The 111,373-nt window shown below is 33.3% G+C and overlaps 15 protein-coding genes, 1 non-coding gene and 1 pseudogene across 25 annotated transcripts; 9 read left to right on the top strand and 8 right to left on the bottom strand.

Annotated features, from left to right (window-relative positions):
- The first annotated feature begins 13,936 nt into the window (after nt 1–13,936).
- LOC109596696 (protein rhomboid) lies at nt 13,937–72,326 on the top strand. Of its 3 annotated transcripts, none has more exons than XM_020012263.2 (9): nt 13,937–14,083; nt 14,693–14,990; nt 16,594–16,617; nt 16,672–16,836; nt 66,346–66,458; nt 67,774–67,891; nt 69,652–69,794; nt 70,901–71,169; nt 71,232–72,326. In XM_020012263.2, the coding sequence occupies exons 2-9, from the start codon at nt 14,754–14,756 to the stop codon at nt 71,531–71,533; spliced, it is 1,371 nt and encodes a 456-aa protein (XP_019867822.2). In that variant the 5' UTR covers nt 13,937–14,083; nt 14,693–14,753; the 3' UTR covers nt 71,534–72,326. The 3 variants fall into 3 exon arrangements, with proteins under 3 accessions (XP_019867822.2, XP_049817186.1, XP_049817187.1); XM_049961229.1 differs by lacking the exon at nt 13,937–14,083 and adding an exon at nt 14,342–14,420; XM_049961230.1 differs by lacking the exons at nt 13,937–14,083; nt 14,693–14,990; nt 16,594–16,617; nt 16,672–16,836 and adding an exon at nt 56,490–56,726.
- Nucleotides 72,327–73,576: 1,250 nt separating this feature from the next.
- On the bottom strand, nt 73,577–76,670 carry LOC109596703 (CDP-diacylglycerol--glycerol-3-phosphate 3-phosphatidyltransferase, mitochondrial). 2 transcript variants are annotated; one of them, XM_020012271.2, is made up of 5 exons: nt 76,440–76,650; nt 75,531–76,360; nt 75,207–75,409; nt 73,921–74,087; nt 73,577–73,868 (listed from the first exon to the last, which is right to left on the bottom strand). In XM_020012271.2, the coding sequence occupies exons 2-5, from the start codon at nt 76,351–76,353 to the stop codon at nt 73,625–73,627; spliced, it is 1,437 nt and encodes a 478-aa protein (XP_019867830.2). In that variant the 5' UTR covers nt 76,354–76,360; nt 76,440–76,650; the 3' UTR covers nt 73,577–73,624. The 2 variants fall into 2 exon arrangements, with proteins under 2 accessions (XP_019867830.2, XP_049820633.1); XM_049964676.1 differs by having other exon boundaries at nt 73,730–73,868; nt 75,202–75,409; nt 76,440–76,670.
- Nucleotides 76,671–77,595: 925 nt separating this feature from the next.
- On the top strand, nt 77,596–79,065 carry LOC109596724 (histone H3.3A). Its single transcript, XM_020012300.2, has 3 exons — nt 77,596–77,720; nt 78,085–78,377; nt 78,436–79,065. The coding sequence occupies exons 2-3, from the start codon at nt 78,096–78,098 to the stop codon at nt 78,562–78,564; spliced, it is 411 nt and encodes a 136-aa protein (XP_019867859.1). The 5' UTR covers nt 77,596–77,720; nt 78,085–78,095; the 3' UTR covers nt 78,565–79,065.
- A 1,180-nt stretch (nt 79,066–80,245) lies between these two features.
- LOC109596719 (uncharacterized) lies at nt 80,246–80,923 on the top strand. The gene is made up of 2 exons (XM_020012289.2): nt 80,246–80,374; nt 80,425–80,923. The coding sequence occupies exons 1-2, from the start codon at nt 80,333–80,335 to the stop codon at nt 80,821–80,823; spliced, it is 441 nt and encodes a 146-aa protein (XP_019867848.1). The 5' UTR covers nt 80,246–80,332; the 3' UTR covers nt 80,824–80,923.
- A 39-nt stretch (nt 80,924–80,962) lies between these two features.
- LOC109596717 (uncharacterized) lies at nt 80,963–81,678 on the bottom strand. The gene is made up of 2 exons (XM_020012288.2): nt 81,449–81,678; nt 80,963–81,397 (listed from the first exon to the last, which is right to left on the bottom strand). The coding sequence occupies exons 1-2, from the start codon at nt 81,511–81,513 to the stop codon at nt 81,013–81,015; spliced, it is 450 nt and encodes a 149-aa protein (XP_019867847.1). The 5' UTR covers nt 81,514–81,678; the 3' UTR covers nt 80,963–81,012.
- Nucleotides 81,679–81,913: 235 nt separating this feature from the next.
- Nucleotides 81,914–84,766, top strand: LOC109596715 (60S ribosomal protein L3). Its single transcript, XM_020012286.2, has 7 exons — nt 81,914–81,984; nt 82,288–82,480; nt 82,555–82,723; nt 83,028–83,163; nt 83,601–83,787; nt 83,974–84,176; nt 84,355–84,766. The coding sequence occupies exons 1-7, from the start codon at nt 81,982–81,984 to the stop codon at nt 84,694–84,696; spliced, it is 1,233 nt and encodes a 410-aa protein (XP_019867845.2). The 5' UTR covers nt 81,914–81,981; the 3' UTR covers nt 84,697–84,766.
- LOC126264425 (small nucleolar RNA U43) lies at nt 82,143–82,222 on the top strand. Its single transcript, XR_007547144.1, has one exon. It is a non-coding gene; the product is annotated as a small nucleolar RNA U43 (small nucleolar RNA).
- Nucleotides 84,767–85,211: 445 nt separating the features above from the next.
- LOC109596714 (dynein axonemal assembly factor 5) lies at nt 85,212–88,044 on the bottom strand. Of its 2 annotated transcripts, XM_020012285.2 has the most exons (5): nt 86,621–88,044; nt 86,065–86,566; nt 85,716–86,009; nt 85,463–85,654; nt 85,212–85,411 (listed from the first exon to the last, which is right to left on the bottom strand). In XM_020012285.2, exons 1-5 carry the CDS (start codon nt 88,028–88,030, stop codon nt 85,284–85,286), a joined length of 2,526 nt encoding a protein of 841 aa, XP_019867844.2. In that variant the 5' UTR covers nt 88,031–88,044; the 3' UTR covers nt 85,212–85,283. The 2 variants fall into 2 exon arrangements, with proteins under 2 accessions (XP_019867844.2, XP_049817366.1); XM_049961409.1 differs by having other exon boundaries at nt 86,065–88,044.
- A 221-nt stretch (nt 88,045–88,265) lies between these two features.
- Nucleotides 88,266–89,471, top strand: LOC109596716 (diphthine methyltransferase). The gene is made up of 3 exons (XM_020012287.2): nt 88,266–88,438; nt 88,488–88,931; nt 88,983–89,471. The coding sequence occupies exons 1-3, from the start codon at nt 88,285–88,287 to the stop codon at nt 89,465–89,467; spliced, it is 1,083 nt and encodes a 360-aa protein (XP_019867846.2). The 5' UTR covers nt 88,266–88,284; the 3' UTR covers nt 89,468–89,471.
- Nucleotides 89,472–89,604: 133 nt separating this feature from the next.
- LOC109596693 (protein C10) lies at nt 89,605–90,211 on the top strand. The gene has a single exon (XM_020012260.2). It carries the CDS (start codon nt 89,815–89,817, stop codon nt 90,175–90,177), a length of 363 nt encoding a protein of 120 aa, XP_019867819.2. The 5' UTR covers nt 89,605–89,814; the 3' UTR covers nt 90,178–90,211.
- On the bottom strand, nt 90,179–91,026 carry LOC109596713 (cyclin-dependent kinase 2-associated protein 1-like). Its single transcript, XM_020012284.2, has one exon. The coding sequence runs from the start codon at nt 90,942–90,944 to the stop codon at nt 90,648–90,650; it is 297 nt and encodes a 98-aa protein (XP_019867843.1). The 5' UTR covers nt 90,945–91,026; the 3' UTR covers nt 90,179–90,647.
- Nucleotides 91,027–91,950: 924 nt separating this feature from the next.
- LOC109596730 (epsin-2) lies at nt 91,951–97,742 on the bottom strand. Of its 5 annotated transcripts, none has more exons than XM_049962084.1 (9): nt 97,368–97,742; nt 96,840–96,884; nt 95,069–95,657; nt 94,832–95,006; nt 94,546–94,666; nt 94,445–94,480; nt 93,616–94,084; nt 93,228–93,561; nt 91,951–93,170 (listed from the first exon to the last, which is right to left on the bottom strand). In XM_049962084.1, the coding sequence occupies exons 3-8, from the start codon at nt 95,655–95,657 to the stop codon at nt 93,242–93,244; spliced, it is 1,710 nt and encodes a 569-aa protein (XP_049818041.1). In that variant the 5' UTR covers nt 96,840–96,884; nt 97,368–97,742; the 3' UTR covers nt 91,951–93,170; nt 93,228–93,241. The 5 variants fall into 5 exon arrangements, with proteins under 5 accessions (XP_049818041.1, XP_049818043.1, XP_049818042.1 ...); XM_049962086.1 differs by having other exon boundaries at nt 94,546–94,645; nt 97,368–97,740; XM_049962085.1 differs by lacking the exon at nt 96,840–96,884.
- Nucleotides 97,743–98,239: 497 nt separating this feature from the next.
- Nucleotides 98,240–99,028, top strand: LOC109596692 (oxidized purine nucleoside triphosphate hydrolase-like). The gene has a single exon (XM_020012259.2). It carries the CDS (start codon nt 98,240–98,242, stop codon nt 98,888–98,890), a length of 651 nt encoding a protein of 216 aa, XP_019867818.1. The 3' UTR covers nt 98,891–99,028.
- A 212-nt stretch (nt 99,029–99,240) lies between these two features.
- LOC109596691 (oxidized purine nucleoside triphosphate hydrolase-like) lies at nt 99,241–99,873 on the top strand (annotated as a pseudogene).
- A 36-nt stretch (nt 99,874–99,909) lies between these two features.
- Nucleotides 99,910–103,893, bottom strand: LOC109596702 (nuclear pore complex protein Nup85). Its single transcript, XM_020012268.2, has 9 exons — nt 103,757–103,893; nt 102,970–103,677; nt 102,786–102,908; nt 102,513–102,731; nt 101,156–101,268; nt 100,877–101,094; nt 100,605–100,823; nt 100,211–100,310; nt 99,910–100,156 (listed from the first exon to the last, which is right to left on the bottom strand). The coding sequence occupies exons 1-9, from the start codon at nt 103,778–103,780 to the stop codon at nt 99,952–99,954; spliced, it is 1,929 nt and encodes a 642-aa protein (XP_019867827.2). The 5' UTR covers nt 103,781–103,893; the 3' UTR covers nt 99,910–99,951.
- Nucleotides 103,894–108,659: 4,766 nt separating this feature from the next.
- LOC109596712 (uncharacterized) lies at nt 108,660–109,938 on the bottom strand. Of its 2 annotated transcripts, XM_049962092.1 has the most exons (5): nt 109,815–109,865; nt 109,514–109,751; nt 109,423–109,455; nt 108,965–109,380; nt 108,660–108,864 (listed from the first exon to the last, which is right to left on the bottom strand). In XM_049962092.1, the coding sequence occupies exons 2-5, from the start codon at nt 109,705–109,707 to the stop codon at nt 108,665–108,667; spliced, it is 843 nt and encodes a 280-aa protein (XP_049818049.1). In that variant the 5' UTR covers nt 109,708–109,751; nt 109,815–109,865; the 3' UTR covers nt 108,660–108,664. The 2 variants fall into 2 exon arrangements, with proteins under 2 accessions (XP_049818049.1, XP_049818048.1); XM_049962091.1 differs by having other exon boundaries at nt 109,514–109,938.
- Nucleotides 109,939–110,034: 96 nt separating this feature from the next.
- Nucleotides 110,035–110,804, bottom strand: LOC109596711 (28S ribosomal protein S23, mitochondrial). Its single transcript, XM_020012283.2, has 3 exons — nt 110,654–110,804; nt 110,431–110,592; nt 110,035–110,379 (listed from the first exon to the last, which is right to left on the bottom strand). The coding sequence occupies exons 1-3, from the start codon at nt 110,695–110,697 to the stop codon at nt 110,076–110,078; spliced, it is 510 nt and encodes a 169-aa protein (XP_019867842.1). The 5' UTR covers nt 110,698–110,804; the 3' UTR covers nt 110,035–110,075.
- Between the last annotated feature and the right edge of the window lie 569 nt (nt 110,805–111,373).

Raw genomic sequence — 111,373 nt, 5'->3', positions numbered from 1 at the left:
AATTGAGTAATTTCATAAATTTTATTTTTTGACTGATATTTTAAAACTCGTTAGTTAAAGTAAGTTTAACATTTAAATTAAGTATTTGTGATTATATTTTAATTATATTTTAATTAATAAAAATATAATAGCTATAAAAAACTGTACATATGCCATGTTTTCTATACAATGCTTTTCAAAAATGAAACAAAAAAAAAATATGGTATATTGTACTAATGCGTTGACATTTTTGTTTTTATTGTTATTTATTTTGTTTAAAATTTTCTTGATGTGCTAATCTAGAGGTTCATTTTATTATTTGGTCTATCTCGGGCAATATCCTGAAAAGTATGAGGCGAGAACAGAAAACATTGCTACATTCATCGTTGTTTATAGTAGCTGTAACTGGATGAGGGAAGGTTACTTTTATGATAATTTGTTTACGCCATTTTTGGGACACCCTATACTAGAGGTCTGTTGTAATCTTTTCAAAACAAAACTTCATTTCAAATGGATGTTTACCAAATGTCATAAAGAATATTTTATGTTATTAAGGTTACAGCAAAATTAAACATCGCAGTTTGGTATTCTCAGTTACTTTTCTCATTTTATCCCTTGATTTAGTTAATTTAGTTGATCAGAAGACATAATTTTGTTCAAATAAATGAATCTTGAAATATTTTAAGTAATTTTTTAACCTTAAAAACAGAAAATTTTATTTTCGATTGATATTTTAAAATTTACTGTACTATAATGTTTTCCAAAGATTAACGAAGAAATTATACATGGTGTTTCACAAATTTTCCGAAAAATTTTAACCACATACTGACTGTTACATAAGAAGTCCATTTAAAAAATATGATAAACCGGCTAATTTGTTGAATAAGTTGCGAAACACCCTGTATAGAAGGTTAAAAAGAAGGGTGTGCTAAGATTGGATTCGGCGGGCTTTGGTCCGGCTTGCATTCAAATCAATGGGAACAATTTCGGACAGCTTTTATAGATGGATTGAATTATTTTTTATCTCGTTTTCTGTTGCATTATTACATTTTTTTTTAAATAAACTTCTGATGTAACAGTGAGTATACTGTGTATTCATTATTTGCGAATATATTTTAATGAATAATACTTCAAAAGATTGACTATAAACAATTACCATACAAATTGTTTTCTATACAAAAATGGAGCAAACAAAATATGGTACATTATTTTCTTGATTTGCTACATTTATCATTTTTTAAACTTGAAGGAAAGTTACTTTTATGATCGTTTGTTTACGCCACTTTTGGGACACCCTATACATACAGCAGAAGTCTGTAACAATTGTTCATGTTAACTCTATAGCGAAAATAATATTCGCAGTTTGATGTTCTCGAATATTTTTCACATTTTATCCTTTGATTTAGTGATGATATTTTAAAATTTACTGGAATATTTTCAAAAGATTAACAGTGAAATTATATACTGAGTAGCATATTTTTGTTACAATTTATTCTATTTTATTGAATAGTATTTTAAAAAAATAACTATATACTAGATATACTCTACTTTTCTATATAGAATAATTCAAAAATGAAACAAATGAACGTACTCAAATGTACCTTAGAAACGAACACTTTGTGAATTTTAGAAAATTATTAAAAGTAAAATTAATTTAACAGTTTAAAGTTTTGTTATGTTAATATTATTATTATTATTTCTTTGGCAATAGATATGATTGTGTTAGAATTATAGTATTTTCTTATCATACTACTTTACAAACAAAAAAAGAAGTATTCTTTCTCTAGGTTCCATGTTATCACAATTTGTCGGAATTCCAAGAAGAAATATTTAAGCAATCTATTCGGAAACTAAATCTAAATTTCTTATGGGTAGAAAATAAGAACAACACATGAATCATATATTTAAGATTATCTTAATTACGAGTAATTAATCTATTCAAAATACCTGTCAATGTTATAATTATAATACGAATAAATATGAGGCAACAACAGAAAAGGTTACTACATGCATAGTTTTTTAAAGTAGCTATAACTGGATGACGAAAGGTTCCTTTTATGACGTACCCTCATTTGTTTACACAATTTTGGATGTTCAACTAATTTCACACAAAATGATTAATATTAATAAGCCCAAGTAAAAATTAAGTTAAGATTTGATACAATCTAATATTTTTCACATTTTATTTCGTGAATTAATTTCGTTCATTAGAAGACGGAATTTCATTAAAAATGTTAATTTTAATACTGACAAAGACTTATTAAAATACAATATTTTTTAGGAAATTTGGTATTTAGTAATTCAGACATTTTTAACAAAAATGTCCTAATCAATTTTCCTCAGTCAGTATGGAGTGTTTGTTGTCTCTATTTTGATCTATAATTCGTTGAATTCGAATTGTGAATAAAATATTACGGAGGCGTTTCCATCTTAAATGAACCGCACCTCAAAATAAACGTATTAAGTTTAAATTAATTGACTTTCTACAATTTATATATGAGCCCTGTCTCAGTGAAGTTAGCCCAACTAACAAAAAATATTTTTTTGTATCAGTACAGTTTTCGATTACATTAAAAACGTTTAATTGCTTTTGACCTATTAAATTATATTATCATCCGGAGTAAAATTGTTCCAAAGCTCTTGGAGACGAACACGCAACTCTTTGATAGTTCTTGCGGTATATGATCGGAACTTGCTCTTCATATTATTCATGAAAATGTTTAAAAAATACATATTTAAAAAAATGTTTGGCTATGACATAAATTCATAAATTTCATGTTTTGAATGGTTGGGCCAACTTCACTGAGACAGGGCTTGAATAAATGCAGTATATTTAATTTATTTTTTATTTTATAATTTAAATTATTTTATAGAATTTTAGATGTTCAATTCTACAACAATGAAATGATGAAACATGTTTCATTTTGAACCTTTTAATAACTTTAATACTTTTAGATTTACATTAGTGTCAATTAGCATAGGTTTGAAAAAATCTAGGTACAGTTAAATAATTTTTTAATTATAACTATGAAACCTTGAAACAATAAACAACGTGTCATTGCACAATTACTCAATTTGTATTTCTAGAAAATCCTTAATATTATAATGTAAAGATACCTATAATTGTAATACTGATAAAACCTGATGATAAACACGCCACCATATCACGCGTTATTTTATCTACAGACCCTGCGAAATAAATTAAACAAGCACATTTATAGACGCAATAAAAACATATAAACCAAATCTAAATTGTTCCAGGATTTCTGTGTACAAAGTAACCGGAATGGCTTTACTGCAATCGTTCGAAATACATAAAATCCGTAATTAATATATACGTAATATCTGAGTAATTTATCTAACAATAAAACGCACACGACATGAGGAAGAATAACGTGACGGTTTGTGTAACAATTAGTGAAACGAACCCGGTTTTTGTTTACGTTTGTTGGTGGGAGAAAATTGTTTATATAAAAAAAAACAGACGTTGTCAATTAGCAAAGACGCACGCACCACTTAATTAATAATTAAGTAGTTAATTGTGTGATACGACTCTAAAAATAATAGTGTATCCGTAATTAAATTTCGTGAAATGTCTGAAACGAAATTTCTAATTAAACGGACTTTTAAAAATTACTAAAACGAATTTAATTGAAAAACATATATATTATAGTAATAATAAATTACCGTAATTTTATTGCAAACCCATTTCTAGTATTCAAGTGACTTTTAAACTCTGTTTAATTGAAAATTCTCTGCGTTTATTATTAATTTTTCAGCATTTAAAATCATAGTTTAATTAAAATTGTTCGTTTTAGCGAATTTTTTACTTTAGTACTTTCCATGACTATTTTCATTAATTATGTACAACACAAAAAATATTTGTTTAAATTTTGTTTTATTATTTATAAAATTTTCTTTTAGTAATTTATGTTTTCTTTTCAGATAAAAGTTATAATTTTTTCTGTTTATTGTTAATATTTTGTTAATGTATTTATTTTCAATTTTGGATCAATTAAAGTAATTTTGGAAAATATGATATAAAAAAAGATTTTATTGTAAAACTTTTGACAATGGACAGAAAAAAATGTTTTAATGTCAAAAATATGCTTAATATTAATAACTATAAATTTATTCAATTAGTTTTGGATATTTCTAATCAGATACTTATTTTAAAATTTAATTTACTTATTTAAAATATATTTTGTATATTTCTTATAATTTTTAAGGTCTATTCAGAATCATAAATAAAACAAAAATTTGTTTGTATTTTAGGAAATGATTTGTTAAAAACTGTTAACAATGAACAGAAAAAATGTTTTAATCTCAAATATTTTGTGGGTCTCTTAAAGTGGATAATTTGAATTATTTCAAAAATTACATACCACTGTTATTATAATGAAGCAAATATGTTATAAAAATTAGTTTTGATAAGCAGTATCTCCTGCATAAATTATATAAAATTGCATCAACCACAATACAGCAAAATTTATTAAAATTAAAAAATACGTATATTTTAGCCGTTACTTTTTCCAATCAGTACTCTAATCATCTCTAAGAGGATTAGCAACTTCCTCCAAATTTTAAAGCTGGTGGTTTCAAGTGTAAATTTGTCTTTGAAGACGGTTCAATTGAATTGTAATTTGGTCAACGCGCGAACCACTGCATCATGATTTTGTAACGCACGGTGAAGTCATGCATTGTCGTCTACAAAAACGAAATCTGGTCTAAATATTGGGTTGGCAAGTAAGTCATTGCGGATTTCACTCATTGATGGCTTCAGTTGAATTTTTAGGTTTGCTGGCGTAGTCCAAATATAAAACACATTTTGTTATTTAATAGTTGGAAATTCAGCTATCAATCAGTAAAAAGTTTTTTGATCGGTTGCGTAGTTTTCGTTTGGCGTTCGTTGAAAGATGGAAGATCAAAAGGAACATTTTCGTCATATTTTGCTTTTTTATTTCCGTAAAGGGAAAAACGTATCGCAAGCTCACAAAAAGTTATGTGCTGTTTATGGCGACGAAGCCTTATAAGAACGGCAGTTTCAAAATTGGTTTGCCAAATTTCGTTCCGGTGATTTTTCACTCAAAGATGATAAACGCTCTGGTCGTCCAGTTGAAGTTGATGACGACCTAATCAAAGCAATAATCAATTCGGATCGTCACAGTACAACACGTGAGATTGCAGAGAAGCTTCAGGTATCACATAAATGCATTGAAAATCACTTGAAACCACTTGGCTATGTTCAAAACCACGATACATGGGTTTCTCACGAACTGAAAGAAACGCATTTAACGCAACGCATTAACCGCTGCGATTTGCTAAAGAAACGTAATGAAAATGATCCATTTTTAAAACGATTGATAACTAGCAATGAAAAATGGGTTGTTTACAACAATATCAAGCGGAAAAGATCGTGGAGCAGGCCAGGTGAACCAGCTCAAACAACATCAAAAGCTGGTATTCATCAAAAGAAGATTTTGTTATCAGTTTGGTGGGATTATAAAGGAATTGTCTACTTTGAACTCTTACCACCCAACCGAACTATCAATTCTGTTGTCTACATCGAACAACTAATGAAATTAAACAATACAGTTGAAGAAAAGCGGCCCGAATTGACAAATTGAAAAGGTGTCGTATTCCATCACGACAATGCAAGGCCACACACATCTTTGGTCACTCGGCAAAAATTATTGGAGCTTGGTTGGGATGTTTTGCCACATCCACTATATAGTCCTGACCTTGCACCATCTGATTACTTTTTGTTTCGATCTTTACAAAACTCCTTGAATGGTAAAAATTTCAATAATGATGATGATGTCAAATCGTACCTGATTCAGTTTTTTGCTAATAAAAACCAGAAGTTTTATGAACTTGGGATTATGATGCTGCCTGAAAGAGGGCAAAAGGTCATTGATCAAAATGGGCAATTCATTACAGAGTAAAGATATTTAGTTCTTTGAAAAAATTGTCCTTGATTTTCTAAAAAAAATCCGCAATTACTTAGTTGCCAACCCAATACTTGAACAAATGAAATAATAACTGGTAAAATAACCATGTTGTGATATCGTCGAGCATTCATAATTTCTCGGTTTAATATGATTCTCGCCTCCAAAAGTTGAAGCTATGTTTTGGTCTTGACTTAGTCTAAAATATCCCCTTGCTCAGCTTCATGTAACCTTCTTCTGGTGATAGACTTACAGTGACTTCGACGTTTGAACGATGCCTAGAGATATAAAATCCTGCAGTTGCAGTTCATTGTCGTGGGGGTCGACAACGTCGCATATTGGCATTGTCATGTGCCTTTGTGAAACATTACACGTTTGTACTTCTTGTTGAAGATCAGAGTGCCGTGTTTAAAGATCTTCAAAAGAAAGTATTTTACGGTGTTAAACAACAGGTAAATTAAGTATAAGCCCAATAAAATACACAAATTGTGTTTTTTGGAAATAAATATTTTGCAAAAAATGAAATGTTGTTTATTTGTATGCCTGTTAAATATCAAATTAAAATATTGAGAGTCTAGAGCTCAAATAATCAAAATCAAAACATATTGGAAATATTTTTTAATCTAATAAAATTTATATTTTTCACTCCAAAAGACGTGCAGCCACGACGTGCTGCGACTTTTTAACCTTTACCTTTTTTGCATACCTTTTAAATACTTTAATTGCAGCTCGCGCAACATTTCAAATTTTGAAAAATGTCTCGACTATCAAGGAACTTGGCCACCCCTGCTATATATTATCATTTGATAATTTCTAAGTAGATATTTATTATCTGTATTTAAATTACAGATTAAAAAAAATTGATTCAAACTCGCAAAGAAAACAATATTTAAATGTAATTTTATTATTATTCTATTATAATCGTCAATTTAACGAATTTTTCAGTTCATTAATTTCTATTTATATTGAATACAAACAATATTTTAAAAGTTAATTTTTATAAATTATGAAAAATTGTTGAATATAAAAAATATTTGTTTAAATTTTAAATAATTTTCTTTGTACTTTTTTATTTAAAAAAATACTGCTTTAGTAATTTTTAACATAAAAATTGATTTTTATAAAAATATAAAATATATTTTGTTTTTATTGGAAACAATTTAAATCATTTATAAATTTTATAATTTAAAATAATAATTTAGAAATTTATTAAGAACTATTGGTAAGTTGGTAAAAAAATTGGTTTTTATTTTATCATTTATGCAATTTTTCAATTAATTTTGGTAATTTTAAAATACGTTCCCATATTCTTTTTTATAGCGTGTATTTACATTTTAATCATTCATATTTACATATTCAAAAAGATGTAAAAAAAATATTTATTTAAAATAAATAAAATTTTTAGAGAGATTCTTTATTAAAAACAGCACAAATACATTTATTTAATTGTTTAATTGAATTTAGTTTTGCCAATATTTTATTAGTCCAGTCGTGTTTGGAATATATTTTGTAAAATGCCGCCGACGAATTATTATGTGCAAACATTTATACCGTATTAAATAACAAATACAGGAAAACGATTAAATATTGAACCAAAATTTGCAATTACAGCTCTTTTAATAAACTCGGACTTGTATCCGATTTGTTTATTGCACCTAATTAAAACCCATGAACCATCGGCTCCCCCGAGACTTTGGATGTGCACGTTTATTTTGTTGCCGTGTACGGTTTTTAGTAAACACACGTACAGATATTTCGAATTCGAAATCGAGTTTGTTGACGGGCATTAGCATTTTTTTCTTGCGCTCGTTAGGACCGGTCGGGAATCGATATGTCGGCAAAGGCGCACAAATCAAAATATATATTTTAAATTCAAACTTTCGCATGAACGGGCAAATATGCCGATGAGACGGTTTCAGAAATCACGCCGAAAAATTTTCCGGACATGGAAATTCGTGAGCGCATGCACCGACGACAACGTTCTTATTTACTTGCCAGGCAATAAAAGTTTGCCTAGGATACATCAAACAACTTCCGAATAAAAATTGTTTCCCGTCTTAGTAGCTTCCTTATATACAAATAACTCGCCTCGAATATATACTCGAGATGATTTGCTTTTCCTCCGTTGTGTTCTTTTGGTTCTGTAATAATGTGACTACGGATGTTTCAATATAACTGATATTTTGCGGGACGAAATAAAAATCCGAGACGGATTTATTGACTTCCAGGTTGACTTAAACATTTACTCGTACTGTTTTATTTGATGAAATCAACAGTGTGCGTCATTTTGAAAGTACTGAATTTCATTAAACAACGTAATCAGTTAATTTATCAATATGACGTGACACCAGTGCATTCGCCATATTTTAAAAAATGTGAACATTTCTCTTAATATTGTGTACAACATTTATAAGCTACAAATTACCAATAAAATAAATTAAATTATTAATTATTTACATTTTAAATTCATGCAAGTCACGATTTTATTTAGTATAATCCAATTACACAATAAAATCAATACCAAATCACAAGAGTTATATTTATTTTTGTAAAATATAAATAATATTAATCAGTATTTAATTTACACTTCACACTAAATTTTTTCTATTACATTACAGAATATAGAGTTTAAGTAATTACTACTTCAAAAATATTATGTTATTTACTATTTAAAATGATCAATTTATAAAATTTTAAAATACTTTTTAATAATAATAAGTGAAGAATTAATAAATTGAAAATCCAAATTTTTTCATATTAATTTTTTGTTAGAATTATAGGTAATTTCTACATACATTGAAAATCTTTATTAATAAAACAAATAAAATTATTTTCTATTTAAAAATATATTTTTATATTAAATAATAAAATTACAAGTGTTTAATTTTTTTAATAACAATAATATTGACAAATATTAGACATATGGTATAAATTCAAATTCTTTATTACTTATATATTTTTATTGTAACTTGTATGTATGTTAGGAACATTTTTCAATAGAACAAATTTATATAAATAGACAATAAACTATAAAATAAAATCAAAAACGCTGTATTATTTTAAAAAGTATTATTTTTAAAAGTATAAATTGTTAATTTATTAGTAACAAAAATGAATAAAATTTTAATTAATAAATCAATATTTATAATACAGTAAATACTTTTTTTAATATCAAAATTTTTTATTACAATTACCTTGAACAATGTTAATAAAACATAAAGTTTAGTTATCAAATAGAAGAAGTTGTGACATGTATTATTAAAAATTATAGATTATCAAAATAAAAAATTAGTATGCAATCATACAATTTTTAAATAGACCATATAAATTTAATCTTTTTTATACTAATAATTTTTTTACTATAATTATAATTTAGTTATTAGTTCATAGTTTTCAATATAAAATGCAATCGGTTTGTCAAAATAAGAATAAACACAATAAAAAAACACAGGAATCATAAATGAAAAAAGTTTTATTAATCATTATTAAAAAATGAAGATGAAAATGATCTATAAATTGTAATAATAATTTAAAGTTTAATTAAATATGTATATATGTATATAAGCAATTATAAAATATTATAACAATGCAAGCTTTGGATTTTATTATAAATTTACAGATATTGTCAGTTGATATCAAATAACCATGTAACCTATAGTATTTTATGTGGTTGACAATTTAAAACAATTTGGGTAATAATTAAGAAAACTTTATAAAAATGTAAACAGTTTGTTTACGTCCAGGTTAACGATTACACCAATCAATTAACTAGATAATTATCCGACGTAATGATAGAGTAGTTTTACAACGCGTTTATTACAACACCAATTTAAAATATTTACCTTCTATGTTGTAAAAAAGTATTTTTCCACAACCGATGGAATATTTTAAAAGTGTGAGTTAAGTAGTAAACAATTTTTTTTTCTTCAAATAATGAACAATCTATTAATTAATTAATTTTCATCAATAAAAACATGAAAAAAATTAACAAATCATAAACCTAATATGTCACAAATAAGAAATATTTGAGTCTAGAATTTCCAATTAGAACGTAGAATCAACAATTTTCGCGCAAGAGAATTAATCCGCCATAACTATTTTAATTGCAATTAACCCCGACGAATAATTGTTGCACGGACCAATATTCTTGGCAGCAATGTGCACTACGACGACTAAATTCCATTTTCGCGGTTAATCCGACAATGCTGCGTGGTCTACATAAAGTCACAATTGAAACCGATGCGGTTCTATTCGATGCATCACGTTTTGATGATAGTTTGACTGGAAAGATTAACCTAATTGATTACTCACTAGTTGAGATAAACTGGTTACGGTTTGCTTAGTGTTTGCCACTGGATTTCGCATGTGTCGCGTTTTATACACTTGACATGATTTGGCTAACTATGTTATGGCTTGTCTAGTAATCATTTCTTGGAACTCAATCGCCCCAATGTAATCAATTCTTTGTCGTCTCGATACGGTTTTCATTATAAAAACCCTTTTTACGTTCGATGTATATAAATTTAAATCCGTTTCGGTTATCCATGGAAAAAACAAATGAAGACAAATTAGAAGGAAAAAAAATACATTCAAAAGAAAACAAACATGGATTTGCTTTAATGGTAATATGAGAAAATTGTTAATTTGCGTGTTGTCCGTCTTTATAATGTTGGGTCCACCTTGAACTAGACAAATAGGTCAAATATGTCGTAATTGCATTCTAATATTTGCTAATTTATTGAATAAATATAAACTTCCTGGTCCTTTTGTAAAATGTCATCTTTTAGATTTTTCAAATGCAATTTCACAATGTCACACTGTAAGACCTTGTAGTTATGGAAATTTGTTTTAGTTCCTTATGTTTGTGGAAGAGGTGTATTGTTTAATACTATTTCTTGACATTGATCTAAAATAGACATTCGGTCAAGGTTAATTACGTGGTATATACAATTATATTTGAAGACAAGTATAAATAATATTTGGTTTATAAAATACATTGTTTTTTAACAATAAGGAATTTAAATATATATTCAATATTAATTTTATAATAAAAATTGATAACTAAAACTACATTATAAAACTCACATCACTGGTTCGCATAATTTGATTAACGAACATGTTTAGTAAATAATAAAATTTCATTTAATTTTATTTGCCCAAATTGATTTATTGAAATTTGTCATGGACAAATAAATAAAACAGTAAACTAGATAAATATTAACTAAAATGTTTGTAAAAAGTAACATTTATGACAATATTGTTTCCAATTTGCTCGTTTGCTTAGCCCAGTTTTTCAAATTCCAACAATTACCTTTCCGTTCATATTTATTAAAACTAGGAAAAAATAATTTGCCTCAGTTTATTACCGACCAATTATCCCATGAATTATGTAGCTTATAAACAAAACTAAATAATATTTTATGTGCAATTACAGCATCGAATGGAAAAATAAAATCCAATTTATTTGCTCCCTTCGGTGATGTAAATTGAAATAAAATAAAAACTTCAGGTTCATTAAATAGCTTTTACCAGCTTTCAGTATTCCTGTTAATATTCGATGCTATTTGAGATTCGCCAGTAAAGTATTATTACATATTCAAATTTAAATAAAATAAACAGACCAACCTATTTCATAATAATTTTTGCGCGGCCAATCCAACCCACATACTGATGTAAAATGACGATGATAAAACGGCTTTACAAGGTTTTTTAGTGCAAAACAGTGGACGTTAATAGTCAGTCGCATTTTATATAATAATTACAGAACGCATAATTTTTCATTCCGAAATATGACCGGAACACACATTAACTTTGTAATAAATTCTAATTATCGAAGGCCAGTTTCCTGTCTACAAATTAATATGCTGCATAAATTTCGCCGTTGCACTATAATTAGTCAAATTTTAACATTGTTGCTCACAAAATTTTCCACAAAATTTGGGTGTTTTAGGCTTTGTTCAGACGAAACATCCAACTCCGGGCTGTTTTTAAAAAGATGTCGCACATAACACCATTAAAAGTGCCATCTATTATCCGCATTAGATTGTATCAGTTTCCTACTTTTCGACAGATGTCACCCTCTTTCCAAAAAAAAATTTACAAAAAGCAATAAATCCTCGATAAGTTGGACAGACAGAGTTTATTCGGGTGTCGGGTAGTTGTGTAAAAGAAAATAAGCGAGTTGACAAAACTAATCCGGTCGTAAGTGGAGGCATCAGACATTGGAGCCGGGACGGCTTGCCGGGTCATCTGAGATTTCAAACCAATCTAGATCATGAAGCATCGACAGTTCGACGTCGAACTGGCGTTCCACACGAGCAGTTTGATAGATTCGCAAGGAAATCGGGAAGGACCTTAAAAAGTTTACGGGGGTAGACTGGATTAAGTTGTCGCTGGCCGGTGAAAAACGTTCGCTAATTTTATTGCTCGGAATTCATAAAATATATTTATGATTTCGGTTTATGATGCATGAATAATAGACTCCGCTTTTTATTGGGGATGGAAATTGAGTTTATTCAAAATCGCATAATAAGTCAGTCGAATATGTATACACTCGCATGTTTCATTCAAATTTTTGATTAAATATTTATGAATAAAGATATTTTATCTTTCAGACTGACACAACGTGTCTGATTAAACTACAGATGTTCATACATCATTGAATTACCCAGATTTTCACACAAGAATAAATTATTTATTTTTTAGTACATTTTAGTCGTTTTTGATATTATTCTGTTACTGTTAAAAAAATTTAAAAGGGTATTTGTTAAGAAATCTTTGTGTGTAATAGTCGCAATTTTCACTCGCTTCAAAATTTTAAAAGCGCAGAACTTTTCCAAGCCAGTAATTAAAACTAACAAATTTGTCGGTCTACGAAAAAAACCATTTTAGTTTTTTATGACTTTAAAAAGTTCTCGCTTGAATTAATTACGAGGCTATTTCCTGCTAGCCCATTTGAATTTATCATAAATAAATGATCAAACCCGAAAGTAAGAACTAGTCATTAAGCCGGATACATAATGTAATTGTAAATACGACATCCAAGGCACGCAAAAGTTTAATCGAAAATAAAGTTATGAGTGTATTTCCGATCTGGAATTATACCTTGGAATAGTTCTGAAAGTTTTATTAGACGTGAAAATTAGATAGAAAGATTCCACTTTTTATTATAATTAACAGTTTTTTATTCATAATCCTGAATTCAAGTTTGTGGTAAACGTATAATTTGTAGACGACCAATTTATTTAACAGATAATTCATTATCTATAACATTACGTAACAATGAACGATTAATATGTTCGAATAAACTAGAACAATGTAAAAATTAATAACAAATTATAATGATAATGGTGGTAATTATGTACCTTTTATCAACTGCACTTCGTATAAGGTCATATAATTTTATTGCAATATTTTATGACCTGATATAAGAGTACTACTTTACTTTTTTAGAGGTTGTTTGGACGAATTTACGAGAAAATGTTGTCAACTACCAGTAATATATACCACGCTACCACTACGGGTCCCACAAATGGAAGAATGTGCTATAAAATATATGTAACGCCATCTGTCCGGTAGTGGATAGACTAAACATTACAAGTGCATAGTTAACTGTTATTTTCTAACTTTTTTGACGATATTTTGCAAATACAATCACAGATGACCGATAAATTGTTTAACAATAAATACAAAATAATAATTAATAAATTAAATTAAACATTTGTTTTAAAAACACTAAATTCTAAATTTTGTAAATACCAATTCTCCCCATATCTTTTTCAGCTACCCAAAGAGAATGTTAAATTCGAACCCCTGCGTGCAGGAATCGATCGTCCGATAAGCGAAAATATCCCCCCGGAGTGACGTAATGCAGAACACCCCCGTGGTTCGATCAGCTGTGCGAATGCGTGCGACCCGCATTTTGGGGGAAATTCGCGTGGCGCTAGGGGAAAATGGAAATGCAGGAATGCCGACACAGTGCCAGGCGCAGGGTGACGGGCTGAGACGGTGTGTTTTTGTTGTTGTTTTACGTTAGTTTTTCCTTGTTTTTTATATTTTTGTGGCAAATTTTCGGTGCGTTTTTTTCTGTGTTGTGCGATGCGGTATGTATGGTGCAAAGGGATGAAAAGTTGCAGGAGAAAGGGATAAGATTGCAGGTAAATTAAAAGTAAATATCGTGGTATAAATTATATTTATTAGTGATCGCTCTAAATCTAACATTTACAATTTTTCATAAGTACCCAAAAATATAATATTATTCTGTCTCAATAAATTAATTAATAATACATTAATTGATAATATCATTCACTTCAGTTGAACCTGAAAAATTTTACGTTTGTCTGAATTGAATCTATTTAGTTGTTTTGTTGATGGTGACGGTTGTCTTGGAAACAACGCCGGTCTGACAGTGATATAAATTTTTAATATTATATGTCTGTGTTGTGTTTACCTGTATTGTAACAAATTTTGGTGTAATTGTTGCGAAAAATATTGGTAAGTTTGCTTATAATGTTTATTAAATTTATTAAAAATAATACTTCGTATTTAACATCAAAACAAAAAGCTCGTAGAATTTACAATTTTAAATATACATCTATAATCAATATAATTAATTTGCTGAAATTTTCTAATTTTTTTAAATAATATAAATTTGTTTAATTTATTGTATACACGTACTCTTTCTTCATAAATTTGTTTAAATTTTGTGAATTGTATTATATATCACAATTTTTTTGATCTTCAATATTTCAAATATTTTTTACTAGAAGCCACCTATGAGAGAATAGCAGAACGATTACCTGAACGAAACTGCAACCCCAATCGAAGATGCTGCACCATTCAGCATGGCCTCACCGGCTGTCGCCTTCGGTCACCCAAATCCTGACCAGCACGATGACGCACGCCCAGAGCGAAGAGTCCGGAATTGAACCTGGACATATAGCGACCATAACCGGATCTTTCGTGTCGTTTCCGGGCACTCATCAGGAGCATTATGACACCGATCATACGGATCTTGCCAGCGAGCCGGACGAGACAGAGATTCGGAGGGAACTATTAAGAGATGTACGATTATACTAGAATATGATAATATTATATATATATTATATATATATATATATATATATATATATATATATATATATATATATATGTAATATATATAAAAATAAATCATTTATATAAAAATCGAATTTTATATAAATGATTTATATAAATCTTTAAATATTTCTAAATATTAAAATTCAAGCGCAGTTCGAAAAGTGGTCCTGACTACATTAAGTTTCTAAGATTGCCGCTAGGGGTCCTAACACCAAAAATCAATTTTTCTTTCTTATTCAACAATTTATTATAATACTTTAAATAAATTAAACATTAAACTCTAAACAGTAACAAATGTCTTTATACCTTCTTTATATCAGACATTAAAGAGACTAATGTGACTATTATAGAAAAAATTGGCTAATTAATGTTATTTTTATGGTTTTGATTTTTCAATTTTTCAAAAAACTATAAACTATTCCAGCATTACTTTATTGCAGTGCTTGTACATAAAAGAGTTGAGCAATTAGGAATGCTTTCCAAAAATTCGATATTCAAATATTCAGTTCGAATTATCAAGAAATTCGAGTTATTAAGTAAAAACAACATGTAATTATCACAATTAATGCTGATTATTCAATTATCTAAGTTCTACTTTGGTTTCTCAATTGATACTATATATTTCCACTATTAATTCAGTTACAATTAAAAAAATACATTGTGACATAATATTAAAAATAAAATGTATATAAACAAATATGAATATTCAAATATTCAATTAAATGAACGGATGAACATGATTGCAATTCAAATTACAAATTTCTAATCATATTAATAATTAACATAGTTAAATACAAACTTATTTTTTTGTGTTAAATTAGTTGTGTATGGGCCCTAAAGAATCTATAAAATAATAATTTTTAATGTTTTTCTATATATTCTTTTTTTAACAATTGAAGTTAACTGACTAATTTTTTAGTATTGTTTTTGTTTTGCAGTGTATGTACACAAAATTCATCAAAGGATTGTTAATAAAGAATATAGCAGGAAATTTTTCCAAAAATTCGATATATCGCTAAATATTTTATTCGAATTATCAAGAAATTGGAATTATTAAATAAAAATTGCTCGTGATTCTCATTTGAGTTATTAACACTTCAAGTTATCTAAGTTTGACTATTCATTTTTCAATTCAATTCAAAATACTGGACACTTCCAATATTTCCTAAAATTATATTCGAATTTCAATTAAATAAACTGATGAATATTTAATTTCAAAATTTTAATCAATAACATAATCATATTAGTAATATAGACAATTAAATACACTTGTTTTTGTAAAATCAGTTGTGAATGGGCCCTAAATAATCCATAGAACGTTAAAACTTTAAAACTTATTGTAATTCCGTTTGAAGCATAATATCTCTCTCTTGTTTTACTTTTTGTCATTTCATAATTGTCCTTGAATTTTTGTAATAACAACTAAAATGATTATTGAGATAATTTTTATATTTCTTCTGTGGTTGAAAAGATTTTCCGTATTGCTTATTCGGTCTGTTTCTCTTTATAATATCCTTTAATTGTTCTCTTGTAATAATATTCTATTTTTATATATTCTTTGTTTTAGCAATGGAGACAATTTTTCGACAAGGTAATGCAGTTAACATTGAAATAGGTTCAGTTCTAACATAATTTGATTGGACAGTTTGATCCAGAGGGATTTGGTGAGATACCATGGCCGGATTTCGTGAAGGCAATGGACCAATCGGATTTTCGGGAGCGAGTGAACACGGGAAAACGGGAAATCCTTATGGAGAAGGCGAGGAACGCGAAAACACCAGCAATAACCTTTCAGGACTTCGTTAATGTGGTAAGATGAAATTCTAAAGATTTCTCATGTCATCGGATACTTTCTATGTTCTTCTAATTAAATAATAAACTACGATGAAGTGTCATTAGTGTTATTAAAACCGTCGAAGCCGCAAAATATAAATAATTCTCGCACACACAGGCGACAAAATAAACGAAAAGGCAAAAGGTGGCCTTAGTTTAAGAGCCAATTAGTGTCTCGATTTACGGCCATCCCGGTAGGTAATAAATGTCGTTCGGATTTCGGAAAATACCGCAGGTCCATCCTAATGACTTTTTCAACGTTTTTACTTTTGTTTTCGACTGATTTTTTATTTTATTTTATTTCGTTTTTTTTTTTTTAAATTGTAGTTTGTGGATCTCGATGACAACGATGTCGACGAATTCCGCAGATTTCAGCGCCGGACGATCACAAGGTCGTTCGCGGGTGGCATCGAGATAAAATTCGCCAATTCAGTGGCGTATCTTACAAAAAATTCTGTTTTAATAAAAATAACTTACTAACATGTTATAAAATGGTCAATCTATAGTGTCACTTAAACTAGTGGTGATATTAGTGAACTGACAAATAATTTATTAGTGGTCTTTAAAAATAACTAAATAATTAAATGATGTGATAAGACTACGACTAACCATATAATTAATAGAAATCACTCGTATGAAAGCCTATTAGTCGGTGTTTTAAAATAACTTGACTTGCGACTTATAACCTACTGATGACGATGTAACTGACGTAGAAAACCGACCATTCGGATAACAACTGAGTCGTAACAAAAGTACCTTAAATAAACATTGGTCATATTGACCAATATCGAGTATCCAATTGATTTTGGTGGACTAATCACTGAGTTATTTAAATAAGTCGTTAGTTGAGTAGTCGGTTGCTGAAATAACTCAATTATTCCCAGCTCTAATATAATATTCAAAGAGGAATTTTTCTTTATGATATTCTAAAATTCTTAAATTTCTTTCATTAATTTTATAGTTTGCATTGTATATTATAATAATATAAGGGCACATGAATGATTACAACGTGTTCTTAAAACTTTAGAAAATTATTCAATACAGAACATTTGTATAATTGAAGTCCGATAAAAGAACGTGAGAATTCCGTGCCCATAAATTTCTTCATTACGAAAAGTGGCCGTGCGAGTCGGGGCGGCAATTATAACCCGATGGCTTTTGGTGGCGTTAAGTAGAAGAAAGCCGAAAATAACTGACATTTTCGGCACTAAGTGTCCCCGGGGCCCTTTCATTATCCCCCACGTTTCGACCGATCGTCAGTGCGCTTTAGGTGGTCGACGGTACCTTCGGCCTCCACCGATCGCGACACCTCAAACGGCCGAGCGAGTGTCGCATTCCGCGGATATCTGGTTTAATTAAACGAATTAATCAGCACGGTTTGTCCCCCCGAGAGAACTGGTCGTATCGAATGCTCGCATGTCGGCATGTGTAATATTTTTCGCGGGGCCATGGCTACCTGAACCGCACTCAAACATCAGTGGTGTCGATGTTTTTTATCATTTGTATAAGTTTCAGGGGGTGAATCACTAAATAAATAAATAGAATAGATCAATTATCTTATTAGTATTCGTGTTTTGTCCAAACATGGATATAAAACAACTTAACACTTCGCACCATGAGGTTTTTGATACGGACTTAAAATTCAATTTATTATTTAGCACCAAGGGATTAGACAGTCATGCACCAAAGCGGTCCATTTGATAAATCTCTAAATAAATTAGAATAGATCAATTATCTGATTAGTTTTGATGTTTTGTGTCCAAAACAGAGATCTAAAACAACTTAGCACTTAGCACCATGGAGTTAGTCAATTATTTTTCAGAATTTTTAAGTTTTTAATACAATATTAAAAATCAATGTATTTTTTGGAAGCAAGGAGTTAGAGAGTCATCCATTTGATGGTGAAATTAACGTAACAAACCGCTTGAATGTTTGTTTCCAATTCAAATACATGTATGTGGGCCAGTAGTCAACGGTAATTCGGTCGGCGACAACGCTAATTCGTGAGACTTCCTGTTTGGTAGTACCCCTTTTCAAATCCAAATAAAATCTATTGTTCCCCATTTGTTTTTTCTTTCATCGAAAACAAAACCTGATTGTTTTACAATTGGGGTTTGAAGTCAGTTAGTACGACAATTGACAATGGGTTTTTTTTTATCTGAATTAGACGTGAAATTTGTTTGGTAACCTGGGTGGCACTACTGGTAGTAACAAGTCTTTGATTTGGGTAATGCACGTGAAGAATTTTTTTCCTTTACGATAAATACACACGGAGTCTTTCACACTGATTGTTGTGACTTTTTGTGTCGGTCTCTCAGTGAAATTCTGAAAGGACTGCCCCCATTGACCAGTTTATTTATTGCTTGTCACCGTCTGGGGTTTTGGAAATGTCCTTTACGAAACGTCCACGTAGGCGTTTTGTATTCAGTTTCTGGTCGGAATGTTTGTGTCTGGGTAGCCCGTGGAAAATAAGGGAAATGTGTCACTAACGATTATGGCTTATTTATGTGATTTGGGCATTAGTGGTCGGACGGTTGATTTCTTGATTACGGACGTTTTTCGAGTCAGTTTGCACAATGCACAATAAAATGTTTCTAATACATAACACCGTGGGGTCAATCGGTTTAGAAGAATTTACAATAATTCTTTTGTTGTTAGATTAAAACCCGACCAAATTGAATTTACATTAATGTTGATGAATGCGTGTGAGAACATTTTCGCGGCAGGTCTTTAGTGGTGACTTAATGATGGCGTTTCCACGTAATTCTTGTTACCATATCGGACAGATACAAATGTGCCGCATGCTGCTTAATTTCTTCATCATCAAGGCCGTCGCTATGGTCACATCGAACCCAAAAATAACAGAAAAAAAGACACACACACTAACAAAAATTGACCGCGTTTTTGTTCCATTGGTATTTCCTTCTGTGCCGGCGTTAGAACTATTTGTAGGTAGACGGTGGTAAATTGGAATTATTCCGATTCATCATACTTTTCAAAGGAATTAAGATTAAATTTTGAGAACCAATTAGGACCATTAGTTGTCCACAATAGCCAAAATTACTTTTAAATTTTCATCAGGAATTAGCACCATTACAATCATTTCGGATCCTTGACTATCTATCAATAAGCAGTGGCACAATTAATTAAAATTTTCGGGGTGCGAGATGGTGTTTGTTCTGGTCCTCGATCACCTGGACCAAAAACGGTATTGGAGAGTGAATTGTGTTTGTGGATAACAATGGTGGGCCCCCCTCTCGCACTGCAACAGGGTGGACTCCGGGCCCCGTTGTGATCGTCACTTTGTCGGCGAATCGGCCGTGGCACCATGTAATTTATAACTTGTCACCGGGGTGGAATTTGAAAAATGTACACACACACACACACACAGAGTGTGCGTGGGTGGTGGTCCTTTACGGAAAATCACTGGAAAATGACTTATTTAGTCGCCGATGATGGCCGTTCGTAATGCGATAACGATGTCACAATGAGGTAATTTGTTGGAAATTTATTGACTGGTCGGCTTGTCAAAACGTTGCCGTTGGAAAATTTACAAGCTTGAGGACCCGAATCTGCCAATATGCCAGATCTTAATCGGTGTTTGTTTTAAAATTTTTCAAATAGTTATCACAGCAACATTTAACAGAAATTTATCTCCACATTTCATAAGAAAATAAACGTGAATTAGTTATGATCTGCTATTTATAAACGGTCCAATGTCCAAATGGAAAATCGAAAACCAAAATCCGAATTAGCAAACAGTGACTTCCTAAAATCCCAATAAACGAAGCAAACGAAAATCGGATAACGTAAAGTAATACAATTACCCTCCGCATAAGAATGGCCAGTGCAAACATCTGTTCGAGCTCATTGATGGCGATTTAAATATTTATAGACCGACATATTATCGGGCCTAATCTCCCGTACTAAACTACCAAAAATTATTGTTGCGGGTCCTTTCCTCTCCGCAAACACAAAGACATTTAATGCCATTAAAATTTCACATGCCGCTTGAGATGCGAGAAAAAAAAGGGGACCCCCAGAAACGGATCCGATGCGGTTTCCTAAACAGCCAAAACAGTATTTGCAAATCTTCGGCATTGATGTCTTCTCGGCCGTGACAATTGGCCAGAGACGTTTTGACATCTCACTGGCAAATGAGCCTGTGTCATTATACCCGGCGGGGCAGATTTGTTTGCTACACCGGACAAGTGTATCGATAAGGGACTTACTAGTTGTCCGATTGTGTTGTTCACGTTTCGAGACATTTTTTCCGGGGGTTAGGACGCCTCTTTGTTCCCATAACGGCCATTGCCAATCCATTATTATTGTCAGGAATTTAACAGTAATTTTAATTTTAAGTAAATTAACCACATCATAGTAATGCAATTTTAATTAGTCCCATTTTGGATTACACTAAAATCTCATTCAATTGTCAACAATCTAAACAAATTATAATGCATTAATTAAACGGTGTGAATATTTTTCATCAAGTCTCTGAAGTGTCTATTGTAATGTACCAAAATATATTTACTTTAGTTCCATGTAGACAGAATAGTTTATTGAAATTGTGTATGCGGATAGACACAATTATTTTCACACAGAATAAATTTGTATAAATCAAATCATTACATCTGGAGTAGAGATACAATCGCAGATTTCGATATCAGTGAGAAGTTGTTTTAAATTTTCCCTTAAATGCGCCAGGACAATGTTAATCCTCGAAGTATTTCTCAAACAAGTGTTTAGATAAGGGTTTTTGTAGTGTACAATTGTGTTGTTCCCCGCATTAAGACGATTTTTCGGGGCGGTTGAGTCTTTTTAGAATGTTAAGATGCTTTTGAGGATTAACAAATATGTGAACCCATTGTTGAAAGGAATCCGTACCGGTAATTGTGTCCGCATACATTTACTGGACGTATACTCGACGAAAAATATTTTCAACACGTCTCCAAATAAACACAAAAATCAACGTCCACATTCGCATTCGTGATATCAACGATTAAACATAATTTCATATGTGACTGGCATAATTTAAATTCGCACCAACAAAAATAACCATTACAATTCATTACATTAAGTGTTTAGAATTAGAATTTCCGTGTGAGTCATTGTGGATCTTGGCGCCTATCATTTCAACAATCTTTCCCTGAAGCGATTTTTGTGCATTCCTTTATGCTGATTAGTCAAGTTTAGGTAATTGGAAAATCGGTTTTGAACAGTGATTAACTGTTTACCATTGTGACTCACTTCCATCACATCGAGATAGTTATGTGTCACAGGATAAAAACCGTAAAAAATAAAAAATCCAGCAACCCTAACGGTGGTTTAGATTGCGTTGGCATTGTGATGGTCGCAAAAAGTGATTGACAAACGTGGAGACCTTCAAAAGTAACGCTCCACAACCGATTGATCGACAATATCAAAAAACGCGACAGTCGGATTATTAACCCCGGGCATTCCACGAAGCGGACGTTGTGTGTGTCTGTGGGTTTTTTTTTTTGGGTGTTCGGTGCCTCATTTACCTTTCACCTAGACCGCTTCATTTGGCCGGGCCGCGGCGATTTTCGGGGATTATCTGGGCGTGTTGGCCGCCGCCCCATCCGATTACAAATCGAATCTAGTTAGCGTCCCTCGTTCACGAAAAGCAAACACCAAACAAACAAACGACGAAACGCGGCCAAAAAGGCGATTAGAAATCGGCGTTGCTGATTACAGGAGCGAGGTGGACGGGATCGGCGTGCTATGCCCTGTCATTACGCCCTCGATTTGGGCGGAGGGGGTGGTGGCGATTGGCTGGGTGGTCGACGGTCTGTTGGTTTTTTGCCGGGTGCTTTATCGGCCCGCTTAGGGACAAATTGGCGACGACAAAGGCACCAAATTAGTTGGCAGAGATGCGCCCGTTAACAGTTTTTTCGCTAGGTAGTTAGCAACCGACGGCAATTAGCACAGATGGGTGGTGTCAAACTGTTTTTGCACATTCTAAAAACATTAGTGTTCCGAAATGTATCTCTTTAATTTTCTACTTCGGGCGCTTAACTTTATAATGAGTTGCATAATCATGAAGGGTAACAATTCGTATATATTTGCAGTCATTTATATCCTTCTTTTAAAATCTTTTAAAATTTTAAAAGAGTAAAGAGAATAACAGTCTCATTTATGATTCTTTTTTTTTTTTAATTTGTACCTTATAATTTTAGTGGCAACTCTTAACACCCTTTCAATAATTCATTCCATTCATGAGTGTGAACAAATTTAATTACCATTACATTCTAAAAACATTAGTATTTTGAATTGCATCTCTTTAATTTTATACCTCCAACAGTAAACAGTTTAAATAGTTTCATAATAATTTAGTTCAAGGTTGCCAATAGATAAAATCGCATATGTTTATAATTCTAATAATTGTAACTCACATTTAAAATATTAAAACAGAATTAATGAAAAATTTAACCCCTAATAGTTCTTAAATTTAGTTTGCACCTTGTCGTTTTGTTACCACTCTTTAGTACTATTGTGGTAATTAATTCCATGAATTTGAACAAATTTATTTTTAAATTATTGTTACATCCTAAATGCGTTTCAAAATGAGTTAAATTTTTTCATCATTTACTATTTCAAGAAGTTATGTAATAGTGAAGTTAGAGTGTAACAATATATTTGCAGCCATTATTATATTCTTCTTTTAAAATATTAAAACAGAAGTAAAGACTAGTAGTCTCCTTTATGTTTTTTTTTATTTGTACCTTACATCCTTGCAATATTTTATTCCATGAGTGTGAACAAGTTTAGTTAATGTCACATTATAAAAATATTAGTGTTCCGAATTGCATCTCTTTAATTTTCTACCCCCAACAGTAAACAGTTTAAGTAGTTTCATAATAATTTCAAGATTGCCAATTGATTGATTGAATTGTATGTTTATAATTCTAATAATTATAATTCCCTTTTAAAATATTCAACAAAATTAATGGAAAATGTAACTCTCTTAGTACCATCTCTTAGTTCTGTCGCATTCCATGAGTTTGTACAAATTTAGTTTTAAATTATTATTACACATTAAAAGTATTCCAAAATGTAGCTAATGACATTTATAAACATTTAGTATTACAAGGAGTTGCATAATAGTGCTAAAGTTATAGTTAACGGGCAACAATTGTTAAATTTACATAAATTTCTAATTATTAAATATTTTCTTATAATATTAAAAGATACACAACTTTAGCTTAATTTTAATTTGTCACTAAATATTTTGTTAAAAACTCCTAGCACCCTTTCAGTAATTCATTTCATGTACAAAGTTAGTTATTAGTTTATTGTCACATTCTAAAAATATTAATGTTTTAAATTGCAACCTCTAGTTATTTATCTCCAATAGAAAATAGTTTAAAGAGTTACATAATAATGAAATATAATAATTGTTAAATTCGTGTATATTTAAAATTTTTATAAATAAATCTTTACTTAAAATATACAAACAGTGTTATGCAGTATATGCAATTTAATCCTTAATAGTCTAATTAGTTTTATTTCTTGACCAAAATTAATAATTAAATTATCTCATTTTAAAAATATTTAAAATATTCAGTGTTATAGAGAATTTAGCCCTTAATAATCTGATTAATTTTAGTTTGTACCTAAGCACTATTTCAATAATTAATTCCATAAATGCCAACGACTTCCGTGATTGTTACATTCTAAAAGCATTAATGTACCGAAATGCATCTGTTTAAAATTTTTTTCTTCGTCATTAAGAAGTTGCATAATAGTGAAATTAAAAGCAACCATTGTTAAATTCGCATAAATTTGCAATTCTAATGACTAGAGCCGTCTTTTAAAATATTAAACCAGAAGCAATAGACAATTTAGCGCCTGCCAGTTAGCTTAATTTTAGTTTTCACCTTAACACATCGGTGCCAACTATTAGCACCCTTACAATAATTCATTCTATAAGTGTGAACAAATTTAGTTATTAAATGATTGTCACAAAAACAAACATAATTTACGGTTCTCACGTTAATTTAAAGCCACGGACCTGAACGTTGACCAATTAATATTATCTCCGACACGAATCTTGTCGCGGTGATATTCCGACATGAAGAATCGAAAATGCATGGGGATTTTTATGGACGGTGGCGGCTACTTAATAAAGTGCCTTTGGACGGAATGAGTAATTGGGGCCGGTCGTAGGACACCCGTGACGCTACCGCCGCACGAACGGGGGCGTCTTTACCGGCCATTCCTGAACTAAAACGATCTTTGTTTTACGTCGTGTGATTTGCGGGCAATTTGAAGCTTTTATCTTTGTTGATCTGTGGAAACGGGAGCATCGTTTCCTTAATTGCCGTCGTGAAGTGGAACAATGGTACGCAGTGGGTTCCTGGTGAAACAAAGAGCGTTAAATAATAAAAATCCATTTAAAATCGTGAGACTTGGCCCAAAAGCGTTCCCAGCGACACAAAATAACTTCTTTTTCCCACACCACATCGATACGATTATGATGTTATAATAAAATAATTTAACGAGTGAAAGAAACACTCGGCTAAGGAAGAGAGAGGATAATCGAAGAAAGCATAGACACAAATTCGAAAATGATAGTCTGGCCTTTATCGTTGGACAATCTAGTTAGGTAAAATTACTTTATTGTCGGTTCCTTATGGGAACAATCATTCCACCACCGTCCAACCCAATTAATCTTTTTGTTCCCGACTTTCCCGGTTTTAAACTTTTCAGAAAGTTCTGCTTTGCGACAATTTCTAAATTTGTTAATAAATACTTCCCTAAAGCTTTTAAAACTTTTTAAATAGTTTGTCCTATTTGTTAAAAAAAAAGTTCAGTATCCAATTTTGCTAAAAACAAGGAATAGTTGAAAGAATTGATCGTGGATGAAACTGAAATAAAAATGTGTATATTTTTCTTGGATGGAATTACCTGGCTGTCTCGTCCCATTACGGACCAGTACAAACATATTACGCCTCTAAATGTAAAAATCATCAAACAACATCTGTTACGTTCGGCCCCTGCATCCGTCTTTGTCCCTCTCGCGTTGGTCGGCGGGCCCAAAACCGATTTCGTATATGGTATAAAAAAGCCAAAATCACATAATTAATCTCTAATTTCACGCGGCTTCTTAAGAAGACACACACACAGAGGGACGGAGAGAAAGACCTACACGTATCGGGGCGACGTGGAAGAGGACGGAGAATCCGGACCGTTCTCGCAATTGACCACCCAGAGTCCCTCCTCTCGCTCTACCTAATTATTCATTTAATGTCTTTTGTGCAAACAGTCTGTGTTCACACGTTATTTCGGACTCGTTATCACTCGGCGCACAATGAGATTTAATCCTTTCGAATTGATGGAATTCCGTCCGAAATGGCCTTTCGCTTTGTTCACCGCCATCACCGATTCGGTTGTCTTGTTAGACACGACAATGAGTGCACATGTCTCTATTTTTTCCAGGTTTAATTTAATTCCGATGGGTAATTACGTGCCACACACATACACACATCGCTGATGGACCACCAAATCGAATTCGAATTTTTTCTAGTTTTGTAGTCATTTTCTCACACTCAAGCCAAGACAACTCTTCGGCTTTACCCCGTTTTCATCTTATGGAAAGTATATATTTTTTCATTCAAAGTGGACACTGACGTGGATAGATTATGCAAAGGTATTCTTGGTCAGTTCATTCTGAAAGCTAACAGTAAAATTGGACCAAAAAAGTGTGACGTTTCTGAGAAGGCATCGCCGAAGAATCCCCGACGTTGCATTTTTTCGTTAACCCCGTCGGAATGGCCGCGGCCCAATATGACTTATTCATAAACTTATGAAAAATAGAATCGAAAAGTCGACCGCCACGCTCGCCGAATACCAAATCAGCTCCATAACGGACCGAGAAGAATTTTTCAATTGGCACTACATCATCCACCTGTTTCGTCGGTCGTCGAAGTGTGTGTGCGTTGGTTTTTTAATTTTTCTTCGGTTTTTTTTCGGATACCACTGTTTTTTACTATCGGGCGCCGCGTCGGGGACGTCAAAGGAGCGCGGCGAGTGAAATTTTAATTTTTTCCGTGGATATTTCGGAATGGTAATTTCGGTTCGTCGCATTCCGATTCCGGATGCGTTTTGGACCGGGCACGACGTTAGGATTATTAATAATGTTGGTTATCAAACAAAAGCGACTAAAAAAAATACTGTCAACTCTGGTTTGCTGTGGCAAAAGAAAACAAGGAAGAAATTCCGAATATTAATATTTATGTCATGTTTCGGGGCACCAAAAAATTTAAAATTGCCACACCGAAAAACATTGATCGATGCGCACACGATGACCGATTTTTTTTTCGGGTCGTTTCAGCGAAAATTTCGGTCCATAAGTGTCGAAATAAATCATATCGGGAATGCGGAGCAGCGTCGATTATCGAGGAATTTCATTCGGCATACGTGGATTGTCAAAAAATGTTGAAAGCCGCCGAGTTTCATGCGAATGATTGGTCCAATTACCGATGAATAACAGTGGACGGACGACCGACGACCATAAACAAAACAGTGACGTGGAGTCGAGGCCCCCCCGGGGGCTACCTGACTTGAACCCCCGGTTCTTCCACTACCGACGATAAGATTGCTGTTTATGTCGTCGTTACCGTTGCACCACCTGAAATATCAAGTCCATGACATTATCCAGTTGCTCTTGGTCGTTAATCATGAATACGCTCCTGGATAAAGCCCCAGCAAATTCCTAAAAATTAACAACCCTTAATACGATGCTCACGAACAATTTTAAGGACGTCAAGACACACTAATCGAACAACAGATAAATTAATTAAAATAGATTGTGGCCGAAGGCGAAATGAAGAACTGGGTACGCCCCTGGCGGAGGCGATCGCATGCACCCATGTATATGAGCAGGGGCACATAATAGTACGTTACGTGGAGGCATTTAATTTGTCTCACAAACCGTTTATAATTAGTGGAGCTGCGGAGAGCCGATGCCGGAAAAAAAGACGACGAAAAACGGATCATAATTAAAGGAAAAATGTTTGGAATACGCGCGGAGGGCGCGTTACATATACACACACACTGGCTCGCTCGTTCGGGTTATCTGGCACTGGCGAAGGGGCCACTTAATTTTGACTCGACGCACTATAACCCTACGATTTTTTTTAATGCACCAATTCTTTTTCGTCAGCCAAATATTTTCTTCCCTTTGGAAAAAGGAGAATAGCATTAGTTGCCCAACTGTAATGATGTCAATTTGTGTCTATACGATTTGGAAATATGTTTGTACTGCACCAAATGCCCAATAAGAAGAAGAAGGTGAACAAGTTGATTTTTCCTGCAATTCATTCCAGGTCCACTCCAATGTTCCTTCTCAATCGTTTGTACCAATTAAATGTTTCCCTATACAACTTCTTTAAATAATCATTGTCATTTTTCTGCTTATTTGGTTCCAATCAACACAGTTGTTTGGGTCATGGTGCGTCTGTTTGAAGTCGGTTCTCTCATTATACCGCGAGTAATTATAGAGTGCATTTTGAGTTTACGACGATTACTCCGTTCGCCAAACGAAAACAATTTCGTTGTCGGCTTATTACCTGCAGCACGCGCATGGCCTTAGGCCATACGTCCGGGCAACGCACAAAAAAACCGAGACGACAATAGAAAACCGACTCCTCAATTTACATACGTAGTTCGAGGAAACTTATAACTCCTTTACACCCTTGTTCTCATCACAAAATATCATTATCGGTTTGCCGATGATGGTTTGAAGTGCTGGTAGCATCCAAACGTGACTACACCAAGAGCAGTTGCACCTGTCGCCATTGTCTTCACAGCTAATTAACCGACTTAAGAGTCGGTTGCGGGGCGGTTCATTGTCTCGGCTCGCGACCACACCGTGAAAAAAAAATGCGGCGTCGGACACGAGCCGCCGCCACCTCGATCGTCCTCCGGATCTCGCGTCCACGCTTTCTAAACGTTAATGACGGCAATTAAACGCGCGTCGATTGACTCTCGTTAATTAACTGCCCCCTTGCTTTTGTTGATGGTGATGACCTTTTTATGTTATGTTATTTTGTGATTTGGAAGAAAGTTTTCAATGGAGATCTTCTGTTGATAAAAACAATTGCTTTTCAAGATGATTCATGATTCAGAGTTAAATTGTTTTCAGCAAAAGGAACCATAAAAGGCTGGCTCAAATTTAAGGTCATAAATTTTATATCATTATTTATAAATCATGACACATATAAACCTAATCACACAATTTATAAGCATGTTTTTATGCGAGAAGTTAACGTTGTGTTTGAAGCGTTTAGAAGCAAAATGAACCAATAAATTTAAAATCTTTTACTGGATCTAGAATCGATTCCCTCTTTGTTACGTATTCCGCTCGTACAACTTCCACATGATTCGAATTCCTCTCGTATACTTTTACTTCCTACCGCTTCGTTAATTGTAGCGCTTAATTCCATCCATCGCGCTCGTTTCGCGTTATTAATTTTCATTTCGATGGCAGGTGCGCATTGTTTCTTCAAAAAGTCGAAATGAATTAAAACGTTTTTTGTACCAGGTGTACCACGAAATTAAGATAATGAAGGACTCTATCGAACACATGCCCCATCGATAATTGGAATCGATTTCGGATCCACCATCTTGGAATTAATATTCAAATGCATAGATCTCTTCCCGCATATTTTTCTGTGAGATCAACCCCCGCGATATCTTCACATGAAAACCCTACACATAAATAAGGGTTCCATGGGCAATTTGTTAGACGCAATCGTCGTCCGCAGCTGACAAGTTTGATTGCAAATGGATACGAACGTTCGTCAACCGTCCCTCTATCGGCTAACGATCTGGCCGTTTTGTGTCGGGATTATGCACAAAAGTAGTCCTGTCGTCGCTGCAACTCATTTCCACCATCCAACATTTTTTTATCTTTGATAAGTGCTTAGATAATTAAAAACCGTATATTTAAATTGTCACTGGGAACTAAAGGTGGGTGATTTATGTTGTCTGCAACTTATTTCACACAGATTCTAGTTGTGAATTATAACAATTGATCAATATTACGCTACCTACCGTTCCCGTCCTAAACATCTTGATAACATTGATCGTAACGTGACCAAGCAACATTTTTAAAAAGGAAGACTCCGAAGAGAGAAAAAAAATTGATTTTTTGGCTGCATGTTGGAATAGCGGTTTGGACAACAGCTAGTCCAAAGGGCGCGATAATGTAGGTTAGGTGGACGGATGAAGCGCATTGCGAACGGCGACGGAATGAGAATGGCCGGTTTTCGAGTCCCCGGGACCCGTCTAGTGGTCTAGTGAGCCGGGCGCCGATCTGACGATAACAAGTGACAAATGTGCTGCACCCATCGCTCCCATGTTATGAATACAAATATGTGTTTCTCATAACGCGCCTTCCTTCAGCCTCCTTCTCCGTCTTCCCACAACCGTGCTGTTCTTGCCGACGTTGTTGTTTCCATGCGAGAACGCTGAATTTCATTTTTAACTCTTCGATAACGCCAATCGCTTCTTGCACGTCAGTTAATGCCGCATTATTCTAAACGGACAACCAGATTCGTAGAGGTTGAGGGAACGTTTTCTAGTAGCAACCGGTAGCGTTGATGAAAGGTTGACGTCCAAAATCGGTACCAACTGTTACTAATGACTAAACTGCTGTCTAATGGAAAAAGTATTTTCGTACCATCTCTCGCAAGCGCAGATCGATGGTTGTGTATTGGAAAGGTGGCTGTGGGCATTGTTCTTTGTTACGGTAGACTTGCGGAGCGAACGAGAGCGCCGTCACGGGTTGGTGGAGGTTTCTGCCGGGGGCCACCTGTCTTCCAGCACGCGTCGGCACCTGGCGCTCACCGTCAACGGGGGCCCCTCTTCAAAGGGTCCGTGCTTCTGTTGCGACGTAGAAAAAAAACCCGCGCCATCATCCCCCCGAATTATAAAGCGATTAGCGAAACGAAGGGAAGCCGGCGAAACAGAACAGGTTCGGAAATTCGTAATTTCAACTCGGCTACTTGCACGCCGGACAAGCCCGACATAATTGATTAGGCCGCATTTTTTCATCGGAACGATCGGGAACACCTGCCGTCGCGGAATCGTCCCGATCGCCATTCGATTCCCGTCACGATCCTGATTAGCATTCGTCTTGGACGGCGGGGTTATTACCGGACCGTGTTTTTTTTTTCTTTCGTTTCGTCCGCGTTTCCGAGAAATTATGGAGCGGATTGAATGCAGCCGCCCCTCGACGGTTATTTAGAACGTGCATCGGTTTCACTCCGTTCATTCATTTACTTTGAATGTTTTTGTGGGTGTACGGCTCGTTGTCGATTGTTTATGAATCTTGAATGGGAGTGAAAGCTGTTTTGCACTCTGCGACGTCCGTAAAAGGCGACGTGTTTTTTTGCGACGGATTTATTAATGAAAAACACTGTATAGTATGTACCTACATTATCTTGGTGCAGGAAATACACTATCAGACGTTTATCCCACGCAAATCCAAGTCTTTTCCTTCACATAGAAGTATTTTGCCTCTTTCCGTTTCGTGTTGCTGCTAACATATTATACAAACAGTAGCAGACTTTTCCTTTCATTATATTATATAACTTCTCATTCATTGATTATTTATGCAAAATTACACTACGTTCATACAATTGACCATCCAGGGCACGTCAGCAAATTAAACAACGCGTAATATTCGTCCAATTAAAATGTTATTCACACCGTCGATGGTCCGGTGCATCGACACGGCACCGCGTTTTCATAACCCGGCAATTAGAATGCAAATGGCCAACGTTTTCCCCGTACCATATCAATATTCAGACGCGGTGGAGATTCCTCAAATGCCTTTTAGAAAGCGTGCCTGGATGCGGCACGAAATTGATGGATTTTTATTAAAGTTTAGGTATCGCCACATGGCGTACACGTTTTCTTTGTGCTGCGATCACGGAAAATGCACAAAAGCTGTCAATAGTATCGAATCAACCCCACGACATGTGTTGAGCGTACGGTTTCCCTAAAATCCACCCCGTGTCGTCGTCCCTCTCGCTTTCGTGCCGCATCCGTATCGAGACGAACAAGGACGGATGGGACGGTGAAGGTGCAGATCTAGTTCCAGGTGTCCGTGGTGGATATTTGATCTGCCCGGTGCAAGAGGCGAAAGGGCACTACACATCTGTCGGGACGCGTGCTGCTCCAATTTACACCACCCCGAACGGCGTCTGTGATGGCGATAGCACGCACCCCGCAAAGATAAACTTGGTCCTATTTACTTCCTTTAATTAACAATGGGGGCTTGTTTTATCAACTTCAAAAAGCGTGCGCTGCAAGATAAGCGGCCTCCAAGTTTCGTGTTCTTGGCGGTAGAATGTACAGCTTTGTTGCTTTTAATTAAATTTACTTTTTTTAATGCAGTTTCTTTCTAACATCAACAACCGGCTGCTGATCCAATACCCGTAATATAAAAAAGTCACTCAAAATTTATCCCACCAGCTTTCAAATTTCTGTTGAATCGGAATATGAAACTAGTTTCAAACCGAGTTAATATTAATGGTTTGTTAATCATTTGAAATGTAATGGATATATTTAGAGTATTAATATTAATGTTACATGAAAAAAACGTTGTCTTAAAAGAATAATATTTAATATTATAAATTGTTGAAAGAAAATAATGAGATTCCATGTTACTAGTTAAATTATGATAACAAAAACAGTTTTTTTGAAGAAATTTAATATGTTATTACATTGGTAACGTTTATTTGCTTTTGTTTGTTAAGATATCCCTAATATTGTTTATAAACAGAAAATTAATAAAAATGAAATTAAGAATTATCACTGCGTTATATCGTCTTTTCGGCTTATTACCGCCTGGATACATAGTGTCAACTAATGTTTGGCAATCATTCGGAGTAAAATTGTTCCAAATTTCTTGGAGACGTGCACGCAACTCTCGTATAGTTCTTGCGAAGCTTTCTCGCCATGATATTCATAAAAATGTTTAGAAAATATTTTAATAACATGTAGATAGAAGAACAATCGCATATTTTAAAAAAATGTTTGCTTATCATGAAATAAATTCAAAAATTTGATGTTTTGTATGGTTGTGTCAACGTATGAGAACATATTTGAAGATTATTAAGACGTAAATATAATTTTTGTTTTGCACTAAAGATGTTGCTACTCTCAACTTTTTTCAACAAAACTACAATACTATCATAATGAACATTAATTTTAAATATTATAAATAATATAGACACAATTAAATATAAATAAATAATATCAATACAACTTTCTTACCTAAAATCTAAGAAAATATGTAAGTAAGGTACTATAATAAACCTAGTAAAATAAAAACTTAAACTCATAGTAAGTCGATTTATTAATAATCTATGTTTGCGTTGACTCAAGTTTAGAACATTCAGTTAACCCATCTTTAAGGTAAATGTTAGTTGGCAAAACCATTAATGGTTTTAATGTGCATATCAAACAGATAAAATGATTCAGATGACAATGATTTGCAAATCAAGTAGAGACGAGAAGTAACAGTCAGTCGGGCAGTTATATTATGTAAACCGACAGTTGCCGCCAAGCAAAACCGCTTTAGGAAGTGAGAATCTCTGAAACCGTCCAATTACCAATATTAGCATGACATGCCCGTCGCCAGGACCCAATCATTTCAATTACCGGTCGGACATGAAATATTTATAATTAGTACAGTTTCCTCTGGCTAATTGTGATTATTACTATTAGCACTGATTAAGGTTAATTAAGGAACAGTACTAGCCGGACGATTTGATAAACCATGCATATTCATCAAGATTAGCTTGTATATTGTTTGTTTATTAATTTATCCGTTTGTTTTTAGGTAAGTGACCGACGGTGAACTCACGTGGGTATGTTACCTTTTGTTGAATTATGTTAGAAATTCTATTTACTCATTCCAAGGTCAAGAATCACGCACAAAAAAAAACAAATTTGCATGGTTATTAAACTCAATAAACTCTTTCGCTAAGTTACCAAACATTATTGAATTTTTGGCACCATCATTTAATATTCCGTCGGTGCCGTTGTATATTTTTAAATCAGCCAAGGCTATTCGTCTGCATTTTCGACCATGTAATCACCATGGAATAACCATTGTCTCGTCCAGCGAGAGTGTGAATTACTTTGAAGGCGAGTTAAAGAATGAATCGGCGTCTTAACATTCTGGACGTGTGTGCGGCGCGCGTATCTCGCATCACAATTGTACTTCCGACGGAAGTCCAGGTGATTCTCAGTCCATTCACTACCGTCAAGTGTAAACGGGAGAAAAGAAAAAAAACAACGCCGCTATTCTTCTTCAACCTCTTCACTTTAACGGGGGCTGCTTAATAATCTATCGCCATGTATTTCATCCGTATACGTGAGAACACTTGTTCTCGTTCAACTGGCCAATAAAACTTGACCACCCGGATGTGGAATCAGCTCTTGATCGGAACGAATTGGTGGGCGCGCGCGACAATGACGCCGTACACAAAGACAAAAGCACGGACAGGATATTTTCAATGGACAGCTTCCGTTTCGTGGCCAGTCAATGCATTACGTGCGTGTGTGTGTTGTGTGTGTGTGTGTGTGTGTGTGTGTGCGAGAGTTTCATTCATCGGCGAGAGAAACCGGCGCCGCGCACAGACACCGCACGGATGCGGCAATAGACGAATGACTCACTGGCCGAGCGATTATTTGCCCACGCACTCGCACGACTCGGATGCTGGAAATGGGTCAGAACGACGGCGACGACCAAAAGCCGTGGGTTACAGCACGTGGGTACCCGTCGAAGGGTTGAAGACTGCTTCCATTGTCTTCGACAACGTGTGCAAGTTGTGTTATCTCAGAGCAGACGAAAAAGTCGACAACTGGCAAAACTATCCTGTTGCCACGTGCCAGATATCACGAGCAGCCTCCATCTATCCGTTTGCGTGGCAGGTGTCGGAAGACAAACAAGCAGTCGATTTGCATGCCAGACGCAGAAACGCGGGGTTGGACCGCGGGCTTCGAAGGGCCGGAAGCGGGTTCTCTCGGGCCACAGGAAGAGGCTTATTGAGTTTCAGCACACGCCACACAACGGTGTCGACGTTATCGAGAACTGCCCTTACAATATGCCTTTGTCTGTCTCTATCCTAGTTCTTCTACGTGAAAATATGGCAGAAGTACTGAAACAGTCTTGCGCTTGCACAGCTAAAAACTGGGCGATTAGAAATAATTTTTAAATGATCAAAGATTAAGAAACAATTACTTCCCAGATTATTATTACATTTGTTACAACAACATTATCAATCTTATCTCGTGTTAATTGTTCGGCATTTTGTTCATTGTATGTTTTAAAACAATGGAAAAAAGTATTATCTTCCAATTCTTGGTAGTACCATTGTTGATTGATCCTTGATTTCGTTTTAGTTGGGCAACTATCGGGGCAAATTTCGCCCGCCCGTAATATTAGTGAATGTGTTGATAGGGGGAAGGTGGGTTGAATTATAAAAGTGCGGAAATTTATTGTCTTTTGTTGTATTCTCTCAGCGACAAAAGCGACAGGAAACGAACCGGCAGCAGATTTTTATGCGCCTCGCCCATAAAAAAAACTGTGTATAAAAATTCATGGGGACGCTCTTCCTAGTAACAGAAACTCGACATTCGAACGAACGGTTTACCATGAACGAACGAAAGACAAACACCCGAAAACAATTAACCGATCAAACATAACATGGCGCTTGAATCCATCCGATTTTGCAACGCTCTCTTTTCATTACTATGCGAGTGGGACACGTAAATCCGTGGCCAAATATTTAAACGAACAGGTGGACAAATCGATAAGCCAATATTGACACTGGCCGTGCCGTACCCATTGTTTTCGTATTAATTCAGGAACATGGAGAAACTGGCGCCTTATCAGTCAGTCACTGTGTTATCGGGCTGTTGGTACCCGCTCGAAAGTCGACGGCGAACCCAAAGAATGCGGGGAAAACGGAACCTTGAAAACTGTGTTTGCAATGATTTGTACATTTTATGTTTGACTTCAAACATTCTAGTTATGTTATCGGCCGACATTCACAGGAATCGGCTTTAACGAAGAAAAAAAAAAACACTTACACAATTCCTTAGTACCGTGGACCGGTAGATTTATTACTGGGGGTGAAAGTTAATGACGATAATAAACCAAATGCGCTTTCATCAGCCGGTCTAATCGCTCAGCTTCGACTTTTGACACACTTCGTCCATTGTCGCGCTGGAAATTCCAACCTACCTAACCGAAAATATTTATTATACGAAACAAAATTTACAAACGACACAAATATTATCCTTTTACCGTGTCATTATTGTTAACTAATTGGGAATTTCCAAGTTTACATCTGTTGAGGTGGCTTATCTGGCCAAGGGTCGTAGGTAAGCCGTTTAAATTTTATTGAAAACCACTTTTAAGTCGATAATCGTTTGTCCGGGAAATGCTTTCGAATAGGATAAATAAATTTTAAAGAGGGTCCGGCGGTAATCCACTAGTACATCGGTTCACGTCTCGATTAAAGCGAATATCGAACGATTTTATAAAACGACGATACGTATAAATGAAACATGATTAAGCAGTCGGCCGTTTTTCGTGGTCGGTAATCGAAAAGCGGTGAAATTGTTAGTAATTTTCTGGCCCATATGCCAAACAGTTTTGAAGAGTTATTATCCCTTGCCCCCGTTTAAAATTCCTTTAGGTAGATAACGATCGGTATTTTAGATAAAATTATCTAACAATTTAGGAGCTATACCAAATGGCTATCAAGAGTTTCCACCTCTAAACTCTACAGATGTAGTACAACGAAGTACCGTACAAACTTGTCATTACCTGTATATTTTTGCACTTTTATATGTAACACTATTAAGTGCAATTGGTTTTGCTTTTGAATTATAAATCACAATTTTTACAAATTTTAAAAATTTAATCCACATTAATTGATACTAGATTATCTGGACAATTATTCATATTATTCATTTTGTTAAATAGTTTATTTGCTTAACAGTTAAATAATGTGGTTAACCTAGTTTTAAGTTTTAACAATACCATTGTTTAAACTAACGTTTTGAATTAAACTTATTTGCATTAAACAAAATAAATTGTCTACATTCTTAAAAACATTTTGAAATATTTAAATTAAGAATTCATTGTTTGCAATATTTTCTCTAAATAAAATTACTGTTTCAAAAATTCAACTTAAATTACTGTATTCAAGTTTCTATATTTATTTACATCCTTAAAATGAAGTTGAACATAAATTAATACTTTAATATTTAAAATATAATATGTTTTCTTTATATAAATATTAATATAACCAGTCAATTAAAGTTTCTGTATTTATTTAAAAATAATGTAATACATTATATATAATAAATTAAAATTTAGTAATTTATTGATTCAAATTATTATATATTTTACATTAAGTTTCTTTTATATTAAATCAAATAAATTGCCTTTATTTCAACAAATACTTAAACTAGGATTATTTAATGTTTTGAAACATTTCCTCTAAATAAGATAACAAGTATAATTTTAAAACATTTAACTAAAGTTAGTTCAAATCCAAAATATTCTTAAAATATAGACAAATAGTTATTTATATTTAATATTTAAAAAAAAAAAATTATTATAATTTATTATAATCATATAATAATAATTAATCTACATATACAGGTTTTTTCTCGATCTATCCAAAAATCGTCCTGTATACAAATGGAAGATACGCATAAAGAAGTTATTCTATAAACAACAATTTTGTAGTAGTACATTTTTAAGTAATTTAAATTAAAACTCTGACTGAAATAAATGTAACACAATTAGTAATAATACTAATAATACTAATATTGTCTTAATATTTTGAAAATAGTTCTGATTGTCTAGACGTGGAATAGACAGAAACTCGGGATCGTTGCAGCATTCCAAAATCGACAGATTCATTATAAGGCAGCGGTCCGGTACCCGGGGTTGACGGGGTTAAGAGGTGTTAATAAATATAAATGCATGCGTTGTTTCGGCCCGACACGGCCACGGGGCGGTCCAGGAATCAAATCGTAATTAGTTATTTAAATATTAATTGGGATTTGTAATATATAGGCCGCCGCGCGTTCCGTTTCCTTCTACATTATAATGTGCACCGTTCGTTTCGTCTCACTTCTTTTTTTCCACCGTTTCTCTTGAGGATTTTTGGTTGTTTCTTTGTTGTTGTTGTTGTTATTTATGATTGTTGTTTTGGGACGCTTAATCGGATTTTGACGGCCTGGGAGTGACCTAAGGGCGATACGAGCAGTTTGATATATTGGGGCGCTGGAATTTTTAATTTTCACCCATTAATGAAAAATACAGTCGACTTCGATAACTCGAGGTTTGGATGAATCGCACAGCAATATTGTCAAGAGTAAGAATTATGTGAACTATTTATTTGGTGACTGAAACTTCTTTAACTCGAATTTGTTGATGATTGGAACAAAATATTTAGCACTAAATTCGACATTGCAATTGTTAGGTCAACCTGGTGGAGTATCAAATCAAATAAAAAAGTCTTTACCCAAGAAAAATGCCCATGATATTTTACATATTAAGAGACTAAACGATCAATGCGACTCTCTACTACTCACAAATTTATCTAGTTCATAAAAAACTTACTTGAAGGCAAACTTCTTTAATCAATAGGAAAGGTGTCCTGCTTCTTCATGTTCACGCAGGATCAGAAACTGCATTAGAGACTCAAAGTAAGCTTTAAAATGTTAAATTGGTTAAAAGTTATATCACTTCCATCACATAATCCGCATATTTCTCCATTTGTCCATGTGTCTATTATTTATTTTTGTCATTGCTTATTTTTTACGTAATAAACGGTTTAATTCTGAAGAGCAGGTCAAATCTGTGGGTGATTTCTTCAGTTCTAAGAACCCAGAATTTAACATGGCAGAAATTTGCTTCTAGAACTTGCAAACAATTGTTAATTTATTAATTATTTTGTTGAATAAAAGTTATTTTAAAGAAAATTATATATACATATATATAATATTTTAAAGAATTACTTAAATTACCTAATATTAGTCTCTCAAACGACTGATGTAAAATAGGAATATGCATTAAAGAAAATTCTTTATTTTTACTATAAGTTTTAACTATATTTAAGATTTTGTCAATGCTTAAAGTGTTACCACTATTTTAATTTAAAAGGTATGACGTAAAAAATATGGCAAATGTTTTTAAGGTAAATAATCAAATGAAAAAAATACACCTTTAATTAGTAAATTAGTAAAAAAAGCTAATTTTCCCTATAAGTCATTTTTTCACGTTTATTTCACTATCGCGTTTATTAATATGTTTTTCTACACTTTTATTGAATAAATAATTTCTGAAATATGACCGATGACATTGCCGGACGAAATTTACGGTTGCAGTTATGATTGTCGGTCGGCGATCGTTATTAAAACTCGAAACGGTCGTGGCGTATTTTCGTTTACTACACACGTTTTACTACAGACTTACTACGGTTTCTTTGAAGGGCCCTCGCCTCCAGACAGATTTAGCGAGCTGCTCAAACAATTGCGAGAGGATAAAGCGGCTCGAGTGAGTAATTTCGTGATGAGTGCCGCTAATGAGGGTGTTTTTCGAGTTGATGAGACACGTTGCCGAATCCCAAAGTCAATGGAGACCGGAGGAAAACCGTCGAAAACATCCCAGGCATTCGGTGTGACCTCTGCACGTCACAGACCGATTTATTGTGCCGTTCGTCCGATAAAAAAAACCAATTACGGTCGCCTTATTCAAATTAATCGTGTTAATTTTGACAAACAGAGCGACACAAAGGAGGTTTCGTGTGGGTCCGAGATTTCTCACACCGCGGCCGATCGCCGGGTGGTAGAAATCCGTCGTTCTTAAATGTGTGTGATACGACACAAAAATCTTGTTAAAAAATAAATAAAATCGTTACCCGCGGTGGAATCTTTGAATTACGTTTCGGCATACGGATCGATTCATTACGGAGGCTTGATTAAATAATTTATTATTTGTGGCGCTGCTCCGCCACCTACCTTGGAATAATTACAACGGTTTTTGTCACGGACAAAATAATATTACGATTCCGGCGAAATGAATAAAATGAGATCTGTTATAATTAGAATGTTACGGTTTGATCGGGCTGAAAGTACGGTGATTTTCACCGATAGAAATGACATTTCTACGCCACTGCGTCACCTCATCTTTTCCAATATTAATACCGAGACAATTAACGTTAAAAAGCGTAAACTTCTCTGTTTGATCGTATAGAAAGCGTGTAAAATCGTCATCTATCAATATGAAAATAAAAATATCAAAAGTGACAGCATTCCGTAATTATTATCATACATTTTTCTTACGGAATGGACAACAGCCAATCGATTTGATCCACTCGGATGTGAAAAAACCCATGAACAAATCCCAGGAGATTAAAACGATCTGGTTATGTTTTCGTAAGACACAAACAATGATCGCTAATCGCGTTTGGTTTAAATTAAATATGGCTATTTTAAATTATTTGTGTTTAAATTTTAAAACGCAAGGATTTGTAAAAATAAAATGAAATCAATTAATAAATTAATTAAAAATTTGTTATCAAATCAATCAATTTTATTTTTGGAAATTCATTTTTCTTTTCTAGTATTGTTTTAAAAAGTTTTTTTACAAATTCATCTATATTTGTTCTTTTTCTCGTTTTGAATTAAATATAAAAATATTAATTTATGAAACTTTCTTGTAAGATGTAATATAATGTTATTAAATTAGAAAAATTAAAAGTAATCTTTAAAAAGTCAATATGAAATGTAAATTAAAATTAAAATTTAAAAAAAAAAATATTTTGAAAAATTTAAAAATAATAAATATAAAACTACGAATTCCTTTTATTTAAAAAATATCTTTTTTTTAAATAAATAAGTTTGTATATTTTTTCAATCTGAATTTTAAATATTTAAATAAATTTTAAATATTTAATAAATTTACTAGTAGTATATTTTTTTATAAAAGTAAATTTTCGAGATTTCTAAACTAACCTAACATGACAGGATTTTTGAACCACAAAATATGAAATATGTTTTTATTATTTCTTTTTTGTTGTTTAAAGAAAATCGTATATCTGATAAAAATTGTCATTTTATTAAAAAAGTAAAATTTCTGACTACAAGATAAAAAGATAAAATCGTTAAATATCTTTTTTTTGATTTTTATTGATCAATAAAATCAATTATTTTCTTTATTAAAATAAGTATTTTAATATAGAAAATTACATTTTTTTTCAGACGTTTTTTGAACTCATTTTTCGTCTAATTTATTTATGTTATTATTAATTTTTTAGTTTTGTTTTAAATATATAAGTACAATATTTGAAATTTTTTGCTGTATAATTAATTTACAAAAATATATTAATAAAATAAATTGATAATAATTTTTAAAAAACAAATAAATATAAATTAAAATTTCAAATTAAAACACTAAAAGTTAAATTTAAAATTTTTATAATAAATTTAAAACATTATACATTTAATAAAAAAGGCTGAAATATAGTTAAAATTGTATTTTTTATCATTAAAGTACCACTACGATTTTATTTGATTTTTATTATATTATTTCAATCAGGATTTATGTATATATGGTTTATATTACATAAACTATTTTTACAATACGAGATTTTAAATTTTATTAACCAATGTGATTGAAAAGTGGTAAGTGAATTGTTACGAATCTACTTAATGAAGTTTTAAGCTACAAAATACCAAAATTAAATAAATAGATACGTTGTTTTTTTGAGATTTTTATAATTCATCTATATTCTTCCTTTTCTCTTTTCCTGTAAGAGAATTAATGTAATTAAATTATACGAAAATAAAATAGGTAAATATTTTGGAAAAATCTTTAAAATTCAATATGAAATAAACTGTAAATTAAAATTTCAATTCAGAAAACTTAATAATTTTTCAACATTAACCTTTTTTAAATAAATAATGAAAATTATATAATATAATAAAATTATAATTTTAATTTTAAAGTACTTATTTGAATAAAGAAAATCAAATTTCAGAAGTATTTTAGAGTTAGAAGAAATTATGTATTCTGATTAGATTTGTTACAATTTTAAAATCAAAGTACAATTTTGTGAAATTTGTTATTTAATTATCCAAAAAGTTTTAAAAGTAAATTTTTACGTGATTTATAATTTATTTAGAAACGATAAAAATTTTAAATTAAATAAATTTATACAAAATAATCATTTATTAGTAAAATCGTAAGATAATTTTTGTCAATTATTTTAATAAAGAATAACACAGATTGATAACTGAAAACATCTTATTAATTTATATGAAAATTTTAAATGGACTATAATAGGCAACAGGTGAAAAAAGGAGATTTTAAGAATTGCAAAAAAAGAACTAAATTTAGATAAAGTTGATGTTTTGTTAACAAAAATAGTTAATGACTCCAAAATTCCGAAGAAAATACCATTCTTACAAGAACGTGCTTTATAAAATTTGGGAAAAAGCACGATCTACCCATCACAAGGACCAGTTACGTGGATCGAAGAATACAAATTCGAGCTTATGGCTAGACGTTTTCACCAAAAAAAAGCTGGTGCCATTATTTGTCCAAAAATCTTGGTGAGATTAAGGTGTCCGTTTGACGGTGCCGGTTTTCGTAAACGTCACGTTCGTTTTCCCACGGTTTTCACGGCAGCTCGTGCTTCCCAGTCATCTTGGGGGATTAATCCACCACTACCTGACAAGGGAACGGTGACAAAAAGCCCGTCCGATACACTTCACACGCCTAATCGATTACATAATTGGTCCGTTTCTGTTTTGGTCAAATATTTACCCAATCATTCCCTCTGATTGCTTTCGGAATTTTCATAATCGGCGGTCGACGTCATTAATTAATATCCCAACGGAGATTCATCACGTACGACAACCTTTAGCGCTATTTTGTGCGCGGTGGTAATCTGACCGTGTGGTCCAGATTAGGGTGGGTTTTCTGGTATTTGAAGGTGACAATGAGTAATGCAGTCCCGGATTAATTTGGAGATACCGAAAATGCGCCGTTGCCACTTCCCTCCAATCGTACCCAAACGCTAAACATAAAAATCCACTGTCACCCGATTTTATTTATTTATCTGGTATATTATTTAAAAAAATATTCATTAATTTTATGGTTGAATTGTTAAGAAAAATACAGTTAAACATCCAAAACTCTTAGTTTTGATTACCCGAATCAAATAAATTAGTTGTGAATCAAGTCAAGAGTGAGAATTACGAGTAATTTTTACTTAATAACATAAAGTTAAATAACTCAATTGTCTTGACAATACAATAAAAATTTTTGGTAGACAGTAGGATAAATCGAATTTTTGGAGAAAATCTATTATTCGCTCTTTTCAGATACTGAATTTAAGAGATTATTTAGAATAGCTAATATTCTTTTGAAAAAATCTTTGAAAGGACTTTGAAAGAAGAAAAAAATTAAATTTAATTTGTAAATTTTATAGAATGGTCTTGTTAGTCTCCCTATCAGCTGATGTAAAAATGATATGAAATACAGAAGATATATTACCACCACTATATTTTAAGCTACACGACAAGAAGAATAAAAAATATTTCTTAAAATAAGTAACAAAATATCTTAAGGGCACCTTTAATAGGAATATTTATTAATAATATTTTTCCTACACCTATTGGATTAATATTTTCTGAGATATGGCTGACAACTTCCACTATTTTGCCACTACATTCATACTCATTTTGTAGTTTATTCAGTATCTCAAAGTCTTGATAACCCGATTTTTTTCTGTTAACGAAATAGGACACTAATTGAGGAGGTGCTGTAATGGTATGTGGCAACACGGTTGGGTTGGATTTATGTTTTTCTGGCTCCTTATAAATGGTTTATTTGTTTGGAACTGGAATATATTAATTATGCGATCCGAGCTCCCTGCGTTGTCTCGGGTCTTTTGTCCGCTGCGCCGCGGGGTTCTAATCTCGGGCCACGGGGGCGAAAAACGATTTATTAGATTATTTACAAAAAAATCGATCTAATCCGCGAGAAAAAACGCATATCTTTGCTGAAGCATCGACGTTTCGTTCACTGTGGTCGTGAAGGGGGGGCTGGGGCGTCTACTCCTTTCTCGGGTAGACGGATTTGTTTTGAATACATTAAGACTGATGTAGCCCATTGAAATAGATAATGTGGTAGTATAAACACACCGGAGTTGTCAATAAACAGATCAGTTCGATTTTGAACGTATAATTGTTCGAGATAGCTCAGCAATGGGCAGTGGCGTAGTTTTATTAAATTTTCATTTTCGAGTTCATAAATATTTAAGTTTGATATCTCTCAGGAACTTCTAAAGAACCATAACAATGTGCGTCTGAAGAATATTTCGAATGCACTTTATTTAATGCAGTATTCTATAGAATATGCAGTAATTTTATGAGAATCCGTGGAAAATTCTTTAGTTTTTAACGTGCGTTTAAAAGAAAATTATGCTCTAAAAACTAAAAAAGTCGCCAGAAAAAAAATTCAATTGACAAAAAGCATGTGTCTCATGGAAAAACAGAATTGAGTTTCATCTAAATATATGTTATTATCATGACCAGAATCAATGGGTCACCTTCAACAGGAATAGACTAGTTATTTTCATGACGACAGGTTAAAGTTACTGGGAAACAAAATACATGAAAATGTAACCTTGTTGTGATATTTGTAATATTTTAATGAGATATTTCTAACCTTGCTAAAAAAATGTTATGGAAAAACTATTCTAAACATGGTTGGCTGATAATTATTGTGATAACTGTGGTTATTTTTATATCAAGAACGGTCAAGAAGTATTTCCTCAAAACACATATAAGACTAATATCTTTTGTAAAACATTCATAAATTGCACATATAAATAAAAAAGATAATAGCTCAATTTATTCGGTAAAAAAATTATTGAATTATATGCAAATAAATATTTGAAGAATGTCCTTATATCTTAATGCAGTCGAACCACACTCCAGTGTTAAAATTATGTGTAACTCGAAGTCTTTAGATTTCTTTTCTGGCAAATCATGGTTCGAGTTACCGAAGTTCATTCATTCATTCGACATGTTTGAACTGTTTTCAAAGTTTATATACACAGTGTTTCAAATTCTTTATCTTTCACTCCTGCAATAGGAAAAAGTGATATTTCTAATCATTTCTAAATTATTTACGAAAACTGACTCTTGGCAGAAAAAGACAAAAATTTTAATTATCTTGGAATATAACAAAATTATCATTATATGTTATCTTAGTTTGTTAACTAAACTTAACAAATTTTTAAAAATTACACATTTTTGAAAGTCTCTCGAAATTTTTTACCGTTACAATTTAAAAAAATTATTACACTTTTTCAAAATCTGTCATATCTATCTGGTCTAGAAATACTCGTAACAGCCAATGACCACAAATTTAAGACGCAGTGTATATCTTTGACGTTTCTTATTAGTAATATCCTAGGTTTCTTTCGTCAGTGTATTGTTGTTGACTAAAATCATTTAGTTTAAAAAATATAAACCTATGGTCCAAAAAAACATAAATTTAATAAAAACACATTTGTTATTAAATTAATACATATTAAATGTTATATACAAAATGCAACAAAAATTTAGTAGAGTAACATGTGTGTGAGGAAGAACATCCTTAAATCTGAACCAAAATTGTAGTTGTTAATTTTTGATAATTATTCAGTATTTGATTTTTTAAGAAAAAAAAAATCAAAAAAATAATGATATTTATTAAATATTTTGTAAGCACATATTGTTAAAAAAATAAATTAATTGTGTATTCAGTTTGGGGGCGCCCCTGCCGAAACTCGCACACAGACACACAATGCGATCGAGTGAAGTTGTTATGGTTTTTTGCTTGGGCTTGGCCGGGTCCAGAGAGCGGAGATGCTGTGCCGCGTGTGTGTGTGTGTTTGTGCCGCAGCATAGTTAGAACACACACACGCTCGTCGCCCACAACCCACAACAACGAAAACGAATGATGATTATTTTATATATGCATTGTCTGAGTCACGGGGAGCCCGGGCCCGTGAGAACATACGCACACAAGAGAAAGACAGTGCCAGCCCCCACTTGTACGTTCCACTTGGTCCTGCGCTTATTACTCACCCGGTGCCGCTCCCAATTCGGGTTTGTTTATGTTTCGGGCATTGGTGCGAGATAAATCTCTCGGAACCGTTCGACAGGAGTCTTTATTACTGGGTTTGTCGGATGGAAATTGATCTGTTTTGATAAGGGAACTTATCCACACGTTGTTACATCTTCGAAGGCTCGCTTCACTTGTGGATTTTTCTGGTTATAATTGAAGGTGACTTCAAACATTTCTGACAATTATTGATGTTCCGATGGGAATGTCGGAAACATGTTTTAAACCACCGTTCGGTTATTTATTTAGAATGGATTTCTCATCATCCCGAAAGTCTGAATTGAATGGGCCTTGTTGGGTTTTTATTGTGTTGTGTAATTTAAAAATAACACTTCGTGCTTTATTCCGAATTCCTCAACATCACGTACCAAAGTCCTTTTGACTTTCCTACCAAGAAGTTAGAATAATAGGCGGTCTATTATCGTTTAAATTTTTGCATATTTACCATATTATCGGTAACAGTGGGTCTTATTTACCGTGCATATAAAATCGTCGGTGTGCGTCATATTGTGACATTATTTCTGAACGCCCGCCGTGTGATTGGAATACGTTATTCAGGTTTTCCGCGAAAATTCCATTCGGATGATATCAAACCTCCGACGACATTGTTACAAATTCTTATGATGGCACAGAATCTTAATCCTGTCTGGCGGACATTTATCTGCAATTAGGAATGTTCCGTCGTGGCATTAAGTATGTAAGAGCACTTTATCCGGACATTTGCAAGGAATGTCGTTTAGGACAAACATCGGATCCCTCAACCACGGAGGGCCATTATCTCGGTATTAAGCGGGGGACACGTCTCCCCGTCTTATCTTCGGTAATTAAAATTAAACGATTTTATCTATATGAAATTAACGATAAGTTAATTGGAATGGTTAATGTCCACGGCATTTTCGTACGGTGGACCTCAGGTAGACAAAGAAAACGAGACGACCGATCCTCTGGACCGAACGGAGTGAACACGTCTCACGGGCGCTCGGGCATTTATCGATGCCAACTAGTCTTGTCACATCGAACATAAACGTCTTAATTCTCGGCCACTTTGCTCAATATCGGCCGGCTTATCGGGGAAACAAACCCAGAGGTGTATCGCATTTTTTTCCCCTTTCACCAACCCAGTCCAAAATTTCGAAGCTTAACGTCAAATTGTGGAAGGCCGAAAAGGTTTTCGGTACGTGATTTTAAGGAATTTTCCAAAAGTCACGGAATACTGTTTCAGACACGATGGACCATAAAAATTCCTACCGATATTCACACATTTAACGTGTTTGTACAAACTCTTCCATTGAAATCAATTATGACACAGAACCTTAGATGTGTTAAATTGTTTATTTTCAATGTCAGGAATTCCGAACTCCATTAACAAGAGTGACACTATGTCCTGCATCATCAGTTAAAATTGAAGCCCAATTTACCAAAAACTGAAATGAGTTCCCACGTTCTTGTGTTTGTGGTCATTGTTTCGGGGACGCCCCTGTCCGTGGACCGGTCAATTATTTCTTAAACTGTGACAACTCTAATCTAATTAGGCCGCGTTTAGGCCACCAACCGTAACCGATAGAATTGGTGAGATAGCGTTGGAATTCTTTCGCACCTCACCCTTCCCCAAAAAAAAACCCTTCGTTCTTTCTCTCGTGACACTTTTTCACGCCGTTTTTTTACCGTGTTACAAGCTTCGCGCACCGTGTTTTTGTACTGTGGGAATTGGGTTGTTTTGCAACTGAAAAACTCTTCCAATGAGTAGACGTTATTTTGGTTTGGTTTAGTTTTATTGATTATTCATGGCCAAACGATATTTGCCGTGTTTTTCCTTATTAGATGCCATTATCATTTTGTTGCAATGCACCGGTCTCATTAAAACAAATTGATCAAGCTTAACAAGCTTCCAATTTTTTTTTCTTTCATCTGCAAGTACACAGATTAACTACATCGTAAATCTAATGTAGGTTCAAACGATAATCCTCGACATAATTTCACATATTGAAGAAAAATGAGAAGAACCATCAGCAGCAGCAGCAGCAGCAGCAGTTCTGTGTGGTTCTGTGTGTGTTACGATGTGTGACGGTATTGTGGGCCACCTGCCGTTTTGTGAATTCGATTGTTCGTGCCTTGCTTGACCTACCGCGCGTTCAACACTCGTTGAATATCGCCCATAACCGAAAATCCCCATCAGGAGGATGAAATGAGGAAGTATGTTAGATGATGAAGTTGATCATGACCCTGGTTCATATGTATATTTGTGCTTATTTATATTGATTCGCCGGTCAACGTGTTTCAAGAAGAGTTTTCAATTCGAAGAAAATCCAAAAAATTATGCAAATCCTCCGGTTTATTATTGGTGGTCATTAAAAGGTAGATAAGACGCGCCATAAAAGTGTGAACCGATCGGTTTTTTAACAAGGCGGCCGACTACGAATCCCGCCAGCCAATTATTGAAATGTTAATTGAGGCCGGGCGAAACGCGGTGACCGCAAAGGGAAAAATCTAATTCTATTAGCGGCCGGCTCCGAGACAAAAAACAACTCGTACACACACACACACACATCAATTCTGAATTTGGGGCGCCTCGTCGCGTCCCAAGCGCCTTTGGGTGTGATCAATCCTTCATCGGGTTAATGGTTGAAGCTTCCATTGTCTATGAGAAGGTGCAGACGGTAAAATAGTTGGGGAAGCGGAATGATGCGTTGGAAATGGAGTGGATCCGCGTTTCCTTTTGATTGGTAATGCGAATTTAGTCCTGACAAAGAGGACACTTGATTGCACGGCACAGCCTAGTTAAATCGGATCCGTTCGGCGTAGATGCGAGGAAAGAAGACAATCGCCGGCGTGGATGAATGGCGGATTGAAGGATTGGTGGAGAAATGCGAGAATAGCCATCGTACAATGACACAGTGGCCGCTGGCGTTGGATGAATGTAAATAAATTATCCACAGACATTGTGCGCCAGATTGTTGGATGAATTCGATACAAATATACCGAGTGACTGCTACCAGAACAAATTCACAACATTTAATACGATCGGAGACCACCTACGCGACCGAAAATCTAAATCTAAGGTGCATTATGAAAATAATCAAGTTCCGATTGCATGCATGTCGCGAAAAGATTGAATGCAGCGTTCCGAGAAACGGCGAGTTACGGTGAATTCAGCAAATATGCGTGATCCGTTGATTTTTTTTTATACTCGTTTCAAGACTTTTATGTCAACGCATCGCTTCTCAGTTGATGTAACATCATTGCGATCATCACATATTTATGTAAACAAATTGACAATTTTTCTTGTTGTAAACGAGTTGTATTCAATTCAGTTGAAAGATTAAAACAACTTCGATGATGAAACCACACACACGCATGAACAAAATGATTTTAAGGATACAATCATTACAATTTTGAACAATAATTTTATTTAAATTGTGTAAATGTTATATATTTGTATTGTAAATCAATTAATTTAGGATTAGTCAAAGTTTAAAGTTGCACATGACGTAAAAAATGAGTCAACTTAAATCATTTTTATTATGTTTTTTAACTTAATTAATTGTTCTCAAAGCTGAATTTTGTCTATATTTTTCTAGAAATTAGAAAGTTGTATTTTCTATTTTAACATTACGAAATCAAACAGTAAATATAAGTTAACTGATGACTATTTATATTACTTTATATTCAAAATAAAAAAAACAATTACTGATTGGACAAAACTTAAATCTCAACATTTCAAAAAATAATATAATTTTATTAAAAAACTTTTTTAAAAATTTGAAAATTAATTAATTTTGTTTTTGTTTTTATTTAGGTTTAAGAATGTGACATTATTTTTCAACAATAATAATTTTTACTGCTTAAATGTTTAATATTTCTCTAGAATTTTCTACAAATTTTTAGAAATCGAATAAATTTTATTTTATGCTACAAAATGAGCAATTCAAGTAATTAGGGCTTATTCAAAAATTTAGCTTTTACTCATTTTTTAACATTTAACAAAGTTAAGTAACCTCTTTTAAAGTATAAACTGATTTACATTGTTACAATTTTTATTTTAATTATTTAAAAAATCAAATCTCGTTTTAAAATTATTAGAAATTTTACATATAATAGATTTATTTTATACTTTAAAATGAAATAACCCTAATAATTAGGGGTACTCTTATAATAATTAGGGGAATCTTATTTCTTATTCAGTTTTTAACATGTAATAAATCTGATGAATTTTATAAAAAGATATATTAGTTGAGTTTTATATTGATAGAAAAATGTGTTCGTTCTAATTCATTAAGAAGTACCCTTTCAATCTAATTTTATTTGAATTTGTTAATATGGAATGTTTTATTTTAAATTTTAAGATAATAAAATAAAACCATAAGTTTAATGTTTTCAATTTCATTCAAGTTTAAAAATTTAAAAAAACTCTTTAGTGTGCTTTCATAACATGTTTTAATTATGTTTCATTAAAAAATATTTTGTTTTGTAATATTTGTATTACTATTCAGAACATGTGATAGAACTAATTAGTTTTCATTATTGAATTCTTATTGCATTTTTAAAAAAATTTAAAACTAAATAATTAGGCATATTTCTTTGAATTTTGAGTAAATAATATTTTGCTAATTTTTTAACTGTTAACAAAATTGTATAATTTTAATTAAAAATAACTTTTTTAATAAGTTATTATATATTTAATTACATAATATGTAATTTAGTATAATTTTAATTTTTTATAATGCTTTAACAATTTTTCTTATTATACTAAAATTGTTATAAATTCAAAGTTTTATTTTACTTTTAAAAATTATAAAATCAGATGAAATCAAATATATAATTTAGTGATAAAATCAATTAATTTTTTAAATATTAAAAATTTTTATTGCATTTTTAAACATGTTTAAAACTTTTATTCGCATCTTTTGATATGTAATGTTCTAATTTATTTTTTAAAATTAAAAAATAGAGGGATGAAAAGAAGTTAATTTTCGTATAAAATTTAAATATTTGAAGTAATTAGTATATAACATTAATATCATGATTTTAATTCATTTTCTTACTTCTTCAAAAATGTTTAAAACTTTGTTACAAATAATATTTAAAAATTATTGTACTTTAATTTTTATAAATATAAAATTTTATTTTATAGTTCAAAATTATAAAATAAAATAATAAAAATAAAAACAAATTAATACTTTTTTATAAATCAGGTTTAAAAATGTAATGAAACCAATTAACTTTTTAATATTTATAATTTTTATTGTATTTTAAACAGTTTAAAACTTAAATTGTGGGATCTTTTCTTTACGTCTTTAGAAATGTAAAGTTTCAATTTATTATTTTTAAATCAGAAAATGGAGCGATGAAAACAAGTTATTGTTTGTATTAAGTTCAATCATATTATAAAACTAATTAGTATATAATGTTAATATCATAATATTAATAAATTTATTATATTTTCAAGTCTTTCTTTAAACTGACAAAAATTATTCAAATTTTACTTCATTCCTTAAAATAAAGATTTCAAACAATTAGTTTAGTTTTATTCAGCTTTTAAAATTTAACAAAATTGAATCATTTTTGTTTATTAAAAAGAAACTAGTCGTAGTAAGTTTATAATGATTTTCCTTATATTATTTGAAAAAATTATTATTTTTGGATTTTATATCAATCATTCTTATTTCCTATGTTTTAAAATTAGAAAATCAAAAAATAGAAACAAGTTTTTATTTTAATTTAATTAATTTCTAAAAAAAAAAAATTAAATATTACTTTCTAAATAATTTTGTTAAAAAAGATTTATGATTAGTTAAATTAATTAAGTCACATACATTTATAAAAAAAATTGCAAATAATGGTTGTTTAAATGATATATTTAAACCATTTGTTAAATTTTTGTATCTCATAAGTAATTATGCAACTTTCAATATTGAATATATCTGATAAAAAAAGTGAACTAGTCAAGTATGTTTGTGGTGTTTATAGAAAAGATCATTTCTGAAGTTAAACCATTTTCGGATAATGCGAAAGACTTTATCTTTAAAATCGAAAAAGTCGTCGATCATTACACGGGTCCAATTACCGTAGGGACCGTAGAGGAATTTGTGGTTGGTTGACCGTAATCGCCAATAAATAATAATCGAACGTAGCCCGGGATCAATTTGATCGAAAACTCGTACCTTGTTTATTTTCAGTTGTGGCGATCCGTTGCCGGGAGCGCACCAGCAAACGTTTATTGCGCCACATTTCCAATTTAAGCGCGCAAACATAAAGAAAATCGTAACGCCGGAGCGATTAAAACGTGCGCACGGCAATTTGTGATATTTAACCGTGTGTAATTACTGATCGCCACCGCCAGATACACAGCGTTTATTATTATTATTGCCGCCGCTCATTTTATTATTTACTTATTAGAGTGAGAGCCGTTACCGTTTCGGTGCGACTCGATGGGCAATTAAAAGCCGCCACAACAGGAACTGGCGCATATAAAAAAATATATTAATATGTTCATAACCGTTAAGTGAACTCGAGTAACACCACTTGTTTCGCCTCGATTCCACACACAAACGAATCTAGGGTGGGCAACAACCGTGACTCTGTGCCCCCCCGGATTTCGCCGTTGATGAGACAGGTGCACTGCTTTTTTTTTTCTTCAAGTTAATTCCATCTCTGGAATTCCTTCGAAAATGTTAGAAATCAGTTCACTCTTCTTTGGATGAAGTAGGGAAATTTTTCAATCAGAATTCGATTATATTTAACATCTTTTTTTTTAATTTAATATATTAAGTTATTTAACTTTTATTACTTAAATAATACTCACGTTTATAAGTGCAACAAAACCAATAATTTTCTTTATTCTAATAATTATTATATCGTATAAATTCTATTTAACTGACAAATTTTATTTACATTCAGTTAAACAACAGGTCAATATTATTATAAAACATTTTTAGAGTAGTTTAAAACAGTATTTATTTACTTTTAAATTAAAAAAAAAGATTGAATATTTATCTCAGTTATATTACTTGTAATTTTAGAAGTAAATTATATATATAAATATTAAACAAGAAGTACTTAGTCAAACAGATTAAAAATGAACTGAATTTAAGTTATATTTACTTTTGATATTCTTTGAATATTTTGTTTATTTTTAATTTAATGAATTGTTTTTAAAACTGAATTTTATCTATATTTTCAGAAATTATAAAATTATATTTTCTATTATAAAATTGCTTCTAGGAGTCTTTTATTTACATTTTTAGAAATTGTATAAATCCTACTTTAGGCTCTAAAACAATTAAGGGTTCGTCTAAAACTTTAACATTACTCGTGTCTTAAATTTAAAAAAAAAATAATAATTTCATTTAAAAACCTGTTTAAAAATTTTGAATATCAAATAATTAATTCAGATTTATTTTATTATAAATTATATATAAGTCTTTATAATAATTATAACTGAATTTTTTGTGATTTGTAAAATTTTATTTTATATTTTAAGACGTAAAAATAATACGACATATCGCAGTTTACTCTTTATTCAGATTTAATTAGTCATGACAAAACTGTCTCTATTACATTACTACTAATTTTTACTACATTTTTAGAAAAGATAAAATTTCAATTTTAGCAGACTCAAGATCTGGAAATTTTGTTTATTCTATAAATTCCATTACTTAAAAAATGATGGTTGGTAAATGGTTAATTTAAATTTTTTCACTTATTGAAAAATTATTATAAAAAACAGATTTTTAAGAAATTTAAAATGATTTTAATTTAAATTTTAAAGAGCATAATTTTCTATATTTTTTTAAGTAAACTTTTACATATAATAATAACAAATTTTATTACAAGTGTAAAAATTTTAATTAAATAGTTTAAAAGTACAAAAATTTTAGAAAATATTTTTAAAAAAATGCAAAATGATTTATATTACTTTAAATTTTTTGGTGACCTTTATAATTTATTTTGTTTATTTTTTGTTCATATAAAATATAATTTTATATTTAAAGACTACAAAATTAAATAATAAAATACAAATAAATATTTTTATTCAGATTTTAAACGTAAAAACAACATAATAATAATAAATTTTATTACTAATTTAAAATATCTTATAATTTATAATATCATATAATTTTTAATATTAATTTTTCGAAATTATTAAGTTTTAGTACTGTACGACTACTTAGTGACTTAAAGTTTAATCCAAGAATAAAAATTGTAGGGAATGAATAGTTTTTAATTATTTTTAAAAAATGTAAAATAAATTATATTTTGTTTATTTTTTTATTATTATTTTTGAAAATATCTGATGTAACTTAAATTATAATTTTATTTTTACTCCGGATTAAAAACGTGACCACACTCTAATAATAATTTTAGGTTTAAAATATCTTAATTTTAACGATTTTTTTATTTCTTAGTTAAAAAATTATCAATGTCGTAAGTTTAACTCAAGTATAAGATTTTAAGAGAATATAATAGTTTTTTAAAACTTTTTTAAAATTTGTAAAATTATTAATGTAATCTTTAAAATTAGTTTTGTATATTTTTAGTTCATAAAAACTACACATTTAATTCTAACGTGTACAAAATTAAACAATAAAGTACAAATAAATATAGTTTGAAATATCTTATATATGAATAATTATTTTTTTTTAATTTTTATAAATTATTTTACCTCTTTATCTAAAAATTGTTCAATTCAATATAATTCAGGAATTAAAAGTGCAAAGAATAGAATAGTTGTAAGTTGTGTAAAATAATTTATATTGCTTTTCATTTTTTGTGATTTTTAGTATATGTAAAATACAATTTTATTTTTTATGACTATAAAATTAAAAAATAGGATACAAATGAATATATTAATTTTTGTTCAGGTTAAAAACGTGACAACAATACTCTAATAACAATAATATGTAATAATAATGAAAGTTTATTAGGCTTTAAGATTTCTATTAATTTTTTTATTTTAATTTTCAAAACTGCTTTTGAGTTAAAAAATTACCAACGTCTATTAATGTCTTAAGTTTAAAGTATATAAATGTTTAAATAACATTTTAAATTAAAATAATTTATATTACTTTATTTTTTTATTTTTTTTTTTTTTTTTTGTTTATTTATTGTTCATTTAAAATACAATTTTCACTTTTATTCAGGTTATAAAACAACAATATAATAATATTATTAAATTTTATTGTAAGTTTAAAATATCTCAATTGATATATATTTCTTGTTTTAATTTTTAGAAATTCCTTTGAGTGTTTAGTTAATAATAGAATAAACGACTAATTAATATCTTAGAGTACAATTTAGCCATTATAATTTCAGAGAATAGAAATAATAATAACAATAATTTTCATTGCAAATTTAAAATATTTTAATTTCTATAATTTTTTATTTTAATTTTCAACTGCTTTTAAGTATTCAGTTTAAAAAAGTATAAAAATTTAAGTGTTAAACTGTGCAATAAACTTCAATATCTTCAGTATAATTCGGGAATAAAATTTTCATAAAATAGAATAGTTTTTTAGTAATATTTTTAAAAAGGTGTAAAAGTTTATTTAAATTTATCAATAAAAAACAATGAATATTTTCATTTTTATTCATGTTTAAAAGTTGACAACAATATTATAATAATAATAATAATTTTTATTATAAATTTAAAATATCTTAATTTTATTATGGTCTTTATAATTATATTTGATAATTTTTAGTGTATGTGAAATACTATTCTGTTTTGAAAGACTAAAAAATTCATCAATAAAATACAAATGAATGTTTTCATTTTTATTCTGCTTTAAAAATATGTTAAATATTCCGTAATTTCTATTTTGTGTTTTATAAAGGGAGAGTAGTTTAGTTAATTAAAGAACAGTGTAATAAAATCCATAAACACTTTGTATGTATATTGAAAGAATAAAAATTCATCTTTTCCCTCATTTCACATTTACAACCCGTTCAACACAACAAATGCGCCAACAATCGATCGCAAAAATCTTAATTCCCCGCGATCAATTTCACGTAAGAATAACATCGCAAAGCGAATCGCGGCATTTTTATCGAACGCGACACCCCGCCACGTCGCGTACAAAACAACCACCGTCGATCGATTCGAATCGCACCCCCGCACCATGAAACGCACGGCGGCGGGCGACACGATTTCGACACGAACAAATCAAATCGGCAGCCACGCCCACGACGTCTCCCACCCGCCGTCACGGCGCAGCCGATTGGTCGCGTTACGGTACATTATTGCACCGTTGCGGCACATCGCACGTCGACGCTCGAACGTTTCGCAGGAGCAGTTTGCCGCTTCGTCCTCGCGACCGTCTCACTATTAGGGGTGGGGAGGTGATATAAGCGATCGGCGTGCCGGTTCCTGCTTCAGTTCGCCGAACGCACGCACGGCAGATTGCATCGTAGTTGTGTGCCGTACGACACGCCGTACAGGACTACAAGCATCGGATCTTACAAATGTTTTTGTATTGAGGTGTTCCGTGTGTGTGCATGTGTGGTTTTCATCGTACCCCCGCCGTCTCCGTTATTATTTTCTCGTAGAACCGTCGGGTGTGCCGTTTTCCTTCTGTGGGATTTGAACGGGGCTACACGGACGCATCTGAAAGCGATGGGTAGGTTTGACTTTCTTTTTCCTTTCGCGATTCCCGAGGGGTTAGGAAAATCGATGTGGTGGTGACGGATTGACGCTTGTAAATGTAGGAAAAAAAACCGGGCCATTATACTCTGCCTACTACTTACATTAACAAAGTTGTTTTATACTTTTTCGCCAAGGTTAATAGTACTGTCTTCTAGCTTATTAATTTAATTTAAGTGGACGATTTGCCCACCGTGTTTCCTAAAATATCTGACACTTGAATTTTTGTGTCCATTAGTTTTGAAGTACGGCAAATATAAATTACTTATGTTGTATATTTGTCTACAGTAATATATTATACTGTTGTAAATACATAAAAAAACACTGTACAAACATCTAAAATTATTTATTTTCCGGTTGTCTTAAACGAACAGTTATTAATAAAGAACGGTGCAACGGCACAAATTTTTAATTAAATCTAATTCACCGACCGGTAGGTATTAAAATTAATAAAACCATAGTAAGATCGGGATTCCACGTCTGCGTTCAGTTCCAGGAATACGTCGACGACTTGTGAGAACCTGTCTCGCGGTCCCATTCCGGGTGACATCACTGTCCGAAATCGTACGCTTTGCATAATCCCATAAAGTCGCGATCCTGCCGGTGTCGTTCGACTTTTCGAATTTCCGTACCTGTCCGATGAATCACTCCTCCTCCTCCTCGAAAAAATATTCGATCGACGACAATTCGCTGCGGCCGACATAAATTATTCATTAAAAAAAATCGTCGATTGAAGGATTGGAAAGCGAAAGTGGGCATACGCCGAACGTGCCGGTACCTGTCCGAAAAAAAATATCCGGTTTAGGTAGTGAGTAATAACAGGATTAAAACGTAGATCCGCATTACATAAAGTGCCGGTTATATGAATCACGTGGTTTCCCCGATCGATAAACCATATACCTAGGCTACGTGTGCGGCGAAAATCGGACTAGACATGTTACGACGCGTTGCGTCATTTCCATCCGAGAGGAAATTCGGATGGGACTCCGTGGCCTCGGACGACACGTTGCGGGTTGTGCAATTTTAAGAAAGACCGCGACACGCTGATTTATGACTAATTGTCCGGTCGATCCGCACTTTCTAACGTTAGGTAATGTTCGGTGGTAACGTGTTAATAATCCCGGTAATAAATGATGACGGCTGAATAACGTTAGCCGGTTCATTTTTCATCGACGATTATAATTATTGATCGATGGCACGGATCGAACTGACTCCTGACATATCAATTAATAAGACGCTCGTTGACAAACCCATAAAGTCCGGTAATAAATTGATTTTTCCATTATTACCGATTTGGACACCTTACAAATCATTGGTGATCAATGCGTATTGTTGCGTCCGAAACTGTCCACCGTCATTAGGTGTTAGAGATGGCTTAACTCGACCACAACTCAACTCGTAGTTACTTTTAGTTTTGATTTTAGAAGTTCTACCAGTTTTGCTACATCTTTTAAAGTCATATTTTGCATCTTAGTAATCTTAATAATCTAGTTTCAAATATCTTCTATTTTTTTATCATATAAATGAACTCAATTACTAAAACTTTTAACAATTAAAATTGTATTACTAACGTAGGTTGTGTTCATTATTTTGTGTAATATATAGTATCTTACCTAATCATTTTGTTACTCCTTTTAGCTTAGTAATTAGTTCCTACTTGGGTAAGAAAATTCTGTTGCAATAAATAAATATTATTTAATTAATGATTTTAATAACAATATTTTTGTATTGTAACCTTTCTTATGTTAGTGTTTTTATTTTGTAAAAATAATGAAATTGGCTACTTCTATTAATATAATGTGAAAATCATATTTGTGTAATCGTTATTAACTGCCTTTTAATGGTTTTCATAAGAATCATATGAAAGAGTTTAACTGCAAAAAAAAACATTAAAGAATTAATATTGTGCCAGTAACGGACGTTGAATCTCATTAATTTCTTGTAACATTTAAAATATTAAGTGTCTAATATGTGATACTACCTTCTTAATAATTTTGTTACCCATTTTAAATAGGCACTTAGTTCCTACTAAGTAATCTTTATTATCTTCCTTCAAATTTGTTTTATTTTTTTGCCATATAAAGGACCTCAATTGATAAAACTTTTAAAAATTAAAATTGTATTACTAACGTAGGTTGTATTCATTATTTTGTTACTCTTTTTAATTTAGTAATTAGTTCCTACTTAAGTAAGAAAATCTTGTTGCAATAAATAAGTATTATTCAATTAATGATTATAATAATATTATATTAACGTTTTTATATTAGTATTACTTTTATTTTGTGAAAATAATTAAATTTGCTACTTTTATTAATATAATGTAAAAATCATATTTGTGTAGTCGTTATTAACTACTTTTTAATGGTTTTCATAAGAATCATATAGGAGTTTAACTGCAAAAAAACATTAAAGAATTAATATTGTACTAGTAATGGACCCAGAATCTCATTATTTTCTTGTAACATTTAAAATATTAAGTGTCAATCCATATCTAATATATGATCCTACCTTACCTAATCATTTTGTTACCCATTTTAGATAGGTAATTAGTTCCTACTTGGGTAAAAAGTTACTGTTACGATAAATGAATTTTAATGTTTATTTATAATTATAATAATTTTTTGTATTAATATTTCTTAGACTGACATTTTTTTATAAAAATACTGCATTAACTACTTCTTTTAGTATAATATAGAAATCATACTTGCTTCTTAGTAATCTTTATTATCTACCTTCAAATATGTTTTCGAAGGCATCACATAAAAAAGCTTGACTGGTAAAACATTTAAGAATTAATATTATACTAGTAATGGACATTGAATCTCATTATCTTCTTGTAACATTTAACATAATAAATGTTAATCCGTCTCTAGTGCATTATAGTAGCTTACCTACTTATTTTGTTATATCTTTTAGCTGTGTAATTAGTTTTTACTTGGATAAAAAGTTCTTGTTGCAATAAATATTAGAATATTAATTACAATAGTTAATATTTAGTTCTGATATTAATAATAATGTTATTCTTCCAGCAGGATTATTTCTTATTTGACACTTAATGCCAACCCAAATATTCATTTGATTCGAAATTTTAACAAAATGACTAACAAAGCTTAATCAGACTGAGTTCTAGCAATTCGACTACGTAAATTTTCAACCCCAATTGAAACGATTTAACAAAAATCTGACTTAGCCCACCTCTAACTATACATCTATTGAACCCGAAACGTAACGTGGCGCTACATCCACCGTGCCAAAAGGAAAAATGTCATCGGCTCCATCGATTTCGGTAAAAATAGAACCCGTTTTATTTTTGAAACAGCGTCAAACAACTCCACAACGTTCTGTTCATTAAAAAAAAATCGGATCTATTGCAAAATCCGCGAACAATCCGACGATAAATCACGACCGTAAATCACAATTAACGAGTGTGCATATACACACACACACACACACACACACACACGTAACCCTGTGCCATTTTTTCGCCGGGTGCAACGCGCCTCCGGACAATGGGTGAGAATTGTCTGTCTCCGTGTCGGGTTGCATAACGTGGCGAGTGCGCAACCGGGCCGGCGTTAATGGCCAGAAGGTCGCCGCAGTTCCGTTTCGTCCGGACAATATCGATTTGTTGCTTTTTTTTTTGTTCCTTCGTTCCTTTCAATCGATTCGATCGGGGGTCGATCGATGGACTGAATGCTGGAGGTGGACAAACCACCGGATTCTGTGGTGGCGAACGGCGCGTGTGACGAAAGCGAAATCGGACTTTCGATTATCGTTTGGCCGTTCCCCATAAAATATATATCGCGTCGTCGAGCGCAAGTCGCTCTCCGGACAGGTTTTCTAATGCGGCAGCAGCCTTGGCGCAGTTATACACTTTATTATTTTATAAGACCCCATTTTACGAGCGGTAATTCACGAACTGTTGTATTGTGTTTGAAACGCATTAATTAAGCGTGCAACATTCCCGACATACCGACATACCACCGACATTCGTTCGGGCGGCCGTTGCAAAACGTGGATTTTCGGTTGCCGTCACCGAGGACGATTGCGTCGGTGGTTCTCTATCGATTACGATAAGCACCACGACGGTGTTTATTTCGGGCGAACCCATCCTGCCGGGAGTGTTTCAATAGATGGTCAGCTTCTGTATTGTGCCGCCGGGGGACCCGTGTGAAAAAACACGAAAATATCAGCTGATACGGGACCGAATTCTAAAAATGCATGGGTGTCAGTGCACCGTCCGCGTTCCGTTGGGGGTCTGCCAGGAATAATGTGGACACGCGCAGCCCGAGTCCGACAGTGAGTCACGCGGCCGCTCTATTTCTATTCGGACGCCGCGGCGATTTTGACACACGTTAAGTTCATTGTTGAAGGCGCTGAAATAGACAAGGCGACACACTTTGGCCAATTAGACTGGAGGCGCTTAACGATTAAGGTCGTTAATTCGGTGCGAAAATAAACGCGGGACCGTCTGATGGACACTAATCACCGTCATTGTCTACTCACACACTTTTAATTAACTACTACGGATTAGTTGTCGAACGCAATCTCTACGATTACTATTATCTTCATCTTCCCTTCTAATTGTAGCCATTATAATCTCACACCTTACTGGAAAATATGGCAACCACTCAATTTTCACGCCTTACAAGAAAAAATAATAAATACTACGATAATTTTAACTTTAACTCCTCTTCTAATTACAATAACTAAAACTCAAAATTTTATTAGAAAAATGACTTATGAAAATATTTTACTTCAAAGACTGTGAAAATTATGTGTTGTTTTAATTTGATAACTCGAATTAAATATTTGGCAAAACCTTCTATAATTCGAGTTTTTCCTGCCTCAGATAAACTCCTCGAAGGTTTTTCCTTTCCAATCCTGCCCTAACGACATATGTATGTATTTTATTTAATAACTTGAAGTTTTGTTAACTTGAATTTGTTTTGAGGCAAATTGTGGTTCGAGTTATCAAACAATTCGACTGTATTTTATTCCATCTTCTATTCCAGCGATATTTACTGAAAAATTATTAGAAAAACTTGTAACTACTAAATTCTCAAATTTCACAAGAAAAAATTACATAAAAAAGGACAAAAACTATGAATAATATATCTTCATCTCCTCTTTCAACTATAACTACTTATACTATAACATCTTATAAAGAAAAATGGCAAAATTCCAGGACTAGTCTACCTCAGTCAACTTTTTCAACTTCTAAAATCTCTACCATCATAACAATTCCAACTATTGAAACGTTCGCACGGCTTAAAAAATTAAAAATAAATAAATAATTAAAATAAATCGAATCGGAACAACAGAAAACTACGTTCTCCTTCATCTAAATCGACAAATGTAACAATCGGTTTGTTTGGGTGGTTGCGGGCAATTAACCCGTAAAAGCCAAGTGACAAAACGTCTCCCGTAGAAAACGGTCCGGCCGCTCACGCACATCCATATATGTAATGTTGGCCGAGCTATGCCAGGCATCCGTCTGTTTATTTTTTCGTGGTTCATAGGTGTTCGCTCCTCTATCCGCCGCCGGAGTGGAATATTTAAGTTTGCGGGGGCCCCCGCGTAGTCGCAATATTCCATTGACCCCACGAACGACGGTGGTGCCGAACCTTCTGGCCAAATCGCCCGTACCCAGATCGTGGGTGATAAACGTTTTCGGGGGCTCGGGCGCCACTTCGACTAATTAAAGAACCGCGTTTTATTTTTTTGTGTTATTATTATTATTATTATTATTATTATTTTGTACTGTTAATCGCACAATTCGACCGTATTGCGAGGCTCGTTATTTGCATAACTTTCTTATTTAGTTCCGCCACCGTGCGCTCGCAACAAATCATCTTAAATAATTTATGAAGACGTTCTGCTTGTAAAAAAAACTCCCCGTTCTGGAACGTTGGCTCGAAATAATGAAACTTTCGTGTGTAACCGTTTGCTTGTGTAGAGAGAGAAAAAAAAAATATGTGCTCGCGATCGCCGGGGCACCGTTGGGTTTATCGGCGTGCAAAATTATTCAAAATATTCCATTTCTAAACCCCAAACGACGAGATCGTATCGCCGTGCGACCCGGCCGAAGAAAACAATTACTAAGCGGTCTCACAGTGAGAGATACGTCCTTTAGCCACTGTGAGAACGTTACATGGATTTTTTCCTTAATTAACACCGCGGTTATTTATGCGGATTGCATATTTAACAGTAAAAGCCGAACGCATTGTTCCCGTGCACCGTGCCGCTGCTGCTCTGCTCCTCGCTGAAACACGCCGAGTGTTAAGAACCGATTTCGGGTAGATGCGCGTTCGCGTGTTACCGTCCATAAAGTCGTACCCACTGATTTATGGTCGGGCTTATTGTTATTAAATCATCGCAACTAGCATCAATATTATCATTAAGCCGAGGCATAAACATTGTAATTGAGGCGGGCGAGAGTATGCAGCTTCTAAAAATAGCCAGACCACGTCTGATTACAGCCCTGCGTACGCGGAATGAGGGCCTCAATTAATAGCACGCGTGTGGAGAGAGGAACCCGGGCCGCACGATCATCTCATCCTTCCACTTCCATGGAACGCTCGCACTCGATTTGTTTTCGATTAGTGGAAACGTTTTCTCTCCTTCGGCTTCTCTTCACCAATTACGCCGAGGTAAACGACGGCTTCGAAAAAAAAAAAAATGTGTTGGTGCCAAGTATTTGGATTGTCTGAATTGGAGTGGCGTGCGGGAGAGCCATCTTCGGATAATAATCTGGCGGTCGGCAGGTGCTCCCGGTACCGACTCTCGTTGCGCCGTACCGAAGAAGAAAGGGAACCATCGACTGATCGACGAGCGGTTCAATTGTTCACTATTACGAACTGATCTAGAATGACGTGTAATGATGAAGACCCATATTCCGTATTATCCTAGTCGATTCCATTTTTAGAAGAATCAAACAAATTATTTCCTTCTTCTTTTCCAGTTGAGCTTTTTCTTGAAAGTTCTGAATATAGTAGAAAAAGTTAGTAACTTCTTCAAATATACTAAACTTATAACTTTCTTCTTATCAAATTTTCCTTGAAACTTCTTAACATATTGGTAGAAGTTAGTACCTCTCCAATTGCCCAAGTCTGGAACGACATTCGATTCATTCCGTGTCCATTTTAAGAAGAATTTTCAGAATTGGTAGCAAGCATTTAGAGCGTCTGCATTGGAGTAGCGTGCGGGAGAGCGATCTTTGGGTAATAATCTGGCGGCCGGCAGGTGCTCCCGATTCTCCGGCTCTCGTTGCGCCGCACCGAAGAAAAAGAACGATCGCCGATCGATGCACGAGCAGAGGGGCCCCCTTTTCAATTATTCGCAATTATTGGTAACGTGTTCCAGCGCCGCGCCATTAGCATAACTCGCTCGTTTCGGGCGGCGACGGTCGAGAGAGGAAAAAAAAAATCGGTTTTGGTGGCGGCGAGGATGGCCGGTTTTCTGGGTGCGCGCGTGTGTGGCACTTCTGTGTTTTGTGTTCGGTGTGCGTTAGTTACGGGCCGAGAGCGGGTCTTGTGGGCGCGCGTGGGCCACAGTCCGAGGCCCACGCCTAGCCGCCTTTTCCCACGGCTCATGCGGCCTTTTATTTGCACCGAACCCGACATACACACACACACATACGAGGCTGAGGTTAATGTCATTCTCTCGGCTCTTCGGCGACGATACACATACCTATATGTGTGTGTACACACGCGTGTGTACGTGGTCACCGATCACTTTCGTCCGCCATCTAATCGGGGTCTTTATTGTCTTGTTAGACGCCACTTGATGGCATTTCATCTGGTTAACGTTCATGGGAATTGGCCATTTTGTGGGGCGAGCGGTGGATGTTTGTTTTAGGCTGGGCAATGGAATGTGAATCGTTCACAATGCTCGCTTCCCGTCCATTATCACGTCACCAGAACACCTAAGAAATACCAACCACATGTTATGGAAAAGAAATCTTACTGGACCCAAGTGAGGATGGCTGCCAAGAGTTGCCAACGTGCAGATTTCGAATTTTCTTTTTTTCCTTCGGCCACTTTATAAAGGTCAAGTCAAATTGACATTGATTCCATACAGTGTCTGATTGCCCAGTACCGTATGGACACTATCAACTATTTTTTTTAGTCGAATGGGGGATGATTGCGATATTCATTTGAAAGGTTAAACACATAATTCAATACATATTCAAAAATTGGTAAATATTCTAGATTGTTTTTTTTTTCGCCAGCTATAAACAAAAATCGTAAAATTACAAGCGACATCTATAGTCTCGGGGAATCCCCAATGTACCATTTGCACTCGTGCATTTTCAGCAGTCCCATGGAAGCGTTTAATCTAATTCACACCCCCTAAACGTAAATGATGGGGTGGTGGGAGCGTGAAATTCGGATTACGGCCCTGCGGGGCACGGACTTATAATTGATCTAGTTAGCCGCGAGATGGGGAGGTATGTGGCCGTTCTTGGTCGATATTTAATTAATCCCGACTTCGCTCATTTACATTGAGTTAATTTAGTTGCTTCGAAGGGCGTGCTACCCGAGTGTGCTCGCTCGGCTCTTAAGTTGCTCCTTGTTTTTTTTTTTCTTTTTTCATTTTGTTTCGTCTTCTCTCTGCGGAGTCGCATTCCGATCTAATCCACACACTCACATACGAGTTATTAGATTAAAACGATCGAGAAAACGTGGAATTAATTGAAAATGGTCGGCAGATTGCCGAGACCTGCTAGTCCGAGATCTTAGATAACGGATAAAACAATATTGGTATGAATTTTAGATTTGAAGAATTTATGGCGTTTGTTCTCGGAACTGTCGGCGCGTTTCAGACATATCAATTCCCATAGATTTTCACCGAGTTCGCGTTTTGGCTTCCATTTAGATATCTTTTGTTTATATCGTTTGTCTGAAACCATCGGCGTAGCCTTGTAACAATACGGTTTTTAAGTGTGCCACCTGGCAACCCAGATTTGACACCTTTTATTATTCCGCACAACAAAAAAATATCGTCGATTCCCACGATCTAATTGTGGATAAACGTCGAAGATGAATAATAGCATTAAACAACGGTTAGCGATGGAATCATTATTTCTTATAATTAATATGTAAATGGTTGTGCTTCTTGTGAGATACGTCTTACAGCCATTATTGGGCATTATAAATGTATTAAGTTATAATTGATAGGCACATGGAACTTACATATCATTAATTTTAGTTGGTACACATCTGTAGTTCCGTTGCGCTCATTCGGACCACCTCTATCGCACATTCCGACAATTTGTCCAGTTTTTTAGACGCGGCAAACACCATCATTTACATTTTCATGGGAAAATCGGGGGGGCCCTAAAATTTCAGCGACAATGAGTAGTTCAAATATGCCCATTACGGATTTACGGCGGTGATAATTGACCGTTGTGAATGGGAAATTGAGTCGCGCTGTTCCCATAGACAGATGCCCAATGCAAACAACGTCATGGGAACAAAACCGAACCGGCGACGTTTCGCTTTAACCCATTCGTTTTCCACACATAAACTTGAATTATTGCCGCAACGAAACCGCGAACCTCGATTTTCATTCCCGTTCTTCTTCTGTTGCAGATGACTGGAAAACGATCAAGAAGCTTTAAATGCGCGGTGCACCACAGAGATAGAGAGGTCTCGTCTGAAAACGATTTTCACTTGTTGCTAGTCGAACCACCATTATTTCGCAGGTAAGATCATTCACTTTGCGACATTTATATTATTCTATTTTTAAGTATTTATCCACTTTTAGAAGTATTACATTTTTCCTTAGGACTTCTAAAAGCCCAGATACTTCTGGGGTAACATTTTATATGTCTTCTTCTTTTCTTTTATACTTTTAGAAGACCTTAATTGTTAATAATATATTACCCAATTAAATTTGAGACACTTACTTGTTTAATTATATGTTATAAGACTGATCTATAATAATACTTCATAAGGATTAAGGATCAACACGTTTCCTGTACGCCCCATTTCCACTCCACTTTTAGAAGATTTAAATTATTATGATCCATTCGTATTTTAAAGTCTACATTTCCACTTCAAAGTTAGTTACTTATATATAGAAGGCATCCAACTGATCTAGAGTAATAGTTTATAAGAGTTGTTATTTGCTCTTATGTATTCTTTAAGATGGTGGTGGAATGTTGCACACAGTTCCTGCTGTTTCCACTTTTAGAAAAACGAAATTGTTATGGTCTGTTATTGCTTCAAAGAAAACGTTCCCCCATTTCCAATTAAACTTTTCGTTGGGAGCCCATGCGAATATTCGATACGTGACTTCTGAAGACAGTGGAAATGGATGATTAGCAGTGTACGTCAGTCGTCACAAAGAGGCCGAAACGGTCCGTGGCGTTTACAAAGGGCGGTCAAAGCCTCAGAAAATCCGATCTCGCCGCCTCGCCTCTCGGCCTTCCTCTCCCGATCTGATTTTAGCACCAGACCGGGATAATGTGTGTAAAGTCGGAGGGGGCTATTTCGAGCCGTGGCCGACTGTCAAGTGCGTCTGTGAGTGTGTTTTTGTTGTTGTCGTTTTTCGATTGTTTCCCGTCGAATTTCCCGTCGTAAAAATAACGCGCGTTCCGTGGAACGGGATTGATGGCGGACGATTAGTAAACCGGAAACTTGCCAGCCTTTGATTTCGTCCAACCTGGATGTAAAAATACATTGGGGTTTTTAATCGCACCGTGTCGAGTGATTTACGGTTTTATCGAACTGAAATTTTCTCCAGCCCATCGCAAGAAACGTAACGACCCCCCCGACAAAAACGCCGCGGCGTCTTGAACGGCTGTAAATCAATTACGTACAAATTGAATTCATTCCGCGCCCTTCCCTCTGCCACTGTCAACCGGCTAAAAGAAAAAGATACGACAGAAACAATTACGGGTAGTCGGATGGCGTCCGTGGGAATCGTACATGCGAACCCTTCGTTGCGTATGTTAATACGGCTTGTTTTTTCATCCGTCCGTTTAAATGCCTAATTTTTTTTTTCTTACGTTACAGGATGGTTACAATAGTCGCCGATGAGTTTTTAACCGATGCCAGGGACAGAAAGTATTATGCAGACCACTACACGTGTTGTCCGCCGCCTCTGTTCATCATCATCATCACTTTGGTTGAGGTGAGTTGTCCTGAATCGATGAAGAATCTGTGTGTGTGTGCGTCTGCGTGTGTGTGCGTATTTGGTGCGGACGAAACGGTCATTAGTCGTCTGTCATGAAACAATAAAGTGAATTTTACAAGGATTCCATATAATGGGCAATTAAAATTACCACATAAACGGTAAATCCAGACCGTTTATAGCAAATATTGCCCAAGAACGGACACGTAAAAAAAAACCTGTCAGAGCACAATGTCCATTATCATTCGCTATTATTATGTGAGAAAATAATGAATTAACCGGCATAAAAACAACAATTAACGGACCGTGTAAGAAAAAAAAAACGCTTTATCTGTCGCATATTTGGAATGCTGACGCGTTTTCCCATATCCCACAATTGGGATTGGTTTTTCGATGCGTCTCGTTCAAACCAGCTACCTGTCACCGAATCAATGGAGAAAAAATGCAATCGAATGAATGCGGAGGTGTGGACGAGACCGCGTTTGATTGAGACGTGAATGAACGTGGCAGAAAATAAGAGAAAATGTCCGATGGGAAAAGGAATGCCATGGCCAAGCGCCTCTCGATCGAACATTCCCCAAAAAAAGGTTTTTGAATCTCTGTTTATGCTCCTCTTTGTTGTCGAGAATCAAGTAAAAAATTATGTATGTTTATAAAAAAACTGTTAACGAAGTGGAAGGACGGATTGAATGACGAACAATTAGTTTCTAAGTGGTGACATAGTTTGAGGTTGAAGTGTTGTTCAAGTTTTGTGACTTGGTTAGAAAGCTTGCTTAACTGTTTTCTTTAAAAACGTTCTTACCCTTAACTTTTCACCTTTTTCTTTAAAATTTCATGCCGGCCAGCGTTTCAAAAATGATTTTTTTCTGCTTGGTAAATCATGCAACTTCGTTTTCAATAAGTCGACTTCCTCAAGGTGCAATTGACGTTTTTGAGAAACGACCGGCGCGGATGAGCGATGGTGCAGGAAATTCGAGATCGCGGCTTCCCTCGATCTGGGGCGAAAATAATCGCCGGCCTCGCACGGCTAACAACTTAATTAATATTTAAGCTGTTCATTACACCGCGGAACGTACTAATGGCCGATTGGCCGAGGCGCACCGACGTTATTTATTGCCCATATGCATATGCAATTAACGGTCGAAAATTTTTCGTCCCGCCGCTCCTCCATGCCGGCCGTTGTTTTCGTGAAAAATCGCGAAAATGTACCACATACTGTTAACTCCATTAACTCGCGTTCACCTGCGATAAATTGCCTCGCATCTGTTGCCGCGGCGGTTAATACTAATACCAATAAACCGTTTTTAACGAAAATAATTCGAAAACACGAAATTCCCCGTGTGTGCCTTTGTCTAAACAGCTTTCGGTGCCGGTGCCGGTGCCGGTGCCGATGCCGATGTCTATATTTAAACGTATCATTCGACGGGTGCTCACCCAAAAAGGCAATTAAAGTGTTTTGACTGTTTCCCGAAATTAGAAATTGGGGTGATCCCGCATCCCCGTGCGTGCTCTCTTAATTTCACGTGGCACGTGCTCGTCAGCCCCGCCGACATGTGTTTCCTAAAATTGGAAAACTGTACAGCCGGCCCTCAAAATTGATAACTTCCTATACACGGTTCGCAGATGCTTGGCATTTCTCCTGCTCTCGTTTTTTGTTTGTTTTAACGTAAAACCACCATCGACACATTTACGGATGTTGCTCGCCGTTTGTTGTTTTACTCAGGATTTGCTGATTGATTTTTTTCTTGTTTCTGTTACAGCTGGGCTTCTTCGCTTATTATTCGGTGAGCACCGGCGAACTGAATCCCGCTGGACCAGTGCCGATCGATTCGATCTTCATCTACAGGCCGGACAAACGGACAGAGATATGGCGATTCCTGCTTTACATGATGCTGCACGCGGGGTAAGTACTCGCATTTTCCGACCCACGTACGAAACGGGAAGAGGTTCATTAAAGACGGCAATAACGAAGTGGCAGGATGGCGTTCATTACGTCTTCAATTTAAATTCGGTTTGATTAAGTAAACCGCGCTTGATTGTTTTTCCTGTCGTCGTTTCTTTTTATTATTTTTTTATTTTGTTGCCGGCGGATCGTACCGTGACGTGTTGCGGCGCATTTAGCGGGGAAGGACAGAGGCGATGACATAATTGTTAATTTAATTAAAAGATAATGAGACGATTTTATTGAAGTTGAGACGCCACGGAATAATTTCATGCAATTATCCAGTTTGATCGGCGTTCGTTCTTAATGAAGTCTAATTTTCTAGGAACGCCGGAATTGCTGTTTTAACACAACAATTTAGTTTTAAAATAACTGTCCTCAATCTTAATAGTCTCATCCTTGTTAGTGTTTGCAAACCTTTCTATCTTACACTTGATGATTTTGTATCCGCTGTAACTTGTACGTTTACGAAATCATCGATGACTGTAATTGTGATCAATTAACTTTTAATTAAGCCATAAGAAAGTGTCAAATTAAAAAGACATGTGAAATCGCCGCGTCAGCCAGAAAAAACCAGTAACTCGTTGTAGGTAATGTTTTACCGTCTTGTTGGTCGGCTTAACTACAATATAATTTCATATTTAACGTTTCTTTTCGGTGTCGTCGCGGCAATTTTCACGGGCGGTCTCCGGCAGCCGACTTTAGATCTCGTTGTTTGTGAACGGTACACCTTTTACCGCAACAAAAGGAAAGTCGACCGAGCGTTGTTATTGTTTTATTTTAAGCGCCATAAAACAACAGACACATTCCGATTAATTAGACGTGCTCGCACAAACACCGAAAAAATGTACAACTACCATGAGAAATTATCAGCGGCAAACAAAAGGCTCATGTCTTGTTTCATGTCACCGATGTTGTCGTTACAACACACGGCAAGTATAAAAATTACGTAAAATCGGATTTACGAACGACCTATCGCGTGAGAAAAAACAAATATGATTGTCTGAACTTCGTTTCTTTTGCCACACACACATTTCCCATTGCTAATTTCATCTATTAATTTGCAGTTGGCTGCATCTGGGCTTCAACCTGGTGGTACAGTTATTGGTCGGTCTGCCCCTGGAGATGGTGCACGGATCCGGACGCGTGGCCCTCATCTACATGGCTGGCGTGGTGGCCGGATCGCTGGGCACGTCCGTATTCGATACGGATGTTTATCTTGTCGGTGCGTCAGGGGGTGTTTACGCCCTCCTCGCGGCGCATCTTGCCAACGTCCTGCTTAATTACAACAACATGCAGTGCGGAATACTCCGATTGTTTGGTATCTTTGCCATTGGTAAGTTACATATTACTTTTTCACCCATTTTATTGTTTACTAATTGCAATTTTTATTTGCAGCATCTTGCGATGTGGGGTACGCCATATACTCCAGGTACGCGGCTGAAACGATGGGACCGCCGGTTTCGTACGTGGCCCATTTGACTGGAGCCTTGGCGGGTTTGACGATAGGCTTGCTGGTGCTGAAGAATTTCGAGCAGAAGCTCCACGAACAGCTGCTATGGTGGATTGCGTTGGGGGTGTATGCAGCCTGTACGATTTTCGCTGTACTCTTCAATATTATGAACCCGACGGTTGATAATATCGAGAATTTAGGAGACGGCGTCAACAGTCAATATGTGTACAAGAGGTTCGGGGTTTAACCTCGATGTTTGTCCATGTGAATGTAAATAATTGTAATTTTTTGTACTTTTTTAAAGGCCTTAGGGAACCGGGTTTTCCTTAAGCAGGTCTAGTTGGAAGGGTTTCCAAAAAAAAATTATGTAAAACTTAAATATTACTTTTAATATTTAGGTCAGTTAGTCATATATTGTATATAATTTTTTGTATATATAATTCATATTTATTTAATATTTATACCAAAGACTGAAATGAATAAATTTTCTAATTTATTTATATTTAGTTTTAGGAAATTATTGTCAATGCATTTAGAGCGGTTAAACCGCTAATTCCTATTATTTTGCCTCGAAAACGCTGTAAAAAAAATCATTTTACATTGCCAATAGCCGATGATTCCATAATTGTTGACAATAATTTCATTTATAATTTATTTCTTATGTAAATGTAACCCAGCTTGCATACATCATAAAAATCATGAATTTCATAATTGCTTATGAAACCTTGCAAGCTTCGTTATTTTTCTGAGTGATATTATTACACTAGTCAAGAATAATATTTATAAAAAAGTCTACCAAAGAAAAGTGCTAGTTGACTATATAATATTTACAAAAGAAAATCCACAACGCCTTATTATGGTAGAGAATATTTCACTTGTATCACAAAGAAATTGTATTTTTTTACACTCAGGTCACACTGATATTTGTAAAATAGAACTGATTTGTACTACTTCTTACCATTATTCCATTTTTTGTTGATGTTTGTAAAATCATACTGTTATACAACTGCCTCAAAATAAAAAATTAAATAAAACCTTAACACTTACTTTTTTAAATTAACCCTTTCCCATTTTAATTAAATTATTTAATATTATTAAAGATATTATTTAAGGTTTCGAATATGGCATGAAATTTATAGAGCATTAATGACTCAGAAAAGTCTTACTAGAACTAGCTAAATACAACTAAAAATTTGTAGACATTATGAAAAAACATAGTCTATAGATTTCTGTAAATTTAATAGAGGTAGATGAGCAAGTCAAAGTCATATGGTAGATGACGCACCTAGAGTTTTGTAGCAATAGTTTCCTATAGTAAAATCATACTCGTACTTAACAATAATACATTTTAATAATTATGAACATTATTATAGCAACACTTTAAAATGTTAAAAATTATAGCTATTCTTATTTAATGTGACTTGTTAATATAATATGAATATTCTGATATTGTTTTATAACGTATTCTAAAAAATTAATATTTTATTATTCTATAAAATGGTACAACATAAATTTTACTAAACTGAGCTGAACAAAAATATACCAATTAATTTTGAAAAGAATTTTTACTGATTAAATGAATAACATTTAATATTACATTATACATTATTTGTATAAAATATTTTTCATTTCATCATCTATGGTATAGGCTAAAACAATTTCCAAATATATGTCCATGTTCACCTATATTTGTTTAACTTCTTTAATTGCTTATATGCTATAACTATCACTTGCGTGGTGTCTATAAATAAAAAATGCGAAAAATTAAATGATTACTTATCCATAAACTCGATCTTGGTAACGCTGAATTGTTTAGTTTTACTAAGATCTATTATTAAACATTATTAATTATAATAAGCAAAAGGGTGTTAGTAAATAATCGACTGCGACCACACGATGAAAATAAAAAACATAAACAGTTTTTTAAAGAATAACAGAAAAAAACAATAAACATTATATATGCTAGCATATAACTCCAGTAGTACAGCTCATATATATTAACTTTGTAACGCTAAATTGTAATTTTTCTTATAGTGTACAGTTTAGTTTCACTAAGACCTATTATTAAACATTATTAATTATAATAAGCAAAAGACCGTTTATAAATAATCGACTGAAAACACACACAATGAAACACTAAAAAGTAAAAAACAGTTTTTTAAAGAATAACAGGAAAAAACAATAAACATTACATATGCTAGTATACAACTTGAGTAGTACAGGTTCATATACATTAACTACCATATCTTTTAACAAAATTTATTATTACTATTAAAATAAAACCAATAAATTAAAATAACGTTTTAATTGTATATAATTTAAAATAATAACATAATAATTAAAAATATTCTCTAAACAACAAAACAAACAAATGCACCCACTTGGGCACAGACCTTTCAGTATCAGCTGGTAAACCCAACTTATAAAGCTGCTTACATTCTTTATCCAATTCTTTTTTTAAATCATCATTTTCCGTCACAATTGCTAGCTGTGTTTCCAAATCCTTTTTCACAGACCTCTCTCCAAAATTGGGTGACCCCACCAATGTTAAACAGGGGTAGTTACATTGAGGTGCATAATACCTACAATAACATTAGTACTGGCCTAATTTTTTAAGTGCAAATATAAATTTACCATAAGCCTTTGGCATGATATGTCCATCCCTTTTTTAAGTATTCCAACAAAGTAAATCTTTCAGACTGTCCACTTTTCTGAAACTGTTGTTTAAACTTGTGTGCGATAAGTGAGTAGGCATAAGGAATACCTCCAGCTGGCCCATCAGCTCCCAAAAATCCATTTGCCTAAAATACAATTATTAGTAATGTAATGAACAAAGTTGCTATTTTGCATAACCTATTATTATTATTTCTAACTAACAGATACGAAATAGTAGAAAATAACAAAATATAAGACTGAACACTCGGCAAGTTCAGTTTTCTGATAAAGCAACAAATTAGATTTATTATACTTGTAAATAACATGTTGCTACTGCGATCGTTCACACAACATTTAAAACAGTTAAAGAAATAGTAACCCACCCCTAATTAGTATAAAATAATGATAAGGTTGGTATTATGCAATAATCATCATGTGCATATGTGCTGTATCTATTTTCAACCACTTAACTTTTAATGTCATACTCACATACTTTGTAGGTGAAACCATAAGAAGCACAATTCCTCAAAATGTATGTGTGCAGTTCATATTCGTTTTAAAAGTGCTAATCACGTATTCTTGCAAAAGAACTGTTATTGTTATTTCTAAGTGAACGATATGAAAATTACTTAACTTAAGTAAAATATTAATAGAATGGCAAAATGATTTTTTTTAATGTAAGCAGCTGCTTATGCTGGAAGCATTTGATAAAAATCTAGCACCATTATATCATTAAATAAACGAGATTGCATAGAAATTAAACTCATTCAATGCTATACTATAGCTCTCTATAGCCAAATTAATTGTTTCGACATATTTGCTGTAAAATTGCTATTTTTCCTAAAGAAACAAAATGATATCAGCATATACTATTTGAATTCATATTTATGCTATTTATACAATTGTTTTAAAAAAATTGTTTGCTATAATTTTGAAAATACAGTACAAAAAGAGTTTTATCCATCCGAATCCTGAAAGAGTCGTCATGTGCAAGAGAGACAGGAAGTCTCTCTAAATTCAGACGGGTCAAACGCTTTTCCTACTGTATATAGACTTAAAGAGACAATTTATTTAGATCGTGTTCATGAAAATATGAATTTACATAATAGTACATATATATATAAAATATTAGCATGTTTGTAGCAGTATACTTTACTACTAATAATATAATGTTAAAGCGATTGCTCAGTATAAATTAAAAAATAACAGGTTCAAAAATAGAAACCCACTACTAGTTAACTAGTAGTTTTTAATCATTACCATACCTCTGGATGTGCCATTAATATACTGCATTGACCTTGAGATCTGTGTATTAAAGTTGACATGTATTTACTTGTAAAGTTAAAATATCCTGAAGCTATTCTTAACTGACTTCCTGAGGGGGCTTCACCAAAAATCTTTTCTGTCACCACTGAATCTTGATCTATACCCAATTGACCCATTTGTATTAGAGGGAATATCCATGTATCTAAAAATGAAATGAAATTCATTGAAAAATCTGCTATATAAAAATGTAATACATAGATTATTATAATAATTCATAAAAATTTAACGTATCTTGTAATTATTGATTTTTTATAGAAACTCACCATACCCTTCATATTTATGCACATTCTGTTCCATTCTGGTATCATAAATATACTCCTCAATCATATCTCCAGTTTTCTCAATAAACTCTTGCTTATCACCCTCAAAGGCTGGACTGTACTCCCAATCATCATGCACATAAGGAACATCCTTTTTACTTAAAGTAAAACTAAAGGTTTGCACTTTACCAACTAAAGTATTGTAAAAATCACAAAGTCTTTTGTCCTTGATCATAAAATATCTATCTTGTCTATTAGTGAAATAATCATGTGATAAATTAGCACCACTAATTATTAATGTATCATCAAAGATGTATAGTTTCATGTGCTGCAATCCACATAATTCATTCCACCTTGCTGGCATCAGCCTTCTAATGTTAGCACGTAAAAGTGGTGTGTGATATAGAGAAACCATACAAGTTTTATTATTATCTTGTACTAAAGGTAACAGCATCCTTCTGCTATTATTTTTGTAACGGCTACCACGATTATAGTCTAAAAGAAAATTAACTTTTAACTTATTTTCTTTGAAACTTTTATTATTCCTAAGTGCTGTTACAATCCTTTTCTCCAGTTCTCCATTCCCAACATACAAACTCGCCATTGTAACTCTTTGAGTTGCTGATTCACAGTGGGAAACTACAGCTTGGTAAAATTCTTTGGGACTAGTTAAGATTTTTATATTGGCCGCATTTATCGGAAAACACGGAGCGTAGTTCATAAGCCAACTGAAGCTTGATGTGTCTTTTAATGTAAATGGGCATGGATAGACAGTTTCAATCGGATGGGTGGACTCAATTACGTTACTGATAATTTTTCTAAACATTTTACCGCTGAAATTATATATATTTTAGGTTAATGTTTTATTTATATAATAATTTTTAAGGTTATGTTGATTTCAATGAACTTTACCTTTAAATATAATGTTTCCAGGAAGTCCAATTAAGGGGTGAATTTTTCACTGATTTGTGTCCAATTTTTGGGGTGATTTTAGTAATTGTTTGATGTTTAGTTCATAAGAAATGTAAAAAAGTTATATAGGTCACTTCGTGTCATGTGTAGCCATATTATTGATTATGCAACCACGTATACACTAACAAAATATTATACATTTAAGTTAAAAAATAAAATGTGTATGTTATTGCAACTTTCTTATCTAATTTATAACAAAATTTGAGTCAAATTTTCACCATATTATAAAAATTGATATCTAACTCAATCAAGCCATTGCCTTTATATTAAAAAATAAATATTTCCAAGATAAGACATCTAATCTCTTTAAAGTAAATATAAATAATATATGGAATTTTTTTTGTTTCTTTAAAATACAAATGTAATTTATAAAAACTACTCTTGTTTTTTATTCTGTAGAACTTTAATTAAAGTTTAAATATATATATATACATATATATACGTATAACTATGCATAATATTATATTCATACTATAACCACGATTATATTAGGATTTTAATTTTCTTCCTCCTGTAAACAAATATATTTTTATAAAATAACCTTGACCTAATGTATATTATAGAAATTAATTAAAACCAGAAAAAGATATTGAAAAAAACAAGTGTTTTTTGTAAATTATTTCGTTATCTCATGATAAAGACTTCTAGACAATTTCTAGGAATTCTCTCATTAAAATAAATTTAATCCTGTTAATCCTAATAAAAATTCGTACAAAATTAAACAATTAATTTTAATTAATAATGATTCAAATTTATTTGATTAAAATAATCAATAAAAGGTATGTTATTCAGATGCTATTAATTTTATTATCAGTCATGATACAATGGTAATTTATATTATCATACATTCTCAAACAAAACTTGAAATATAGAAATTCTGAAGAAAAATCACCGTTAGAGAACCGTTTATTTAGGTAAAATATTTGGCGGCAAAACTTTCTGATAACTTTGCAGCTGTTGACATTCCCGTGTACGAATTAAAATCGTAAAGAAAAACCTTTACAAAGGGCAAATTTTAAAAATCTCTGGGCCTTTCTAGTTGACATATATTGACCAATCATAGCCAACTTTATTCTGACCAATCACAACGTCATTAAGTCGCAGGTACCAATAGCAACGCTTAAACCAGCGTCAGTTCGTTAGTCTGTGCGTCAGTTGAACTTTCACAATTGTGAGGTACACGTCTGGATTTTCACGCAAATTGTTACGCAGAGAAAATTGGTGAGTATTTTGTTATTATATGATTTAAAATATGTGTAAAAGTCGGTACAATTGATGGTGCATCGGTTTTACCATGTTTTTCGATCTACGATGTAAGTGTTGTTGAGTTTTTCGCGATATTCAGAATAGCCTTTCTGTTGTTGTGTTGTGAGTGCCGTCGCCATATTGGTTTGTTCTTCGTGTGAGTCATCTGTTTTGATAACGAGTTTTTTGGCACGTTTCACCCAGAAATCGTTTAACAAAAGTAACAGAATCTGTTTCGTGATTAAAAAATAAAGTGTACGGTCATTATGAATGGCTTACGGTGTCAAAATTTGCCGAGGTCGTTTGGCGGGAAGATAATTAACGTGTCCTGATTTTTCAGAGTGATCAACAATGGCGCGTACAAAGCAAACAGCACGTAAATCAACGGGAGGAAAAGCGCCCCGTAAACAGCTCGCCACAAAGGCAGCGAGGAAGTCGGCCCCGTCCACCGGTGGTGTCAAGAAGCCCCATCGTTATCGTCCTGGTACCGTCGCCCTCAGAGAAATTAGGAGATACCAAAAGTCTACCGAATTGTTGATCAGGAAGTTGCCATTCCAACGTTTGGTGAGAGAAATCGCCCAGGATTTCAAAACTGATTTGCGTTTCCAGTCTGCTGCCATTGGAGCCCTTCAGGTTTGTACACGTGTGACTAACGCACAGGGCGTGTTGTAATTATGTGTTTTGGTTGCAGGAAGCCAGTGAGGCCTACCTTGTCGGTCTGTTTGAAGATACAAACTTGTGCGCCATCCACGCCAAGCGTGTGACAATTATGCCGAAAGACATTCAGCTTGCCCGAAGAATTCGTGGAGAGCGTGCTTAAGTTTCTTATATTTATATACACATTTATACACCCATTGTAGTTTACATTGTCGAGTTTCATGAATTTTTTTCATTAATAGTTGTAGTACTATTTTATTTTATACAATTGTGGTTTAATGTCTTGTCCATTGCACATCATTAAATTTTTGATTTAATTTCTGTTCTTTAATTGCTAGTAGAATAATATTACAGTTACAGTGTAATAATGAATGTGTTCAAAACTTTTTGACTTAGTTGAAATTTATTTTTTGTTCTACAGGAAAGGATTTAGTGTAGGTTTGTCTTTAAGTTAGTATTTAAGTTTTGTACATCAACAGACAATGATGACTCTCAGTTTGACTCTGGTTGAAATAACATCTGATATATGGATCAGGTTTGTGGATGCCCAGTTACCATCGGTCAGTAAAATTGCCATTGTAAAACTGTGAGTTCATTGCCATTTTTTAGATAAAGTAGCGTAATTTCGAAAATGGCAACATATAATAAAATTTATTAGTACAAATTTTTATTTTATTATCCCACACCTAGCGTGATGACGTAGAAAAGTGATTGTTGGGAATTAAAAAAATACAGCATCAAATGTTAGGGATACATTTGTATATAAATAATGAATATGCAGTGAAATTTTCATTTAGTGACTTAGAATAATCTAAGTCACTAAATGAATAAACGTCCTTCACTGCTTCAGGGATTGCAGCCTTCACATCCTAAGAAGTATATCTACCCCACAATTAGGGAAAAATTGTAATTGAACAAAATGGCAGTTTTGAAAAAAGTGTTCGATGATAATTTTTGGCTTAAAAAATTACATCTTTTAAGAAATCGAAAAGCTGGAGGGTCATTGCACAGAGAAATATATACAAAATAAACAGAAAAATAATTTAAACGATCGGATGATTGTCTTCGTGTTACAACTGCGCCATATTTTAAAGATATGGTTTCGACTAAAACACGTTTAAAGATAAAATGATTGATTTTATATTATGAATAGATGAGTTGGATCAATCAAAATATTTTCATCATTACAACCCGAACAATAACACTGGTAGGTCCCGTAGAAAACGTACCTTTCTAACCGTGGAGTGGCTACTCTTTAGAAGATTATAACTCAAAAGCTGTTTGAGATATTCATGTGAAATTTTAGTATTTTATTTTTGAATGTATAGATCAGAGGTGGCCAAGCTCCTTGCTACTTCGAGCCATTTTTCAAAATTTAAAATGTTACGCCAACCGCAATTAAATACGTATTTAAAAGGTATGCAAAAAAGGTATTGAAATTTTTTTTTACAGAAATTATATTTGTTGAAAACATATAAAATAAAAGTACAAAATATGTATATTGAATTTAAATATTAAAAATTAAACGCATTTATTTCACTTCTCTTGATAATTCTTGAATAAAAAGGGAACTCTGGTACATTTATCGAGAGCCACAGGCTGGCCACCTCTAGTATAGACTATCAAAATATTTAAATTTATCAAAACTTCACACTAGGTGTTTCTTAAATTATTATTAATCAATATTGATTTCTTTTTATGGCGATAAAATTTAACATTATTTAGCAATATAATACAAAATTAATTTCAAAGCAAAGCAACATCAACTGTGACTTCAAAAACTATCCCCTCGTTTCCTGTAGTCATAGCAGAACTCATTTTTTTTTGTAAATATTAGGTAACAATGGAAACTGATAAATAAACTGATAACCATCACATATAAGTATTTCTTTCAGTAAATTTAAATACAAAATTGCAGTGTAACATCTAATATGTTAAAATTCTTGTTCATCCTTGCAATAACTCTAACTTATGTAAGTACCGTTTCCTTTATTTAAGTATAAAAACTAAATTAAATTTGTAGTGTTTTGGTGCACATCTCCCGCTTATATCTGGTCTGAAATCAAACGTTGAACTGTTGAAAGAACATGAAGAATACTTTGGAGAAAAAGCCGATGATGTCAGTATCGGAACTGATTCCAGTAGTCGAAGCGCTGATGAAGAAACAACTCTGGAAAATGAAGACGTTATTGGAGATCAGACGGATTTTGATAACGAAAATGATATTTCAACAAGATATTGTCCAAATGAAGACTCCATAAATATGCTACGCGAAATTGTTCAGAAACTGAAGGTCATCGACGTGAAGGATTTCAAAGATAATCATAAATTACATATGATTTTAGAGATGTTGCAAGAGAAAACCTGGCTAGACCAAGCAAGTGAAGTTATGCCTATTATGGTTTCAATTTTAGCTCAATAACAATTTCTTAAATAGGACAACACTCTTTTTATCTAGAACAGTTAATCAAGGATGTATCAAACAAACCACACAGAATTTAATAAAGCTGCAAACAACATCATTCTAGTCTCTTTAATTTAAATTTATTAAAACCAAGATATATAACAACAAAATTACTTTATTTGATAAACTAAGAACAATATAAATAAATCAACGCTGTAACTGTTTGTCCCTTTCCTCCTGCAACTCTTTTAATCTAGCAATGATTGCACTGGTATCTAACCCTCTTTGCTTATTATATTCCAATGATGCCAATAACTGAGCCTCTTCTAATCCCGCAATTCTACTAAATAAAGATCTGCTCAGATCTGCATCTATGTCATTTTCCTCACGCAACATCAAGAAATACACCATAAAGACTGTTATGCTCCCCAAGAGAACATACGGCTCATACCACAATCTTTCACTTTGGCCCCCCGTTCTCGTATCTCTGGCCCGCCATACACTAGCTTTGCTTGTGCTATATTTTATGGGGCCTTCTTCTATTACTTCCTCGGTGATTTTTGTAGTATGTTTTGATATGGTGCTGCTTAACCTAAAAGCATTATTTGTAAAATTTATAGTGGAGCTGAGTTGGTACATTTACCTAGAGGCTATTGTGAGTCTTACGGAATTACGGTATGTGTTAAATATTGTTCTTGAAACTAGCATTTTTAATTATAAAAAATTCAGATGATAAATTAAGGTTATAATTTTGACAGGTTATAGACAATGTTCTCTGTAAACTATTTAACTTGCAACTTACAGGATTCCTGGAATATGGGACCTTTTTAAGTGTATATTTGGTAAACCAATAATTTAGTATTCTCATAATCGTTTTCATAAATATTTATTTGCATGAAATAGTTTCAGTATGCAAAATTTGAAATTGGCGGTATCTGATACGGATATTGGTAGTTGATATTCAAATAATTCTAGGTGCTTAAACTATGCATATTCTATTTGTGAAATGGCAAATTATTAATAACTATGTTTAAAAATTAAAATAGTATTTTATTAAAATATTTTTTTGAAAGTGGTCAAATACACAGTGATCACCAGGTGGCGCCCCCTTCGGGAGTAAAAGTTTACTTGCCTGCGTGACGTACTTCCCTCGGCCATTTGGTTTTGAGTCACAGAATGGTAAGTGTTACTCCTCCAATTTTACCATATTTTTTACAATATCTTTAATTATCAGTGCCATCGTAGTTATTAAATGATTTTAATTTTTACTTTAGATGTCTTTGAATAATATTATGTAAGTTTATTAGTATATTTTTAAGCATATTTAACGTTTTAACATGATGATTTAGATTGAATTTGTTTATGGTTTTTTAACTGAACAAATCATGTAGATAGCATTCTAGGGCGGTCTGATTCACATGCCCAAAAATTATCAAATTTAACATCGTCGCAGTGTTTCTAATATGTTTCTCTTTATTTTAGTCTCACCGTAAGTTCAGTGCTCCCCGTCATGGGTCTATGGGATTCTACCCCAAGAAGAGATCCCAAAGACACCGCGGTAAGGTAAAGGCATTCCCCAAGGATGACCCATCCAAACCTGTACATCTTACTGCCTTCATCGGCTACAAGGCCGGTATGACCCACGTGCTCAGAGAGGCTGACCGTCCCGGTTCAAGTAAGTATTCTTTCATTGGCGTGTTTTCGATTTTTGTCGATATAAACTTCTATATGATTGTTTCCTTTTTAAAGAGATTAACAAGAAGGAAATCGTCGAAGCGGTTACCATTTTGGAAACTCCACCAATGGTTGTTGTTGGCGTTGTTGGTTACATCGAAACGCCACATGGTCTTCGCGCTTTGGCCACCATTTGGGCCGAGCACTTGGCCGAAGACTGCCGCAGGCGCTTCTACAAGAACTGGTAAGTTATATTCCACCTGTAGATTATCATTGTGCTTGTATTATACATTTTGTTATGTGTACTAATGATCTGCACAGTCCTCCAATCGCTGCATGAGGACTTTTTAAGAACTGTCCACTGATACAAACTCGTAAATGTGAAGCATTCACATGCTTTGATGAGTTAAGTTGACGTGAGGCCAGAGGTATAAAGCCTCCTCTGTCTCTGGACATGAGGCGATTCCTCTTGTTCTTGCAGATAAAAATGGCGAAGCTGTGTCAGCTTGTCCACAAACTCGTTTCTTTATACTCTCATCTGTGCACAGGGGTAGATGCAAGAAGAAGGCTTTCACCAAGGCCAGCAAGAAATGGTCCGACGATTTGGGCAAGAAGTCCATTGAACGCGACTTCAAGAAAATCATCAAGTATTGCAAAGTTGTTCGTATCATTGCCCATACTCAGGTTAGTAGTGCACCTTTGTAATTATTTAAAATTGATGTCGACACGGTCAGTTTTGGAGCTTACCCTCCGGCTGTCAGTAATGGGAAGCGTAGTCAATACGCCCCTGGCTGTAGTGTCGTAGATCATATGCCCTTCGGGAGGCGAGCCAGGCATATTCCATATTCACTGTGTAGTCCCTGGATGATGACACTTTGATAAACCATGCTTTGTACAAACCCTCATATAGGAGTCAAGTAGAAGATGTAGAACCTGGCAATGGCGTATTTCATGCGGTAAATATTCTGAGGAAATTACAATATTTATTTAGACCTCAGAGTAATAAAATGTGCAATTTTTATACTTGATCTAAAAATGATTTGTTGGGTTCTACATATTTCTTTTTTTACTTGCCTTTATAAAGGAAAAGTAGTTTTATGTTTTTTCATTCAATTCTTCAGATGAAGTTGTTGAAACAACGCCAGAAGAAGGCTCACATTATGGAAATCCAACTGAACGGTGGCAGCGTAGCCGATAAAGTCCAATGGGCTCGTGACCATTTGGAAAAAACCATCCCAGTCGCCGAAGTTTTTGGCCAAGACGAGATGATCGACTGCATTGGAGTCACCAAGGGTAAAGGATACAAAGGTATGTCGACTTTCAAATCATTAATCAGTGATTCAATATTTTTTCGTGATGAAACAACATGGATTTGTGCTATCTGAATTTCTTGGATGAAACCTCCATGCTGCCTTCCTACTGATACATTATCTACAATTTTATTTTACCTTTATTGTCGACCTGTTTGATATTAATTTCGTTGGTTTTTTATAGGTGTTACTTCCCGTTGGCACACCAAGAAATTGCCTCGCAAGACGCACAAGGGTCTCCGCAAGGTCGCTTGTATTGGCGCGTGGCATCCTTCCCGTGTATCATTCACTGTAGCCCGTGCTGGTCAGAAGGGTTACCACCATCGTACCGAGATGAACAAGAAAATCTACAGAATCGGTCAAGGTGTACACATGAAAGATGGCAAAGTAAGTACAATTCATAGTATAACTGCTTTGTATAAGATTATTACAATGATGATAACAATTAGAGCCAAAAGGATTATGAATAATCCATGATTTTAAATGATAGGACTGACACTTATTACCAAAAACTCTTATTGTATTTCATCAAAGCTATTTACTAATAGAAGAATTGTTGTTACAGGTCATCAAAAACAACGCTTCCACCGAGTACGACTTGTCTGAAAAGACCATCACTCCCATGGGTGGCTTCCCCCACTATGGTGAGGTGAACAACGATTTCATCATGATTAAGGGTTGTTGCATGGGTCCCAAGAAGCGTGTTATCACCTTGAGGAAATCCCTATTGGTGCACACTAAACGTGTCGCTCTCGAGAAGATCAACCTCAAGTTCATCGATACCTCATCTAAATTCGGACACGGTAGATTCCAAACTCCGGCCGACAAGGTCGCCTTCATGGGTCCACTCAAGAAGGACAGAGTCAAGGAAGAAGAAAAGGCTGCCCCAGCTGCTGCCAGTAGTTAGGTGGCTTCTTGTTCTTTGTAAGGGATTTTATTGTACCGACGATGTTCAATAAAGAAAAAATATGTAAATACGTCCTTAATTTATTATTTATTATTCCTTCAACATTCCATTTGAAAAGTAATGTATACTTACAAATTGTTATGTCAAGAGAATTGTGGAACTGAATAACATTTATTCAATGAAAAATTAAATCTAAAACAAGATTGTAAAATAAAGTGTTTCATTTTCAAAATAAAAATGTGATGCATTTAACAATTTTGTTTTTTTTATGTAAAAAATATCTACTTAAAAAGTAGCTTCAATATCCAAGCCTGTACAATACAAAAGTGTATTTCTAATCATCCTATACAAAATTATAAAAGCCAACGACTTGTGATTTTAGAATTCTCTGAGATGAGATTTGTGCATATTCAACTATTAAATCCAATTTTATTCCTCAAGTCGTGTTTGTATATTTGAACAATCATTTTTTTAATTATTGTTGTGTATTGATATTAGTTCAATAAAATAGTAAATTTTTAATCAGGTAATATATTTTTAACCTTTAATACAAGAATTGTGACTAGAAATAGTTCATAAAATAAATACTAAGCGAGATTTTCTGCATATTCAATTATTTTGTCACATCCAGTTTTATTTCTCAACACTCGTTTGTGTCTCTGGACTTTTTTCAATAATTCTTCTTTATTTATTGTTGCTACAACTTTAAGTACGTCTAAAACAAATTATTATGTATTTTTAAGATTTTTCATTAAATGAAACTTACCAAAAACTAAATTTTGAATAATCTCATCGTCATCATCAAAATGAGTCAATAAAGAATCTACAATTAACTCATGATGTGCCCTGAAATAGGCATCTTTAAAATTTTCAGGGGAATTACTCAATAACACAGGAAGAGATTTTAATGTAGTCAGTCGGACTCGTTCAGTAGGATCGTCCAACCTCTTCAGTATCTCTGAAACAATCGCATCACAATAACATAACATAACATAACATTCACGAACATTACAATTTACCTGGATAGACTTTTCCAACGTCCTCAGCATTCCAAACGTTCTTCTTAACAGCATTTTCCTTTAGTAAAACTATACATTCAACAGCTAATTGTCTGGATCTAAATGAGGCATCTTCTACCAATGATAAGAGAAGAGGCAGTAGCTTGTCCATAACGCCTCTCAACACTTCACCAGATGGGAACAAGTCGATATTTGAGCTTGGTTGAAGGGCATATTTTAAACATAGGGCAGCCATAGTTCGGATAGCCTCGGCCGTTGCTCCCGCATGCCACACTAACGAAGGCACGAATATTTCTGAAACATTACAGTAAAATAAGTATAATTCCATTTTTTTCTATTGTATATTTACCAACTATAAGTTTTTCGAGGAATGGAGTAACATTTTCGGTGTTTTTAAAAAGTTTATCCTTATCATTAAACACTTCAGATAAATGGAATAGTGTATTCAGCCTTTGTTCCCCGTCTGCTTCTGTATTGAGAGCGCCCAAAAGAATTTCAGAGATTAAGTCCAAGTTTTTACCAAAAGCTTCGTGACATTCTGTTAATATTGTAAGGAAGATGCAGCATTCATCCGTGATTTTTGTCCATAGTTTCGGTTCAATGTTTATATCTTGCAAAAGTTGTCTAGTATATTTATTCCATAGTTCTTGATCGTCTTTTAAATGCAAATCTTTAGCCAGATGTTCAAATAAATCCGATGAAATCAGTTCTTCGTTTTCCCTATCTCTTAAAGCCAAAAGAATTACAATAACTTTAAACAAATAGTAGCTAGTATTTTCCCAACTTGGTTCGGGTTCGTATTTTTTGCTGATCTCTTGCACGCAGTTAAGTAGCTGACGTTGCATTTGTTTCTGAAACTCTTTTGCTTTAGCAGCATTTATTGGTATTAAAAAAACTAATATTACCTTTCTGGTACAACAAATGTAATCTTCAGCCAACAATTTGGCAATCTCAAGTAACTTACCGCTAACGTATTCCTGCGGTGATCCTTTTATTAAATTGGCAAGAACGAGCAAATGTCCGAAATGAGGCACTTCTGCGACTGCAGGCAGAGCAAATTTCGACCAAGTATCGAAAGGTACAAACAATCCTATAGTTTCCGAGGCCTTGGCAATATTAACAACAACACGGGAGTCTTCGTCTCGTGCAGATGAATACATTGCGGGCAATAGATCTTGCAAGTACATAGTTAAACCATCCTCAGCAAGAAGTGTAATTGAGCAAAGCAGTTGGCTGCATCTGAATCTGATATCCTCATTCCAACTCATTAGTTCTTTGGATAATGCGGGTGCAATTTTACCCACGTTTCGCTGTATCAAGGATCTACAACCCAGGTTTGGTCTTTTGCAATTTGCTGGGTAATACTTTGGCAATTCTGTTACAAAATCTAACTGATCCTTGAAGTCCTTTTCATTCTCTTCCATGTATTGCAATCCCACCTTTTCCCACAATTCATGGGCTTGAATTCTTGTCTCCTCCACTTCATCATTTAAACCAGTCAGAAGCAAAGGCATAATTTTGGCAAAAAATGAATATCTGTCTCTGTAAACCATTAACCAATTAGCAGCAACTTCAGCCACTGTTCTTCTAACTATAGGTATCTGGTCAAACAATTTTTCAGCTAGGGGTTGGAGTACCACATCTAGTTGTTTGTAATCAGTATGTAAAATAACTTCACCAATTGCTTTTATTGCCTTAACTCTTACTCTGTATCTTTGGTGTGTAAAACAAGTCAAAATTGGTTTTACCAGAGTAGCAGCTTGTAAATGAAAATCTTTAGGCAGTGCTTCAGCTAATTTGATAATAGTTTTGCAGCTTAGTTCTTTTATTGATGGAAATTTATCTTTGACAGACTCAGCTAAGATTGTTACACATTCACCAAGGAATGGTTTTAACTGTACTGTGTTTGAATATTTAATAATTATTGCTTCCAATAGTTCAACAAGTTGCAATCGAATTTCTTCTGACTCCTCAACTATTTCAACTGTGCCAATTCTTTCAGTAATAACAGGGAAAATATATGTTAAGTAGTAATCATTCAGAGGAAGTTTGACAACAATTAAAAACTTGCAGAATATTATAGCCTGTGAACGTACCGCTTCAGTTTTGTCCCAGAATCCTTGCAAAGTGTACATGTGAGTTTCATTAAAGATATCCCTTAGATCTTGATTACTGAAATCTAAATTTTGGTCAGACAGGAACTTTTCAAAGTCTATGAAGGCATTTTTTCGAACTTTTCTGTCATCGCTTTGCAGTGCGATGCAAATCTTCTTCGCTGCTGTAACTTTGTCTAGTGTCGCCGATTCACCGTTCATGCTGATATGTTCGAAAAATACAATTTTCGAGAGCTATGACACAAACTGCTTAGATGCCCACCATTTGTAAACAAAGTGCAGCCAATAAATTAATACAAAACAAAAAACGTCGGTTTATTTTTGTTTTTGTTTTTTTTTCAGCAAATTATATTGTTCAATTGTCATAAAAAACGTAAATATAAATTGTGGTTATAATCGCACGTGCGTTTGTGTGTAAACAGCTGGAATTAGTTACTCGTGGCACATAACCTAAAATGACTGAAGAAATACCAAAAAGTAACATTAAAACTCTTTACAAATATGATACGGTTTATTGTGCGGATTCGGTGGAATGGTGTCCGCACGAACCATACCAAAATTTATTTGTTTGTGCCAATTATCAATTACTAAACTCTGAAATAAAAAACGGTAGATTAGATAAAACCTAATTTAATTCAAATTAACGAATTAATTCTAGATTTGCCAAAAGAAAGGGTAGGAAGAATATTACTATTCTCAATAGGACACAAACAAGGATTAAAATTAGAACAAACTATTGAGACTGCCGCAATTTTGGATCAGAAATGGTGCCACTGTATAGTCTCAGGACTTACCCTTTTGGGGGTTGTTAATGCTAAGAACTCTATAGATATTTACAAATTAAATAACTTGACATTGGAACTGTTCACTAGTTTTAAACTCCACGAAGAAGTAACAGAAACATTGGTTTTATCTTTGGACTGGTCAACTGGCAAATATTCAAATCAAGAACCTGACATTATTTGTACAACATCAAAAGGTGATGTTATAATATTTAAATTAACTGATGGAGAATTGGTATTACAACAACTAAATCACTCACATGATTATGAATCTTGGATTGGTGCTTTTTATTATTGGGACCCCAATATCTTTTTTAGTGGTTAGTTAATCTCATTACAACTTGAAAAACAAATTAACCATCATATTCTAGGTGGAGATGATTGTGTATTCTTAAAATATGATAAAAGAACAGGAACAGCCCCAATAGCTAAAAACAGAATACATGAAGCAGGTGTAACATCTATGCATTCAAATATTTCAAAAGAATTTATATTTGCCACAGGAAGTTATGATGAAAATGTTAGATTATGGGACATAAGAAGTTTTAAGAATCCTTTAAGTGCTGTTAAAATGCCTGGACCTCTATGGAGGTTAAAATGGGATATTGTGAATCAGTCTTATTTGTTAAGTGCCTGCATGTTGGGAGGAGTACATGTTTTGAACGTTAGAACTAATGAAAAGTTGGATATTTGCGAAAGTTACTACGAACACGGGAATATAGCTTATGGAGCTGATTGGTGTTATGTAAAAAGTAAAGATATTATGAACTGCGATGACGAGAACAAATATGTTATTGGTTCTTGTTCTTTTTATGACCATTTACTTTGTGTTTCTGAAATTACATTAAAATTTTAACATAGCTTGTTTTTTATTTGAGTAATGGAAATTCGGAATAATGTTCACTTAAAACGATGATGGAGGAGGAATGAAAATATCGAAGTGGAGGGGGAAATGACGTAGTTGACGACGAATTTTACATAGAATTACTCCTTAAATCAAGATTTTTATCAACTGGTCTAAATAATAATTATATACTTTTAGTATTGGTTGAATTTATATAAATAAACGAGTATTTGGACAAAGAACACTGACAAACCGTTGGTAAAATTTATTTACCCCACCACGAACCTCTCAAATGTCCGTTATACAGTTAGCATCCTGTTAATCAGAGGGGGTCTGAAAAGTGCATTTTGTAAACAAACATGTCGGAAATACCCCCGTTATCGAGCGAAACTGCAATACAAATTTTGAACAGGACACTCGAAGAACTAAATAGTCCGACGAATACAAAAAAATTGGAGGAGGCGCGCGACGATGTTGGCAACGAGATGCTGAAGATGTTGCAGTATGTATTTCCTCTTGTGTTGCAAGTACAATCGGAAATCATCAAAGACTTCGGGTATCCTGAAGGACGAGAGGGCATGATTAAGTTTGCATTGGCGATCAGGGAATTGGAGAGAGAGGATGTTGAGGTGGCGCGATTGCACAGTCTTGTCAAGGCGTATTATTTACCACCAGTTTCTGTTAATGCCATGAATGAGGAAGAGAGAACTAGTAGCAATTAAGGATTTTTTATACAATAAATTTATTACTAATCAATCATGTTTTATTCAAAACCTTAGTGTATATATAAAAAATGTAAAAATATATAATGTACTTGCTAACATTTCCTGAGCTGCAAATGTTTGGCATATCAAAAACAATGTTACTCGTACACTTCCTTATATACAATCATATAATATTTAAGAGTACAAGGCCTTGTGGTTAACTATTAAAATTGAAAACTATGGTTGGCAAAAAGACTAGGGCAAACCTAACTGAAAAAAATTATATAAACTACAAACTTGCCTGTAGAAACTACAAATATTTACAATAAACTAGCTTGTTAAGATTCTGTCTTTGTACTTTCAACCTGATTGGTATAAACTATTTGGAATTTATCACATGGATGGCTTAATAAATACAATTAACCTTAACATTATCATTTTGATTCTCATTAAAGGCTGAATTCTAAAACTCCATAGAGGAAAACACTTTACTGTCTAGCACTTCTTTCGGTTTCAATCAAGCACTCCCTGACCAAAATCCTGGCATGAACAATACCTCTCTTCAGCCTTTCAGCAGAACTTTTACTGCCTGCATAAGTCGGATGAACTTCTCTGCCCATTTCTTCGATAACACCCAAAAGTTGAACGTATTTAGATGGGTCGACTGGTTTTGGAGCGGGTTGTGGAGGTTCTGTTTTAACTGACGGTTTAGAAGACATCGGAATCGCGGTAACAGTTACGTCGCTCAATTTGGATTCCACTGCTTGTATATCAACTGTTTCCATGGTTGCTGCAGTGAAAACTCGGAAAAATTGAAACAAAACTGTACCAGTTACCTTTGATATATTTTTGATAAACAAAAATATGGCAACGGTTAACAATCCGATGATAAACATCGAATTTTCATTGGTTCAAATTTTCACAGGATCAAAACGTAACTTAATTTATAAGTAAAAATTCTTAGTGTGGATGTATGAGTTGCCTAGAAGTTTAAGTGATGAGATAAAATTAACTAACTAACTAAATTAATTATGTTAATTATTATTATATAAAAAAATTAAAAATAATTTAAAATTTTTTTAACACGCATACTAATTTAAGTATATTTTGCAAAAATTTTAAATAAAATGCAAATTTACAAAATTATTTTTCATCTGTAATATTTTTATTAGAAAATTCTCTAAACTTAATCCTGGAATTTAGAAATTTTAGTTAATTTCGAAGCCATTTATCTCAGAATTAACAAAAATGGATTTGTCCTTTTACTTCAAAAAATACTTATTGTAGTTAAAACGTTAAATATCTCTCTTATTTAATGTTGACTATTAAATTAATATTAATTTACAATTATTAATTATTATTATCACTTCTATTAATTTTAATTTTGAAAGAAATTTTTAATGATATTTTAAATATTTATATTTAAAATTGTAATTTTATTAAAAATTTGAAATTCATATTAATTAAATTTAATAAGAAGTTTCTTAATTTAAATATGTAAATGATGAAATAAATTAATGACCTGTAATTTTTATATTAAATTGAATTTTGAATCCAAATTTTAATGTTTAAAAAAATGAAAAAACAATATAAAATCAAATGTTTAAAATCATATCATTTGGGAATTTACAACTCTTTTTGTTTTATTTAAAACCTGATTTTATAATAAAATGAGAATAAACTAAGTATACGTGTATATGATACAAATAATAATTTGGTAATATTAAAATGGATTACTTTTATTTTTATACATTAGTGTTGAAAGGAAAATTAATGAGTAAAACAAAAAACTTTGTAAATTTTAGCAATTTATTTCTTTTATGAATGTAAGTGAAAATAACTATCACGATACAATTAAATCCAATATACCCTCTTGAAAATCGATCCTGTTCTTATATAATACAAAACCTTATGCTAAAAAAATAGTTTAATACTATATACAGTGTTTTTGAATCGTTTTCAAAATTAGATGATGCAAATAATAACATAATGATAAGTAAATAATCTGTATATACAATTCGACGTAAATTACATAAATAATATATTATTTTATTCTTACAAACTAGCTAAAAACTTTATATATATATTACACAACAAAATAAATGAAAGCTTCAAACTCGTTACATCAAAATATAAATATTGAAGCATTATAAATTAAAAATACTGGTGGATACTATAAATATATTTGTATATTGCAAAAATATAGATACTGTTGGAATAGAATAAAAAAATGCAAGAACAATAAGTTATACAATATTCAATTAATTGACATATATTAAAATGCATATAAAATATAGGCCTTAAAAATTACACAGAATAAAATAGTTTAAGCGTGAAGACAAAATAAATAAAGCACAGGGTTACATAAAAGTATGAAATCGGCACTTCATATTCTAATCCAACACTATTTGGCTAATAGAGCTGCAAAAATGATAAAGATGATTAAAATTGTAAGAGAAAATTCAGTTAGGTGTTGATATAAACCAAAAATATAGGAATTTTCTCTTTGTGAGCAATTTTTCTCATCGTGTCTGCAGAAACATGTCTTTTTATTTTTTCAAACTACAAACCTTGTTGAAGCTCAATTCTTATGTTTATATCAATAGAAAAATTTCACACTTTGTCAGTCTATCAAAAGTGACGGATTTTATTATACATTTAATAGTAAAGCTTGAAAGCATTAAAATATTTTATATAATCTCAAAAAATGTAATTGTATCATACTTTAATTAATAAAAATATAGATATGTTTTAATGTATATAACAATAAATTAATCGCTTTCCTCATCGCAATTGTTGATGTATAAATTAAAAATGAGCAAAATGTCCATCACAAAAAACTTGTACAGCTAAGCAGATTTAGTTACGTTACAAAATTTTACCCTTAATTTTAACACCCAATAATTTTTTGAATTCGTTACGTAATTTGTATGAAAAGTAAGTTACTATAAGTCCTAATCTTGCACCATGTTCTCTCTATATTTATTAAAAGTTTAGTTTCCTTGAAAAACCTGAAACAAAACACGAACATCAATATGTGCGACATGTGCTTGTATTTAATTAGTTACCGCAACGTCGACTGTTAAGACAGGAACGGATTGGCCGGATCGCCGGCTTTCATCCATGGACTGGCGCCTACGTTGGAGGTCTGTACGGGCGCCCATGGATCTTGAACGGGTGCCGGTGCCGGTACCATCGGCGCGCCGAACGCGTTGCCATTCGTCGTTGAAGCAAAGGCGTTTGAAACGGCGCCGAACTGCGTCGCCGAAGCCCCGTACGACTGGGCGCCGCCAGTTGCAAACGGTGCGAACTGCTGTTGTTTGATTTCGTTGATGGTGGGTTTCGGTGGTGGTGCCACATCGGAGAACGGATTGGCGGCTAGAGGAGGATTGGCCGGTTTACCTATCGAACAATAATTTAAAATAAACGATCACACGGTTAATTGTGCAAACTTACTGGTGACGAGGTTGTCTAAATTAACCAAGGCAGAATTCTCCCCCAGAAAACTTTGGGGCGTCTTTTTCGTTGCACCGGTCGACGGACTGGGACCAGAAACGGCCAACGCGTCCAACAGCGTTAGCTCAAACGGATCGCCGACCGCTCCCGTTGCGTTACCATTCGTCTTGGGCGAGGCTCCGGCACCAACCGGCGTCGCGGTCCTGTTTCTGTTGCTGATGGCGTCGAAGTCGTCCAGATCGGTCGACGAGGCGGGACTGGTGGGCGACCATGGGTCCTGGCGTTGCGGCGGCGCGATCACGGCGGAACCGTTCAAAGCGGTCGGCAGTGGTGGGCTAGCGGTACCGCCCCATGGATCATTACGGGGTTGTTGTTGTTGACCGACCGGCTGCCATGGGTCGGCGGCGGCCGCTGCTGCACCGCTAGAAGGCGGCGACGATAGAGAATTAGATTGCCAAGGGGAAGATTGCTGAGAGAAATCAACATTAATTAATAATAATATACAATACGTAAGTTACTATGCTTTACTAACCCATTTATTATTATATATATTATATAATATGTATTCTTTATTCATATTTATATATGTATACATTATATATATAATTATGAATCAACAGTGCTTATAATTATTGTATGAAAAAGTAACTTGTTATCTCATAATTTTACTGGATACTGGATCTTAATCCTAGTTCTTAATAACAGTTAATTAATGCGTTTACTTTAGCATAGCTCTTCTAAAATTGCACGTCAGTAAATTATAATTTGATAAGCATAGCTCTACTTAATCACTGGCAAATATCATATCTAGCATCACACTTTTACATACCGGTGGATATAAATTAAAGAAACTCAAGTCGAGCGACTGATGTCGAATAGAAGAGAAAAAATATTATTTTTGTAAATTAAGGAAATTATTTTAACGTCTACCTGCGGTCTGGGCGGTTGGGGCATTCCCCACGGATCCACTGGCGCCAAGTCCACATCCAACAGATCAACCATGTGACTTTGATTAGGTTGAACTTTCTCCCTTAAATAAAAACAAAACTTGCTAAAAAATACAAAACGAGTGTTAGAAAGTTATACACAAAAGTCATCAATGTCCTTCAACCTCTGAAATTTGGCAGTTAAAAGACTTCTGACATCAACAAAACCATTAAAATATTGGTTTCCGCTGGACAATTTATCAACAGCACAAATATCCGGTCGTACTCACTTGAAATCCTGTTGACTCTGGCTGAGTGCGAGTTGCAATCGGACATCATCCGACTTCCGTTTTTGTTCCTCTTGCTCGGCTTCCTCCCGCGACATGGCCAAGGCCAATTGCAGCTGTAGCTCCTCCTCACCCGCCGTCTGCGGCCTCGCTATCTCTATTTCCCTGGGGATATCCGCTGGACAATCAAAACGATTTGATTAAACCCATGAACAGCAGGTAGAAATGTTCGTAACCTACCGGAGTCCCGGCTGTTCCAGTCGCCTCTGAAGGCCGGATACTTTGGACTGCTGGGAGTGTCCAAGCCACCGTCGCTTCCGAAACCGCTGGCGCTCTGTGCGAACCTCTCCTTAGCCTTCAAGGCGCGCGCCCTTTCGTTCTTCAACCGTTCATCATCCTTCAAAAGATTAACCAACTGTTTCGCTTTCTCCCTCACGTTCTGGCCCTGGTCCTTGCCCTCCTCCAAATACTGAAAATCCTTCAACGTCTGTATCGCGAAAATATTCTCCTTGCATTGCTGTCCCACTTTCTCCGATCCGGTCTTGATCAAGTACTCGAGCAGCACCAGCGCTTTGTATACGTGCCTCCAATTCCGGCCGTGGTCGTTCAGTCGCTTCCACACCATTTGCATGATTTCGCTGAAGGCGACCACGTTATAAGTCAAATCAGCGATTTCGGCCATAATGGTGCTGCTAGGGCCCCACGGGTCATTTGAAGTGGCCTCGCGCACCTTCTTCTGCGCATCGCTGTAGTTGTGCGCGAAATTCTTCAGGTTTCGTCGAATCCCCGCCACGTTCATCACTTGCATGTCGTGTGAGCCGCGTCTCATCTAAAAATACGATGCGCATAGGGAAATTGTTAAATGGTTGTGTGGAATTTTGGGTGGTGTTGGTTGTTACTGTAGGCCGAATAGTTCAGACATTATTTAAAAGTATTTATTTTATTCTAATCTTGAATTTAAAAAACTTTTGAAATTATTTATCAAATAAACATTGTTGTCAAAATAACACATTTCAAATCACAAAAATGAGAATAATGATCGATTGATTGTTCGATTTTAAACAATAGGTTTAAACAGTATTTTTTTCAAAACAAGATTAAAATTCGATTAATAAACCTGTTTTAGATATGATATTTAGTTAGTTTTTTGAATATTTATGAACCTAAACGTGTTTCTTTAATATTTTACACAAACGTAAAATGTAATTAGTATCTAATCATTTAATTTATAATTGCATATGCGTTGAATTAAATTATTTTTTTTACATGTAATATAAATTTAGTTATTAGCCAGATGAATATGTATTCTACTTTAACTATGTGTTATTTTATGCCACACAAATCAAATATTGCGGTATTTCTTGTATCTGATATTATTACAGTTTATGACACACTACTGTGGCGTTCAAAACACCAAACTACCACTTAGTTGTATATCTAGTTTCATTACTGTATATCACCTAATTAACATTAGACATGTTTACAAACAGTTTAGGAATGCAAATAGAAAACAGTTTGACCTAAGCCAAATAAAACGTAATGTTACAACATTGTTCAAATAGTTTTAAACAAATATATTAACAAAACAATAAGTAAACCAATTAAAGTTACACATATTTGTACATATTTTTGATTATCATCATAATTGTTGTTGAAGATTAGATATTTTGTATTTACTATTAATTTTGTATTGATTTAAATTATAGATATATCAACAACTAAATTTGTAGGTGTTAATATAGGTTAATTTTTAAACTGAAACAACTAAGTAAATACAGAATAATCCACTTATCAGCTGAACAATAAGATATTCTATTTTTATGTTATCATATATATATTTCACATTTCAGCAATACAAACACAAAACAGGCCCATAAAACGAAAAATAACCCAAATGAAAATATATAAAACATGTGAAAAGCACAACCTTCAATAACAACCGTTGTAGAATTATAATATTTGTTTTGAAAGCCAGAAGCAGCTAACGCACATAAGTAAAATTTAGACTTACTTTGTTTAATTGTCGGGACGTTCTATGTGTTAAATCCAAAAGTTTCTGCGAAAAACATCAATTGTTATAATGTAAAACATCACATGCAACACACTTGTTCATCATGCTATTTGAAACTGCTAAAACTTGAGAGGTTTCTGCATTTAATAGTAAATCAATATAAGTAAGTTTTAAAAAGTGTTGTGCCAAAAATAAACAGGCACAAAGAGTACATAATTAGACAAGGTCCTTGATGACAACCATCAAGTTGACTAGTTTTCTCTGACCTCAACAATAGAAATTATTGTACTATGTAGAAAGTTTGGTGATTTATCTATAAAATAACTGGAGTAATTGGACAAAATTACATAAGCCAAAGCAGTAGATACATGATTAGCACATTAATATTGGGGGCCCCAATGTTAGGGCTGTCGATAAACATATCGCATGCAAAAGCGAATTTGGAAACAAACAGCAGAAAACCCGACTTCGTTCTAGAAATCGACCAAGTTGAACAGCGCAGTCCTTAAATAAACACAAATGACTTACCCAGTTATAAAAATTTCTGCAGAAATATTTAGATGTGTTTTATTTGTCTCAGTCACACAGTCCCTTACAGTTTGTGTCTCCTATTAACATTCACGCACAACACCAATAATTTTAAATAAACTAATTAAATTAATAATGCACTATGATGACACTACACTTATTTTGTATATGGTATTCAACATGGCGACGAACATCACACAAATTAGGTTAAAACAATAGAGATCTGTGAGATGAATTGAACAAGTTTTCGATTACAGTTTCAGTAAGGTTTCGTTCGTTTAGTTTTTGAAATTTTTTCCAGTGATTCACGATTTTGACAAGTGGGTAATTGAGGAATTTCCGAAAAATTGACGTTTGTTATTGGGCTGTGTTCTAACAAGCGGTTTGGGTGGTCGTCTTTTGTTGACATTCGGTTGTCAAACTCAAATTTCTATGGTATTTTCATTGTAAAATGATTATTGAAAGAAACGACGAAAATTTAATAATTTGGGAATTTAGTCAAACTAGTTTAGTTAAAATGTGCAATTTACAATAAATAAATAAAAAAGTAACATTTATGCCCGGTTACATTTTGCCTAAGCATGCTGAAGTTAAGAACATCTTAATTATTTCCAGGTTTATATAAATATATTGAACTTTTATTTTGACCAAAGATATTTGAATATATGAAAGTGTTATGATTAATTATTATAAATGATTGCAATTTGATAGTTTTTAAGCTAAATGAATAGTTTTATTTGGTATATTCTCCTTATTTAAAAACAAATTACTTTGTTGCAATAAATTTAATAATACAAAAATAATAATCTTTCAGTACCAAATTTATACCCAATAAATAAATAATAATTAAGAAATTAAAATAAACACATTTTATGTTTACAGAAATCATTTTACGTGAACAGATTAGGCAATATAAATGCACTTTAGAACACAGCCAAATTGTAAGCAGGCGCACAGAGAAAAAGGCGGTTAAAAACAAATGTTGCGACCGAGTAACCTACAATACGTCCACAATGAACAGGCTACAAAAGTTGTACACTCTTGTGTTCGTGCGAAAAAACAACCAGGTGCTGATGGGCCGTAAGAAACGGGGATTCGGTTTGGGACAATGGAACGGATTTGGTGGTAAAATCGAGAAGGGTGAATCGTTTGCGGAGGGCGCGAAACGGGAACTCTACGAGGAATCTAGTTTGATTGCAAAGGATTTGAAACATGTAGGTGTTGTAAAGTATGAAGTACAGGACGAGTCTTTGGACCAAATTGTTCATGTGTTTACATGTAATAAATATGAAGGTACGGAAAAACCAAGTGACGAAATGGATCCAGTTAAATGGTTCAGATATGACTGTGTGCCTTATGACAAAATGTGGCCAGATGCCAGGACATGGTGGCCTAGTATGTTGAATGACAAGTATTTTTCTGTGCACTGTGTTTACAACAGGGGCAAAATTATTTCAACAGAAGTTTTGGAACATGACAGTATTAAAGAGGCTTTGAATGTATTTAATTTTATGGTTCAGTGACAAAATTAATTTATAAATCATGTACTGTGATAATTTATATGTTAATATTAAAAGTACTAAAAGTTACCTGAATTCCTTGTTGACAGTAATAGAAACTGTACCTATATTTTTTTAAATACACGTTTTTGAGAATTTTAACACCTTGTTTCTCTGAATTACATAATTTTGACGTAAAACATTGTTTTAACCAGTTCTATAAATTTAATATTTTATATTTTAATATAAATTTTTAACATAAAAATAATTGGTGATATTTAATCTATTCTATTTCTTTAAGAAAAAATAAATTTAGGAAATTATTCAGTACGGCATATATTATTAAATAATTTATAACTCTGCGATGAATTTGTTTTACATACCACAGACTACTTAATTAAGGGGTTTCCCCACCATTTACCGGGACTCCCCGTTCTACGAACTTAAGGTTGAAAATAAAATCAAATAAGTCGGTGAAAGTGACTGTTCTAGTGCTATATTATTCACAAGATAACGTGGCAAACTTTGTACGTGCATGTGTGTTGCACGATACGTAATGCGGCATATTATTTACACTTTAATTTTTATCATAAAGGATAATCAAGTTTTGCTGGGTTACAAGACACGAGGCTTTGGCTCAAATAAATGGCAAAATCAAAAAAGACGAATCGCTATTGGACGGAGCAAAACGTGAACTATTTGAAGAATCCGGTCTAAAAGCTGCTAACTTACAAAAACTAGGCGTTCTGAAATATTCCGATATTATCAAAAAACAGGTGAGAATTGTTCATCTGTTTATATGTCGGGAATACCAAGGAAGTGAACAGTCCAGTGAAGAAATGAATCCGATTCACTGGTATAGTTGTGAAGATGTTCCATATGAAGAGATGTGGCCAGACGCAAAGAAGTGGATGCCATCTATATTTCAAGAAAAAAAATTTTTTTACGAGTGCCTCTACCACGAGGACAATATTGTTAAGGAATTTTTTTCGTACTTAACGACATAAAGGGTGCTGTAAATGAATTAATATGTAAACAATAAATTGTTTAAATATTACAAAATAGTTTATTATAAAAAAGAATGTTTAAACAAATTGCGCTTCATAAGTTAAAGCTCTGGATAAATTCCTTGCGGCAGCAAGACGTAAAATATCGATTTTATCCTTCAGTTCTGGCAGATCTTCTTTATCTTCCAAACAATGGATTATTTGCAGCGTGTTATTTGACGAAAACACAATTTCCTCTGATTCTAACAACGGTATAGCTTCAACTAACAGCACATACCAAAAACTAAAATTAAACACAATTCAATTTGTGAAATTTTGATTTCAATTTAGCACTTACTAATTTGGAATGATTTTTGATGCTAGTAGAGATATTAATAAATTTCCGGCCTCTTTGTATTCCGCTGCTTGATACAGTTTGTGGAATTCGTAATATTTTCCTAAAATTAGCTTAATTAAGAATGTTTTATAAATATAATGGTTCTTTGTTATTATTAATCATGTTTCATTTAATTTATTTTTAACTGTATTATCAGTGTTATATATAGATAAAATATATAAGCATTAATAAAATGTAAAAGTGCAGCTTGTTGATTAGTAATAGATATAATCAGGTATAATAAATTTCACAATTGTGAAGTTTACGATAAGAAAATTTTTAAAATATTAATTATTAGATTAATTCGCAGGTGCAAGTTGTTATTCCGCATATACAAATACCATATCTTACTTACCTAAAAATATCAATCTATCACTGGCCATCATACATGAACCTAAATTATCGAGAAAATCAGTGCTGGCAAGTTTGCCGTTCTTTGTATACTCCTGTAAAAATTTATCAGCCAGATATGAGGTAAAAGGACCGTCTTGTGATTTTAGGGCCCATGATAACGCGTTTCCTAATCTACCTCTTCTCAATGACTTCACCCCTTGCACCTTGCAGATACTCTGGGCTATAAAAATCGGGGTTTATCCATTAAATCTCGATTTAATTATGATAACGTACCAACGTGGTCGAGCTTTCGAATCTTGGCCTCGCGGAGTACCTTGCGCGTCTTGGCCTCGTCCTCGAGCGGTATCCGGGGCAGCAACAGCTCGATGGCGCCCGGTCCGTCATTGGGACAACGATCCAAGTAGTCCAGGCCCACCTGCCATAGCGACTTATGTCCCATCAACATAGTACCATAATCCAACAGGAAGGATTCCCGCAGTTTTTCGGACGAACTAAAATTTAATAAAATTAAAATAAATTGAATATTTCGATGGTTCAATTTAAATGTCTTACAAATTTTCCAGTTCCTTTCCTACGTCGTTTAAACGATCGGCGTGGTACAGAATGTCTGTTAAATGGGTTACAAACCACCCATTTTCCGACATTTGTTGAATTTCTTTTATTACCTGAAATTGACATTAAGAAATTAGTGTAAGTCCCATGAAAATTAATTATTTGATGCAAAAGAAAAAAGATGTATTTTAAATTTAATTTTTATTCAACAATGAAGTTATCACAAATACGCCCGTTTATAAATCAATACCTCTAAAAAAACATTCACCATCTGCATAAAAATTTTCCCAAATATTTATACTAAACTGCTCCAAGAAATTACAAGAATAATAAGTGATCATTATTAATTTTTTTTATGAAAATGTAAAAAATGTATTTTTACATAAAAATGAGATTCCTTTTGAAGTATCATAAAAAAACTTAAAAATAATTTTATTCTAAAACATGGAGAAATTTTATTTTTATACGTTAAGTAAATGAATTTTAATTAATTTCCACCTAATGTCAAATATGATCAATGAGGTGAATGTCTATAATACGGGCTGGCCAGATCCTAATACCAATTCCAACGAACGCAAGATAATTTTAAATTACACGAGTAATGAGTGTTCCACTGTTAAGTATTAAATTTGCTATTATTCAACTCAACAAGTTGCTACATGGTGTGTACGAAATGCCTCCCTATACCATAATTGCGTTTCTGTCATATTATGTTATATTTAGTATGTTACATTACGCATATCTCATTGGGTCGTCGAAACACACGAATCCATCCATCGTATGTAAATAGGATTTGTTCCGAATGCGTTTTTTTAGTCAGGCTATGCGATGATCAACGGTTAATTATCTTCCCTAGGACGTTATCGAATTCAATCATCTCCTTCTAGGTTTACTGCGATAGTAACATTCTTGTGGTTGTAAACTGTTGTTCTAAAGTTTAAAGCTACAAAAAACGCACTTTGACTGGAGTTGATTCTATTCATCTGGTGTGATCATCAGTACTGATATAACATTTGGAAAATGTATCAAAGCTTTCAGTTATCCTGGAGTAACTCCAAATCTATTCTGCTAAAAAAACAGCTTGAATCCACTCATTACAAGTTAAATTTTAAATTTGGCATTGTATATTGACAATATACGAAAATTATATAATTTAATGTCAAAGAAACGATAGTTTAACCCCTTTTGCAAATTTACCAAATTGCTATTTTTGATATAAAATATTAACAAAAAAAAAAAAAATATTTAATATTTTGCTATTTACTTTGATAGAATTTTTTATTTTAAAATTAATAGGTTAATAATTAATTAATACTCTTTACAGTATTGCCACTCATTGAAAGTAACTGTAACTTACTTGTAACTCGTCGAATTCAATTGCAGCCAAAAGAACACGATCCAAATGTTTCATGCGATTTCGCATATTCATTTTTGTAATGCAGTGCTTTGCAAATTGTCCCAGCTCGAATGTTTTTACTGTTGGTTCTGTGTAAAACAACCAAGCAGCCAATAATTCATACCATGTTTCACAATGGACTTGGATCTCCGCCCAGGCTTGTTCCTCACCAACTACAAGCTAGTAACATACATAAAAAAATAATTATTTAGACTTATTATATATATTCCATACCTTCATAATTGTGTCTAAATTTTTGTCGGAAACAAACATTTTGGCGTCGATTTTTGTTTGAACGTCCACAGTCCAGTGTTTCCACTGCAGTTGGAATTCATTAATTGATGTTCCACTGAATATCTTTAACAAACAATATATAAATACTGTATTAGTTGTTATAATTAGTGTATTGTTTACTTACATCATAAATAGGCATAGCTCTCAAAACTTGATCAACAAGTCTGTATACATGACTATCGGATGCAGAGTGCTGTTTCAACAGGGCCCTAACAACCTTAACCCTCCCTTGCAACAAGGATCCAAAAACAGTGGGCCAAAACTCTATGTTTTGCTCTAAACCAGCTAAATCTCCAGCTAACATGTTTGCTGCATTCCTTTCATGTTTGGGAAAATGAAATCTAATCCATTCTAATAAAAATGGCAGTACAACGTTACCTGGGATAGATTCAATAAATAGTATTTCACACAAATGCCAAATGCATTCTACTGAATAGAATATTGTAATGTAATCTTGCAAAGTTTCGCGTTCTGCTTGTTCTGCTTTACTGATATCAGCATGAAGATCTTCCAAACAGGCTCTAACGACAGATCTATATTGTCTGCTAATTCGTAACAGTTCATTATTTTTGTTAGCTGTCTTTTCTCCAATTATGTTTTGCAAATCAAGAAACGATCTGTTGGATTCGTTGACAAACTTCCTAAATATTGGTTGGAATAGTAGAACGTCTTGTCTGACTAAAAAGATGCTTGATGGATTTTTGGAGGCAAAGTTACTAGGTGCATCCTGTTGATGCACGTTACGTTTCTCGTAAGCGAACACAGCGAATTTGTTTATGGGGCTCCAGGATGCCGCCACACCTGCACGCCGACACAATTCGTTGGGAATAAACTAAAATAATTGATTTATTCGCATGTTCACAGTATAACCTATAAAAATATATAAAGTAAGTGAAAACGTATTTACTTACGAATGTTTTGAGTTCCTCCTCCATTGAATGTGGTATAAAGCAATAGTTAATTAATAATACTAAAATTATTTGACTCAAGTTGTTTTTTAAATTTTCAAACAAAAGGTTACCGCTCTCATGATATGATCCCGGGCCGAGATTCTCTGTGAGGTTTCTGTCACAGTGGTTGCATAACTCTTTTAAATTTAAATTATATATCTGTATTATTTAAAGTATTTAAAAAATAAAATTAAGATTATTTAAGTTGTATTAAGTAAATTGTTGTGTTATAATTTTATTTATTTTATTATTTTTTAATATTCCACAACAATCTTAAGTCATTAAATATAAAATGGGCATGTTTGTATTTAGATAATGTTACTATATTTCATTTTTATTTTCAAAAATTTGAATCCGTAATTATCCAAAACGCGTTCTTTCTGTCGTTTCAAGATTCCTGTACGGGACGGTTTGAAATTAGACGTATCTTTAAAAAAAAACTTCATACGAATGTGTGAACTTTCAAACATGTTAGTAGAAGTCGCTCCATTTTATTTTAGTACTTTCCATACTCATTATCCCAATCTAAGTATTTTGGAACAACTGAAAATTTTATCAAATAAATTGACCTCTTGGAAACTGATTTAACCATATGTATATTTTTAATCTATGTTTTTAATATACGTTTTTATGTATTTTAATTTTTCAGTGATACCATATAATTTAATCTTTGCGAATGCATTTAGTAACTCCCTACATGCGTTGGTTATGTAGATCGAGTTCTTAGATTGCTTTGTTTAAAATGTATTATTTTGTTTAAATTTGCAATCTGTAAAAAGAAATATTTTTTGTGGGTATATTAAAAACAAAAATAAGTATCCTAAAAATTTATTTCTTTTTTTAAATAAAAATGTATCCCATTAATAAAATAAATAAATAGAAACAGAACAATTAAATAAGATGTTCAAAAACGTCTCCATAAGCAAATAACCCAAACTGTGATAAAAATTGTGAATTGTGCGGCCTGTTTGACCACAGTTTTGTAAAATGATGGCGAATACGGTAACTGGAGTTGCCAGTAATGTGTCACGACACAATTTGAATTTTTTCTTGAGACGTGTACATTTTAATTACTGATAATATATCATATAAGCTTATTTATATAAAACCTATGTGCTTTTATTTAATACACCGACTCATTTGCGGCAATAAATCCGGCCGGCCTACATAGTACCTGTATGTAAATCTTTCTTTGTTGCTTACTAAAGGGTATTAGTTAGTTAGTTAGGTCTAGCATTTTTGATACTGTATACAATATAAGGAAGTTGTCGAAATGAGAAAGGGTGAAATCAAAGTACTAGGTTTAGTAAGAAAACTTCTACTGGGCTTGTGACAATGGGTATATAGGTTTAAGAAGACTTTGGAATGGGTGTGAGAAAAAATTTAAAAATTGATTTTCTTATTTATAACATTTTCTGCATGGAAACCGCATCTACAAATTTGAAGAGCATTCCAAAGATGAATTCCCCTAATGTCTTCCCATTGTATGTTCAAAAGCTTTCCGATGGATTTTGATTTCGTATCCTGCAAGAACTGATGATACTAATAGCGGTCATTGGTAACCATCCCAACTTATTAGTAGAAGGGAATAACACATAATAACAAGATTTTGTTAAAAAAACTTAATATATTTTTTTCTCTTTCTTTCTCTTTCGCTCGATATTTGCTGTCTATCGGAATCAAGTTTTATTAACAACGACACAGGAAACGAAGTCAAAAATAAAAACAGATGTAGGTTACAATTAAATAGAATAATAATTTTCATAACAACAACAAAACAATCCCGACATTAAAACGATCTCTAAATACACAACCACACGAATCTATTGGCATTACAGACCAACTAAGGTAGTTTTTATATCCACTAGGGGTATATATATGTCGCAGCGCGGTCAGGATTATCGGCCATTTCGAATATTAAATAACACGCAAATAGTCCTTACAATGTAATTGAACTAACAGGCACAGGATTACAACTAATAGTCAAACAATTAGGAGTCGTATGAAACGCGGTGATCCCGACGGTTATGCCAAGCCAAGCCAAGACTTCTACACAGCTTCCCTGACGGAGCTTAACTCCCCGCCCTCGCAGGTCTCCTTTACCGTCACCCTCGGTTCGAGTACCATCCCCTGCTTAGCACTTCCGCTGATTCCACCCAAGTACTATAAGTATGCAACCCATAGTACTACTTGCGTTTCACATGAACCCTCCGACATATATAAAAGTTATACACACTCATCATAAAAGGTATCGCACAATTTTTAAAATAGGAAAAAAAATTAAAATTTAATTATAATTATTATTAAAACTTTTTTATATTTGTGTATGATTTCTATGAAAATAAAACAAAACAGAAATACTGTTAATTAATTATTACTAAAAGCTGTTTATATTCGTGTGTGATTTCTATGAAAATAAAACAAAACAGAAATACTTTTATTTTCATTTTAAAATTGTTGTATACACTACATTTGATTTATTTGCTAATTTAAGTTTATAACGGCATTTTAATAAAATAATGAACAATTTAACATGTGAATAAGTAGTCTAAACCGGGACCCTAATTGAACATGGCAGTCATATGTAGCAGATTTGATGAGAATCAACCAAGCCAGTGTTTCAAGGGTTGCAAAACGACTTAAAGAAACATGAGACTACACTAGAAGGCAAGTTCCCAGTCGTCCAGGGTGTATTATGCCTGCAGATGATCTTTATTTACGTACAGAAACATTGCGTCTGCAGTAGTTTAAGAGAATTTGGAGTCAGACCCAGAATGACTGTTACCACACCGTTGTTAACACCGTATGGTACGAATAAAGTTTGCAAGAGAACACATTAACTGGGATATCCAGGACTGGGCTAATATACTCTTCACGGATGAAACCAGATTTTCACTTTTCGGATCTAATAGACGCATTCCAGTGTAGGTGAAAAATTTGCTCAGTGCAACATTAGAGGAACCCGAAATTGTGAAGGTGATATTATGCTATGGTGTGGTACATGTTTTGAAGCGCATATAGAATTAACAGGATTTCGTCGTGGATCTTTGACAACTGATCGGTATATAAGAGAGGTTCTTGAAGAACATGTAGTACCGTTTGCCCCTGTTATATCCGACAATTTTGTTATTAAGCACGACAACACTCGCCCGCAAGTAGTACTATGAGTTGCATTACTTGGGTGGAATCAGCGGAAGTGCTAAGCAGGGGATGGTACTCGAACCGAGGGTGACGGTAGAGACCTGCGAGAGGGGACAGACAGTTAAGCTCCGTCAGAGAAACTGAGTAGAAGTCAACGCGTTTCATACGACTCCTAATTGTTTGACTATTACTTATAAACCTGTTGGTTCGATCAGTACCGCTCCACAAGCCAGTGGTGGTGGGAAGCCAACGGATCAAACTGCAAGTCCAATCCTCACCCAGGAAGGTCCTTGAACCTTCCTCAGATTGGGCTTGTTCTTCCGGATCCAGTTGACAGGGGGCTGGCATCTTTGTCAGTCCCGTCTTCTGGTTTAATTCACCCGTATATGTTAAATATACGCCCCTTTCCCCCAAATGTGCAATCACATATGATAAACATTTGGTCATGATCTCCGGATCGGTACCCGGAGAGGGGTTTATACTTTCCCCTCTCTGTCCCAAAAAAAAAAACCTGTTGGTTCAATTACATTGTAAGGACTAATCCGGGTCAGTCTTAATTATAAAACTTAAAAAAATAAATTGCATTTTAAAATATCTATCATAATTACTACAAAAAGCAAAGGTATTTTGTTAATGAATTCTCAAAGCAAGGAAAATAATGCACAACATATTTTAAACAAGATACATAATACGAGGGTGGTCCGCTAAGTACTTAAGCCTAACCGCGTGATGGCGCCGCCACCATCGCAAGAGCAATTTTTTGATGATGAACACTGGATATTTTAAAACTAAATTTTCAATATTTTTCAGAGGAGATGGGGGATCAGAATTACGTCCGCTTATAAGAAATCATCTTCCCAGGGGAATCATTCAGAAGCTTCATCATTTCCCAACCTTAATTTTTTTTCTTCCGCTATTTATGCTTTTCATTACTCTTTGCAATGGTGACTTATTTATAGTATTGCCATCTATCGAAAGTAACTGTAACTGTACTTGTATATCTTCGAATTGAATTGTGACCAAAAAAATCAGGTCGGAATGTTTCTGCTATTTCACATTAGCTTTGTCTTAACTCAAATGTTCTCACTGTTCGTTCTGTATCGAAGAATAACGTGATCAATAATCTATATCAGGTCTTGCAATGGACCTAAAAAAGCACAACAGAATAATAATTGTTGTTTCAATAAATATTGTATACTTTCATGCTTCTTATAGTACTATATGGTAATAATAATAATTGATGGGGACAACCAGTCAGACTGCCAAGATGCTGTTTTAATAAGGCCTTAATAACTTTCGTACTCTCTCGCAAGGAGGGTCCAAAAACAGCCAACAAAAATTCTGGATTTTGTTCCAAATCAACTAAATTTCATGACAATATGATTTGTTGGTTGATTATTATCGTATAAGCTATAAATGTAAAGGAAAAAGTTTACACTTACGAAAGTTTTCAGTTATTCTTCCATTCTATGTGGGGAAAACAATATTTAAACAATAATAACAAAATAATTCGGTTCACAAATTTGGTAATACAGCATTTAGTGTTCTGCTGGGTTACCGTTGGTTGCATATTCATAATTTGCTACAATCGTTTAATGTAATTAAAAGCATTTTATGGCATCAAAGCTTGTAAATTGTTTTGAAGTTTTGCTCAATATCTCAACATTTTAGAATGATGCACAATAATACACATTAAATTTAGAGTATAGATGTTTGTATTAAAATATTTTAATCTTTTGAATCTCGATAACACCAACCGAACAAACACGTTCTTTTTGCCATCGTTTCAAGACTTTCGCTATAGCTCTCTTCTTCGCTGCCGATTTTATTAGACATACTTTTAACTTTCCGTCTTTTATCGTAGAAGATTACTTTTTCATTTATTTCATCCATTAGTGTATGATACCTTTTCAACATCCTGTAATTCTCTAAAATATATAAAATACGTTTGAAAAGTAAATAAAAATTGTTTGATAATGTTATCAAACAAATCGCAATTAATTCAATTAAATAATATTAATATATTACTTCTATATCGGCTCATATATCTATCGACTCCATCATCTTTATGCGGACATCGACAGTAACTGTCCAAATAGTTAATCATGTAATTGGCTATGGTCATAAAAAAAATTATAATCGGTTCCAAATGGTCTCGACTAATGAACTCTCCATGGATCAGAATATTGGTCAAACTGACAAAAAACAGTTTCAAATGTGAAGTCTGGACCTGCATGTCTGCGTGCGCGATTGCAATCTGCTTCAGCAATTCAAACACCCTAACGTCGTCGTCTTCAATGTACTGGATAATGACGGGGAATATCATCATGATGACCGAAAAATGATTAACAATGCGGTCGTCTATATTCATTCTAAATTTATGCCGGCAGAATTGCGCCGCCTCCACGAATTTTTCGAAAAAAATTCTCTGAAACGGTTGCAAACTATGTGGGAAAGTTATGTTTTGATAATTCTATCATACTCACCTTTTCAGTTTTATTAGTGAAAAGTTTAAAATTCTAAAAGGGTTATATGGATTTATAGAGTTTATATGTTTCACAATGTATATTTACCTACCTCTTATGATTCGTGAAACAGTAATCTTCATTGATAACTTTACAAATAGCGCGAACATCTTTAAGAATTTGTGGGGTGATCAAACAAACGCCGTCCATCTCTTCCTTTTGTCTCAAATAAAGCTTGTTCATGATTTCCTCACTCACATAAAATCCGTTTTCTACCCCTTTCATTAGTAGCAAACTGTTCTCCATTTCTGGATAGGTTACTGGTGTTGTGTCAAATTTAATTTTTGAAACTGAAAAACGCGGACCCTGATTTTCCAAATTTTTCTTTGGTTTTCCCCATGGAATACCCATACCAAGAATTTTAATATAATGGAAAATGACAAATGTGTTAAATGAAAAATTGCGACTTTGTTTTAATGTCAAACACAGATTAAATTCATTAAAACAATTGTTTCTTACTATTATGATATCAGATGAATGCTCATCAGGAATATATTGATGTAATTTGATTTAAATAGACCTATTTTATCACAGTTGATGGTTTTGTACAGGAGTGTAATTAGGATACATAAATAAACCAGAACAATTTATTAAAGACTACAGAAATTTTAAACCTATTCTTTGAATAGGTCACTAACTTTAACAGTAATCTTTGGTGCTTCTTCTTGTTTAACTTGGATAGATTGTGCTTGTTTAAATGCTTTGCTCAAACTGACTTCATCCTCATCTGAACTTTTTTGTGTATTTCTTTCCTTGTTTAATATCTCAATTGCTTGTGTATACAATGATTCACTATCCCCTGGACCTTCCTGTTCTTCCAGCTTGATGTATGTATCTATAAACTTTTGTGTTAGGCTCTTATAATTGTTATTAGTCAGTTGGACTGCTCCTATGTGCTTGTTGTTTCTGTGGAAAATACTAAAAACGAGCAATTCAAACTTGTTTATGTCTTGATTGAGCAACACTTACGCTCGAACTTTGTCTTCTTTGTATAAAATAGGTTTTAGTTTTAAATTGGGAGCTGGTCTGTCGAATCTTGGTTCATCTTTAGGTGGAAATGCTTCGTAAATATCATACCAAATTGGTCTGTCCTCCCAGTTCATAGCCCCTCGGCTTAACAAAGCTGAAGTCCTACAAAATTTAAATTTTAATATTTTAATTACACATTTTGTTATCTTAGTAATACAAGTACCTCGTGTATATTGTACCAATTTTTTCTAATCTGCTTCCAGCCATGATAATTTGCTATTAACAAATTGTTATTGTACTTAGATTTTAACTCAAGTTTTAGGTTATATAAGTAATGCCAATATAAGGGTAAATTTTATAGTATATTTTATTCATATATATTATAATTTATTATTAATTTACTGATTAAATGTGAATATTTTATTAGATTACTAACGTTTCATATATAAAAATTAAAATTTAAACATATTTAACAAAAATAATTTTAAATTTATGTATCACTAAGTTGGTGACGGTGGTATCTACAGGGGGGGTCAAGCGAATAGGGACGGAGGGGCAACAGCCGATCATGGACGTTCGGAATCGCCGGAAAGGCACGACCTTTTTGTCTCGGGATACGTTAGGGATTTATAATATTTGATTTTATAAATTGGTAGTAAAAATTCCCCAAAATTGTCGGGATGACCAGGGAATATCTAGTGACTTTAGTTAGAGAAAATAATTTACTAGATTTCAGAATAGTGAGTCATGGACGCTATAACTTGATAGATTTTAGGTTATAGAAAACGGTCAGATGATGTTTTTGCTTTAAGAAAATATATTTCTGGTAAGACTTTTTTATATAACCGACTTACGTAATTTAATTGTTTGTGTTTGTTATTTTATAAACCGTAAAGTCAATATGTTCGTTTATTTTCATTAATTGAATTTGAAGTACAGATTC

The sequence above is a fragment of the Aethina tumida genome, chromosome 1 (genome assembly GCF_024364675.1).
Source record: "Aethina tumida isolate Nest 87 chromosome 1, icAetTumi1.1, whole genome shotgun sequence".
NCBI classification, from domain to species: domain Eukaryota; kingdom Metazoa; phylum Arthropoda; class Insecta; order Coleoptera; family Nitidulidae; genus Aethina; species Aethina tumida.
The sequence above is the reverse complement of the archived record's forward strand: the minus strand, read 5'-3'. Positions and strand labels throughout refer to the sequence as shown.

Excerpts from the sequence above, each read along its gene's own strand:
- LOC109596696 (XM_020012263.2), top strand. The coding sequence starts at position 14,754 with ATGCTGCACCATTCAGCATGGCCTCACCGGCTGTCGCCTTCGGTCACC. Across the intron at positions 67,892-69,651 it reads TCATCATCACTTTGGTTGAG|CTGGGCTTCTTCGCTTATTA; the intron begins GTGAGTTGTCCT and ends TTTCTGTTACAG. Across the intron at positions 69,795-70,900 it reads TACATGATGCTGCACGCGGG|TTGGCTGCATCTGGGCTTCA; the intron begins GTAAGTACTCGC and ends ATTAATTTGCAG.
- LOC109596703 (XM_020012271.2), bottom strand. The coding sequence starts at position 76,353 with ATGTTTAGAAAAATTATCAGTAACGTAATTGAGTCCACCCATCCGATT. Across the intron at positions 74,088-75,206 it reads TATTAATGGCACATCCAGAG|GCAAATGGATTTTTGGGAGC; the intron begins GTATGGTAATGA and ends ATTGTATTTTAG. Across the intron at positions 73,869-73,920 it reads TATCATGCCAAAGGCTTATG|GTATTATGCACCTCAATGTA; the intron begins GTAAATTTATAT and ends ATGTTATTGTAG.
- LOC109596724 (XM_020012300.2), top strand. The coding sequence starts at position 78,096 with ATGGCGCGTACAAAGCAAACAGCACGTAAATCAACGGGAGGAAAAGCG. Across the intron at positions 78,378-78,435 it reads CTGCCATTGGAGCCCTTCAG|GAAGCCAGTGAGGCCTACCT; the intron begins GTTTGTACACGT and ends TTTTGGTTGCAG.
- LOC109596719 (XM_020012289.2), top strand. The coding sequence starts at position 80,333 with ATGTTAAAATTCTTGTTCATCCTTGCAATAACTCTAACTTAT. Across the intron at positions 80,375-80,424 it reads TTGCAATAACTCTAACTTAT|TGTTTTGGTGCACATCTCCC; the intron begins GTAAGTACCGTT and ends TTAAATTTGTAG.
- LOC109596717 (XM_020012288.2), bottom strand. The coding sequence starts at position 81,513 with ATGCTAGTTTCAAGAACAATATTTAACACATACCGTAATTCCGTAAGA. Across the intron at positions 81,398-81,448 it reads AGACTCACAATAGCCTCTAG|GTTAAGCAGCACCATATCAA; the intron begins GTAAATGTACCA and ends TAATGCTTTTAG.
- LOC109596715 (XM_020012286.2), top strand. Across the intron at positions 83,164-83,600 it reads GTATCATTGCCCATACTCAG|ATGAAGTTGTTGAAACAACG; the intron begins GTTAGTAGTGCA and ends TCAATTCTTCAG. Across the intron at positions 84,177-84,354 it reads TACACATGAAAGATGGCAAA|GTCATCAAAAACAACGCTTC; the intron begins GTAAGTACAATT and ends TTGTTGTTACAG.
- LOC109596714 (XM_049961409.1), bottom strand. The coding sequence starts at position 88,030 with ATGAACGGTGAATCGGCGACACTAGACAAAGTTACAGCAGCGAAGAAG. Across the intron at positions 86,010-86,064 it reads CCTCGAAAAACTTATAGTTG|AAATATTCGTGCCTTCGTTA; the intron begins GTAAATATACAA and ends GTAATGTTTCAG. Across the intron at positions 85,655-85,715 it reads CGTTGGAAAAGTCTATCCAG|AGATACTGAAGAGGTTGGAC; the intron begins GTAAATTGTAAT and ends CGATTGTTTCAG.
- LOC109596716 (XM_020012287.2), top strand. The coding sequence starts at position 88,285 with ATGACTGAAGAAATACCAAAAAGTAACATTAAAACTCTTTACAAATAT. Across the intron at positions 88,439-88,487 it reads AAACTCTGAAATAAAAAACG|ATTTGCCAAAAGAAAGGGTA; the intron begins GTAGATTAGATA and ends AATTAATTCTAG. Across the intron at positions 88,932-88,982 it reads CCCCAATATCTTTTTTAGTG|GTGGAGATGATTGTGTATTC; the intron begins GTTAGTTAATCT and ends ATCATATTCTAG.
- LOC109596693 (XM_020012260.2), top strand. The coding sequence starts at position 89,815 with ATGTCGGAAATACCCCCGTTATCGAGCGAAACTGCAATACAAATTTTG.
- LOC109596713 (XM_020012284.2), bottom strand. The coding sequence starts at position 90,944 with ATGGAAACAGTTGATATACAAGCAGTGGAATCCAAATTGAGCGACGTA.
- LOC109596730 (XM_049962084.1), bottom strand. The coding sequence starts at position 95,657 with ATGAGACGCGGCTCACACGACATGCAAGTGATGAACGTGGCGGGGATT. Across the intron at positions 94,667-94,831 it reads CAGAGTCAACAGGATTTCAA|CAAGTTTTGTTTTTATTTAA; the intron begins GTGAGTACGACC and ends TGTATTTTTTAG. Across the intron at positions 94,085-94,444 it reads TCTTTAATTTATATCCACCG|CAATCTTCCCCTTGGCAATC; the intron begins GTATGTAAAAGT and ends GATTTCTCTCAG.
- LOC109596692 (XM_020012259.2), top strand. The coding sequence starts at position 98,240 with ATGTTTACAGAAATCATTTTACGTGAACAGATTAGGCAATATAAATGC.
- LOC109596702 (XM_020012268.2), bottom strand. The coding sequence starts at position 103,780 with ATGGAGGAGGAACTCAAAACATTC. Across the intron at positions 101,269-102,512 it reads TTGAATTCGACGAGTTACAA|GTAATAAAAGAAATTCAACA; the intron begins GTAAGTTACAGT and ends TGTCAATTTCAG. Across the intron at positions 100,311-100,604 it reads TGATAGATTGATATTTTTAG|GAAAATATTACGAATTCCAC; the intron begins GTAAGTAAGATA and ends AGCTAATTTTAG.
- LOC109596712 (XM_049962091.1), bottom strand. The coding sequence starts at position 109,812 with ATGGGTATTCCATGGGGAAAACCAAAGAAAAATTTGGAAAATCAGGGT. Across the intron at positions 109,456-109,513 it reads TGTTTCACGAATCATAAGAG|AATTTTAAACTTTTCACTAA; the intron begins GTAGGTAAATAT and ends TAACCCTTTTAG. Across the intron at positions 108,865-108,964 it reads ATATATGAGCCGATATAGAA|AGAATTACAGGATGTTGAAA; the intron begins GTAATATATTAA and ends TATATATTTTAG.
- LOC109596711 (XM_020012283.2), bottom strand. The coding sequence starts at position 110,697 with ATGGCTGGAAGCAGATTAGAAAAAATTGGTACAATATACACGAG. Across the intron at positions 110,593-110,653 it reads ATTGGTACAATATACACGAG|GACTTCAGCTTTGTTAAGCC; the intron begins GTACTTGTATTA and ends TAAATTTTGTAG. Across the intron at positions 110,380-110,430 it reads AAAGAAGACAAAGTTCGAGC|TATTTTCCACAGAAACAACA; the intron begins GTAAGTGTTGCT and ends GCTCGTTTTTAG.